The sequence below is a fragment of the Indicator indicator genome, chromosome 3 (assembly GCF_027791375.1).
Source record: "Indicator indicator isolate 239-I01 chromosome 3, UM_Iind_1.1, whole genome shotgun sequence".
Classification (NCBI taxonomy): domain Eukaryota; kingdom Metazoa; phylum Chordata; class Aves; order Piciformes; family Indicatoridae; genus Indicator; species Indicator indicator.
Window position 1 is genome coordinate 42739258 of NC_072012.1, and position 123772 is coordinate 42863029.

The window sequence follows — 123772 nt, forward strand, 5'->3', positions numbered from 1 at the left end:
GACAAGGTGGAACCGGAGTCTGACGTATTACTAAGTAAATGCTTGAGTGATATTCAGGGTCTTCCTTACTGTTGTGTCCCCAGAGAGGGCTAACTTCAAGACCAAAATCAAAGGATGGGAATTCAGTTTAACACCCCCCCCCCCCAAAAAAAACCCACTAGCATCTCTTGTTAGCTCTCATTTTGCCTCTAACCACTATGCATGAGCATCACATCATCCTCCTCACAGGAAACTTAAAGATCTTGGTTCAAGGCTATACATCCCAGCAGGATCATGCCAATGTTGGCTCTTTATGGCTCTAAGCTATAGAATTTGACCAGCACACACTAAAAAACTTCTCCTTACTTTTGTTGCAAAAGATGCATACACCAGAGAGCCAAATTTTAGTGCCACTAAATATTTTATCTGATGAGCAGTGAGCTGCACAAATAAAGCATGGCACTGCAGTGTTGTGAGCAGTGCTTTGAAGCGTCGGTCAGATGTTAGCTCATAACATCATAGCAGCATAACCTAGCTAATAATGGGATACAGTGAAGCCTGCCTTAATCTTCTCAAAACCAGCTGCTTTGCCAAGATTGTTGGTACCTAAGGACTGAACACAGCCATTCTGGAAAAACAGCAGCTGCAACCACAGGAGAGGTCTTGTGCAGCTTTTCTGGGATATAAAATTCATGTAGATTCCTGTCAAATTAGGGCAGCAATGCAGAGGAGCCAACAAAAACCTTCCCCTCAGTCTACCTGCATTGCAGTTCTCCTCTGCGAATTTCCTCCCTGCTTCTCTTTCTCAGAGCTGTCATCTGCCCCAGCCCATCTTGTAGTGACTTGCCTTTTCTTTTGCACTTCACTGTTCTTACCATTGACACATACAGGTAGGGCACAGTGAGGTCCCAGCTGCAAGGCAGAGAGCTCTGCTCTTCTATCACAAACGCAGTAGCTGCAATCCCAGGTTGAAAGTTAGAAGAGAACGGAAGGGCAAACTCTCCCAGAAAAGCTCCATAGCAATTACAAAAATAAAGCAGGCAATGTGTGAAAAACATGCCTGCACAAGAGGAAAACAAGCAGTTAATGGAGGAAAATGGTCAAGTGCTTAATTTCATGGCAAAAGGTTACCTTTAAAGGAGGCTTTATCTTTAAATCGGTTCTTCACTAACAGAAAACGGAAATCAAAGTCCAATTTTATCCTGCATTTGACTTATTTTTTGTGCCTGCTCTGTGAGGCATTATGCTATTCCTGTCCTTTGTCAGCATTCTCATTTCCTATAACAGCTCCTGCCTTTGCACAATCACAGCCCAAAGGCCATTCCTGCTGAGCAGCACAAGTGTCCCCCAGTGGGCAAAGACACTGTCTTACTGCTCTTGAGGCTCAGGCAGACCCCAAGCAAACAAGCAGTGCTTGGCCATGGCTGCATCCACCTGTCTTGCACCTCTGGGAGTCTGAAAAGGAGACTTCTGGAGAAAACCCAAAGTTACAACCAAGCTACTTAGCTTAGTGCCAGCATTTCTAGAAGAAATCACAGAGCTAACCACAAACCCAGGACCAGCCACTCTTCTTACTGCAAGATTACATCACAGTAAGAAACAGGAATTGAGGAATGAAGAGGTAGAGCACATTGCTAATTTTCTTAAGCAAAACTTGGTTACAAGAACATTGGGACCCAGTGCAATTGGAGGCAGCAGGCATAGTAGACACACATGCAAAGAAGCCTCTGTTAACTGATACCCAACAAAAAAATAACCACTGGAATGGTCACAAGTGTCTCAAAAGGCTCATATATGAGTAAGAGTGGACCAGAACAATAATCAGCTGGGCATTGTAGGTTAAGGGAAATCAAGAGTTAATTGGTATAACCACGAAGAAAAGTCCTCCAGAGGCTAGAGAGTCCCAGGGGGACAGGCAGTTTGTCCCAGGATATTGTAATCTGTTATTCTATTCTGTTTTCCTGTGTCTCTCTATTTAACCAAATCTCTCCCTCTCTCTGGTCGGGACATGCACACTGTTATCTTATGGTTTGTGGGGGAGAGGCTTTCTCTTGGTCTTGGCTGGCAGTGAATTTCCGGTTACACCAGAGGGCCTGGTGAAGCCTACAGTAAGCCTGAGTTTAGTGGGGGCACAGTTTGGCTGCTCTTCGGCCTGCTGAGGCTGAGTGGGTTAGAGGTTTTTGGAAGGCTCTGGAAGGTTTTGGCCTGGTAGGTCCAGGTGTATCCCTTTTACCTGAATGCCTTTTGTATATATTTGTAAATAGAATGTCCATTTAAACTTCCAATCCAGTGTGGAGCATTTTTTTTTTTAATTTACTCCTTGAGAAGGGGTAAAATATCTTTTCTGTCCTTTCACTGTGGGTAGCTCAGGGCTCAAAACTAAAACAGTGGGAGAGTGCCATAACATTATTTCTACTTCCAGCTCAGACCTTTTTTTAAAGTAAATCAAATAAACACTGTTAGTATTTATACCAGAAATTTGTTACTTTTCGATTAAAACCAGAATATTCCGTGCATTATGCATGTATTGCAGTCCTTTGCAGCACAACACAAAATATATTGTTTCCATTCCCTGCACTGTCTTCATGCAAAGGAGGGAAGATGTTTTATTCAAGGGAAAAAAAAAACAACCACGAACATTGAGTGTAAAAGAAAACAGCTTACAAGACATAAATATAAAATATGTAAGAGATCTGAGAATACATTTGCTGTCAAATTCACATTCCAGGCAAAGGATACTACATTAAATGTTCTGCCAAAACCCTCATGGACTCAAGTAAGTGATGAGGTATATGAAATGTGCCACAAGATAATCTTCCATACTGCTATTCTAAGCAATCTGAGTAGCACCAAGAATATTAAACCTCAGTAGCTATTTTAAAAACAATTTAAAATATGTCTGGAAGTTATCATCAACCTCTTTATATCTTGCATTTAAAGCAGTCAATTTATACAAGTCTTCTGAAGTACACTGCTTAGCTAAACTGATGGAGAGGGAAAACTGGCAGACAGGATACCATCCAGCTTGGCAAAAGGGCATTTGTTCTCCAGTTCTTACAGTAAAGAGACTGACCAGTACTTCCAGTACTCAAGTTAGTAATGAATATCCAGTTACTGAGTTTCTGGTCACCTTTACCTGCTCCACAGACATATTCCCATCCTTAATTATGCATGTTTTAGTTACCAGCGCAGCCAATTTTACCTCGTAGATAACCCAGTCTCCTCATTTCCTCATTTGTCATCTAAAACAAACTCCTCAAAGAACCAAGTAAGGACCTGTGCCCTGAGTCTGCAGGCAGCTAACACATCTATAAATAATCATTCACTACTTGTCTTTGCCCCCCCCCCCCCGTGATTTTGGTCATAGCATACCTCAACTCTGCAAAACTCTCTGATACCAATTCTAGTGTGACTACTCCCCAGCTTCACCCATGAAGTTTTCATCCAAGCTAATTCCTATGGCATGGATTTTTTGCTCCCCTCTTTGTATTAATCTACGGAAAGGCTCTTATACAAGGAGAGCCTCAGGGACAGGACTCTAAAACCCAGAGACAGATTTCACAAGTTTTTCTCCAGCAACCAGTTCTCTCCTACTATCTGCCTGTGCATGTCTCCCATTCCCTCCCTTCCCACACTGTAAGAGTGATGATTACAGCTCTCTTTGGTTCATCATCAACCTAAATATTCAGGAATTCTTACCCAAAGTTGGATGGCTCCTCTGGCCCCTTCTCCAAGATCTGAAGAAAACTGCAGTGAAATACCCTGGCCCTGGTAAGTGAACCACAAGGTCTGCTGATCAGTCACCTCCTTTTCCTCTCCCCACGAAAAACACTCCACAATCCTCAGCCACTTCTGCATCTGGTAAAAGCTGCTGGTCTGCTCTAAAGCACAGCACATTTCTTTCACCTCTCCCAGCATGCCCCCTGCAACCTGGAAACAAGGAAGATGTCTGTACCACAGGTGGGCTCTTTGCACAGTCCCCTTTCCCACAGACAGCTAGTATGTCAGGGAAATACTGCAGAGGCAGACACAATTCATGCAACACTTTATTATGCTGCTGAAGACTGGAAATCTGTTAACAGGCTCTTTTCTTTTACTCTCACTGGGGAAGTCAAGAGTACAATTATTATAAGGTCACTGTTCCACAGAAGGAAGCACACAAACTCTTTCAATAACATCCTTTGCAACTTAGTCCTGTTAGAAGGGCAATTCAAGCGGTGAAGTGTCACACTGTTCCAACCAGGTGCCAGTAGTGCCCCTATATTTGCCACTCCTGTTATTTTCCAATGACAAATTGCAGAGTCTCAAATTTTGGAGTGATGGTCAGACTAAGCATTTAGGTAAGAGGCAGTAGCACAGCTATTCACAGCAGACTAACACACACAGCAAAGCATGGAAGGCTCTACCTGGCTCCAAGTGGAAACCCAGCGCTTACATTTAAAGAACAACATGCTTGTGTGATTATAAAGAAATCAGTACTTGCGGCAAGAGGCAAGATAAAAGAGAAAGGGAATCAGTAAAAACCAGTCTGAAATGGCATCTTTTGTGTTTCAGTCCTAACAGAAAGCAGTATTTTGACTTAAATGCCTGTTAAAAAAAAAAATTGCTGATATTAGACATTACAAAGTGTGAGCTAAGGATCTAACCTTACTACACTTACACACATCATACAGCAAAGCCTTATCAGTTCTCCTGGATTCCCATGAAAGTGCTTGTACAAAAGCATGGCTAACAGTCTGAAGAATCACCCAATGTAAGGCTACAGGTACAGCCAAATTGACTTTTTTATTGTATTTGGCAATATTGATTTTCAAAATAAAGCACTTTCAGAGTAATTAGAAAATATATTTTTTCCAAACCTGCAGCCTAGAACTAAAAGTAGTGAAAGAGACATTTTACAATGAGGTAAACATACTGCATAGGCTATATATTTAAACCCAAATTTCAAGTGTTTTGGCTCTGATGAGAAATTATTTAAAACTGGAAAGAAATAAATGCTTACAAATATCTAAAGACAAATCCAGGTTGATCTCAACAGCAAATCATAAAATAACTCATTTTCGAAGGGCATTTCCTACAGCTTGTTTGTTTTTTAAAGTTAACCAGACAAAAAGCACAATGTGAAAAGAGCTTTACTGCTTTTTCCCTGGAATGGCTCCTTTCAGAACACCTGATCAACTTCAGCTTATCTCCTTCAGTTAATTTGAGCCAAGACTGGTACTGGACACACAATGTCACAATGCTCCAGTGAATAGTGGCCTTCCAGCCCATGCTGCAGTTTTTCTTGCTCAGCCCGCATTATAGAGCAATGACAAAGCTTTATGACACCAAATGTTCAGAATAGATTGGTGCTTAACAGAGTGCCAGAGACCTCAATTATCATTTTAGATCATTTGGAAACTAAGTTGCAATCAACAACAGTGCCTTTTGTGATTCTTGCCTTTTTATTTAAAATGTGTCCCTGCAGGTTGAATTTTTTTAATATTCCCTTGTATCAGTGTTTAGTTCCCAGAAAATCATTCCTGTCACAGAACGCAGTTTTCTGAAGAGACAGCATCTTCCATCCTCACCACATTTTCAATAAACTCTGTAGAAGACAGTGCACAATCAGATAAAGTGCTCATATTCCTTTCTGATACAGGCAACAAAGTTGTGGACTGAAAAAAAAAATCATAATGGAAATAGAAAACCACACCAAAAAATCCTGCTGTTGCCATTAATACCCCATAATTCAGTAACCTTGGTAAGTACTGCCCCAAAATACTTTCCAAGTGTTAGATTAAATTAAAAAAAAAAGGAACTTATGACATTAAAGATAATGGTTCCTTTTTATTTAGGCTCTAAGAACCATTAATTTATCATTATGTAATCCTTGAAAGCTATAGATCCCCCAAGGCTGTCATGCTGCCTTGACAACCAGAAGTTTGTGTTTTACCCTTTGGATCCAGGCTTCAAGCTTGCAAAAGCTTTGGAGTTCTTAAGGGAATGTGAAATTTCATTGAGAAAAGAAATAAAATGATAGTCCCTTTCTGACTTCTTTGACTCAAAAATAACTACAATGGTAAAGTGAGGTTCAGGGCGAGTCAAAAAGTATGTGCTTTGGACTTTGTCGTCATAGAAGTGAACAACCTTCTCCAGACTGTTGAGGTCAGAGGTTCTATCAGTCATAATCATAATTACATTGGGCCAGTGCATAACAGGCCTATCACTAGGCAGAGACACCACAGCAGGGTACTGATCCACTCCTTTGGGGGCTTCCCTGTAAGAATGGGGGTGATGATAGCCATGTCCCTGAAAACTTTCTGATCCACGATTGTCAAAAATTAAGGAAACATTGACGGCGTCATACTTCCGGATGAAGCTGGAAATTTTCCCAAAGTAATCAGGATTTGTTTTAGCAGTCAAAGTTTTCATTTCAGATGCCGTTGTTTGTCGACTCAGGGCCTCATGAAAGTAAAAGCTAAACTTGGCAAGGAGAATGTTTTTGAGCTTCATCAGCCAGAGGAAGAGATGTGGAGGTTGTACAGCTTTCTGAGATTGCCCTCCGAACAGATGCTTCTTGGTTTCTCGCTGTTTCTCAAAAATCTGGCCCCAAGTCTGTAGTTTTGTGTGAGCACTGTGCAGGTTGACCAGGGATGGAAGGAACTTCCACTCTGAGATCTGAGCCTGAGCCTTTAAGAGATGTGCAAGCACATCTACTTCCAGCTGGAAACTGCTTTCAAGAGGACTGAGGATTGGATGATGAAATCTAGAAAACATAATGTTAGTTCAGACATGAGAAGTGCTGCACACCACAGTGAAACAATCAGACAGTATTTGTCAGTTCACAGACAGAAGATCAAACATTCAAATAGAGTAAGGGGTAAACAAAAAAATAAATACTGCTAATTTAAAAAACAGTTATTTTAACATAATTAGGGCAAATATTTCAATGAACACATAGAACTTTGCATTTGACAAATACACCTGTCAGGCATTTCTTTATCAAAGCGAGGAAACTATATTTGGTCAGTTCAAGAACAATTACTGTATATCCTGATCCATGAACAAATAGAACACCATTTCTCTTTAAATTAATGTAATTTTGTTCCATTTTTGAAAATCTCTCTTGGTAGTGAAATATGTCTTGATAGTTGTGGGATATCAGTATGACATTAAGTTAAACCAAAGGAATTACGTTACAGATTTGCTTTTTGTATAAAGAAGCTATGAGGAAGCCAAGCCAATCTTTCTTCCCTTCTCCCCACTCCTCCCTAAATTCACAACAAAATCGTGATGGAAACTAGTCAACAGAACCATGATCAACTGTATTTACCCATGAACCATGTCTCAAACTTCAAACCTTGGTGTACTAGAAGAAGTGAAGGGGCAAAACATTTGGCAGTATTTAATCATATCCCCAAGAAGACAAATCCGCAACACATCATCTACCAGGTGTAAGTACCACTACTCATCTTACGAGGGATTCTATTATTAGAACAAATCTCAATCAAATGGAATTTTACAGATCCATTCTTCAGCTTTCGTCGCTTTGTTTTTAAACATCAGGAATAAAAGATCCAGCTTAAATCCCTTCCCCTGATACTCCTTAAGTTTTTAAACATCATTGATAAAGAATACTTAACTGCACAAAGAATTATTCTTCAGCAAAACCAGAAGTGGCCTTTTTTAGTATACGTGTTCTCTAATAGATATTTAGGCCTTTTTAAGAAGTCTCCAACAAAGTACAACCAATAGTTCAAAGACAAGACTTGATGGCTCAACTAAAGATAGATTTATCCTGTCATTTCAGAAAAACATCCTGGATCTTGTTTTTGCTTTAAAACAAAAAAAAGTTTACTGTATTCTTTCAATTTTTTTAACACTTCATCTTCAAACTGAAAGCAATTCCATTATTCCTTCTCAGCTTCCAGGACAAAATATATAGAATCCATTTTGGAAATACTTGGTTCAAAACCAAAACACTTAAGTTTGCTGCAGACCAGAAGACAGTATGAGAATTTTAGGCTTTTTATGCCCTCTCCCTTTACTACTTTTTCTTTGATTTTTCCATCAAGCTCTTGCCAAAACATCAATCCTTAAGCTTGTAAAAACTGTCTGACAATTTTATAACTATTTTTAACCATTTCTTTTTCTGACAGCCACAATACACATCTTGAAAGGATTTGCTACTAAGATGCAAATCCAAATTTATTTGAAGAAAATTAAATTATAACTATCATGATGCACCATGTTCTGCAAACAGGCTAGGTTGGGTGACCAGCCACTTTCTGCACACAGCGTGTATCAGCAGTCACCACATCAATCTGCTATAGCAGAGACACAGCAATTTCTGGGTACTTTGGTAGGCTGAGAAGTCCAGAGCATATTTACATTGCTTTGAACAAACAACAGTCAATTAAAAACAATATTCTGCTAACAGTCAGCATTATATTTTTCCAATGGTTTGGTATTCAGCAAAAAAGAAAGTTCTGTTGCCATGTATTAGAAGGGAGGGGAAAGCATTATAGAATATTATCCGTTCCAGGTAGTTCCATCAAGTGCACACTTAGCACTGTGGTATCAACACGCTTGTGGTCAGACTAAGAAGGTTATTCTTCAATCTTGAAAGCAATTAAAACATTGACATTAATGCAGTACTACCAAGTCTCCTAGATCAGCATTATGATGTACAGCTTCCCAATTCTACTTTGATTCATCACTCACAGCTACTTTCACATTTCACTGCACAGCAGGATTTGCTAAACTGTTTTAATCCAAAAATACACACTTCAGCCACAGCTGAGAAACTTAATACGGTTGCAGAATAAAGTAACAGGATATGTGCTCACTGTATATGCTGTAATTAAGTGTCATAACACAAAAGCATCTGACTGAGCTCATGATCATGTAAAACAGACAGGGGTTTACGATATTTCAAATAAGCCAATGTTAAGAACTTAAAAACAGACTGAAAGAAATTGATTTTCCTTCCCCAAATCATTCTCCAAAGCAGAAGGATGCTAGAGTTTTGTTTTGCAGACTGTGAAGAAGCCTCATTTTTCTAAAACTTTTCCTTTCACAGATCACACGTGTGCATGTATTTACAAAATGCTGACTAGATGAAAAACATTTAACACTCAAAAATAATAATAATCAAACAGGTTTACTAGTTACTGACTCATTTTATACTAAGCTTTTAAAGGATCCTGCTTCTGATGTTGTTTTAATTATGTCAGTTAAGATCCCACACAAACCAACAGTTAAATTTAGGAAACATTACCTCTCCTTTTCTATCCTTACAAAAACAGCAAGGAAAACATCTATTGGCTGTGTACAAGCCAGCAACAAGCAGTAACAAAATAGCTTTAAACTGCTCATGAGCTCATGATCTTTCAGATTAGACAGTATGACTGGATTGTTGACAGTCAATTAATTTTGTCATTTACCAGCAAGCAGTTACTTGCTCTACATTATATGAACAGCTACTTTTAGAGGCATAGGAAAGAAACCAAGGCCAGAACCTATTTTCAGAACAGATGCCCTGTATGGCCCTAGCACAGTTGGCTGAAATAATGGCACACATTCTTGACTACAAGTGAGGAATACAGAGGGAAGAGACTGGGTAAGGAAAAGTTTATTTGACCTTTCACATGAGAGGGTCAACAGACTGTAAAAGAGAAATACCTTCCAGCCACCACATATCAAGCTAACAACCCCCAGAAACTGATCTGAGGTATGAAGAAACTAAAGGAAGGACTACAGGATGATATCATTATCCTTTTTTTTTTTTTCAGAAATATTCTGTACCCAATTGAGGAGGACCACAAAGCAGCTGTTCAATTAATTCTAACAGCATCTTGAAATGCCTCCATCTTAGAGATTCCTCATTAACTCAAAGCAAGACTATCAGTATTTTTCCCAGGGGAACACTGCTTATGTTTAAAAACAGTTTATTTAATCAGTGCAGTAAAACATTCCATGTATTAACAGTCTCCAGTCACTTCTTCAAAGCATCAGTTTTGTATTTTTGATTTTTAATGGTGCTGTTGACTCAGCAAATGCTCAGAACAGATGGAAATGGCAAGTGTATCACAGCAGTCAACTTCAAACAAACAAACAAATTACCTCCCTTTACTTTTAAACATTTAATCACACCAAGCAAAAATCATGCAAGTTTCATTTTTCATTGGACTAACAGCCCTGACACTGAGAGGGTTCACAAGGCAAAAACTACAAAACTATCACTACTAAGATCTTACAGACTGGTTCTCATTTTCAAATAGCAAAATCAGGCAGTGATTTGCCTAAGTTATTCCTTTAAAAAAAAAAAAAAAAAAGAGTCAGTTGCATTGCTTAGATTTGGAACATCAGAAAGCAGCATGAATTGTTCTTCTTTTTCCTAGGTGTACACTTTCAAAACTTCAAAAATTATGACATCAAAATATTCTGCCCAAATGTCTTCTTAGACACTATTTTTCTAATAAAGATTTATGATTTTTTTTTAAACCAACTGCATTTGAAAGCTACCTTCCCACAATGGCTACCTTGTTTTGCTTTAAAATAGTCAGTCTGTTGAGTCTGCCGTCACTTTCAAGGCTCACACATGTTAGACGTGAAATACTCACCCTAGAGTAATTTAAAAACAACCTAAGATTCTTGTAACAGGAACTATTAGGTCTTAACTTCAAGAAGCCATAATGGAAGAGACCAAAGACTCAGAAGTGCTCCTTCTACTGGCTGCAATATCTAAGTGACAACAGAGCATCATAAAACCCTACTAGGCAGCTCAAATTGTAATGGCATAGCTTTTACAATTAAGCAGACATACATTCTAGTCTAGTAAAACTGTCACACAAATGTGTTTTATTTACATGCCAATTTTGCTGAATTAAGTCTTGTTTCCCCTCCATTCCTTATGAAAAAGTGCAAGTAGTCTTAGATATTTTATAAGGAAAATGACTCTTCCTCTGCTAAATATGAAAATGTTCAGTATTTATTAAAGAACAGGAAATATGACTCCTAGAACAAGAGCAGAAACATTCTCCATTTTAATTTTTCTTTTTCAGGAGTCATATTTTGAGACTTCACTCATCTCATGCTGCTATTCAACATTCACTTTGTGCATGAATTCATGGAAGGGGCTGTGCTGCTGTCAAAGGACAGCAAAGTAGGCTTGCTTTGAACCTTAACGTCATTTATTACAGATCTAAGGACCTACTGCCAGCAAATAAGCACTGACCTTGAGCTATATTTCTTTAAGATGGATTCCAAAATGTTTACCAGTTCCTCAGAGTTAATGAACTTTTGGGTGCTGAGCGTGTACATTTTTTCATAGAAGTCAGCAATTTCCATACGAGCCTGAACAAAAAAACAGAGCTGTTCAGACAGGTGAGAAAGCAGCTCTTCCAAGTGAGGAGCTGTTCCTCCTAGTGCATTGCGACCCGTCGCCACCACCTTCTTCAGCTCATTATGCAGAGATGTGTAGATGGTTCGGATGGAGTCCTTTCGGCTGAAGAATGACTGACCACCTGTTCAGATAAATATGGAGGTATTACCAAAATCCAGGGACAGTAAAGATAGACAGCAATACTGGGGAAAAAAAAAAAAAAGCATATAACCATGCTACTTTTCCCCTAGGTGTTCTTATGTGTTGTTTGATCACAGTGGGTTTTTTTAAAATCAAGAAACAAATTTCAGTGCACTATTTTGCAAAAAACTGCCTTACACATAGTGCATACTCAGAAGCGCTTCATGTAATTTCATGCAAGTTATACTTGTTCCAGTTCATACTTCAGCAGCCAATGGCTACTGCAAAACCTCAGCTCCCTCACCTCTATTACAGTGTGACTTTTGAAAAACAAGGGTTCAGTTAAATCTGCTACTATGACACATGAATGTGGAAGTCAGAAGAATCAAGTCACGGTGAACTTTTAATAGCCTCCGCTCCTATTAATACCTCCAGATCTCTTCAAGACAATTTGCTTAACAATACCTCTTCAATCATGAAGCACTCAGATTTGCAAAGCAACTTATAAATGGGAACCATGTCATAATTGTTTGTACAAACGGAACATTTCCAGTCTCTACACAATATAAACCAGAATGCAAAGGGAAAACAACCACAGTTTATTTCTGTGAGACCACAGTGCAGGTTAATGCATAACTAGAACTGAGAGGGGGAAAAAAAGTCTGTGCCTCCCTCTACCTGCTTAACACTATGAGGAACTTAAAAAATGTAGAGGGTCAAAGTAGAAGACAGTTAACACTTGGAAGCTTCTTGCTTTCTCAACATGTGAACAGAAAAATCCCAAACTGGCACTGCCCTTTGAGCAAAGCTGCTTATTTTCTCTGCAGACTGGTATGGGAAACGGATCACGGGATATGATTCTGATGTGTAATGTTGTAAAGCATCAAGAAAATTCTGCTTTGATGTTGAGAAAGCAAGAAGCTTCCAAGATTGTGGCCAAAGCTTCCTGACATCCTGCAGCCTACAGGAGTAACAATTTTTAGGAGGCACATGTAGTTATGCATATGTGGCTCTAATATCGGGCCCTGGAACTGAGACGTGGAAAAGCATTAACCCTTTGGTCACTCTGCTGAAATCCCGCTTGCCAGAATCTCAGCTAGAGCATCTTGGAAACAGCAAATCGGTGGCCCGCCAGCGAATAAAGACACGTACCGATTTGCACAGCCTTGTGCCACCTGTGCGGCACCTGCACTCTCATTTATTCTCCAGGGGCAATCCAAATAGCAGGCAAATTTCTCACTGGGCTCACGGACGCTTGCTGAACTAGCACTTTTGTTTCAGAGGCACGGACACGCACCTCGCCCAGGTCAGGGACCTCAGGCGCTGTGCAACTACCGGTTGAGAGATTACCGCACAGGGCTACGGCAGGCGCACATTGCCTACCGCGCTGCTAAATCCGAGATAGGCCGTGAACAGGCACTCGCGCGCTGCACCGCCCAGAAGCTACCTCAGACATAAGGGATGTGCGGCCCGGAGAGGAGTAGAGGATAGGGGGCCCGAGGGACGCGGGGAACGGAGCGGGATCCCTCCCCCAGGGCGCGAGAGGAGGCGGCCGGGTGGCCCGGCGATACCTAGCTTCTGGCCCAGGAAGGTCATGCTGTGGTAGGCCTTCTCGGCGGCGGCCAGGTGGGCCAGCCCGGCTAGAAGGGCCAGCCAGCTGGCCCCAGCGCTCTTATTGGCCTCCCGCTCCTTCTCCACATTGTCCTTGGCCTTGTCGTAGGAGAAGATGCCCAGGTGGGAGAAAAAGGTCTCCAGCACAGCCTGCTCCACCGGCACCGGCGCGCCCAGCGGGATCGACTCCCCCATCCCACCCGGCGGTGGCGGTGCCGGTGCCGCCGCCGCCGCCTCCGCCCCCTCCACAGCGGCCACTACTTCCGGGTCCGGCGCCACGGCCACGAGAAAACAAGCTCGCGCTGCCTTCCTCCACGCGCCGGCCCTTGTCACGTGACAAGCGCACACCCACCCACTCCCATGGCTGTCGAGGTCACGTGACGGGCGTGTTCTCGCCCCTGACGGTTTTAACGGCTGGGCGGCTGTGGCGCGCGGAGCCCGTGGGTCTCAGCAGGGAGCAACGCCGTAAGTTGTGGGGTCTTCCAGCAGCACCTTCACCTGGAGACTCTGGAAACCCGGGCCCTAGAGACTCCAAAGACTGAGGGTAAATACGAGGAACCACAACTGGTTTTGGCGAGCTATTCATGGTCCAGCCAGCTCCCTAGCGCAGGCTGGTTTTCAGGTTGGCCACGCTGGCACGGGTTCCTGCAATGAGCTCTCCTCCACCATGCCACGGTGTTTTTTGAGAATCTTAAATGCGAGGCTCATTTTCATGCTAAATTTTTCTTCCAGTTAAAAGGCTCCCAAGTAAAAGGTCTTAGAAGTGACTTTATCCCATCCATTGGCAGGACTCCTACAGGGCCCTCCAGCTTGTCCAAAACATCTGTATAGCTTCCCATTTGTGACTGTGAAATCATGGATTGCTCAAATCCCCGATTTTCCACTGTTTTGGACAGATGAGCTCCCTGAACTGATTCACAACGGAGGCAATGAGGAGAAAGGTAAGCCACAGGACCAAAAGGTAGTGGAAGTGGGACAGCTGTGGCAGGACTAACTGGGCCAGCTCTTGCCAGAAGCAGCCACCTCTCCCACAGAGCAATGCTCTCACTTGAAATTAACAGGTAGCTCCTCTCCGGGTTGAATTCTAGCTCTTCCACTACTCCAAAACTAAAAAACTCCTGGTTTCCTCTCTGGACAGCATTTACCCACTCTCTACTTGCACCTGTATGTTTTTAAGCTCACATGAGACAAAATTCAACATCAGTTCTCTTTAACTCTGCGCAAGACCTACATACTAATTACACTGGCTGCCTATCTCTTGTCCAGGAAACACTCAAAACACTGCAATTTAAAATCAGCACCACATGCAAAAGACGGTTTTAAGTGTGAGGCAGTCTTTTTATTAACCTTCACTAGACATTATGTGCAATAGAAGGGTTTTTTTTGCAGTGGCATCATATGGAAATAGGCTAGCCTAAGGATTAGGTTTGGATGTAAAAACTAAATTTCCTCAGAACAACTGGTCAATAGCAGAGACAATGCCAAGCCCTTAACTACTTTTCGTTTCTGGGTGCTGGCATCTCTGTATGCACACACAAGTTCATCCAGAAATGTGTGCAACATCCTTTGAAAGGTTCAGGTTAGAACAAAAGTTTTGACATCAAATGCTTAAAATTTGCAAGTGGCTTAACTGAGGTTACACAATTTTTACTCTTAGAGCTGACAAGTTTTGAGTTGTGCATATAGAGAAAGCTACCTTCTTCCTGAATTCAACTATTTATTTAGTATGCTTAAGGGATAAAGCATAAAGAAAAGACTTTATAGCTGCTTGATAAAACACTTATCCTGATCTGGAAAGCTGGTTATTAAAATTTTTTTTTATTGATGGGATGTTTTGGTAACATAAGCTAGCAGCTGGATCATTGACCTGCTTCAAGTAAGCTGTAAATTGTAGGCTGCCAATAGTTTAGAGAAAATAACAGTAGGAAAGGACACTCCTAGGTATTCAGGATGGTGTTTCCAAAAGACAACTAAGAGTCAAAGGTTCAAATAAGACCTTTAATACAACACAGAGTTGACAGCATGTTTTCATATTCAAAAGAAAGTATTTGGTCTCTTGGTGGTGAAACGTGGTTTGTGCTGGCGACGCAGAACTCTGTGTGGCAGAGGGAACTTGATTTTAGAGTCCTGCAAGAAAAACATTTCAATGTTTGAGATACTAGATGAACAACAGAAAAGAGTTTGCAATAAACAGATGAGCTATATTCAAGACTAAATTATAGAGTATTAATGCATCCAGATTAAACATACTTCATAGAAGCCAAGAGATGCCTTAGTTCTGCAATACTTTTTGAAAGAAATGCCTAGTTAAAGGCAAGTTTTCTGCAACATAATACATACCTGTATCAGTTTGACTTTCAGCTCCTAGCCTTGAAAGCCGTGAACATAACATAGCTTAACTGTAAGCATATGGATGGAAATTTGGTTCCCTACTTTTTCCTGCAAACCAAACCTGTACCAGACAAATCCCCAGTCCCAATCCAGTGTCAGATTAGCACCCACCAGCTACTGCAATATTACTTCACTTACATGAAACTGCTTGACTGCTGGTCTGCGGCACTTGCTCGCAGCTATTTCCTCAACTTTCATGATCTGAATGGAGTGAGCACGGGCACGATGACGGGCTCCCATATCACGGTCTGTAACAAGAGAACTCGTTAAAAAGGAAACTTAGAAGACAGTTCAATAATCTTACTACCATCTTTTCAGGAAACATTTTAGTACCATCTACAACTTAAAATTTCTGAGCACCTCTACTTAAATCATACTGGTTTTAGTATCTAAAGTGATGGCAGAACTAACATGCAGCAGGAAACTCCTCCTGTAGCTCATCATCAAATTCTTCCAACAAAGTGCCATCTTACTCTTCTTGTCCCATGTGGGACTATGTTATTTTTTTGCACAATAAAACTGTGATTCAGAATCAACACCTAAATACGATTACTGCAAAGAACTTCAAAAAAATTTCCCTTCAAAGGGAAGATGCAAGTAGCGGCAGGATATAAAGTTATCTTTACTTTTCTTAAAATTGACAAATGATAGAAACATGATGTTCAGCTCATGTAAATAGGCTTTCTGAATATGGAGGAAGCAATCTGTACATAGGCTACCTGAAAATTCCTCCCTGAAGCTGTGAAAATCATTGCCTTTAAATCATGATGTTGTTTCACAGGAGATTCCTCTTGAAATACTACTGTGCATGAAACACCTCCCATGAAGATCTAACGTACCTATTAAAAACTTACCTTTCAGAAGTGTTCTTGAAAATGAAGGTATCAAAGTCTTTATATCATGACAAATTAAGTTCTTATATCCTTAAACAGTCCTTCAGTATATTAATAGGAATTATTGCAAATTAATGTAGAACCTTAAATTTCACTTTCAACAGCACCTCAGCTTTTGAAAGGCGACAAGATGCGTTTAATATTTGCACACACGACAAGAATATTGTTATTGAGAACAATATTCCTTGGGTTTTTGTGTGCATTCTGTAATGTTTGTAACATTTTTTTGGATTCAAGTATCAACAGCATCAGCTATGCAAATGGTCTATCCCTCAAGTACTTCATGTAGCACACTGAAATCAAGACAACCTTTACTTCTCCTTGAACTGTGATGTTGAGATTTGGAGCAACAGTTTCTTGGGTTTTTTTTGGGCTCTTTAACTCATTTTTCAAAAGACAAATACTTTCCACATAATATCTGAAATATTCTCTCCATCACTTTAAAACAATGAAGTGCAAGATAGGTCATGAAACTCAGTCTGTGTAGCAAAACTCCTTATGAGAATTGCAGAAAGTCACACCAAAATGAAGTGGGAATATTTTCAGATAGAGAAACTGTTTAGAGAATGGTAACAAGTAAGATACCACATACATCATCCATAAGCAGTGAGGTGGATGTTGGCTTCGTCTGTCAAGTTACTAGCAATAGGACAAGAAGAAAAGGCCTTAAGTTGCAGCACGGGAGGTTTTGTCTGGACAATAGGAAGAATTTCTTTACTGAAAGAGTGGTCAGGCAATGGAACAAGCTGCACAGAGAGGTGGTGGAGTCACTGTCCCTGGAGGTGTTCAAAAACATGTAGACATGACACTTCAGGACATGGCTTAGTGGTCATGGTAGTGTTTGGTTGACAGCTAGACATCTTAAGAGATCTATGCCAACCTTAATGATTTTGTCAACTTCTCTGGGAACTCTTTGTATTCCCAGTGTTTCCACTATTTTATCATGGATCGTGTCAGCATGCTTCATGGACAGTTTAAGATTTAATCTTGTGCTTATATCCTACCACTTTGTATCTCAGTTACAGGTACTTACAGCACTGAGTGACAGCACCAGCTGTGGTCAAATCCCTGTACTCCCTGTACATGTTGTGAGTTCCACTACGAGAGTCATAGCGCAACCAAATACCAAAATTTTTTACCCGCAGAGGGGTCTTCTCAAAGACCTGGAATTACACAAGAGCGCAATAGTTACAAATAGTACATCATCAGCATTGTCTTAAAGCTATAATGAAACCACTGTGACACATTTTGTTGTATAAACCAACTACTTTCTCTCTTTTGCCACACCTATATAGCTATTTTCAATTCCTGGTAATTCAAAGTGACAAGTTTTAGTAATTCAGCATGGAAATAAAAATACAAGATTTCAGCTCTAAAGAATATCCTTCAAGTAAAGAGGGAGAGGAGCGTAAGCACAGGAATATGTACTTTCCAAGGGCTACAAATGTCCGAATGACTCTTAAAAGATATATGCCACAACTACGCAAGCAGACAGAAGTGCTGATTAGTTCATATCTAGAAGTGCTGGGAAATACGATTCTTTTTGTTTACTGGTAATATGCTGCGCTTTGAAAAATCTGTATTTGTCATGCAGCTTCACAGCAACTGAAGGATAAATAACTTTAAACTTTACTCTCAGTACTTCACATAAATTCCTTCCACATGTATGAACTGGTTTCCTCTACAGATCCCCCACTTTTTTAGGATTTTAATCCCACACCTGGCCACAGTACACGATCTCTCCAGAAGATTTCTTCATCTTCTTTAGCTGAGAAACGAAGTACCAGAAGCGGGACTTGGCAACAACATGGTTCGGCGCGAAGATCCGCATGCGGTAGAGAGGAGGGGTCCTGCATTTCGGCGTGGGCAGGCATCGCCCGACCACCTTGTATTCCCGCAGCTGGAGAAATAAAAGACAGGCCGCCGGCAGCGTGAGCCCCTCCGCGTCGCGGACCGACCCCTGTGCTAAGACTGATGCATCCCCGCCACGGGCCGACGCCGCGGAAGGCATTACAGCTCCACGTGTGAACACTGCAAGAACAGGCTAACCCAGGGGAAGGAGAACAGAGACCATCGGCCCAGGCGATCTCGCAGGCCCAGCTGTGCCGGCCGCCAGTGAAGACACCCCGCACAGAGTGGCGCGGCCTCCCTAGGCGTCTAGCAGGAACAGCGCCGCCGCCATATTTGCCACTCGCTTCCCATAAGGGCCGGGCACGGCGGGCTGGGCGCGCAGGGACCATCCTCAAGCTCCACAAACCCGCACTGCCGCCCTCCTAGCGGCCTTCTTAAGATCAGTCTTAGTCTTGGTCCCGGCCGTGCCCCCCGCACCCCGGCCTTCACTCACGGTGCCCGACGCCTTCATGGCGCTGCCTACTCTGCGGCCCGCAGGAAAGGAAAGGAAAGGCCGCGTGCACCGCCGCCTCCCGTCAGCCGCCCGCCGGAAGCTCTTCCCCCGGCCATCCTCTCCGCCTATTGGCTAGGAGGAGAGCGCGATTGGAGGAAGCAGCCATCAATTTTCACATGCGGAGGCCGACGTTGCGTTCTGGGTTGTCTGGGGTAGCGTGGTCTGGTCCGAGCCCGGCCCGGCCCGGCCTGTAGTAGGAGCAGCGAGACGATAGAACTGCAGGCTTCTCTCCTCGTCATCGTAGCCGCGGATTCGTGTGGTCCCGGTAGTGGTACAGAGAGGCCCGGCTGTGCATGACTCGGTCTCCTACCGGCACTCCTCGCGTGGCCACGGAGGACGTGGCAGGGAGGCCCCAGGTGGAGTCAGCTAGCATCACGCTCCTTCTTGGGGCGGTAGCGGGGCTGCCAGGGGCACCTTTATCACCCGTGATGTCATGGAGACCGAGATTACTTGCTACCGTGAGGTTGCCCCAATGGATCCCACACTCGGTTGGTCGGAGTACTTGAACTCCCATGAGCAGGGAGCAGCTCTGCGATAATGCTGAGCGATGGTCTCTGAAGCGTGCGCCACACGTTTTTGGAAGCCGCTGCCATCGCCACGAGATGCGAACGGTTCCGCCTTGAAAGACACGGCCTTGTTAACACCACTGTATTGAATTTGTAAATCTCTGCATCGCTACAGTTATTTGCGTTTAATCTTTGGTTTGGTTTGGTTTTTTTAAACCTGGTTGTGCAGACACCCATGCGTTTCGACACGGAAACCCCCCTACATACTGCTTCATTACAGAGCAGCTTATGAAAGAGGCCGATGTCAAGTCTGCAGACGTCAGATTCATTACTCATCTCAGAAAAGCCTCTGCCGATGCTTTTGCAGCATGCAAGCTTGGCGCCCTCCTTGCGCGAGTCACCAAGTCACTCCTGTCGTGACTGAGGAGCTATTACCGGCGGCCCCACCCAACCGTGCTGCTGGTGATATAAAGCATCCCGGAGGGAGTTTTGGGGGCGGCACGGGCAAGTCCCGGTTTATCAAATCGATGCAAGTGGTTTTACGGTGTCGCGGAGTGTTGATAGCACCGACGAACCACACAGCTGGGAGCCTTAGCGCGGCCCGGAGAGCTCTAGGTCACGGCCCGGCACGGCACGGGACTACGGCTCCCGGGATGCTGCGGAGCGGGAAAATGGCACCTCCCGGAGTCCTCTCTGGCCGGCCGCTTCGGCGCAGAAGGACGGTAAGCGTGGCCAGCCGGCACAGCAGCCAGGGCGCCGTGGGGCACGCTGGGAGTCGTAGTCCTGCTGCGCGGTGGCCCCGCTGAGGGGCGGGCGCAGCTCTCCTTCCCGGAGGCGCGGGGGCCGTTCCGCACGCGCGAGAGCCGCGGCACCTCCCCTGGGCGTCTTCCTCCTCCTCCTCCTCCCCCTCCTCCCCCTCCCGCCGCGGCCTGCCCTGGCCCGCTCTCTATGCTCGTGGCGGTTGTGGAGCTGTGATGGAGTGACTGGGAAGGTAATAGTGGGGGAAAAGGGGACGGGACACGACACGACACGCAGCGCGGGGTGACTCAGACCAACAGTGGCGGAGCGAGGCCTGGGCACCCCCGGCCGTTAGTGGGGGCCGTGGTGTTTCAGCGGCGGGGATGGGGTGCTGTGGGCGCTCGCGGGCGTCGCCGCTGAGCTGGCGGCGGCGGTCTCTCTCGAGTCACCCGGCCGGTTCTAGTCAGTCCTGCGCCGCCTCCGCCGCAGTTGTGAGGCTCTGGGGAAGCGAGGGAAACGCCGCAGCCTCGGCCGCCCGACCTCTCCGCAGGGATGCCGCAGTCAGCCGGTTCTCCATAACCCGGTGGGGGTGCGTGCGTGCGGCCGCTATAAATACCGGGATTTTTCTCTTCTGATACACGTTATAGCTTGTGGTGCGGTTATATTCGCATGCTGAGGGACCTGCCTCGACAGCCGTCCTCCGTTATGGCTCCAATGGGGGAAGGAAGTAACCGTAAGCTGTAAGGCAGCAACGTGAGGGGAGGGGCCTCTCCCGCACCTCCATATTCCGCTGCGCTCGGCGTGCTACAGTACGGTGGTTCTCTGCCGTCCCGTCGTGGGAGAACCGCCGCGGGGCCCCGCAGCGGCCACACGAGGAACGCTTTGTCACTCTGCAGCGGCCACAGCAAGGGGCTAAGTTGCAGCCCCGGTGTCTTCGCCGCGGATCTGGACGCGGTGGGCTGTGAATGTCTAATCTCTGTCCCCGGCTCGGCTGCTGAGCCACGCAGTAGTAATGTTGGCTCTCCGCGAGAGGAGGCTGGGCTCTTTGACCCGAGTTTGGGGAGGGGGCAGGAAGGCTTTGCTCCTTATGGGGAATTCCTGGCCGGTAAGAACGTGCCTGAAATGAAGACTTGGTAGGTCACCTCCAAAGAGAAAAGCTTTCTAGTTCAGTCGAAAAGTTCTGGAAGTAGCTATAATTATACAGCTGTTTATTTTAACCACATGTTATGTCAGTGTAAAGGCTCTAGAGCCTCAGAGTCTGTAAATAGCTTCAAGATTTGCAGCATGCAAAACGAACATAAAAAAGAATGTCAAAGACAATCTTTTACTGTCTTTGATTAGAGAGAAAACTCGAGGGAATTAGGTTCACAGGTGTCACAGATTCCCTGTGTGCTGGCACAGTCTTGTAAATACCTAAAGTGAGAGCTGTAAATAAAGTATTCTTTAATTGATAATTGTTCCTATGGTCGGCATCTGTAGTTAAAACGCTCTGAATGCTTTTATTATTAGTGCATAACCAGACCAGAGTTACACACCTTTCACCATGTTAGTATTGTTAAACTGGGCAATATTGCTCATCTGAAGTGTGATTGTGTGAGTTTTCTTCCCTGCTTTCCTGTATCAAAGCAGTCTCTACTATCAAATGCACTTATTTGTAAGTATGTAATACATGAAAGGGAGTAAACTATCCTGATGAGAGATACATATACCTGTATGACTTCATTGTTAAGAAACTGCAGTCCTAACTACAGTAAACCTTAGACTGCCACTCACCATAGTGTACTGCTTAACAAAAACGAAAAGCATCTTTATATAAACCAAGACAGTACTTTCTACACAGCTGCATATTAATGATGTTACTGATTTTTACCTGTTTTTAATAAAACTTGCTTTAATGACATAATGTTATAGCTGAGTACATCTTGCAATGAATTTTGTAAACTGTAAGTACTATTAAAATTGCAGCTTGATTTTTGAAGTGTAACTGGTTGGTAAAATAGACTGGGGGTGGAAAAGCTACCTGCTTAAACTGCATAGCTTGAGAAGCTGTTTTGTTAGCTTTCTCAAAAAGCTCATATAGTCTGTATCATACTAATTGTCTTCTAGCTTTGGCTAATCAAGCTGAAACCCTTAGGAAAGGATGTATAGTATGAGATGAAATTTTATGTAGCATGTACAAAATTACTAGAACTGGTTGGCATGCTGTTAAATAAACAAGTGGAGAAAATACATGTTTGATCCAGGTTGTTTTTAGTAGCAAAGCTTGTCACACAGGTGTACTTTACTACCATAGGGGCAGACTGTGTAGTGATAGCAGTAGAAAAATATGCCAAAATATGCTTCCACTTGTATAAACTTTGGACCAGACTCTAATTGGAAGATGGTGTAAGAAAAAAAAAAGGAAATCATTTTACTTACAGCATTTTAGCTTTATTTTAGTCTGGCTGCTTTGGATGTAGATTATGGGGAAAAGCTGGGGGCTGGGGACAGAGAGGGAGAAGATTCAGCAAAGCAACTTTAATCCCTAAAGGTTTTGACCCTGAGCAAGCTTGCTCTGTGTCGTAAGGCAGTGAGCGAAGCTTGTTTTGCCACGAGACATTGCTTTGTTCCAGATTTTCTGGTTTCTGTACTGCCACAACTTGCCCTTTTTTTTTGGTGTGAACTAAATTTAACTTACTATAGTGCTTTTCATAATGCATTTTGAATCACATGCTCTGTTGTGAGTTCTGTAGAAATGCTTGTTTATTACCATGTTAAATTTTGGCCTCTTCTTTTTAAGCATCTTGTTGTCAGTTGTCATTCTGCCACCTTTCTTTCTTCCAGTGGGTGAGGGTAAACAGTAAAGCATGCACAAGACACGATACAAAGAAATCGGAAGGTCTACCTCTACCTATAGGCATGTAGGCAGGTTCAAACTACAGCTCTTTTCATCTCTTCAGTCTTGCCTATCTTCCTTTCCCTTACCTCCCACATACTTGCATAACAAGGCCCTATTTCAGGCCTAATTAACTATATTACCATGGGTGGGCTGGGACTTTGGAGGACAGATGGGATTTTGTCACCTCTTGCTGTTTAACAGCATTCTAGTATTTGACAGACTTTTTTTTTTTTAATTCTCTCTGTTTTACTAGAGCATAGCAGAACATTTCTGTTGCATGCTTCTCGATTTTTACACTAAATCTTCTGAATAAAAGTCACTGCTAGTAAAGCAACATCCATTAGTGAGAGAAAACTTTGTTAACAACTCAGTATGATGTATTTTGTGGTTAATTTCTAAGATGCTTGTGTGCTTCGTTTAGACGAAAGACCTCCTAATGGCTATGCTCCCCTAGGGGAAACATTTCATAAATGGGTTTATGAAGCATCTTAAGGATGTTAGAGAGGAGTAGAAATTTTATTTTCAGTTGTGAAGTTTGTGGTTGAAAATATATACAGTGATCTATCATTTATGTTTATGCTTATGCCTATGCCATATCTTGCTGAAATGTCTGCATGCTTGAAATTTGAGTTCAGGCCTTTCAGTTGAACAGTACACATCATGCCATTTCATTTCTCTGTTAATTAGATGATACAAATGAAATAGAGGGACACTTCAAATTTTCCTTATTCAATAGGAAGTTTAGTACTACTAAAAGTTGATAAGAGGACTTAGTATTCTGCTGTCTGTGTTGGAAGTATGCATGTTCTGTTGGAGTACTTACTATGTGTTTTGAGATTTTTGGGCAAACCTCTGTGGTTACTGCTGTCCTGCTTTTAATTTTTATTGTTCTGCTGGGCAAATAAAGTTTCTCTATTTGCAGATGATCATAGTTTCCCTACTAGAAGAAGTGAGCAGACCAGTTAGGAGTAGGAAACAAAGAGTATAGCAGTAGAGATGGATGAACAAGCCCTTTTAGGGCTGAACCCAAATGCTGATGCGGACTTCAGACAACGAGTATGTAATTATTTTGCTTTTATCTCTAATAACTGGGGTGTGCTGTTTCAGTACTAAAGTCTCATAGTTTCTTGGGTGGAGGGTTGGGGGGGGTTAAAATTTTGGGGTTTTGGAACAAGTACTTAGGGTTTGTAGTGGCAAATGCAAAATCATAACACAAGCACATAAGGTGAAGGTCATGTGTCACCAACTCTGTGAAATTACACTTAAGTTGCACAGAACTTATTTTTCTGGGCTCTGACTTTGTCAGTCTTTTCAGTTCCTTGTGCCTGTTGCTCATCTCCATACCTGAATTTCCACAGAATAAAAAGCAGCCACTGAAAAACAGTTTCTTGCAATTGCCCTTTTAATTCTTAGATATGGGGGGCTTAGGTTAAAGTAATTGTGATACTTCACAGTTACCTACTTTGTAGAAGGGAGATGATCCTGATTCAGCTGTCTACAATATAACCTTCAGTAAAATCCTTCAGAAAGGGGATGTCAGTACCTTGATTTTGTGTTCATATCATAAATCCTGCAGTGTTTAAGAAAGTTAAAAATGTAGTTTGATGCAGCCTATTAAGCCTGTTGGTTCTGAGTATTTGGGATTTTTTTGAAACAATGGATATAGCTGATTTGCAGTGTTCTGTTAATAGAATATCCCTGTAAATTTGGAAGCAAAAGATATATTGACCTTTTAACTATGCAGCTTGCCTAATTTTGAAATAGCTTGTAATGCTAGGTGACTTGCCTTTTCACTACTCATTTAAGTTGTAACATTTAAAGGAGATACCAAAACTATTTTTTCACTAAAAATACTCAGTATAAGAAAATTACCAGTCCCGTGTACAGGGAGTGAATTCTTATTTTAATACCTCATTTCAAATCACTGTATAATTATTTTGGGAAGTTACTTTGGTGAAATGAAACGATTATGTGCTGATACCAAAAAAAAAGCCAAAAAAACCCCTTGAAGTACATGTTGGAATTGGATTGAAATAATGTTGCTAATCTAACCTCTGTTTCAAATTACTTTATATAACAGGCCACACTAAATCTTAAAGCAATTAGATGAAGTTAACTGTTTTCTAAAAGTGTTCGACATTCTGATAACTTCTACCAAATTTCAGATAATTGAGTTACTTTTTTCCAGTCTCTGTAATAGATTGATCACCCAACACTGATCAGTTCATCAATGTTTGAATGTTTCTTGAGCTTGAGTTGTTGAATATAGCCCAAGTGGTGCAAGAAAAATAGTGAGTTATTTTCACTTTCTTTGTCAAAGTAGTGGAATAAATTTTAACTTGGATATGAACTTCCTTCTAAAAGCAAGGATCCTGAGCAAAAAGTTCTAGTTGCCCATGTCTTTAGAGGCCCCTTCTAACTTGAACATTTCTGATTCTGTGGCTGCTTTGTATAAATAACAAAAATCTTTGTATTGGATATAAAGTGGAAATGAGTACCTATGGTATTAGCATTAATGAAACACTCTTGCCACAATTAAGGAGCCATGTAAATAATCGGGTGCATCCAAATACTATCTGTTTTTTGAAGGAGAGCTGTCTAAATGTGAATCTATGAAGGAGATACCTTGCTGAGTGATTTGTATGTTTGCAGGCATTAGCCTACTTTGAGCAGCTGAAGATATCTCAGGATGCTTGGCAAGTCTGCGCAGAAGCGTTAGCTCAGAGTATGTACAGGTAATGTAGATAAGAATCACTGCTTATTTGCATTAGTAATAAGTTTGGGTCTGGTTTTAACTCTACAGCTTAGTAAGCAAAAGTGAACTGCTGAAAGTTAATACGATCTTCATACTGCTATTACTATCATGGTTGATCAGTGTCTTCTGTGTAATGCCTTTCAAGGAAGAACAGTGTAAATTGAGTATCCTAAACACCATTGCTTTATGAAATCCAGGGATACAATAGGTATTGTAGATTTTTATGTTTGGTATTTAAAGCTAACAAGTTGTTTGCTATAGAAAAAATAGTGTGATAATAGTATCAAGCATAAATACTGGTTTAGCAGTTGCTCATTTTTACCACATGAACTGCTCAGGTATTTGTCATTCTTGCTTTAAAGTAGTAGCAGGAACCTTTTTTATTTTTCTGATTCACAGTAATTATTGAGTTAGCAAACAGGAGACCTGGTTGTAGTATTTGAGGATTATTTTTTTTTCCCAGAGAAATGTACCATATTCCTACCAGTAACAGAATTTTCTTTTCTAGTGATGATCACATCAAATTCTTTTGCTTTCAAGTCCTGGAACATCAAATTAAGTTCAAGTGAGTAATCTTTCTTTTCACCAGCCACATACATCCATTTATTTTTTTCCTTTTTATTCTGCTTGCAAGGAAGCTTAAAATGGTATCTGTTATCTTGGTGTGGTTGATGAAGTAGCTTTTAATCCAGTTCAGTGAACTTTCTGGTATTTTTCCACTTCTTTTCTGGAAACGGACTAGTTGGGTTTTGAGCAGAATGCTTTATTTGGCTAGTTTAGCACCTGTGTGTAGCCCAACACAGGCCTGATTACTAAGGATTGCTAAAAACATAGCTGTTCTATTGTGAAGATTCAAGCCTTGCTCTGTATTCTCACTGATTCTTGCAGAAAAGAGTGTTACAAGCAGCAGTCTTGCTCTGTACAGAGTCCTGGACTTCAAACAAAGGCCTATTCATTCAATAACCATGGCAGAGATGTTAGGAGAAAGTAGGCTTTTCACTGAGTGGTATTTTCATAGAACCATAATTTTAGGAAAGAAAAAAAGTACTTTGAAATAACACACAGTTCTATGCAATTATACTGCATTAATTTTTTCCACACCTCAGGCTCCTTTGATTCACGCTTGAACAGGGGTTTCTACTGGTTGCAATACACTGTACATGTGGGTCAGGCCTAAGATGTATTTTGCATCTGATTTTCACATTTATATATCAGAGCAAAAATGAAAGGCTTGACTTTCTGTGATTTTTGTTTACCTAATTTTACCTCATTATCCATCTTCCTCTGCTTGTTCCACTTCTGTCACCTGCTTCCTGCAGGTGATATTTTGTTTTGTTTTCATGTTTATTTTTTGAGCATTTTCAGTGGGGTTGCTTTTTTCTTCTCCTTAATGAATAGTCACTTGTGAGAGGAACACTGCAGTCACCTTCAGTTATTCCTGTTAAGGACCATTCCAAAGCAGTAGCCAGCTCTATTGGAAGGAGAGTGTTCTCAGCTTACCTAGTCCTGGGAAGGAGCATGTGTGGGTAGCATTTGAGGTGAGCTGGGCACGAAGTCAAATTTTTTCAGGACTGTGTGATGTAAAGCAGAACTACTTGTTTGCTTTTTAGTTTTGGCATATGTCTGATAATAAATATACTGCAGGTCAAATCAGTGAAGGACTTCCTTGTGCTCACTATTTACAGTCTTTAAGATGTAATAAATAACTTTTAGCTTACACAGATGTCTCATCCTTCTTACCATGGCTGATGGTCAACTGTGTGTTTTTATCAGGGTCATAAGTCCTGTCCCTGATAGAGCAGCCTTCCTGTAAAAATGTCAAGCTCCTACTCAAATATAGGATGCAGTCGTGCCTCAAAATGGAATCCATTATGAGCAAAGTGTTTTTCCTTATTTTTGTCTTTGAATCAAATATTAATTCGCCGATAGCTGCATAAATTCCTGTTTTCTGAACCTTTCATTTACATTAATGTGCAGTATTATGTGAAATATTAAAAGAGGTTTTGCCTTATTGAGTATTGCATTTGTCATGAAGCAGCTGTATTTTGATCTCATTGTTTTGTTTCAGGTACTCTGAACTTACTGAAGTCCAGCAGCAGCTTATTAGGGAAACACTCATAACATGGCTGCAAGCACAGGTGAGTATGTCTCTACACAGCAGTCTTACATAGCAGGTCGTTAGTAGGCTAACATAAGGCATTGGTTGTGGGCTAAATGATTCATCTGTTACCTAAAGATGGCTTCCTGAAGATAGACAGTGGAAAGCTTTTAATTTGCTAATCTTTATTAGAAATTCTTTAAATCAGCTGTTGTAAGGAAGTCTGTGCTTGAATTTATTACTAAATATGAAAGTCTTACATCAGATAATGATTGTGGCATAATCAGTCATGGGCAAAGTAAAGAGTATTAAAAATTTCCCTTTAGAAAGATACAGTACAGGTTCCTGATGTTCCTGAGTGTTTGAAGAAGCAGCAGCAATTCTGTTTTTAATATCCTTCTGGCCAAACGCCTGTCTGCCTGGGATACTAGGAGGTGTCTACAAATGAACAGCATCACTGCTCTGTTAATACCGAGTGGCAAAGTAGACGCTACTCTGCCTGGTGGAATTTAGTTACTGTAGCTGAGTGTGTGGGTCAGGCCAAGAGTTGGCAATCAGCATAACCATCAACCATACTGATGATACAAGTCTGTGCCTATACTTGCTGTTACCTTGTTATCTTTCCACTTCTGCACTGGAAATGAATTTAGTTGCTTCGTGTGTAGAACACAGTAGGAAATGTAGTATAGTACAACTTGAGAAGGAACAGATAATTGTGAAGTGGATTCAATTGCTTTTGATTTTTCTTTGCAGCAAGCTTTTCCATTTAGAAGGACTTTATAGAGAAGGGGAAGGACAGAGAGAGAGGATTGATAGTGACAAGTTTTTATTCTTTTTTTTTTTTTCCAATTCCCGCATGCTCTTAGATTTAGAATCTTCCTGTACTGTTCTTAAAGCTATTATCTAACCGTAAACAGAAGCTAACTGCAAGAGGAATGTAATTTGTTTTCTGGAAGTTCTTGTTTATTCCTTTTACCAAACTGACAAATTAGCTTTTAGATTTTTGAATAGTGTACTTGATGTCCTAGTGCTGAGTGAAAGGCTTAGGGCTGTATCACCCAGAGAGGATGTTTTCTCTGTTCTATTACAGTTTAGCCAAATTTCCTTTGAAATCCATGGAAAGATAAAGCCAGGAAGAGAGGTAGTACATTAATTGCCATATTGAGATCAACAAGCATATATGATTTTTTTCTCCAATTCACTAAGAATATACAAATATCTTGTTTCTACCAGATGCTGAACCCCCAGCCTGAGAAGACTTTTATTCGCAACAAAGCTGCACAAGTCTTTGCATTACTTTTTGTTACTGAATATCTCACAAAATGGCCCAAGTTCTTTTTTGATATTCTATCAGTTGTTGATCTTAATCCACGAGGTGTGGATATGTACCTCAGAATCCTGATGGCTGTTGATGCTGAGCTGGTAGACCGGGATGTTGTTCACACATCAGAGGCAAGTTATTATTTTGCATTAAAACATTTTATTCCACTTTACAAAAAGTTCTCTTTAATTAGAGCAGACGACTTGCAGAGATGTTGTTTTTTCTTCCTATGGCAGCTCTCCTTTTGAGACATACGGCTTTTGGATCTAAACTACCTTATGTTGTTTAATGCTTTTGATGATTTCATACTTTTCAGCTAATCTATTAGGTAGTTTAGATCCAAAAGCCATATGTTGTTTAATGCTTTTCGTGATTTCATGCTTTTCAATTAATCTATTTTTTGCTTGAAGAGCTAGCAAACAAAAACTAAAAGACTGATTTAGCCAATTTAATGTTAGACTGACTCATTTTAAAATGTTAATTTCTTCTAGTTCCCTATTTTAAGGAGTCCTAACATCAAAAATCTATTTAATAATCTATCTAGAGGACTTTTAACTTCGTCTGCCTTTCTTCAGTGTTTGGACGTTGTGGTAATAAAAAAAGAGTTAAAAATAGAGTATTTTGGGTTTATTTCCTGCAAGAACCAATTGTGCTCACTTGGGTTTCTGACGTGAGTTATTTATCTTACTGGGACAAGGGATGTCTGGTAGTAGATACAGAAGTGCTGCTAATTTGATGAGATTCTAATCTGTGAGAAGACTGATTTATCCTTTTTCTATATGGATAGGAGGCTCGTAGAAACACCTTATTAAAAGATACTATGAGGGAACAGTGCATTCCAAGTTTGGTGGAGTCATGGTACCAAATCTTACAAAACTACCAATATAATAACTCAGAGTTGACGTGCCAGTGCCTTGAAGTAGTCGGAGCTTATGTATCCTGGATAGATTTGAGCCTGATAGCTAATGAAAGGTAAAGAATTTTTGTTGGAATGTGTTTGCAGAAATAACCTTGATGGCATGTGGATTGTATTTCTGTGAAAAAAGAGCTATAATTATATATAGAATCATAGAACATTAGAGATTGGAAGGGACCTTCAGAGATCGAGTCCAACCCCCCTGCCAAAGCAGGATCACCTAGGGTACTCTGCACAGGAATGCATCCAGGTGGGTTTTGAAAGTCTCCAGAGATGGAGACTCCACAACCTCTGTGAGGGTGGTGGAGCACTGTCAAGAAGTTTCTTCTCATGTTGAAGTGAAACCTTCTATGTTCAAGTTTTTATCCATTGTTCCTTGTCTTATTACTGCACACCACCGAAAAAGAGCCTGGCCCCCTCCACTTGACACCCACCCCTCAGATATTGATAGACATTGATCAGACCCCCTCTGTCTTCTAGTCTCCAGACTAACCAGCCTCAGATCTCTCAGTCTCTCTTCACAGGGGAGATGCTCAAGTCCCCTAATCATCCTTGTGGTTCTCTGTTGGACTCTCTCCAGCAGATCACTCTCTCTCTTGAACTGGGGAGCCCAAAACTGGACACAGTATTCCACATATGGTCTCACCAGGGCAGAGTAGAGGGGGAGAAGAACCTCCTTAGACCTGCTAGACACACTTCACTTGATGTACCCCATGATACCATCGACTCTCTTGGCCACAAGGAGACATTGCTATTCCATGGAGAACTTGCTGTCCACCAGGACTGCAGTGTCTTTCTCCATGGAGCTTTAGAGTTTGGGGGTTTTTAACACAGTGATTGACTTGGCAAATCCAAGCTTATGTAACGACCAAAATAGACACTATACAGTTTGCTGGGTTCTCCTTAAAATGTATAAAATGCTGGGTTTAGTCAGTGCAATAGACTTTAACAGTGTCGTACGTACCAGAAATTATATAAAGCTTCTGTATAATGCTACTGTGTACACATAAAAATAATTTTTTGGCATTTTTATTTGAAGGTTTATAAATATGCTGCTAGGTCACATGTCTGTCGAAGTTCTCCGGGAAGAAGCCTGTGATTGTTTGTTTGAAATTGTAAATAAGGGAATGGACCCAAATGATAAAACGAAATTGGTTGAATCTTTATGTCAAGTATTGCAGTCTGCTGGCCTTTTCAGTATTGATCAGGTTTGTATGTTGATTTTTTTTCAGTATTGATGATGTTTGTATATTTTTTTTTTTCAGTATTGCTCAGGTTTGTATATTGATTTTTTTTTTTTTTTTTTTTTTTTACAGTAGAAATGTCAGAGATTTCCAACAGTTGTAAACAAGCAAATTAGCAGAAAACCATAAAACTAAGTGCACAGATTAGGGAGAGTTGGTTGTGCTTTTGCATCAAAACTAAACACTTAATTCTTTTCATACTTAAATTAATAGCTTGCTATTAGTATTTTGTATTCATTTAAAGTATACTACACTGCATTTCGTTTGTCCTTGGCATGAGTTTTTTTTGTTCCTCTCCTGAAATCTGTTTTTATTGCTAATGCTGCTTCTGTGTCTCGAACCTTCTGATAATTCTGTAATAGGTATTGTAGCCAAGATAGAGATTTTAGGGTGAGATGTTAGATCAGCTGTGAATAATTAAGTAGGAAAAAGAGCTTTCTTTAAAGGTATGTATGCTGTTCTGCATATCTGCACTGTCAGATGTGAGGCTTGATTCTTATCTACAAGCCAGAAAAATATACTTACTAACCAAGCACACAAGCTGCACTATTTAAGGAACAGCTGTTTGATACCTGTCATGTAGAAAGAGGAATCAGTCCTTATGAAGCTGCAAGCCCATAGATCGCAAGGCAGTCATCTCTCCATTCAGAAGCCTCAGTCAAATTCATATTTGTACTAAAATGCAAAAATGTTTTGCATCCATCAGTTCAGAAGGCATTCCTCTAAAAATCTTACCTCTGTATTTCTGAGGAAGACTTGTTATTCCTCTGCTTTTGTACAGCACCTGTATTCTGATCAATGTATTTCTGCAAATGCAAGCCATGAATATTTAATACTAACTGACTGTTACAGGCAGTACTGAAAGTTAATCATCTTCAGTATTTCTGAATTGAACTACAGCTGTTAATTCTTAAAAGTTTTCTCATAAAAAAGATTTTCCTCTAATACAGCCTAAAATTTATGGTAGGTATGTGCTGCAGCTGCTTTTGTTTTGAACCTACTTCTTGATGTAAAAAGAGAAACCTCTGAAGAGATGAAGCAAGCTACTGTTGTGTAATGGAGAACAGCCAAATCTGGCATGACTCTAATTTTTCTCTCTCCCTTTCCCAGGGAAAATGAACCAGGCAATTATAATTCCCATCTGGGAGAAAAATCATAGAATCATAGAATTGTTAGGGTTGGAAGCGACCTCAAGGATCATCTAGTTCCAGCCCCCCTGCAGTGGGCATCAGGTTGCTCAGAGCCACATCCAGCCTGGCCTTAAAAACCTCCAGGGATGAGGCTTCCATCCTGGAAGGGCAACCTGTTCCAGTCTGTCACCACCCTCATGGGGAAGAATTTCTTCCTAACATCCAATCTGAATCTACCCTTTTCTAGTTTTGTTCCATTCCCCCCAGTCCTGTAATTACCTGACACCCTAAAGAGTTCCTCACCAGCTTTCACAGTAGATATAGTACAGTCTGTAAGATCATGCCATCTAAACATGAGTTCTGCTCTTTTTTTAATCATATATCTTTTCTTGCAGGAAGAGGATGTGGATTTTCTTGCCAGATTTTCTAAATTGGTCAATGGGATGGGGCAAGCATTGATAGCTAGTTGGACTAAACTGATAAAAAGTGGTGATATGAAGAGTGCTCAAGATACTCTGCAAGCTATTGAAGCAAAAGTGGCCCTGATGTTACAACTGCTAATCCATGAAGATGATGACATCTCATCTAATATCATTGGGTTTTGTTACGACTACCTTCACATCCTGAAACAAGTAAATATGTCTGGCTTCAGTTTAACATCACTTTTTGACATATTGTCCTAGTTTTGACCCAAGAGCTGCCCAGGGCAAAAGGATAGAAAAGACACTTTACCCCTTCCCAAGGAGTAAATTAAAAATGCTCCACACTGGATTGGAAGTTTAAATGGAAATTCTATTTACAAATACATACAAAAGGCATTCAGGTAACAGGAATGCATTCACAAGTTAGGCTCAGTTCTTCACCTGGGCTGACCAGGCCAAAACCTTCCAGAGCCTTCCAAAAACCTTCACCCCACTCAGCCTCAGCAGGCCCAAGAGCAGCCAAACTGTGCCCCCACTAGAGCCAGGCCTACTGCAGGCTTCAACAGGCTCAGTGGCATAGCTGGAAATTCACTGCCAGCCAAGGCCAAGAGAAAGCCTCTCCCCCACAGACCATAAGATAACAGTGCATGCATCCCAGGATGGATAGAGGAGAGAGAGATCTGGCTGTACGCTCCCTTAAATAGAGATACACAGGAAAACAGAATACAGTAAGAGATTACAATATCCTGTGACAAGCTGCCAGTCCCCCATGGACTCTAGCCTCTGGAGGACTTTCTTTTGTGATTATACCAATTAATTCTTGATTTCCCTTAACCTACCACATACATGATTTAGTTTGATTTTTATAGGAATGCATGAATCTCATACGATGTACAAGCTGATTTGCAAAATAGATGCTTTGATTAATTAGCATTCAACATCTTGCTGTGGACATGCAATTTCTGTGGTGCTGTTTAGAAATCCAAAGGCAGAGGGTTCAATCTTGCGTTTAGTGGAAAGAAGACTTGCAAATCATGTGACTTTTAACAAAGCGATCCTCTTTTCCTATCAGTAATAAAAGTTACCATACAAAAGAAATAACACTTGAAATTTATTTTTACAGCTTTCTGCGCTTTCAGACCAACAAAAAGCTAATGTAGAAGTAAGTATTTTCTTTTTATTACAGTGTTGTTTTTTGGTTGGTTGGTTGGTTTTTTCCAAGAATGTATTTGGTCAGAATCTTTCACTTTGATGAAACAAATCATGTTTTATTTATAGGTCTTAAAATGTACATGTGACAATTAAAAGGGAAGACTTAAAAGTAAGGACAGTATGTTCCATCTTCTAACTACAACTGTTTCTTTAAATAATAAACCTGTATTGAATTGTGTATGAAGATGAAAGCTAATGTAGTTAGTCTTTCCAAACAACCCATAAGTATACATTGGTAAGCTCTTCTATAGTCTGTTCTGTTGACAGAACATTCTTAAATCAAGATAGAAGAGGACTTTGCTATAAGGGTGAAGAACTTTACCCTAAGGTTGGTGAGACACTGGAAGAGGCTGCCCAGGGAGGTGGTGGAAGCCCCATCCCTGAAAAGTTTAAGGCCAGGCTGGCTCCGAGCAACCTGATGTAGTGGAAGGTGTCCCTGCCCATGGCAGCGAGGTTGGAACTAAATGATCCCTGAGGTTCCTTCCGACCTTGACAATACTGTGATTCTTTCTGAGAGTTTTTTTCCTGAAGTTCTGTATTTTTAATAAAACCCTGCTTCCACTGGATTGGAAGAAGTATGGGTTGTCATAAAAGTCATCCTTTAATAGTATCATAAGTTAAACTCACAAAAAAGCTGCAATTCACAGAACTGTTGTATTTATAGTGAGCAGTTAAGTATTACATTAACATGTATATTAAGTTTATATGCTTGCTTTTATACATAAGCTTGCATTTTATGTAGTAAGTTTAATAAAGTACGTTTTAGTTCTAGTTTTGGAAGTAGGAAACTTATTGTGTTTTTCAGCATAGTCCTTTTAAAATTTCTTTTCCTTGTGACCCTTCTGCATGAATGTAGATACACTAATTTAGATGCTGAACTGGTTAGATTGGTGAAGGCATTTTGTAAGTTTGTACAGCTGACAGCTGTGATGCCTTTTCCTTTACAAAGAAAACTACATTCTATACCTCTTCTGACCTGACAAATTGAATTTGAATAACTGGTCTAGATTATCCTGATCTAGTTTTGTCTAGTATCTGTTTAAATTAGATGAGGTAACATGAGAATTTTTATAACATCATTGAATTATTTTTTTCTTACTGTGTCTCTTTTGTTCTTGTAACTGTATGAAACCAAACTATTACTGCAGTGCACAAGACACTTCAAATTTGACTGTTACTGTCCCGATATCTCTTGCTTTGTTAAACTTACTTTCATACTGAGGAACTTTGCTTTACAATTATTTCTTAATTTACTGAGCACTCCTTGAGGATTTGCATTAAACTGTGAAACGAGCATGACAATCTTATTTCAGTCGACTCAAAAAGTATTTGGAAATAGAGAACAGTAAGATTTAGACTGTCTTAAACTTTAAATTGTGTTTAGCAGCATTCCTTTAAAGATTTGTACCTAGGAAGTCTTTACTTTCAACTTGTTTGTTATTTGAACAGGAGATAATGGAATCTTGTTTATTGTGCTTTTGAGGCCTGAAGTGTTTTCTTATCAGCAGAATCACAGTTGCAGTTCTTATGGGCTGGAGAAGAGAATATTTATGAAGGCCTTCAGTGATAGGACAAGGGACAGTGGTTTGAAATAAGAGAAGAGTAGATTTTGATTGAATGTTTGGAAAAAGCTCTTTACGATGAAGGTGGCTGAGCACCGGAACAGGTTGCCCAGAGAGGTTGTTGAGGCCCCATCCCTGAAGATATTCAAAGTGAGGGGTGACAGAGCTCTGGGCAGCCTAATCTGGTTGAGGATGTCCCTGCTTTACTGCAGAGGGGTTGGACTAGGTGACCTTCCAACCCAAACCATTCTATGATTACTATTTGACCATATTCTTCCTCAAAATACTGCAAGTGCCTATTTCTGCAAGATCACCAAGAGCTTCACCTTAGTTTAATTCATTGGTCCGTTTTGGCATTAAAGACCTTAGGTTTTGCACTTAAAATGGAAAACATGTAATCATGATTCATTTGGCAGAAGGGCTGTTTTTCAAATTTTCTTTGTTCCATTTTTTATTATTTGTCTGAATTTTACGACTACCTGTGTTGAGAACCTCCAGTCCTGGAAGAAAATCTCAGAATGCTAATCTAATCCTTGCTGATATGATCAGCTTTTTCATTTGCTATAGTTACAATAAAAGCAAAAGGCTGCTGAATTTAACCAATATAGTAATACAAAAAAAGGCACAAGTTTCGTTTTTTACTTGGTAGTAGATAATAGGGATGAGGTACTCTGTAATACTGATCAAAGACCTGTTGTGATTCTACTGAGTCTTCCTCAATATTCAGTGAATTCTTTCCTTGCAACAGGTGTGCAGATATGTTGTTAAATTCTAACACTTTATTGTTGTCCTAGGTATAAAATGGTCTGCCTCTGATTCAGTTTTAATTACTCAGAATAGCTCTTTGTCCATTTGGAATATTTAGATTTAATACACGTTTTTGTTGGTTTCCCAGAATAATCTTTAAAGTGAAAATTAAAACATAATAGATTTTTAAATACTTGTTTTAGCTAACTATCTATGCCAGTCCATTTTCTATCCAACCTTGGAAGCTTGAATGGAATTGAGTACTCCATATATTTTAGACAGTAAATCAGAGTTCTAGTAACCTGAAGTGATAAATACTTGGTAAGATCAAAGTGATACATTTAGAGTTTGAGACTTCAGTAGGCCTTCCCAACAGTCCCTGCTAAGGTAAAATTGCACAGCACTTCTTTAACTGATCTTACAATTTGCTGCTGCTGAAAAGGGAAGGTTTGGGGTTTGTTGTTTGCTGCTCCTAGCTCTTTACTCTTGGATTATTTGCTGAACCAATTCAGTTTGTTAACCTGTCCCAAAAAAATCCCAAACTTTTGAGGATGCTGAGCCATTAGAGAAACTGATGTTAGGGCTAAGCTGATCTGCCCCTTTAAAATAGCATCTTGGACAATTTGTTAAGCTTCCTCTGCCTAGTTCAGACACGTTAATTGTTTAATGTGAACCGAACAGCACAGATTACAAGCCGGAAACAAAGCCCGATAATACTGTCAGAAACTGAGATCTCCAAGTCATCTGTGCTGTGTATCTGGAATGGCATCTGTGTATTCTTTGGCTGTAATCCATTTGTTTTAATTTGGACTGCTACTTCTGCTAAACCTCTGAAAATAATTTGAATTTGATTTAAAATATTTGTAAACAGCTTTTGCTTTAACATTTCTTCTACTGTAGGATTTTAACTGTTACTTCTTATCGCTTGTCTGCTTCTCCACTTACAGTTCTGTTTTTGTCTTAGGCAATCATGTTGGCTGTTATGAAGAAGTTGACATACGATGAAGAATATAATTTTGAAAATGAGGTATTGTGTTACACAAACAGACAAATGCAACTTAAATTACATGTGGTAAAACTTGCTCACTTTTAAAATCCTGACTTGCCATAGACTACATATTCGAATGTAAGAAACAAGGGTCTGTAGGCTGAGATTTTTTCTTATGTGGACATCTCTTTTAACCTGTAGGCATATCAGCATAGGAAAAAGCAGCATAGTGAAGGATAGCTAAGCCAGTTCAGTTAGGAGAATATTTCTGGCTTCATTTGTGCAGAAGTAGGTAAATGCAGCTGTGCTGTTAGCTGGCTTTTCACTGTGGGTTTGTGTTTCTGCACATCACTTCTGTCTTACAAAAAGGTTTGAGAAACATTGTACAATGAAACCATTTAAAAGGTGAACTTGACCTACTTCAGATGTTCAAACCTCTGCAAAAAACAAGGTAAAAGAGACTGAAGGTCTTTGATTTCGCTTTCCTCCCATGGTTACATATGTCAGCCAGCAAAATGACTGACTTTTAGACTTACTTTTGCTTTAGGCTGTTTGGAAAGCTATGTTCTTTAAAAGGTTAACTTATACTGTATGCACTCCATCATATATGTTTCACCAGTTTAATTTTAAAACTAAGCTAGATGCTGAGAAAGAACATCTCTGAGGAGTGAGTCAATTTTCAAGAATTGGGTCAATAAGGCTTTGCCAAGGGCATTTTCTTCCTTGTGCTTTGGCTAGTTTTCAGTTTGGAAAGCCTTTTAATATAATCCTGGACTGAATGCAGTAGATCTAATATATTACAGCCAGCCAAAAAAGGAACCTTGCTGTTATGTTGCAAGAGCATAAGGTGAGCTTTATTGAATTCTCTGAGCATGATGTACTTTTCCTGTATGTACATGTTTTTGGATTAGGTGTAATTGCCTAAAATGGTTGTGAATGAATTTGAACATGAAAATGTGGGCCTTGCTGACCTGAATGTTTCGTAGGGTGAAGATGAAGCCATGTTTGTGGAGTATAGAAAACAGTTGAAACTGTTGCTGGACAGACTTGCTCAGGTCTCACCAGAGCTCCTCCTGGCATCTGTTCGCAGAGTTTTTAACACTACACTTCAGTAAGTTGATTTTCTTTTTTTAACATGTTTATGTGATGTCCTTAGCTTGTTTGCCTTTTGTAACTGTCACAAGTGTGTAATGAATGTAACTGTCATGTAGCAAGGCAAAAACGTTTGCTAGAATGAGCTTGTTACAAGGTCACAATAAATATGACAGCATCTTTTGCTCAGCTGCTTAGAAAGAAAAAGTTTTCTTTTAGTAACCTTAATGGCAGGGGTTTTTTTGGAGGGGGGGAAAGGGGGTGTTTACCTATACAGCAACAGCCATTTGGGTAGGTGTTAACGTTACACCTCAATGAAATGGTTATGAGATGTGGCAAATAAGTTTATGTATTACTGCTATCAGAGTGACCAAGACTGGATAGAGAAAAGAAGCAAAGGTAAAGTACTTTTTACAAAAAGAGTAGAAACGATCCTGGAAACTATGCATGTAAATCAAGAAACATTATTACTAGTTGCCTGACTAGATCAACAGTTGAATGAAAACAAATAGGAATCAGTATTGTTGGTGGATTCCTTCTACCTTGCTCTTCAGTGAGCCCTCTTTCTAAGCAAAGCGTAATGGCTTGTCCACATGTCACAGATGGTTTTGCATGCAAGGAAATCTGTAGCTTTTAAGCTGAAACTGGTAAAAGAAAATTGATAGCACCCTGAGGAAGAGGTGCTGTGTTTGTGGACAAAGTCTTCCGGAAGCAACCTGAAATACTGTCGAGGTCTTGGAGTGTTTTTCGTAGCTTAAATTTGCTCTTTTTATTCTGTGCATCTGAATAAGGCTCAAAAGAAAATACTGAGATGGTAGAACTGTGGTTATTTCATAAGCTACTGCACACTAACACGATTTCTGTATCCTTTCTCTAGGAATTGGCAGACTACACGATTTATGGAAGTAGAAGTAGCGATAAGGCTGCTGTATATGTTGGCTGAGGCTCTACCTGTGTCTCATGGTGCTCACTTCTCTGGTGATGTTACAAAAGCTACAGCTTTACAAGACATGATGAGAACGGTGAGCATGGGTGTTGTGGGGCTGTTTAACAATGCCAAGACTAGAGCATTCCAGTTCAAATGGCTCATCTTAATTACTACCAGCTTGTCACTTACGTTGTAGCTTGGTGTTTATAAATGGCTAAAGTACTAACTTGTTAATGCTTTTACTTGTAGCTGGTGACTTCTGGTGTTAGTGCCTATCAACATACATCAGTGACCCTGGAATTCTTTGAAACAGTGGTTAGATATGAAAAATTCTTTGCTGTTGAACCTCAGCACATTCCAACTGTTCTAGTAAGTTCACCTCATTTACATTTTTGACTGTATAAGTTCTTTAGACTTAAGAAATTTTCTTACTTTCTGAAGGTCACTAAAGCAGCTGGATTTCTTAAATTGTTGGATGATTAGCTTTCCCCTTTTTTGTTTAGGGATTCTAAGACTGAGTTACTTTCTTGATTGCAGATGGCGTTTTTAGATCACCGTGGTCTTCGCCATACAAGTCCCAAAGTACGAAGTCGAACAGCTTACCTCTTTTCCAGATTTGTCAAGTCTCTTAAGTGAGTAAAGCTGTTAATGTATCCAAATGGCACTGAATTTACCATAGCCCTTCTGTACAGTTGTCACTGAAACAGGCTGGGCTTCAAGTGGACTGCAATGAAGTAATAAGAGCGCTCTAGAACAGGATTTCCTGTTGTGCAACACTAAGGTATCAGTGAAAAAAATGCACAGGAAAAAGAACTGGAATCATGGAATCACAGAATGTTAGGGGCTGGAAGGGACTTCTAAAGATCATCCAGCCCAATCCCCCTGCCAGGGTCACCTAGAGCAGATCACACAGGAACACATTCAGGTGGGTTTTGAATATCTCCAGAGAGGGAGACTCCACAACCCCCTGGGCAGCCTGTTCCAGTGTTCCAGCACCCTCACAGTGAAAACATTTTTCCTCATGTTTCTATGGAGCTTCCTATGCCTCATCGTCCACGCATTGCCCCTTGTCTTGTCATTGGGCATCACCCAGAAGAGCCTGACTGCATCGTCTTGGCACTGTTGTTCTTTATAAACATGAATGAGGTCACACCTTAATCTCTTCTCCAAGCTAAAGAGCCCCAACTCCCTCAGTTTCTCCTCATAAGGAAGATGTTCCACTCCCTTCATCATTTTTGTGGCTCTGTGCTGGACTCTTTCAAGCAGTTCCCTGAGGTCCTTCTTGAAGTGAGGGTCCCAGAACTGGACACAGTATTCCAGATGCAGCCTCACCCACAATATATATGCTTAGTTTATTTTGATTAGATGTTGACACTTAACAATGTAAATGGTCATCCTGCTTTTCTTCAGTGAGCAGAGTTGAGTGAATGGATCTGGAGACTATCCAGAGTAACTCTTCTCTGCCCCTGAACGAATTCTGAATATTTACAACATTAAATATTTTAAAGTTTACTCAGTGTATTAAAGCCCTGTCCTCTTGGACCTATTTCATAGACATGTATTTAATGTAGAGGCAGAAGAAGTTCCACGATGGTTCATATTTCAGAAAGACCCTGTTTTTCAACTGTTAGTGAAAATATTTAATTCAGCTGAGTAAGGTTATTTGTGCATGTTTTAAAATATGAAGGCAAGTAATTAATATTTCCCACTATGCTATGTCTGTCCGGCCTACCACAAGCACCATAAGCCATGTTTTTCTACAGTGCTTTGATATTTAAAGGGGAATTCTATATTGAGAAGGTAGTTTACTGTCTAGCTTTGCAGATTAAATAAAACAGTGGTAAACCTGTAAAAGTGCACATGCTCCCAAATGATGTTATGTACTTGTGTTTTACTTCAGTAAGCAGATGAATCCCTTTATTGAAGATGTTCTGAATAGAATACAAGACCTGCTGGAACTTTCTCCTCCTGTGAGTATTTACAGCAGGATTTTGCTTGCCCTTACTCATCAGTGTGACTGATTACTTATTTTAAGCTTAGTACACAAACATTTGAACTCCTGCTTTTTTGGTGTGAGATCACTTGGCATGCTTACATTTGCACCTAATTTTAATAATCTTGCTTATGTAGGCTTCTGAGAGTACAGGCTAGAGATGGGTGTGTATGCAGAAGGCTGTCTTTGAGGTTTTTATAAAAATAGTTGTTCCTTCAACTCTGTTTTTACCTCTACTTGATAATTCTGCTTAAGTAGGAAGAGAATAAAATTATTCTAAAGATACTATAGAGATTACTTAGATGTAATTAAACAAAGAAGTAGTATCTTTAAACCTTGAGAAAACAACTTGATAAAGGACATTTAGTGAATTATGCCTCTTATCTTCAATTTTAGGAGAATGGTTACCAGGCTCTGTTAAGCAGTGATGATCAACTTTTCATTTATGAAACAGCTGGAGTATTAATAGTTAACAGTGAATACTCTGCAGAAAGAAAACAGGTTCTGATGAGGAATTTGTTGACTCCACTGATGGAGAAGTTCAAAGTATTGTTAGAAAAACTGATGATGGCACAAGATGAGGACAGACAGATGGCACTGGCTGACTGCCTCAATCATGCCGTTGGGTTTGCTAGGTAGGTACAGCACAATGACTCTCTGTTTCTGGTTTGAGTAAAAGGGAAATATAAAGAATTTATTGGGAGGAGGGGCTGACCTAGAAAATGATAATTGGTTGTAGATTTTCTTACGGTAGCCCAGCAAATTAGTTAGGTTCCCTTAGAAAAGGTTGCTGTGGGTATAGATACAGAGGGTATGGAGCAAGTTTATGAGGAACCAGCATCTATTCCCTTCCTCTATATTCTGTATGTGGCTATTCTAATCATATGTTGTTTGTGAATTGTTAGATTTAATTCTTGAAAAAGTGCCACTGTCTATCAAATAATTCTGTTCATGACATGAAGTGCTTGGCTCTGGTTTCATGAAATGTAATGTTCTAGGTTAGTGCATGGGGTTTGAAGTGTTCTCAGTGTTATTGCTGCCTCACAGTATTGAGCATGAGCTTATATAAAACTTGGTGTCTTGTCTTTACAGCCGAACCAGCAAGGCCTTCAGCAATAAGCAAACTGTAAAACAATGTGGCTGCTCAGAGGTTTATCTGGACTGCTTACAAACATTTTTGCCAGCTCTCAGTTGTCCGTTACAAAAGGAAGTTCTGAGAAGTGGTGTCCGCACTTTCCTTCACCGCATGATTATTTGCCTAGAAGAAGAAGTTCTTCCGTTCATTCCTTCTGCCTCTGAACACATGCTTAAAGATTGTGAAGCGAAAGATCTTCAAGAATTCATTCCTCTCATAAACCAAATAACAGCTAAGTTTAAGGTATGATACTGCATAAGCTTTTCAGGGTCAAACTGTTGCTGGTATCTCCTTATTTCTGGTTCCAGAAGAATAGCTGTGTGCTAGAACCCTATCTCACAATTAATAAGTAAGTGTATTTCTAAGGCTGCTACTTGAAACATAGTTTTCAACTGCAGTTCTGTTGCTGGACACGCAATGATTAAATGAGGATTTGATTGGTCTCAGAATTTTATATTTCTAAATTTGTGGGTTTAGTATTTTAAAATAAAATACTACTTGCAGCACTAAGTTATTTTTTTGTATGTCATTAATAAAATTAATTCCCCTCCTTCAAAGTGTTATGCTAGTATTACAAACTGTGGAAGCTTTGAAGTGAATTTTCTCATTTTTTATAAGGAGATTTCCTAAAGATACAAATACAGAAATACCAGATGTGAGGATAGGGAACAATATCAGTTTACAAGATCTTGATGCAGAGGTTTCATGCATTGCTATTCAAAATAGGCTGAAAAACTTAGAGTTTTGGAAATAGAGGTATGAGATATGTATGAAGGAGTAGGACTGTCAACTGATTATCTAGCAAAGGTTCTTGAAATGCAGCCTTGGAGATTTTTTCTGGTTTCAAACAGTTGAAATGCAAAGTCAATGAAATAGATGAAGCTACTAATCTGTTAATTTTGGTTCATGTCCTAGAGTTGATACAAGAATATCACACTGTTTTGAATGGAATGGGGAATTCATTGCTGTATCTGAGAAGGTTAAGATATGCTTTAAATAGGGTTAAATAAGTCTTTCAACAAAATGCAAAATTTAAAAGTACCAGGAGTGAGTGAAGTGCATTTTGAGAGCAGTAAAACAGAGACATACCTGTGTGAATTTAGGCTGTGGACCTCTAGAGCATCCTATCTGCGAAGCAGAGAAAAAGAATTTTGAAAAAAATAGCTATTTCAGAGATTAGGGAGTTAGACTCATTATTCTAGTCCTTTTCACAAGTTATGCTGAAAGCAATTCGAGATACCAGGAGATAGTTTGAAATAGTCTGCATAGGGTGAGGAAGGTAAAAATGGAAGTAACAGTAGCAAGACTGGACACAGACCTTGTTCAAGTGTAATGTTTCACTCTGTGTGATACTGTATCATTTGTGTTACAATATGTGAAAATAAAGATCCTAGCTTCCTTAGTCTCAGTACTTTCAAGTACAGTGAAGAGAAGGCTAAAGGTAAAACTCTTAAAGCAGTCTTTAAAGACAAGTGGTAAAAGAGGTGGCCTGCTGCCACTTTTAATGTCTTGGGGATGCATTTTCTATAATTACAATGGCGTTACAATAGCCTCTCTTGATGTTTCAGGGAATTGAAAATAGCATCTGTCTGAAGTGAAAAGCTTCTGTTCCTGCTCAGAATGACACTCGATAAGACTAGATATTCTTGTGCAAAACACTTGAAATAGGTAGCATAGAAGTTAAGATGCAGTAGTGCTCACGGTGACTGATGTGATTCACTTTGTTCGGAGCAGTTGGTACATGAAAATGCTAACTTCAAAGGTGAACCAAAGCTGAGAATTGTAACAAGCCCCTAGGTTTTATATTTGAAATGTTCAGTTTCTTAGTTTGTGTTTGATGCCCTTTTCTAATCTCCACAGACACAGGTTTCTCCTTTTCTGCAACAGATGTTTATGCCACTGCTTCGTGCTATCTTTGAGGTGTTGCTCATTCCAGCAGAAGAAAACGACCAGTCTGCTGCTTTAGAAAAACAAATGTTACGGAGGAGTTACTTTGCTTTCCTGCAGACAGTAACTGGCAGTGGAATGAGTGAAGTCATAGCTAATCAAGGTAAGCAGTTAATTTTCTCAAAGGATAGTACTGTGGTTATTCTAATCTAGTTTTGTCTACAAAAATCATCAAGCCTGTCAAGTACTGTTTAGTCCTGTTAAGTACTATTAACTATGTTAAGGTAGAATGGACTGATGTAAATATAGTATTCAACTTCCCTGTTGCACAAGAATGTGGGTTTGTGAAATCCAGTTATAACAGGCATATTTTTCCTATTGATCTTTTCAGCATCTGGGTGCTCACTGTGTCTGTAGGGACAAGAATGGTGTCTAATACAACCTCCTGCATCATTGTGATTGGGTAATTCAGAGATCATAAACTATAGAACAATATATAGCAGTGTTCAAACTGTTGGGCAAGATCACTCACAGCTGTCACTATTGTGTTGTTCATTTGGTGAAAGACATCAGTACTACTTGTTATTTTTTAATTGCTATCACCTGATCTTCTTACAGGTGTTTTACAGTGTCTTACAAAACACATCATCATGTGACTTATATATGAGTTATGAGGTTTTCCTCACCTTTAATAGCCAAATGCAAGTTAGTGCTTTTCACAGCAGTTCAGTGTCCAGTTGCTTGATTCTTTTTAAGTAATTCTCTCCATTTGTTTTCCATCAAACTGGCTAGGGAACTTTAAAGTGGCTCATCTGGTAGGTGGAGCTCAATTCCTTCCCCCTTCCTAAACTGATGGCAATACCTTTGGATAAGGAAAGCAGTAGCGTTAAGTAGTGAGGGCTTTCTTGAAAGAGGCACTTGGTGGTTGTGATGGGCCAAGAAGGTTTTTAAGGAATCAGAGGTAAGCACAGAAATTTTAAATGCAATAATAACTTTCTGTGTAGTGGAAGATAAGTGAACTACTTCTGTGGCACTGGGTTTTAATGAACTCTACCAGGTTTGGATAGAGAGAAATGTTGTATTTGTAAATGGGTCAAAGTACCACCCTCACCTTTGTGTGTATTAAAGACCAGAAGAGCTATTAAAATCTCCAAACTTAATTAAAAAAAAAAAAAATCCAAAACAAACAAACAAAAATACCAACCCAAACCACAACAATTATAACCTAAACAAGAGTTGTCTTGCATCGTAGGGGAAACTTCCCAAAAATATTTGAGATTTGTGCAAAAAAGAGCATTTTTGAAGTTGAAGCATGTCTTCCAGGTCAGTATTTATATAAAACAATGTAAGAATACATAAACATTTTAGGCTGCAAGTTGAAATGACAAGCTCATTTTACTGTGTTTTTAAGGTGCAGAGAATGTGGAGCGTGTGTTGTTCACTGTCATTCAAGGAGCAGTGGATTACCCAGATCCTATTGCACAGAAGACTTGTTTTATTATTCTTTCTAAGTTGGTGGAGCTTTGGGGTAAGGCAGTCTTTCCATAATTGCTTTGCAGCTGCTTCTAACAATGAAGCAATAATGGAACATGGAATGTTATTTTTCTTCCCAGGAGGTAAAGATGGACCAGTAGGTTTTGCAGACTTCGTCTACAAACACATTGTTCCTGCGTGTTTCTTAGCACCTTTGAAGCAAACATTTGACTTAGCAGATGCCCAGACAGTACTGGTGTGTATTATGGACACTTTTTATTCTTTTCTGCTTTCATTCTTGTGGGGCAGATTCAAAATCAAAAACCTACAATGGCCATGTAATATTAAAGATCATCCTCTCAAAACCAAAATCCCTTAAGGTTTTTTATTGAGATGCCTCAATGATTAATTATTGACTGTGGTGGTACTCTGTGGTAGTCTGTGGCTCACATACTCAAAAGATAGAGAATTGCGGATCTCAGTATTTCAACATTAACCTCTGTTACTTATTAAACGAATGTTGAGTAAAAGTGGAGACAGTTCATTTTGGGTTCAACTGTGCAAAAGTTTTCTGGTTAGAGTGGAACAAAAACTGGAGGTTGAGATTCAGTTACCATTGTGTGAGGGGAAAATGAGAGAATAATGGTGTGTAGTAGTCCTTGGTTTGGGCCTCATTGGGTTATTTGGCTTTCAGTACTTAACCAATAGACTAACCCAACAGTAATATTATGTATTACGTTGCAGGCATTATCAGAATGTGCAGTGACATTAAAGACAATTCATCTCAAAAGGGTAAGTTTCATAATACTTTGCACAGAATGTCTCTTGCAGGGTTTTTCTAGCACTTCGATCAGAATTACTTAAGTAAGGTGAATTGCTACTCTACCCTTATATAAAAATTATAGATGGACTATAATGCTGTGCAGGGATACAGGAGTTAGTAGTTCCACCTCTTGACAAATTACTGCAAAGTGTTGACTGTTCATCAAAAAGAAAAATCTGCTCACTTGATTGTTACTGTGCTTAATTGATTAATTGGCATGTTTTCACTTTTCAGTGGAGTGCTTAAGCTGACATAAAAGAGTGATTAGAGATATGCTATCGAGTAGTTCTGTGAAACCTAAAGGTATCTTTTGATGTGTCAAAGACTAGACTGAAAAGCACCTACAGGAAAAAATTAATTTTGTATTGCCTAGTGAATAAAACATTGTAGCATCTATAATTTCCATTTTTAATGGGATGTGAAACTGTGTTACTGTTTCCTGTTAACACCATTTAACTTGCTGGTGACAAAAAAGCTAGCAACTACACAGAAAATGTAAGTCATTATAAACTAGAAGAGATTGTGTTTTAATTGTTGAGAGCTTCTGAATATGTTCCTTTTTTCCATAAAGGTAATGAAGAGATAAAATCAAGCTTTGGTAAATAACTTTCTGTTACAAGTACTTTTAACACCATTGATGCAAATGTAGGAGAACTATCTGAAATCTTTTGCCCCTACATGTGAACTGTATACCATGTTCTAGTTCTAGAGTAACTTATGTGTGAATTAATAAAGTTGATTTAATTTCCCCTGGTATTGGGTTGTGTTTGTATGCTGCCAGTGTGCAGTAATCTGTCTTGTGATGAGAAGCAGCTGATAAATGCAGATAAGGAAGACAAACTAATGCATTAACCAAAACAGACCCCGTTGACTGCTTCTCTCAAAGGTTTGAAAGTTCCATCTCATTACTGTTCAGTTCACCACAAATTAAATGTTCAATGTTACAAGAAGACTAGCACTGTTTGGGGTACTTGGCTGCTGAATCCCACAAAGGGGGTAGTATGGTAAAGCAGTCGGCAGATACTCATTGCCAAATTTTTATTCACTTTCTTTCTTTTGTATCTATACTAGTGAAATTAGGGCTGCCTTCTTTTTTGACTGATTTTTTTTTTTTTACACATCACAAACTGACTGTGACTGCAGTGTCATTCTTGTTTCAGTGCAATTTTCAATGCATTCTTTTGCTGTGTTAGAAAAGATACCAAATTATAGTAGCATCCTTTAACATCAAGATTGAGAAAGCTTTTATTTGCTGATAGTTGAAAATCACATGAGCAGTCTGTGCTTGCAGCCCAGAAGGCCAATTACATCCTGGGCTGCATCAAAAGATGTGTTACTGGCAGATCCAGAGAAGTGATTCTGCTACTTTACTCTGCTCTGGTGAGACCTCAACTGTACAGGAGTGGAGCCCTCAATATAGGAAAGACATGGACCAGAGGGAGCGGGTCCAGAGGAGGGCCACAGAAATGATCAGAGGGTTGGAGTACTTCTGCTACAAAGAGGCTGAGGGAGCTGGGGTTGTTCAGTCTGGAGAAGAAGAGGCTCTGGGGAGACATAATACCAGCCTTTCAATACCTGAAAAGGGCCTACAAGAAGGATGGAGAAGAGACTGTTTACAAAGGCTTGTGGTGATAGCACGAGAGGCAATGGCTTCAAACTAGAAAAGAGCAGATTTAGATTGGACGTTAGGAACAGGCTGTTCCATATGAGGGTGGTGAAACACTTGAACAGGTTGCTCAGGGAGGTGGTTGCGGCCCCATCCCTGAAGATATTCAAGGTGAGGTTCGACAGGGCTCTGGACAACCTGATGTAGTTGAGGATGACCCTGCTGACTGCAGAGGGGGTTGGACTGGATGACAATTGGAGGTCACAGACCATTCTATGATTCATTTGGCACTTGATATGCATAACTTCTCTGTAAAATAATTGTAGAGCACCTGTTCTCAGACTCTTCTGTGCTATATGATATAGGGCTGTGACTTAACCGTTGGTACAAAAATATGCTTGAACAAATTGTGTACTGCTTTTGTTTAGGGTCCTGAGTGCATTCAGTATCTTCAGCAAGAGTATTTGCCTTCTTTGCAAGTAGCTCCTGAGATAATTCAGGTACGAATTCCTAGAAGAACATTTGGAAAACTCTTAATCATAAATGTTAAATAGGAACACAGATGAATACTGACAAAGGTAACCTCCTACCATCCCTCAGTAAAACTTACTCTGATACTGCATATCAGAATAGGATTAATTTAGCAGAAGGAGTAAAATTGCTGCAAAAAGAGTACCTTGGAATAAAAAAACCCAAACAAAAAAAAGCAGGACAGTGCATATGACTAAGTCATTTTCCTGCTTCAACTCGAAGTTTAACTTAAGAGGAAGAAGTATCAGAAAACTTGGAGTAATAACTTAAAATGAAGAATGTTGAATGTGTAGAAAGTGTTATGATAAAGGCTGTATTCAACACTACAGAAATTTAAGCCATAGTATTGCTTCTACTGTCAAAAATTATGTAACCATGTTAACAGGGGTGGAATTGTGTATTTATTTTGGAGTAATGAAAGAGTTCTCAGAAATTAAACACCTGCCCATTCTCTCAACATTAAGCATCACCAGCCACATGGTAAGCATAGCAATGAAGAAATTTAGATGAACAGTGACAGCTTAATTTTAATTCCAACTAATTTGGATACTATAGTAGTCAGGTTTGCTGCATTAGGAGAGAGTTATGCTCATTATAAGACTTAAACTGTTGATCTTTAAAGTGGCATTAAATATATGTAATAATCAGGTATTAACTATTGCTCATGCCCCAATGTTTTCTGATACAGGATTATAAATTTTACAAGTGGCAGACATGTTTGGCTGCAGTCTAGAGTCAATTATGTTTGTCTCAAGTATTCGTTTCAAAGCCATCAAGTTACTGCAAAAGTTGAAGGTTTATAATCTCCTTGATTGTAGTCCTTGCACATAGTCCTGTTTACTTCTACTCAGCTAAAAGTTAATGTTAATATCCTGTATTTGAAAATACAGTTCTTTTCACTAAGGAGTGTATTTGGCCCTGTCACAGCCTATTACAAGCTTATCTAGAACATTCTTTTCTTTGGTTGAATGTTAGGGAAAATACAAACTAGTATCAATGGCTTTACATACAAAGTATTCCATATGTTCCTAACATATCTCAGCTTGTCTTGTTGCTTCATTTAGTTACTTATCATTTCTTTATTCTCTCTTACAGGAGTTCTGTCAAGCACTTCAGCAGCCTGATGCTAAAGTCTTTAAAAATTACTTAAAGGTAAAAAAAATATTTTAGACGTTGTTTTCTTTAAGTAGCTTTTTATTCCATTTGAACTTTGTCCTACAATTCAGTCTTGGTAGTGGCCTGAAGTAAAACTGAAATATTGAATTACTGAATGTTTTGTAGCTATAGGGGATCTCCACACAGTAAAAGCAGTTATTTGAAAAGAGCAAGCAAACAACAAACCTAAATCGGTAGAGTTTCTGCTTATCCTAAGCACCTTTCCATCTGTGATATTTTTGTGGCTTATGTTTAATAGTTGAAATTGCAAAAAAAAAGAAAAAAAGAGGCTGTAATTGTAGAGAATGTGTCAAAATGTTTCATTTTTGAGAGTGAGTGGAGTTGAATAGCCCAATTCATATCCTTGAACTTAGTGTGTTAATAACCAGTATGTTAAACGAGTAAATGAATTCTATCAAACTAGCACCTCAACCATTACATCTCTTCTATTTCCTTTGTCTTAAAATGTTTTTTTAATAATTTTTAATAGGTATTCTTCCAGAGAGCGAAGCCCTGAGGAAAGTACTGGAATCTCATGCACCTGTTTCTGTAATCCAGAAGTCTGGTTATTAATTTATAAACCTGCTAACTCTTGTGCCATTCAAACTGGTTTTGTTCTTAGGAAATGTTGCTTTGTGCTCACATCAGTACATATTTTAGCCTTTTGCAAAAAAGAGAAATGCAAACCCCTCACCTTTTGTCTCAAACATGAAGATATGTGAGAACATGAAAAATTATCTGTATACCTACATAATACTTTTATGTATAGGATGATTTAAGCATATGCTGTAACAAGTATGGCAATGAAAGGACACTTATTTTTGAAATTAAATGTAAAAATCCCTTCAGACCATAGCAATGGCTATTAAAATGTGTACATTTTTGATACCGAGTAAAATGTTTTCATAAAATTCATTTGTTCATGTATGGTGACATGAAAATAAAACAATCAAAGTCATTCTTGTAGATAGTAATTTCATTGAAGTTGTCTTAATGATAAAAAAGTATATTTACCTCCTATAAAACAGATTGGTTTAATAAATGATTTCATTGAAAAGTAGCATCTGGTTCTACCTTTTTTTTTTTTTATAAATAAATAAATTTTTATCCAGTGAAATTTTAAGTGTCTTCGAATCATTTTAGTTGAATCTTTAGAAGCTACAGCAAAGCAGACATTTCTAGAGTGAAACTGTAACACCACTTTCCATTTTGGTGCCTATTTTTCTTACAGTCAATGTAACATTTTCCTGTGATTCATACTGTGAACCATTTAAAGGTTAGAGTAGATCCTCCTCTCACAAGGATCAGTGAATATGTTCCTCCCTCTTCCCCCCCCCCAAAATGGACCATTTGAATAATGTGAACCATATGAATCACAGTCATTGATTTGAGACCTGGGGAAAGCACATGGACTGGTACCTGCTCTGGCTGAGGTCAACAACCAGACCCAAAGGCAGGGTGACATTGAAGCTGAGATACTCCAGGTCTTAAGAGAACAAAGTCCTCGTCTGAGGTCAGCACTGGCCCTACTTTAAGCAGGTGGTTGAAGCAGAGACCATCTGGCCTGAATGTGACTGAGATTTAAAATGGCCACTTCCAAAAAGCATCAACACAGGGAACTGACAGCTTGAATTTAATTAGAGGTAGATGCAAGTACACGTTCTTTAGTACAGGGGTGGTGAGACTCTAGAGTAGGTTACCCAGGGAGGTTGTGGATGTCTCCTCCCTGGGGGTGTTCAAGGCTAGGTTGGATGAGGTCTTGAGCAGCTGCGTGTAGTGGAGAAACATCCCTGCCCATGGCATGGAGGTTGGAGTAGATCTCCAAGGTCCCTTCCAACCCAAGCCATTCAATGTTTTTAATGAATCAAGATACAGAGAAAAGTTCACGGGCGTTTTCCTGATTTTGAGAGGGATTTTGCTAAAATCCATATGGATGATCTGCTGTATCATCCGCCTGATGAAAAAAGTAGTTTGCAAAGCTAGGTACAGAGGATAGAGTGGCAGAAAAGGAGAAGCACTGCAGCATTTTAAAGGTTCAAGGGCAGAACACAAATATGGCAGAGAGCTATTCCCTTCATAATGCAGAAGTACTACTAAATAAAGTTCAGATGCCAGCAAATATTAGGCTTTTATAAATAGCATAAATATGTAAAGCAGAATTTTGGAAGAAGCTTGGTAGCCTTTAACAAGAGAGCAACCAAAGTTTGGACTTCTGCTTAAGAAAGATAATAATAAAGCCTGTAAGGTTTTATATGTCAGTGATTTAAGATTTGAGAAGCTGTTAATTCCAAACAGGAAATGCAGAGGATAACAAAACCAAAACAAAACAAAAAACCCCAAACAAATAATCTTGGGGAAGGAAAAGAAAAAAACCGACCAAACATTTGTTTTTATTATTTCGACCCTATAGTTTTAAGTTACATTATGCATAAACTATTAAGTTACCAATATTATTCCATATGTAAGCTATACAGGCCATTTATTGGAACTGCAACACTACTGGACAGCCATAAAAAAAGATCATCATGTACGATTACATATTTCAAAGCAAGAAAAATGCCATTACTTCATCGGGTTTTAAAAGGGCGAAACGGAGAGAAAATTCAGGGAGTGGGGAAACATCCTGAATGTTCTTGAAAAAGAAATAGAGGTGGGGGTCGCACAGCTAAGGGTAAGCGTTAATGGTTACCGGGCGAAGACCGGCAGCCCTGCCCCGGGAGGGGAATGTGGAAGGACCCCACCGCTGTGGTTACGCATCAAAAAAAAGCCAAAAAACAAAACACCACAGAAATCCTCGCCGGAACCGGCGTGAGCTCGCTGTGGACATCTTGCTAGCTAAAATAGCCAGAGCGACCATTTTTTTGGGGAACATACTATTTCCACTTTCGACGTTTCCCAGGTGGCTCTCTGTTTCACGGTTCCCTCGCCTCAGGAGCCGCTACCGCTCCTTCACCCCCTCACAGAGCGGACGGCGGCGGCACCCGCTCCCCTCAGCGGGCCCCTGGCATCCGACCCCCCATCACCCCGCACCTCCACCACGCCGGCCACCTCTGGGTGGAGAACGGCTGGAATCGACCGGGAGCTGCCGACAGCCGAGGCGGTGCTTCTGCCGCCCCGCCTCCCCAGCGCCGCTGCAGGAAGCCGGAAGCTGCTGGGGCGCTGGGCAGGCAGGGCGAGAGGCGGCTCGGTGCGTGGGGCTGGGGCCGGTGGGCAGGGCAGGGTGGGGGGCGCCCGTGTGGAGCTGAGGTGGGCGGCGGCTTGTAGGAAGCTGCGGCGGTCGCAGCTAGGGGTGGCAGTTCCATACGCACCACCGCTGGGGAGAGGTTGTTTCGGTTTCCCGGGGCGGTGGCGGGGCCTTTCCGGCAGCTACAGACTCCTGAGAAGGGTCGTCGCCGCCGTAGTGCCCCTGAGGCAGCAGTGGGCCCGGCTGCGCAGGTCGCCCCGCGGAGCGGCCCCCGCCCGGGAAGAGCGAGGCGGTGGCCGACCTGCGGCCTCGGCGACATGGCTGTCCGGGGCTCGTCCCTTGCCCCGCTATCGATAACTTCTGCCCTCTGAATGTCGGCAGGTCGCAGTTGATGCGGCCCGTCAAAATTACTTTTGTAATTGGAAAGAAAAAAACCCGCCAAGCAAACCCTGTGTTTGCCAGTGGTTCGTATAAAGCTTTCCTCAGGTAGCGTTATCGCCTTTGCGGTTGTAGAAGTTATTAAACTTGGGTCTCAGGAAGGATGTTCTGTTGTGGAGATGAGCTCCGGTACTATGCCCTCAATGCCCCACGTTCCTGAGTGTAGGGTGACTGGGTGGCTGAGGTGAGCCTTTGGCCCTCTATGGCTTTCCAGGAGCTGCCATCCCTGGCAGATGCCAGGTCCTCTCCCCCATTATAGACTGGAAACGCTGAGAGCAATGCTGATGAGTAGCACTGGAGCCAGGCTTGACGTTTATTTTGCGGGCCTTAGAGAGTGTCTGGTGCTTCTTAAGGGTTCAGGCAGCACCTTGTGGCCTGAGGGAGGGTATTTCGGTAATTCAGATAGCTGCTGGAATGAAAACTCCCAGAAAGAGGTTAGGTGAAGAAATCAGGGGTAAGAAGCAGGAACTTCAGGGGGAGAAACTTCTTCTCTAAGCATTGAGAGAGAACATATAGGAAAGTATAAAACTTATTTACCTGTGTGGTGCTAACATAACATTTATTCAGAACATCATCATCTTGTCTGTTGGCTTTGGTGGAGTATAGGATCTTGCCTATAGATAGAGCATTCACGTTTTCATTGTCTGCCCCTACTTGACTGGTGAACTTTCCAGTTGCAGCTGTTATCGGGGGAAGCACCTACTTTGTGAGCTTACCTGAGTGCCTGAGATAACAGCAAACTTCTTCCTGTGAATTGGAAGCAGTCAGTGCTCCTGCTGCAAAGCACTGAGAGTTTAAAAAAAACAAAAACCACATTATCAGTGCAGTCTTTTTCTAGTGCGGTACCCACTGCTGACAAATAAGTAGAAGTATCACCAGAAGCAGAAAAAATATTTAAAACAAACAAACAGAACAAAACAAAAGCAGCCTCCAAACCCCAGAAATACTGTTGAGTCATGGGGACAATAAATCTAACTGCCGGTAGGAGGGACACCCTTAGATATGTATAAGGAACTTATGACTTCTCTATTGTCAGACTTGATGGCCAGAAGTGAGATGAAGGAGAAAGTTCAGCATTAACTCTGGTGACAGGACAAATTGTGCAGTTAGGGATACATTTCAGTTTGTTTTTTTTAATGTTAAATGTTAGTTGATTTAGGAAGATAATGGAAGATATGGGAAGAAAACTTGATGTGATGAGTGTATAGCAAAGATTAGTTCCAAATCAGTCTAAGAAAGGAAAGGTAATAAAGGAGGTCTAACATGTTACTTAAGTTATTGAATCAAAATATTATAATTTGAAGATTAAAGCTGGATGAGCCTTAAAAGTGAAGACTCTGAAAAGGAGTGTAGACTTTGTTACTACAAAAATAATGTTTTGACAAAAAGATACAATATTGCAATACTGACTTTGGTTTGGCACTGGATACATATCCTGGGATTAATGCTGGCATAATCATATCTATAGTTTTATGAGTGAAAAAACCTAAACTTTGAGAATGCATTAGTGACTTGCTGGGAATTTTTTTTTAATCTATTGAATAATATTTAAGCTCATCTGTGGCAGACTTTTCCTTTTGTTTTGTTTTCACCCATTAACCTTCATGAAAATTTAATTAGAAAATAAGAAGGTAAAAGAAGAGAGCTGATCTCATGCATCTTCTGCCTCATCTTTATCACTTTGGGCAATGTAGTTCAGTCTGTAATAGGCTACTGTATTTTTAAATATTTGAAGAGACATCAGTGAAGAAACCTCATGTTTGCTTGATACTTCTGCACACTTTCTGTCAGCTTAGAAAGGATTTGTTAGGTTTCTGCATCTTGGTATGAGTCTCATGAATATTAATTTGAAATAAATGACAAAATGCATGTTTACTGGTAACATGCCCGCTGGCTTGTTATAAGCAGGGCTTTATTTATGAGGAATTGTTTAACTTGGAGATTTTATAGATGATGTACAGAATGGGCTATACATTATTTCTTTGCATACCTCTTCGTTACCTTCTGTGACTACATGGCATAGGTAGCTATTTGGCATCTGTCATGAGGGTGGTGAGACGCTGGAACAGGTTGCCCAGGGAGGTGGCAGAAGCCTCATCCCTGGAGGTTTTTAAGGCCAAGGCTGGATATGGCTCTGGGCAACCTGATCTAGTGTGAGCTGTGCCTGCCCATGGCAGGGGGTTTGGAACTGGATGATCCTTGAGGTCCCTTACAACCCTAACAATTCTATGATTCTATGATAATTGTCAGCTGGGAGAAGTTATCTACTATTGCAAATTGTCTGGACACAGTTAACTGAAAATTATAATGGTTTGGTGTGTGGTATTGAGGGGTTTGGCTCATTTGAGAGAAAACCTTTCTTTCTTTCTCTAGGCATTAAGAAATTTACTTAGATTTTAAAAATGGTCTTGTTGCATGACTATGAATTAGTTTACTGTCAGGTCTTTGCGTTGTGTCATTGCGTTCTGTATGCTACATGTCATTGCCTGAGTGTTTTGGGACAGCTTTGCAAGGAACTCCACATCTTACACGAGTTAAGAGCTAAATTCACAGTTGCTATGCAGAGAGAACTGCGTTCAAAGTCAAGAAAAAGTTTCTGTCTCTTGGCAGTGTGGCATGGGTACAGTCATGGGTGCAAAAGCAAGTGCTTCAGTTTGTTGCTGGAATGGGATGGGAGAACAGTGTTGCAGTGGCTGATGTGCAGCTTTCTTGCTCTCCCAAAGTGCACACTGTGAGGCCTCTGGTGGTGTCATCTTGTGCACCAGGGAGCTCTGAAAAAGTACCAGCAACCTTCTTGTAATAAGCATGCACAGGAAATTCTGTCATACATCTTCTTCTACTAGTTACAGGAAAAGCATATTTTGATTCTTTTCAGTATCAGTGAGCTTCCTGTAAATTAACACAGGCAGATGTAGGGTCCCCTCCCAGGCTGTCAGAGAAAAGGCTGCCGCTGAAGGACCTTTCCCTGCTTCAGTGGCCATTTTTTTCTTAAGATCCAGGAGCCTCCAGGAGGCTAGATCCAGGATCTAGATCCAGGAGCCTCTTTGATCTTGGAGCCTTTTGCTAGATTTAATGGCAAAATCAGTGCTTTAATTAAAGCAAAAAGGTGAAGTTACTCACCTACAGTTCCTGCTAGTTGGGCAAGGAGGAAAATCGAACAGCTTACATTTCAGACAGCCAGGCTGTCTGTCTTGAAAGGATGTGATGTTCCAGATGTGAAATTTTAGAAATAAGAGAAACATCCCTTAATTTCTTCCAGTAGTATTTGGTGGTTCTAGCAGGTAGCTGAAAATGTTTGTGTTAATTGTGACTTTTATCTAGCTCATGTAAAAGTAGGGGGGTTTTGTGCACAGAGAGATGTCTGTAGTATTAGATTTGTTGAGCTTGATTTTGTTTCTTTGTTTCACTTCTTCCTCCTCTACTTGATGGTTCTAATTATTTCTATATGCATTTGAAGTTGTGGTCGGTTGGGGTTTTTGACTTTCTAATAAAAGTAATTGTGTCTTTTGCTAAATTCAACATATTTAACCTTTTGTTTTTAAGGTGAAAAAGAAAACTGTCCAATCAAAGAGCAAAGATGCAGAGCACTTCAAATTACCTCTGGTTATTGTCAGACATTCTAGGACAGGGAGCTACTGCAAATGTTTTCCGAGGACGACATAAGGTTTGTGAGGAATTAACCAATCTGAGTAACATGTAAAACTGAAATCTATTCATATGTGAGTAGTGTTATGAAATGGAAGAAAAAAAAATCAAGATTTAAGCCTAGAGCAAATATATCTTTGTAACTCTTCATACTTAGTTTTCAATTTTTAACATTCATCCATTGAATTGGAATTCTGTACAGTTATTTCTGAGTATTTGTTTTTAATATTGTATTATTTGTCCTTATAAAACATTAACTTATTGTTCATTCCTTCATTTCATGAAAAAAAAATACTCTTTGCTTAAGAATTTAAATAGAAAAAAAACCCAGTTTTTACTACATGATATGTTCTTTTTCTTTGTTAAATTCTCTTTTATTAGTTTTTCCCTGTTCTTTTAAAACTTCTTTTTTGGGGTGGTTTTTATGATATTTCACCATAAGTGAAATATTCTTGACATATTGTGTTGGATGAAGTGGTTGGTTGTCTGTAAGTCAATGCTTGTCTACAACACCATCTTTTTGCTGACATGCCTTGAGTAACCAGTACAAAATAATCCATCTTTGAGCAGTTTGTGTATGTTACAACCTGAGTGAGGAGCTAAAATGGTGTTTCTTGTGTAGGTCGTTCTCTTCCTCACAGTATGTCTCACAAAGCCAAACAAATAGCCTGGTTGTGAAAGTAATGTTCCCTTGTAATGTAATGACAGTCTGTGTGAAATCAGTATGAAGATATATATAATCTGCAGTGTTTTCTGTGTTCCACATTTAACCATGAAACAACACTAAGCATTAATTTAGCAGTTAATATGCTTTCCTGGATAAGTGAATTTCAACATAGAACGATTCCCTTCTAAAGATTAGGGTTTTGTGGTAGCGCCTCTCATTAGCCTCAGTAGTCTGAGCTCATGGCGTGACAACTTTTACCTGGGCACCAATAGTGCATGTACAAGTGCTGTACAACACACCTAGCCTAAGCACAGAAAGGCTTTGTCCTTAGAATATGTTGTACAGAAGACTGCTTCTCTAAGCTTATTCTTACAGTGGGCACAGGAAGGTACCTCACCCTAAGAGGGACAGGAGTTGCGCTTTCAACTGAGCGTGTTGGGGCTTAGTTCCGCTTGGAGAGCTTAACTCTCTGATGAAGCTCATGACTGTGCTGTTCCTTACTGTGTGGGTTTGAATTGCTTCAGGACTTTGCACAAGTGGTATATGCTGCTCCACGCTGCCTTCTTTCAGAAAAAAAACCAACAAAATACTGCTATATTAATATAAAAAGGACAATAAAGGAAAAGCAACATTGGGCTCCTAAAAGCTGCCTCTTAACTGAAGCAAGCCAAGGTTCTCAGCTGGAGTATGTGCATGTGCGTGTCTCGTACTGATTTGTGCAAGTGGCTTATCTCTTGATGAAAAATTACTTTCCAGATAAGTTTTTGGGTCATTCTTAAATGTGTTGCCTTTCTTACTCTATTCTTTTTTAAACATACTTAGATTTTTTTTGTCTGATGTTGAGTTTCCATTCTGCTACTTTGTTTGCTTCTAGCCAATATTAAACTAAACCAATGTATACATAATTTTTGTTTTAGTAGAATCTAAGTGTCCACCTTTACACAAAATACTGTTTTGAACTATTTTGAATCTGAGTATGCTTGTATCCACAACAGAAGATCTCAGAATGCTTGGATAATAGGTGTGTGTACATTTACAGTCTTATGCTTCTGTTTGATTAGTTGTTTTCTTTTGAACAGAAAACTGGGGATTTATATGCTGTCAAAGTATTTAACAGTATAAGTTTCCTTCGTCCTGTGGATGTTCAGATGCGAGAGTTTGAAGTACTGAAGAAACTAAATCATAAGAACATTGTCAAATTGTTTGCCATTGAAGAAGAGGTAATGAATCATAGTTGTGATCTGATACGCATGGTAGTAACCATACTGTCTTTTTTTGCTTTATCCTTAACTATTTTTTTAAACTCAATTTTAACTAAAGTTTTAAAGAATGTTAACTTAGTTATATGATGTTATAAATATTCTGACCAAACCAAGACCATTTTTTTTGTTCTCTTTGTTATTGTTGAAAGAATATGCTTGCTGTCAGTGTTCAGGCACAGGTAATGATTCTTCAGTCCCAAGCTTTTATCTTGAATTAGGATTTTTAAGATATCTAAGTGTATGAATATTTAATACATATTGGTGGTCGGAGGTGTTTCAATAATCCTGACATTTTTATGCTTTTTCACTGCCACTGACTAAAATAATGACATAGGACATGTAGAACTTTATGTTAGTATGAATTGCAGTAATTATGCTGAGACTAATCAGCTGGAATGACCCAGAGGCTGAGATGAGTAAAGAAGAAAGGACAGTTGCTGCTCTCTGCTCTTCTGTGCTGTCTGCCTATCAGTACTGCTCTCAGCCATCTAAGTGCCTAGAGCTTGAGGCTTTCTTAATTTTCCCCACCATTTCCAAATCAGAATATGTGAAGCATTATAAATTGTCAGCTGTACTTCTGAAGATGATCACCAGAATAATGGGATTTATAACCTAGCTACAGATTTTATTTCTCTTTTGTTTTAAAGCGAGATCCTGTAGTTACATACAATTTCTGACATTGTTTCCACAATAGTCAGGACTTAACCTTTTTTCTTTTTTTTTTTTTTCTAGACCACAACTAGACACAAAGTACTAGTTATGGAATTTTGTCCATGTGGGAGTTTATATACAGTTCTGGAGGAGCCATCTAATGCCTTTGGTTTACCAGAGTCTGAGTTCTTAATTGTGTTGAGAGATGTGGGTATGTGGACTTTGTTCTGTGGTCTCATTTGTTGACTGACACAAATGCTTGTTTAGTTTGTCTTGAAACAGTAAGAGATGAGGAGTTTGAATGACCATCAGCTTATTGAGCAAATTAATATGGTCATGTGAATTCCCCCCTTTTTTTTAATGTCAATATTGGCCTAGATAGCTGCATTAGGAAGCCATTTCTGTTTAAGTAATGGCTGTAATTCTTTGTTTGTTTAAAGAATATTTGTCACGTGTTGGACTGCTTACTAGTGATAATTAATTTCAGAAAACTAAATAAGAAAAATAATGACATATACCTGTTTCTGCTTACTATAAAATTTTCCTCCTTTATTTTAGGGGAAAGAAATTGCTGAGAGCAAGAAATACTGTAATTAAGCTGGTTGAAACAAACAAACAAAAGGCAAAAATGCTTAGAATATTCTTTGATCCTGGTCTTTTTGCTAATTGAGTATTCCTTCTCATCCCTATTTGCCAGTGAGAAAGTAAACACATATGTCTTCCTAGCCTCAGTTACAATTCAATGCTTCTATGGTCTGTGTCAAGATGTATACCTAAATTCAGTGTTTGATTGTTTTTATTGAAGTGGCTGGGATGAATCATCTCCGGGAGAATGGCATAGTGCACCGTGACATCAAACCAGGCAACATAATGCGTGTTATAGGTGAAGATGGTCAGTCTGTTTACAAACTCACAGACTTTGGTGCTGCAAGAGAGCTGGAAGATGATGAACAATTTGTTTCTCTCTATGGCACAGAAGAGTATTTAGTAAGCCTATATGATTTCACTTTCTATTGAAGAACTGTTTGAAGCCCAGGGCCCTTTGTGATGAGAGTTGCATAGGTGAAGATCAGACTGTTGGGAATTGGTATTTAAACCTTTGTATTATAACTGATTTTATAACTTTACACCTTTTTCACCTTGAATCATGCCAGTTCTGCTGATCTGAGCACAGTAGTCTTGAAATATTCATTTCCAAGTCTAAATTCCACTCTTGCTTTTTGTGAAAGAAAGAACAACAGTATTTTAGTTACGAATGTCATTGCCTTTTTATCTCTAGGTATTGCTGAGTTTGTGTTTTAGCTATGATGTTAGATGTAGCTAAGAATTCATTGACATCTTAGTTAACCAAAACGACGCAGGAGGGTTGTTGAATGCGGTGATCTGTGGAGTTCCCTTCCAACTCATAACATTCTGTGATTCTGTGATGACTACAAAAGCATCTTAGGCATAATTTCTTCCTACCATGTTTTTCGCACATGCAGTATGGTAACTGGTACACTCTTCTGCTATGGGTCTTTTTCCAGTTTGGTTTGTGTTGTTTCAAAATCATACAGAGGAATACTGACTTTCTAGTGATGTTTTATTCTAACAGTCAGTCTTTAGCTAAATTCTAAAATACGTTTTGCACACTTTTTAACAGAAGTGGCTCTGCTACCTAGGAATGCTTTGGATACTCTGTCAGAATATCTGAAGCAAATTCTGTGATACAAGCTAACTTTACTTATTGAGTAAAGAGATGAAAGCTTATAATTCAAGTTACCTTCCTGTGAAACAAAAGTTTATGGTTTATGTTTTTCATAAAGTGATCTAACTTCTTTTTTTCCCTGTTTGCTTCTGATTAGCATCCTGATATGTATGAACGAGCAGTTTTGAGGAAAGAGCATCAGAAAAAGTATGGAGCAACAGTTGATCTGTGGAGCATAGGGGTGACCTTTTACCATGCTGCAACAGGGAGTTTGCCTTTTCGACCTTTTGAAGGACCTCGTAGAAACAAGGAAGTCATGTAGGTAATTTTGAAGGAGAATTTTATCTGTTTGTAAATTAAGTCAATCCTTTAAATGCTTTTTGTCCTACACATAGAGTAAACATTATAATAGAAAAAATATTTAATTTTATTTAACTTTGTTGTGGTTTAACCTCAGCTGAGCACCACACAGCTGCTTGCTCTCTCACCCGCAGTGGTGAGAATTGGAAGGGTAAAAGTGCAAAAACTTTAGGCTTGAGATAAAGGCAGTTTAATACATTTTTAAAAACAAACAAACCGAAACAAAAACCAAACCAACAAAAAAACCCCCACCCTGTCAGTTCTTGGCCAGCTGCCACCCTGGGAAATTCCCCACCCCGTGCAGCTTTTATTACTGAGCATGGTGTCATATGGTATGGAATATCCCTTGGGGTCAGCTGTCCTGGCTGTTTCACCTTCCAACTTCTTGCCTGCCCCCAGTTTACTCACTGTCAGGGTAGTGTGAGAAGCAGGAAAAGGCCTTGGTGTTGTATAAGCATAGTGTGAACAATGGCTAAAACATCCCTGTTATGAACAGTCTTTTGGTCACAAATCCAAAACACAGCACCATATGAGCTAGTGTGAAATTAATTCTGTCCCAGCCAGAACCAGTGCAAGCATTCTGCTTTATCAAGGATCTTACTGCGTGGCACCTAAAGACCTGAATTAAGCATCAGAGCTTCCCCAAAATACCAATATTTTTCTACTCATCTTCACCTTGGCACTGGGCTGGTCTGTTGCAACGTGGTATACATAGCTTGGGCATTCAGGTAAAATTATGGTATTGTGAAATGGCTTTTCAGTGCTGTAAATTTTTGTTATCCTTTCAATTATTGTCTTTCCAGACAGTCTTGAAATGTGTGCACTACTCATGAGCGCAGTAGTGGCATAGAATTTTTTGAGTAGCATAGTTGTGGACTATGGCAGAAGATAGCAGGGGTAGCTGCTGAATGGGAAACAGAAGTTCGTGTCTGTGAGGTGCTGGTTGGAATTGATTCCTGTTTCATTTTGGCCTAGTTCTATATTTTTTTTCCTATGTGTTGCATTTAAAATAAAGCAAAGTAGTACTTGGAAACTCTAGTAGTACAATAATGTCTCTCGTTCTGGTACTCCTTACAAATATGACTCCCATTTTCTTATTTTGAGGAACCGCCCATGCTGTGCGGGCAGTTGTGTTTGCTTGAGAGATGAGCAAAGAACATATGCTTTCTACATACCTCATCCCCCAAAAAGAGAAAGCACAACTGAAGTTTTCTGTTGCAAAAAGCCTATTGATCCTGGTTCGTTTCATGAGAAATTTGAGAAACATCAGCCTCTTCAGTGCAAAGTTAAACAATGCCAAATATCATCCAAATTGCGGTGTTTCCAGGTCGAAGTGATTTTTCAAAGCTCACCTCCTGTTCCTTCCTTATCCCCAAGTGACTTTTTGGTGGCTGTTTGCCATCTCTTGCCACACAACTTGCTAGAAGTTAATCATGTAAATACCTCTAGCATGGGGGTTGGAACTGATGATCTCTTGAGGTCCCTTCCAACCTCTGATATACTGTGACACTGTGAAATTGAACTGCCTTGAAAATCTGACTTTGATTAATCAATGCTTGTGGAAAAAAATTACCTCAGTGATGGCTGAAATCTCTCCTATTTTCTTCCCAGGCATGAGATAGATAAAGTTGCTTCTCCAGCTAAGCCTAAAATTTTTCCTTTTCATTGTTCACTATTTTAGTCACTGTCAGCTTCTAAGTGAAGCTTCCTAATTATTACAAATAATTAGGCCTACAACTTTAGGCCAGTTTGTTGTTTAGATTTATGTTATTGATACCCCTTTGAGGGGGGTTACTAGACCTATGTATGTGTAAGAGTTACTATTTTCATAATGTATCACAGGTATAAAATAATCACTGGAAAGCCTTCTGGTGCTATTTCTGGAATACAGAAAGCAGAAAACGGACCAATTGAATGGAGCTGGGAGATGCCTGTTTCTTGTAGTCTTTCAAAGTAAGTTTGAACTTCTCACAAAATGTTTTGATACTACTTGATTGGGCTTTTCTAGTTATTCTTTCAGGATTGGGTCTTTGGAACAGAAATCTGACTGTTGCAGCTGTTTCCTTGAACTCTTCAGCAGATTGGTACCGTCTGCTATTAGTTTATCCTGTGCTTTTAATTCCCACCTGTGCAAATAGTTTTATGATTGCTAATTTACAAATAAGCACCTGAGAATCTGGAGTGGTATGAGCAGAATAAAGATTGTTACTTTGTTTTCTCCAACCTCAGGAAAGAGTAGGAAGATTTAATAAACTTTAAATTGATGGCCCCCCTTTCTTGCAAGAATGTGATTTTAGACATTATAAAGATTAGGCAATGGGAAGAAAATGGTAAAAAAAGATAGTTCAGACTTGCATTTTAGCCAGAAAAAAATTCATATTAGCATGTTTAAACATATTCTCATAGTATCTTTTACTTTTTGTTTTATCATCATATTTTTGCTTCTTGTGTCATAATACTCAATAGGAAGAGCCATGGAAGATCTAACCTCCATATGATCTTAAAAACACCTCCCATAACCCATTTACCTATCTGTATTCCTGAGACTTCTTCAGCACTTTAAAGTTACTGCACTTTCAGGTAAAGGGAGAAAGAAATTGATTCTGTGAAGAAACAAACTTTTTTGAAAGCCAGATAAATAGATCCATAAAGGTTGTAAAGCAAAAGTCTGATTTATGTAAATCCATTACTTTATGGTGTGCAGAAACTGCAGTATTTTTTTCTTTTTCTCAGTTGTTACCTCTGCTTATTCCATGTAAAGGCTTGAAATAATGAAGCAGATTTTTTCATTAAACATCTGTTTACTGTAATATTTTCAAGTAGCATTTAAGCAGTACTTACTCTCACTAATTTACTACTAAAGTGAGTTTGAGCACAGCATGCACTGACCTCTAATAGGGCCATCATTGTGCTTGTAAGCCACTGGAGCTTGCTTCAGAATGTTACCAGTTCTACTGCCGGATGCCATGTACATAATGTTAAAACTTTTAAGAAGTTGTTCGTGCTAACATGGGAGTAGGATCCACAAAGTCCTCTGCAATTCAGATTCTCAAAGTTGAAATACAAGAAATTTAAGCTGGCCTTTCCCCTAGAGTAGTAATGATTGCAAGGCAATAGTTGCACGTTTTTCGTTGCATTAGTTGAGCTGCGTTCATGGAGTACTTACTTAGCCCCATCTCAGTCAGGATGAATTCTGTTAGTGTCAGCAATTTAAATAGTGAGTCTCTGCTAACCCATCTGATTTTGATTGAAAGCAACATAGTATGCTCACACAGCAGCTTAGCTAGCAAACCATACGTGACAGTAGCTTCCTTCAAAGTGATAAATGATGGTTAGTATGTGGGGTGAGCTGGGTAAAAGTAGTAGGTGGCCTTAGCTCTACAGTGTAGACTGCTTAAATTGCATGCAGGTTTTCTAGTGTCCATGGAATTTGTGAAATACAACAGGAAAAGCATTTGATATCTGAGCCTAAAAAGGAAAGAGAGAGAACTATGTGTATTGATAAAAAACAATGGACATTAAACATTTTGTCATTCCATAAAGGGGAAAAAAGAAAAGGCACTGGAGTATTCTTCAAGGGATAATAGATCTGCAGTCATGAGACAAGTCAAATGAAGTATTGCAGTCAGTTACAAGGTAAAAAGATCCAAGTAGATCCAGATTGTCGTGTCTTTTCCTGGTGTCCTCTAGGGGTCTGCAAGTACTGCTCACACCTGTCCTTGCAAATATTCTTGAAGCAGATCAGGAAAAATGCTGGGGATTTGACCAGTTCTTTGCAGAGACAAGTGACATACTGCACCGAATAATAATCCACATCTTTTCACTGCAGCAGATGACCTTGCACAAAGTTTATATTCACAGCTATAATACGTAAGTCTTCTCTCTGTTTTCATTACTTTGTTCTTATTTAGGCAAATAGTACTGTGACCTCAGATCAGTAACCTTTCCTTGGAAGTTTGAGGAAATGAAAGCTTGTAATTCTCTGTGTAGTCACAGTCATGGAAGCACGTTGACCAAAAATATAATAATTGAAGGTCAAACTGATCTTGAACAGAACACAGACTTCTCCTTGATGTGTTACGTGTCCGTGTCCTTCACGGATAAAAACTCATTCCTATTTGTACATGTTACTTATTTGCAAAGTAGTTTTCCAGAGACTGTTCAGCTCTCACATTTCTTACCTTACCCTCAAGAATGTAAAATGCACACATAAAACTCTCAGAGAGGTTTTGAAGTTATAATTGGTACAATTTAGGATCTTGAGTTAAATGGAATTCCCTCAATGGTCATTAAGTGTTCATGTTAAAAGCTGTAAAGTCTGGTTTACAGTTTGATACAAAAGCAAGTGCCTTTTCTCTACCTTGTTACAGATAATACAGAGCATGTGTTACTCTCTAATATGCCAGCAGATAGAGTTATTCCATCAAATGTGTAACTACAGTTCTGTCTTTTCCCATTTTTTTCTGTCATTTTTGAGAGAGCCCAAATACTATTTTTGAAGAGAAGCAGCTCAAACTGCTATATACATTTTAGAATTTTTAACTGGTTTTATTATTATTTATACAAAATGTTGTACTGGCAGTGTACTAATGCTTCGTGGGAGGCAAATTGATTCTTCTTCTTAGTGTGCTTGAGATTTTTCTTCTTTATGGGAGGTGCTGTTTGGTGGTTGGTTTTGGGGGGAGATTTGTTATAACTTCATATCTATTGATCACTGGAAGTAAAACATTAAAGTGTCTTTGGTCTTCCTTAGCACTGCTGACTTAGGAAATAATCTGTCTGTTAATTTGCAGCCTGCATTTAAAGTGTGTGCTTGCTGATATGTAAACTACCAGATTTTTCTCTTTGAGAGAAGACATAGTCTTGAGAAGAGAAGACTGAGAGGGGATCTGATCAAGGTCTATAAATATCTGAGGGGTGGGGGTCAAGTGGAGGGGGCCAATCTCTTTTCAGTGGTGTGCAGTAATAAGACAAGAAACAGTGGATACAAACTCAAACATAGAAGGTTTCACCTCAACATGAGGAGGAACTTCTTTACAGTGAGGGTGATGGAGCACTGAAACAGGCTGTCCAGAGAGGTTGTGGAGTCTCCGTCTGTGGAGACTTTCAAACCCCACTTGGATACATTGCTGTGCGAACTACCCTGGGTGACCCTGCTTTTGGCAGGGGGGTTGGACTTGATGATCTCTGGAGGTCCCTTCCAACCTCTGACATTCTGTGATTCTGTAAGAGATCATCCATCTGCTTTGAAGAAATGAGAATGCCCAAGAAAATTAAAGAAAGTGTGCTTCTTTCCTTCTCATCTGGTGTTGCCTGTTTTTGCTGAACTTCCAACTTCAGGCCAAAACAAATTTGTTTACACCCACATGGTTTGGTGGAAGACCAGAGGTAGAAAGGGAAGTTTGATATTTTGCAGGAAATGGTATTTATTTTTGTAACAGAGCAAGCTGGAGCCTTAGGCAGTGTGCTTCTTTTTGTTCCATTTATAAGTCAAGTGCTTTATGTGTAGAACCATTTCTTAATTGATAAGAAATAATGCAAAATCTAAATTGCTGAACTATTGTAGTGAGTCTGCTGAATGTATTGTTTGTATTTTAGAGCTGCTATATTTCATGAGTTGGTCTACAAGCAGACAAAAATACCATCTCAGAATCAAGAACTGATATATGAAGGTCGTCGTTTAATCCTAGAGCCTGGCAGATTGGCACAGCACTTCCCCAGGACAACTGAGGAGAATCCGATCTTTGTAGTGAGCAGGGAGGCTGTGAACATTGTGGGGTTAATCTATGAAGAAGGTATGTGAAGATCATTTCCACTTTCCTGTGGCTGTCTTTTGTAGAGTTTGGGTTATTTAGTTACTTCTCTGTCTTTTATGTCTTAGAAATAGTGTTTGACAATTTTTGCTGTTGATACCTGGAGTTCTAAGTATGCAGTCGAGGTTTGGTTTTTGTGGTTTTGTTTTTTTTTTTTTTTTTGGTTTTTTTTTTTAATGCTAAGCATTGAGCATATTTTTACAGAAACAGTAGCTGCTTTTAATATTCCTAGTGCTGTAAACCTGAGCATTTGTGTGTTAAGATGTTGGGCTGCACATGGAATTCTGAAATATTTTGAAGCATGGTACTTTTAACAAATAGAAAGGAACATCATAGAATTTAAGTAAAAGCCTGGTTTTTTCTTCCATTATTAAGTGGAAATTAAAGGTTTGCCTTTTTTTTTTAATTTGCAATGAATGTGGCTAGCCTTTCAGTTAACAAAGGAGGTCTTAACAACTTACCTTTGCTTAGAAGGTAAGGTAATGTCATAATAGGAAAAAAAAATAAGTTTTTGAAATTCCATTTATCATTGAGAGACTTATAGAGGGCCCTATGCCAGAGCCCTGTTCTGTAAGAGATGAGCTGGAGAACATGGCTCCAGTTGAGACATCATTCTTTTGTTAGTATGTCCCACAAAGTGATTGTTCAGGCCAGCTAGCACTCACACAGAGGTGCTGAAGAGTGTGGGAAGGTGAGCTACTTGTAGAAGGATAAACAGGGCCTTTCTGTTGTGTCAGAGCTTTCTGAAGGAGTCAGGGAGCATGAGAACAAAGGATATTTAACTGAGAGAGGCTACACTCCAGGTTTGTAAAAGCTGCTTGGTGAAGTCCTGCCCGTAAGTATCTCAATGAAACTAAGCAGCCATGAGATAAGTGAGAATGATCTGTCATGATGAAGAGCAATAAATGGTTGGCTTTCTCAATTTGAGAGAGATGGCTAGTGGAGACCTGCATGATACCTGTGCTGTACAGCATGTTCAGAAGTGAGTCTGGAAAAGGAAATGAAGGGCAGATTGCTGAAGATACAAAATTATTTGAAAGCATTTCAGACAAAGGCTGGTTTTGAAGGTGTGCATGTGAACCACACAATATTAAAAGGCTTGGCAGATTAGATGAAAATCCATGTAGATACACATAGAAACAGTCTACAGGGGGGAGAGGGGAAACAGGTTGAACTTCAAGGTCTTTTATGGAGAATAAGGAAATACAGATTATTTTATTTTTCTTTGTTTCAGTTTTGCTTCCTAAAGTACATCAACGTTACGATTTGGATGGCGATGCCAGTATGGCTAAAGTGAGTAATTATGATTTTAATTTATATGCCTGTCTCAGATAATGATGCTGAAATGGAAGCCCTTTGATTTTCAGAGTGATAATGAAACTATTTTTAATTGCTGGTGAGGATTCTGATTGACAGAACTGTATTCATTAACAAGGACTCTGAAAGTATGTTAAAGCCATACTTGGTATACAAAACATAATTCAGTGATGGGAGAAAAGAAGCCTGCCACTTTGGAGTCCTGAGGCTAGCCAGAAGATTCATCGCGTTCCCTGTGATGATACAAAACTTAGCATAAGAGAAATAACTTTAATCTTTCAATAGAGAGGAGTCTCTAGGATTCTGCAGGAGAGTGGAATTTCTGTTGGCTGCCTTGCAAGTTTTCAGAATCTGTGGGAGACAAATAGAAGATGTTTCATTCTTATGGTCATTTTTCTACAACTGCTGAATGTATGCATTGCCCTGCTTTGCCTGTGTGACCACCACTGACACCGTGCCTTTAAAACACTGGCTGGAGGAGCCTTGTATTCAGGTGTAGTGGTCCTGAAAGCACATGTCTCTTTGAAAAACATTCTTTAAAATTAATAAACAGAAAGCCATTAGTTTATATTAGTTATGTAAAACATTGTGAATTATCATTTCTGAAATTTTGCTCACAACTCTAAGTAATGCAGCAAACTTTTTAATGCAAGTAGCTGAATGAGGAGAGCCTTAAGAGTTTACAAATGCATCATTTTTAATAAGCTTCTTTTAATGCTTTGTGTTTCATGCCTGAACCACCGAACTACTTGTGACTTTCCAAAAATGTAAAGTAAATCCTGAGAGTAAGTGGTGTCCTGTTTGTTTATAAGAGAGTTGTTTTCACGATTGACAGATATTTCAGCACAGCTGGAAAAAACCCTCAATACTACATTTACCTTTCTCTCCTTTAGGAGCCTTTGTTTATCCCCTGACTAAAGTTGGGGCAAAGTTAAGCGCTTTAAACTACCATTCCTCATGTTACTCTTTCTTCGCTTTATCCGTGTTGCTTTGTTGTGATTAATTGACTTGGAGCAATTGTTAAGAGAAGGCCAGATCAGTGCTAACGGTGTTTGTTTTTTCCACTAGGCAGTAACAGGTATGGTCTGCTACGCCTGTAGAGTTGCCGGTTTGCTGCTACTTTACCAGGAGCTGATGCGAAAAGGAATTCGATGGCTGATGTAAGCAACTGGTTGGGTTTCATTGTGCCTTTTTTTCTTCTTTAGTTGAGATCTGTCATGATTATTGATACATAACACTGTGATCTCTCTACATCTTAGGAGGCTTTCTTTACTTCTTGAATATGAATAGGCTGTCTGAATTTTTTCCCCTTCTTTCTGTCTTTAAGGAATTTCTTTTCTGACAATAAGGTCTTGGTATTTGCAATTTCACTTTTTCCTGTGGATAATTTAAGTCTAGCCTCTGGTGATAACATGCAGGTACAATGAAGCAGCTCGGATAAGATAACTTTAGATGAGGATTATACTAATGCATCTCTAACCGAAAGCAATTCTCAACAGCAGTTATCATTGTAGATATATTACTGTATTTCTGATGCTGGTAGGATAGCATTTGAATACTTTTGTTGTAGACTAATACTTTTGTTGTAGACTAATGCTTCACTTTTTTAGTGAAATAATCAAGGATGATTACAATGAAATGGTTCATAAAAAGACTGAGGTTGTCATCAGGCTGGATTTCTGCAGCAGAAACATTGAGAAAGCCGAGAAAATGTGAGTAGAAGTACTACACCGAATGCATTGATTTTTCATTATCATATTTATTGACAGTGGTATTTTAAGTTATGTTTATTTACAAGGTTTTTGCATATAAAAATCAAATAATCAATGAGCATGTATTTACTGATAGCATTGACTTAGGCAGATTTAGTAATATGCTTTACTTACAGTGTTAATTTTTCTGTTTAACCTAGTGGGAACAAGAAGTTACTCTTAAGTAGTGATTGTATGTGTTCTTTTTCTCCTTCCTTCTCTGCCTCACCTTGTTGACTTTAGAAGCTATAGAGCTTGGACGAAGAATGAAGTAGCTTTCCTTTCAATAGTGCTTTTGCCACTGAGTTTGCTTTTGTATGTTTATTAAGGATGCCTTTAAATACTTCCCCATTCACAGATTTAAGATCATAACGTTTTGGACACGGAAGGAATTTCAATGTTGAAATACAACACAGAGCAGCTGCAAAAAAACAAACCCAAACCACTCCCAAATAACAAAGCTGCATTAGGCTGTGACTAGATCACAGTGCATGTACATAAAGATGCCAAAAGTAAACTGCCCAGGAAATTCTACTTCTTGCATTTTTTTATAATGCCTGATTATTATTTTTGTCTGTTTTGGTTAATTCAAGTGGCAGAGGTCTGTAGCACAGAGTCTCACTGTTGCCCGTATGGATCCCCTATATAGTAGAAAGATTTTTTTTGTTGTTGTTTTTAGAGCACTTTCTTTGAAACTGACAAAATTTATAATAAGTAGCAGTTACAGAATTGTGTTCTTTCAGCATAGGAGACTTCCAAGTTTCAGAGTCCACAGAAGACGCTTACTTATCTTGGCTTCCATTCCAAGAAAGCAAATGTTTCCCAGTTGTCAGATTCTTCTGCCCTCCCTCTTTCAGTCAAGTACTCTCTGTAGGATGTGGGATTGCACCATTGAATTCTCCCTCCAGGTTTCATTCTTTCTCTCTCCCGATCTTTATCTTTGAATCTGTCAGGTCCCCCCAGAAGAAAGCCAAGTTGGGCTCCAAAGAAACCACTGCAGGTTCTGCTTTGTGATTCTGCTGTGTTCAGCAGTATCTCAGAGAAGCAATGTAAAAACTTTACATTCACTTGTCTTAGTTTAGAGTGAGACAGATTGCTCTCTTGCCTCTTCCAAAAGGGGCAAAAGAAAAACACTCACACAAAGGATTGGGATAGTATTGGAAAGTTTAAATGGAAATGCTATTTACAACTACATACAACAGTACAGAAGCATACACAACACAAGATCTATAGTCTGGGCTTAACACAGAACCCCATTAAGCCAAAGCTTCACACAAACCTCCCTTTGTGTGAACCAGGCTTCATGCCCCACCGCCACTACCAAGCCTCATACCATGTGTGGCATAGCACAAAATTCAGCTTGGCAACTTCAGGCCCCAATTACGCAACTCCAGGGCTAATTGGCAGCATTGCCAAGGCCAACTCCAGGCCTCACTTCTCCACAAGAGATAACAGTCTGTGCATCCTTCCTAGGAGGAGAGAAGGAGAGAAAAGGGAAGCAAACTGACTTTTCAACCAGTTTTATAGGGATGCAGGACTTCTAGGAATAAAATACTTCCTGGTCCACCTCCTGGACCCTCTGGACCTTCTGGAGGTCTGCAACTTTGTGGTTTCTTAAAGGCACCTAGCCTCTAAACTACCACGTTTGCTAACTGGAATAGTTCAGACAAGAACAGAAATTTCTGTGTGTTTGCATGTGGTCTTTCAGCCTCTTACACAGGGGCAGGATTTTCAGTTTATTTGGCTTCTGAAGACTGTTACAGCGTTAGCAAAGGACATGTCCTCTTGTTTGTTCTCCCTTTTCAAGGCTATGTTTCAAAGCATGACAATGTAAAGCTTTTATTTGAAAAGGTAGGGTATTGAATCTGAGCAAAGGTACTGAATTTAAGCAAAGCAGCTGGGCTGGTTTTGATGGTATTTTTTAAAATAAAATGTGTCTGAAACTCAACAGGCTAAAAAATTCCATGATTTATTTGGCATTTGAGCTGTGGTCACATAGAAAGTATCAATAGGAACCATATGAAATGGTTCTTCATATTTTGGTAACTAAACCAGCCCAAGGTTTTGGTAATTCCATCATTCCAGTAAGTTGCCCTAGAAAAGCACTTTGATGCACTGTAGAATTATTTTGTTGTGTTGTCACTGACTACTTTAAGTAACTGGTTTGGTAACGTTTTAAAAATTATTTTATGAGAGGAAATAGTTTTCCATTGCCTGTTGAGTACAAGTAATGAAAATAGAATTAATTCATCAGAAATTGAAGCTTCAAGCTTCTTTTTAACAATTGAAATGCAGGGAAAAAAATTAAGACTTTTTTCCATTACCAGAATGTTTACAGTACTATTGGCCATTTAATTTGTGAGCATTTTGTAGATGCTGCTTGACAAATAATATATTTCATATACTATTACACTTGAGATTCAAGTAATATTTTGAGTGTATTCATTGCTTTTTTATCTGCTTTATTTGGTGGTCAGATATGAGAATTTGATGCAGGTCAACTTGGAAGCATCAGAAGTGGATGAAATTTCAGAGATACACACAAAACTCTTGCGTGTAAGTATCTTACAAAGCTTCTATCGTTCTCAAAATGATAGGGTTTCTTTGTGAATAACAACAAATTTTGTGAATTTTCAGAGTCATTTATAGACTGACAAAGTCTGTCACACTGTCCATACTGAGATGTGGATATCTTCCTGAAAACAGGGTAAATGCTTTTATTAGCCCAGTGTAATGAAAATAAGTTCCTGAAAATACATTCCTGTTTTCAGTAAAAAATGATTTTTACAGTTTATAGTAAAAAATGATAACCGTGAAATATATTTAGTCTCATAGTCCTTTTTTTCCTCATTTCCTTAAAGTATTTTTAACTGCTTCATTTGCATTCTAAAATGATATATACACAAACACACCTCAGAATGACCTGCTTTGAAATTTGCATTATGTTTCCAGACAAGTAAGGAAGAATTGAAAATAACTTTACATAGTGGTATCCTGGGAGCATGTATAAAGTTCTCATTCTGAAAGCAAAGGGAGATTAGTGCATTTTTATTTTGAAGGTTGTATGGAAGGCAGGGAAACATACTAATTATGTGAATAGTCATACAAATTCTTAACAAAAGAGTAAGTGTAGAAGTAAATAGGAAGTATATGAAAGGTAGAAGCTTATTGTTGGAAGAAAAATACTAACTAATAGAAATGCCAGCATCAAAGGTGATTCTTTCTTTGAAGATTTCCTACAGATTAATAAATCCCATACTTTACCTGCTTTTAGGAAAGCCTAGGCAGATAATTGGGCATGTTTCTTTAAGGAAGGGTCAGCAAAACAAATGGGTCTATAGTATTAATGTGCTCAAGTCTATTTTCAACCTCAAGTAATTTTTCACTTTACCCAGTGGTAAGATGGAACTTTCTTGCTCTTAAATAGCTCTCCAGCTCTCAGGGCACAATAGAAACTAGTCTTCAAGATATCAAATCCAAACTGTCTCCTGGTGGTTTACTGGCTGACGCTTGGGCAAATCAGGAAGGCATGCATCCAAAAGACAGAAAGTGAGTAACTGTATTAGTTATTTTAATAAGTATTTAATTTTATATTGAGTCATAATTCATAAAACTCATTAATAGGTACTTAAATTTATGTATAAAATATCTAATTTTCTTCCTTTTGTCACTCTAGTCCAGAAAGGCTGCAAGCGCTCCTAAGTTCCATCACAGATATTTATTACCAGTTCAAAAAAGACAAAGCAGAACGAAGTAAGTAACTTACTTAATTCACTTTTAACATGAACTGTAATGCAAAGGACAGATCAGTCCTTGTTCTACTAGGATATTTGTGACAGGAATGGAGAGTTAGTCAGCAGCAGTGATTGTATCTGTAGGTCTTTCTAAGTGAGATGCTGTCTTAAAGTCTGTGTGAATGAAACCCTGCCACTGATCTCATAAAGTTGAATTGCAAGACTGGAGAGGAGAAAAAAAAAGTAAATCAGCACTTTTACCATCATGATGAGATGCAAAAGCCATATAGGAAATGGGTAAACTTATTGCAGTTTTACATAAATACAACTAACAAAATTAAACTGTCATCTGCTCTGATCCTAGGACTTTCTTATAATGAAGAACAAATTCACAAGTTTGACAAGTAAGTTTTGAAGTTCCCTTTGGGAAGCACCATGATTGCTTTCAGATGCTCCTGCCAATAACCTCTTCTGTTGATTTTTATTGTAAATTATAACCTCTTTAGGATTGTTTTTGTAAAAAAAAAAAAAAAACTTGCTTTAAATATCTTAAATACACAGGGGTGCCAGCATATGATAATGAGGTGCTTTCTGGTACTGGAATATCTTCATGGTTAGGACTTCTAAATGTATATATGGACTACCTGTTCATTATCTGGGTTTAACTGTCATATAGGAAGTACATTTTTTTCCTGTGAGGTGTTTGGGGCTTTTTTTTTTAGGGACAAAAAAGCCCTCAGTAAGAATACAGTGACTTTAAGATGGAGATAATTTCCTACAGATTAATAAAATATGGGCTAGTTCAATGAAATTCTAGAATGATCTAATCTTCCAGAAAATAGAGCATGCAAAGTAAGTTTTAATGCAGTTCTCTATACCTGTTTAAAACTGTCACTTAGGAGAGATGTCTACATGAGTGTCTGTATGTCACCTGGATGTCTAGACTCCCACTAGGCTCCACTGACTTGGCTAATTCTTGAGCAATTGTGAACAGCTGCTTTGCTCATGCTGCTATGCTTGTCTCAGGATCAGTTCAGTTCCTCACATGCAGTTGCCTTATACTGTGTAAGTTACCTTTAGGCATCCGAGACAATGCTCTGTGACTGGAAGGTAGGACACAACAAATATGAAACCTGACACAAAATTCTGGTTTTTTTTTTTTTTTTTTCTTGCATGTGTATGATTCAGCACAAAGGATTATTCATACATGCTGGAATAAGGATTTCTGCCCTTTCCATTTACAATCCCTTTTCCTTAAATATACCTGCTCAGATAAATGCTGACTTGGAGAAGGCTTTTGACTATATGTTCCTATACAAATAATTGCAAATAAATGCTTTGAATATTTTTTTTCTCCTTACTAAAGAATATTTTTGAAACATAAACTGTCAATTCATGCAGTGTATTGAATTCTTACACATTACAACAGCATGAATAAAGGTGGATGAAGTAAGTCCACATACGTCTTCTAAAGGTTTTGGAAAGTTAGAGGAACAGGGTTTTGAAACAGTGTAAAACACTGTTCCTCTTGTTTCTCTGTTGCAGGCAGAAGCTGTATTTGCACGCTACAAAAGCCATAGCTTTATTCAAAGATGAATGTGTCAGCAAGTATGATACATTTCTGGACAAGGCAGAGGACTGGTCAAGGCAAGCTATTGAATTATTTAATATCTGGTAATGCTCACTGCACTACTTTCATAAAAGAAGCACTTAAAGGAAAACTTTATTTTTTTCCTTTTAGGAAAATGCTTCACACAAGGAAGCAGTTACTGGCTCTTACCAACCAGTGTTTTGATATTGAAGAAGAGGTATCCAAATACCAGGATTATATAAATGAGGTAGAATACTTCAAAATTATGTAAAGCATTTCTATAGGTAAAAGACAACTCCGCAGTGTTTAATGTCAGTAGTGTTGTTTATAGCAAGTCTAACATGAATGCATTCTTACTAAAATATGGGGCTGCAGGGATGTAGGAATTGGTCTATAGTAGCTTCATTGCTGATGTCAGAGTGGCATAGAGAGTGTTGCCATTTTTTGAATCTTGACTTGATTTTGCAGTGTGGTGGCATTTTTGGGGTTTTGTTCCTTTTTGTTATTGTGTTTTTTGGTTAGTTGTGTGTGTGTGGGTTTGGTTTGTTCTTTTGGGCTTTGTTTTGTTTGGTTGGTTGATTTTGGGCTTCTGATTTTTTGTTGTTTTTGTTGTTGGGTTGGGTATTGGTTCTTTTTTTTTTTATAGGATTGGTTTTGAGGTTTGCTTTTGGTTTGTTGTGGGTTTTTTTGGTAGCATTAGCACTTTCATCCTAAAATCTGTGTAAATGGATGTGAGTTCATTAAGAAGTGTTCTGTGTAACTGTTAGGCTGTAACTTAGATTCCTTTTTATCTATTCCAGGTACAAGATGCTTTGCCTCAGAAAATGTTTGCAGCTTCCAGTGGGCTGAAGCATACGATGAATACAGTCTATCCAAGCTCAAATACATTGGTGGAAATGACTCTTGGGTGAGAATTTCTTAGTTGGGTTGATGTAATGTTCTGTATCTATTATACAGATGAATGAAAAAAAAATACATATGGTTCACAGGATCACAGGATGTTAGGGGTTGGAAGGGACCTCTGGAGATCTTTGAGTCCAACCCCTATGCTAGAGCAGGACCATAGAATCTGTTGCAGGTCACACAGGAACACATCCAGATGGGTCCTGAAAGTCTCCAGAGAAGGAGACTCCACAACCTCTCTGGGGAGCCTCTTCCAGTGCTGTGACCCTTACAGTGAAGAAGTTCTTCCTCATGTTGAGGTGAAACTTCCTGTGCTGTAGTTTACATCCATCAGCCCTTGTCCTATCACAGGGCACAAGTGAGCAGAGGCTGTCCCTTCCTTCCTGACACCCAGCCCTCATCTATTTATATACATTGATTAGATGCCCTCTCAGTCTTCTCCTCTCCAGACTAAACAGCCCCAAGTCTCTCAGCCTTTACTCATAAGGCAGTGCTCCACAATCATCTTTGTAGCCCTCTGTTGGACTCTCTCAGTAGACATAGTGATTGCTATATCAAGAGCAGCAATTTTATATTGCAAAAAAGCCTTTATATTGCTAAAGTAGTGCAGATTTGCAAGTGAGTAGGGGACGACACTGATGTATCATCCGTCATTTTTAGGAAATAACAAACTTGTTTTCTCTCCCTTATGTTGTATGTAATGACAAGTTGCTGTATCATAGGAGATATCTGTCCCTATACAAACCTGTAACCTCTCTTTCACATCTTGTTCCTATAGTATGAAGAAACTAAAGGAGGAAATGGAAGGGGTTGTTAAGGAACTGGCTGAGAACAATCACATTTTGGAAAGGCAAGCAATTGTTTTCTCTTTCTGGGATGATACTAGGAAGGCACTTACTTTGGTACATTTTGTATATCCAGAACTGAATCTAAGGGACAATTCTATAATCTCTTTAACTGTAAACATACTATTGAAGTGTTGATCTGAGGTGTGACCAAAAAACTTACTCAAAACTTTGAGACTTTACTGTAAAATCATTCTAACACAGCTAACTGGCATTTTTGATTCATGCTGCTTATGTTTAGCTAATAAAAAAATCTGTTGCACAGATTAATTCTGTATTTAAACACAATACTGTGGTGCAGCAAGCCAGTGGTGTCTTTTAGCTCCTCATTTTTAGACATAATGTTTAACAACTGTGGAATGATTCCAATCTGAATGAAAGATTTTGCAGTTTTCATATTGGTTAAGTAAAGTGAAGAGAAAGAAGCCAATGTATTTCTTAAAATCCTGAGAAAGTGTTGTCATACAGACTGACTTTGCTTTTTTTTTCCCCATGATGATGATAAAATATATTAAAAAAAATCATCTCCTGAAAGCTGGCAGAGCTCAGTTTGTCTTCAAGCTGAACTGATTTTTTTTTTCCCCACCCCTAGTCCCATACTTGGAGCGTAGTATTTATCCTCTATCTTCTTTTCACGTACAAAAGTTGGATACAAATGCATGTGTTGGCATGTGGCAAGGGAAAGGAAAAACCCTTTAAAAAATAGAATGAATTGAGGATTGAGTCTGTAATGTAGTCAATCACTTCAAAATATGCTGTTTTTTTTCTTTTTTAGATTTGGTGCTTTGACTAGGGATGGTGTCCTACGGAACGTGGACTGTATGTAGCTTTCAAAGGACCTGAAGAGGACTTGTAAATTTTTTTCAAAGGGGAAAAAAAATACTCTTGGGACATTTAAAGGCAGATAATGAATCTGTATCCAGTGGGGATTTTTCCCCTCTACAACTGTAGTATTAAAAAAAAAAAAAGTGTAAATATGTATGATATGTAAATATAAAAGAAATATATATCTCTTTTTTTGAGGTCAGTGTTAGGATAGAATTACTCCTGGCAGGGAATTTAGCCCCTTGGAGGTTTTTGATAAAGTCCTAAAGGAAAAAAGTGGTGTTGATGCAAATGACATTTGTTGGATTGGAAGAGTGCCCTTTTTTTTTTTTCAGAATTCAGTCAGGTATTTATTGCAATAGGACTTGCAGAACTCAACATTATGAATAGTCTTTAAAGGGTGTTTGGGATTTCCTTTAATAACTGATACTATTTTGGAGCCTAGCTGAGTCATGACAGAGCATGATGGTTTTTTAATTGAGATCTTTTAAAATAGGGACAAGGAGCACAGATAGTGCAGAATAGGAATACATTTCTCTTTCCTTCACTTCCAAACTGTTTGTTTGCTTTTACTTGAGAAAACAAATGCACAACATTTTTTTTTTTTAAGTTGCTCTCCGTATTTGGTGCCATCTCTGTAATCACTTGACTGCTTTGTATATGGAAGTTTTGCACTCCAGGTTGTCAGACTGCATGTAAAAAATCCTCTTTGAGAGTACAACATTTTCAGAATTTCCCTGAAATTGTGTTGCCCACCACAAGAGAAGTGGGTTCTTAAAACAAAAGACTTTCTCAGAGTCCTTTTGCAGGCATAATTTTTATAAAACGTTAAAAATCAGTATTAGGAGAATTTGTGGCTAGTCAGTAGACTAGACAGCACCATGATTCTTTCATTATTAAAAGAAAAGGAAATTTACTGCCTTGATGTCTGAGACCTTCTTTCTGCTGTTCTTGGTGAGAATCAAAAGGGAATTCAGATATTTTTTATACCCAAGTGAGCAGCTTCTTTCTTTGCAAGCTTTGTGCCCCCAAAAAATCCAGCCATGCAAAAGGAGTGCAACAGTTTTTTAGGTGTTTTTCCTTGGTAAGCTGTGGCATTCTTAACTTTTTGTTTTAAAATACCAGAATCATGTCTAACTGGAATGTTTTTATGCCTACTTGAACATTGGTTTATTCGTGCACACGCTGTCATTAGAACAGATGCAGAAGTGTAAAAATGTTTCATCCCTGGAAGTTTTTAAGGCCAGGCAGGATGGGGCTCTGAGCAACCTGGTCTCGTGTGAGGTGTGCTTGCCCATGGCAGGGGGGGTTGGAACTGGATGATCTTTGAGGTTCCTTCCAACCCTGACGATTCTGTGATTCTGTGGAAAGAATTGGTCTCTCAAACTGTGCCTAAATTGTTATTTTTACAATATTATGCCTGTAACTTCAAAGGTTCTTAATTCTGAAAGAAATCAAGCGTTAGTTGGAATGTATCTTTTTCAACTTTATATGGAAGCAGTCTGAAAATCAAAGTTAGTGTAGTAGCTAACTTTGTATATTCTTAGTACAGTCTGTATGTGTAGGTGTCACATTCTTTTACATGGCTGAAAAGGTTTTCTTATGTTTGCTTCAAACATTGCTGGGTTTAGTGTTGCTAAACACATCAGGAATTTTACTCTCATTACAATTTCTTTTTCTATAGCAATTTTAACTAAGCAGCAGCTAAGGAACTTGAAGTAATCAGTTGAAAATCTACTGATTACGTTCTTAGGAAGCAAATGTATTTTTGAAGTCAAAGTGTAGCATATAGCATCATCAAATCAAGATATTGGAAGGCCACAATAAGGTCTCCTCAGAAGTTCTTCACCCTGAGGGTCATGAGACACTGTGGAACAGGTTGCCCAGGGAGGTGGTAGAAGCCCCATCCCTGGAAGTTTTTAAGGCCAGGCTGGATGTGGCTCTAAGCAACCTGATCTAGTGTGAGGTGTGCCTGCCCATGGCAGGGGGGGTTGGAACTAGATGATCCTTGAGGTCCCTTCCAACCCTGACAATTCTATGATTCAATTTTTGGCTCAATCTAAGCGTCCTGATACTGTCTGTCATGCAACTGATTTGCCAAAAGAAGTAATAGAAAGTAATATGTGGTTCTTCCTCCTGAAGCTGGCTTACTGTTTTGGAGGGGTTAGCCTTCTTTATTAATTATCTGTTACTTGAACAAACCTGTCTTCATATGAATTGTAAAAATGCATGAGTGAATGACTTAATGACATAAATACATCATCAACCACTTCTTGTATGGTGTGTGCTTACTTCTGTGTCCTTCCGTAATTTCACTTTCTATTACCTTATAATTTTTAAAGTACACTACAAAGCCTGAAATCTGATGTAGCACATTCCAGTTTAGCTTGCATTAGCCAGCTGTCCAGAAAACAACAGAAGAATACAATAGAATAACCAGCACAGGCTCTGTGGTAGAGCCACTTATTCTTGGGGGCTTTTTTATTTTTAACACTCTACTAACAGTCCACTGGTACAGCTCAATCAGTACCAGTTTAGAAGTGTAACATGAATAATTTTTGCTGAACGGAAAAGATTACATTTTTGGGGGGAGGACGGGGGGGTTAAGCTTGAAGCCTAGAAAAAGAGATGTGGAATTAACTGCAGTTGTATGAAGTTGTTTGGGTAAAATTAAACACATTAAATAGTTGCATAGCCTGCTATTACTGTGAAATCCCTTCCAGGAAAGGCACAGTAACTTGGTTTGGCAAGCCACATTTGGTTAGCTAAGCCAGTGATGGCTTCTAGCTAGGGACTTGAAAATCACTTGGTCTGTGTGGGGGAAAACTTGTTTTACCAGCCCAATGATGAACACTTTTAAACTGGCTTATAAAATTTTAAAATAAACTGGCCACCTAAAGATAAGTTAAAGGAGTTAAAAAAAAAAAGAATGGCTAGGGTCTGGAAAATTAATCTGAGGGGGAGTGGGTCAGGATGGGGAGTTGGCTGAAAGAGAAGATTAGAGGAAGAGGAGAGCAGAAGTCTCCAGGCTTCTAAAGGCCATTGCAGAAGACTAGTGTTTATCACCAATTCTGTGGTAAAAAAAGGATTAGAGATTAGGAATATAAATTGTAGTACATGAAACCAGAAAATTTGGACTATGAGCTTGGAAAAATCTTGCAAAATAGTGAAGAGAGTCAAGTGCCAGAATAGGTTGTTCTGAAAACAGGGCAATACTGACTGAAGAGGGATTTTAGGAACAGTCCAACTGTTGAGAACTCTTAAGGCAAATTCAGCCACTGGCAAGGTTGTGTGACCTCTGAACAGCTTTTTTTGGTTGTTGTTTGGTTGGTGGTTTTTTGTTTTGTTTTTCAATTTATTTATTCCATTAATAATTAAACAAAAAAAAAGGAAAAAAGTGGTAGGGGGAGTATCCCTCAGTGGAGTTTGTTATTTTGCCATTGATACAAGCATTGCCAGCAGCAGTTGTACTTAAAGGCACGCCTTTTGGAGAACTTCACTTCCTATAGAGAAGGAAGACTGACAGCAACAGGTAAAGCTGCTGGTATGCTCTAAACATGGGTGTACTGCAGTTGTTTGAAGCTGTACTCTGCTTCTGGAAACTTGGACTACGTGTCAAATGTAATCTGCAGCTACCCAGGCTTCCACAGCCTTCCCACCAAGGTCATGTCACCGCTCCTTGCTACAGGAAGCATTTCCTGGACTAATTGCTTTAAGTAACTTGGGCAGATAATTTTAATCAGAAGGTACTGAAGTGTATCACCAGCTCTTGCCAGCACCCCTTGGGCCAGTGTGAGGGTTGCTTTGGCATCCTTGAGTATGATTCCACCACATAACATGGGGCTCATCAGCAATGGTGGAGCCAGCGGTGAGCCTTCGAGTCTGTCTGTGTGGCCCTCTGCAGGGCCAGGGAGAGCTGAGCTTGGCCCCTCATTACACCAGCCATTGGCTTTGCTTGGCAGGCATATTTGCTAACTCATAGTGAAGGAAGATGACACTGGCATGATCAATCTTACTGCTGCTCCCTTTGGTGACAGCTGTGGGAGCCCTGCATCAGTTTCAGTTTCGAGCAGACAGGAGCTGTTTTTAAAGAAATCGGGTGTATTTGCAGTGTCATTCCTTGGAACCCTCTGTAAATTGTCCATAAACCCTGCATCTCCACATCTCGAAAACACGATACAGCTGGGCTACAATCCCACTTTAAAATCTGTGCAAACTCTCCATTGAAATAGACGATGTTTCTAACGCCCAGGAGATGTGACAGCCAAACGTACCAGTAAGCTTACTGACTGTTTTCTGAAGCTTTCAGTTTGATAGAACTGGGCCTTACTTTGCCCACGGTGCTGTGACCTGCTGCCAGCTCGCCATACAGAAGCGAAGCTGGGCTCGGGGAGCAACTGGCGGGATGGGGGCAGCCCTGCGCTCCCAGTTCACTCCCTGCCGGGCCGGGCGCCGGCACCGGGCGACTGCTGCCGGGAGCGGTGGAGTTCACGGCTCCCACCTGCCGCCAGAGAGACTCCCTAAAACGCTTCCCGTGGAAACTTCGGCTTGAAAAGCGAAAAACCAAAGTCACCACAAGCAGTGTATTATTAGGTCTTAATCGTTTTAGCTACGATAATAAAAAGTACCTCCTGAAAACGCCTTCCGTTGGCAGTACGCGTTCCTAGGGAGTGCCTTCAGAACGCAGGTGAAAAGTGGTGGCTACAGCAACTGCTTTCTGCAGCTGCGGGCCAGGGGAATGAGGTTGGCAGACCGGCAGCGTTTCACAGCCGCCGGCTGTGGTTGTTCCTCCCCGAGACGTTTCCTGATGGGAGAACTCGGGGTGCCTGAGGGGAGCCGGCGGCCGCCGCCAGGTCTGAGGAGCACGCGGGCGTGGTGCGGCGCCCTCCCCCGCCGCCGCCGCTACCCTGCTCCCCTCGCCCGCGGGTGTCATGTGCGTGAGGCGTCAACGCCGCTCGCCCCGGCCGCTCCGCGGGGAGAGGTAGCAGCGGCCGGCGCGCCCCGCTCCGCATGGCGGCGGCGCCGGGCGACAGGCGGGGGAAGCCGCCGCGCGGTCGGGCGGCGCGGGCGACGATCCCGCAGCCCGACGTGCCCGCCGGCATCCCGGGCCCCGCGTACTGCGGCGGCCGCCGCCACCCGGCGCCGCAGCCGCCCCGCCACGTCCGCACCATCTTCGAGGCGCCGCCGCCGGAGCCGCCGCACCGCTTCGAGCCGGCGGCAGCGGGAGCGTGGTGCGACCTCTGCTGCCGCTTCGTCCTCTTGCAGGGCCTGCGCTGCGCAGGTGAGCTCCCGGGGACCCGCCCATGGCCTCTGGCGGGAAACGGGCGACGGCGGTGGGGAACGGCGGGTTTTGGGGTTGCTGGGAGATCCCGAATCTTACAAAATCGAGAGTTATGAGGCTTGTGGGGCTAGATGGAATGTTTTCCGATCCCTGGCCGTGGCGCTGGAAACGTGTTCCTCTTCTGGCGTCAACGTGAGCCTGGTGTCCTCACATGAAGCGTTTGAGCGTGAGGGCTGCTGGGCAGGGTGCTGTGAGTCATGCCTTTAGTGGCAGGGTCGTGGTACAGTGTAGGTGAGTGATGGTGTGGCATCGGGTGATGGCATAACACGGGGCAACAGCACAGTATGGGTGCAGGTGAAAGTACCATCCAGGTGAAAAGAGCTCTGTCTCCACCCAGCAGGAAGGCAACATATGTTGGAGGGGGGTACACCGTGCTGTAGTAGTGCTGCCTTGAAGGGTTCTTGGGTGCTCCCAGCCCTGGCAAAAAACCACGTGATCTTCTCTCTGGTCCTTCAGGTCGGAGGAGGTGGCTGTGTCTTGGAGTAATCACATGTCCTTTCATTACCACTGCTGTACTTTCAAGCACAGGGATTTCGTTAATCTGCTAGCTCCCATTCTTTTTGTTTGGAGAACATACATAATAATCTAGTGCTGGCGAAAAGTTGTCTTTTGCCATGCCTTGGTTTGAAAAGCATTTGGCTACATCGTCGTGTGTCATGGTGACCCAAGACTGGTTTCAGCATGGAACCTCACGGGTATGCTTGCTTCTCTGGCTGCTCCTCACCCACAGCTGTGGTGCTGCTGCGCTTTTTAGGATAACCAGTGCTGTTCCTATTGGAGTGACGTGTTAAGGTGTGTGGTTTGCTTTTGATTTATGCCTCTGAACCTTTGTTTAACAGGTGATATTTGCAACCCAAGGTGAGACAGAAAGGTCAATCTTTTCCTATATTTTTGTTACAGTTTAAGGAGATGTAATAACCTCATGCTGTGCTCTGCTGAGAGACAAAATCTCTGTTATGAGGTAATGTTCGGACAGGAGCTGAGAGAAAGGCTGAGAGACCTGGGGCTGCTTAGTCTGGAGAGGAGAAGACTGAGAGGGGATCTAATAAGTGTATATAAATAGATGAGCGCTGGATGTCAGGAAGGAAGGGACAGCCTCTTCTCACTTGTGCCCCATGATAGGACAAGGGGCAATGGATGTAAACTACAGCACAGGAAGTTCCACCTCAACATGAGAAAGAACTTCTTTACTGTAAGGGTCACAGAGCACTGGAACAGGCTCCCCAGAGAGGTTGTAGAGTCTCCTTCTCTGGAGACTTTCCAGCCCCATCTGGATGTGTTCCTATGCAACCTGCACTAGATTCTATGCTCCTGCCCTGGCAGAGCTTGGACCCAGAGGTCCCTTCCAACCCCTAACATCCCGTGAACCACATGTGTTCTCACAGTTACACTGGCTTTCAGTAGCTCTGTTTTTACTCTTTGAACTTAAATATTTTGACTGCAAAAATAAAGTATTTTTTATTTCTCATTTAAGTTAGTGCAGTGTGTTCTGACAGTTCTCTATAGTGCGCTGATGTGAAAATAGACCTTGAAAATCATATTTTTTCTTTTATGATCAAATGCTTCGTGGCAAGAGCTTCAAGTGTCACATTGGATTACATATCTTCCAACAATGTTTTCTCAGAATGATTACAGCTTACAGTATCTTTCCTTCTCCTCCACAGCAAGCTCCATTTTTATGATGCATAGTACTTCAAGCTGCTCTCCTAAATTGCTGTTTAAGTAGCAAAGGAAGCATTCAACATTTATGACCTAGCTTGAATGCGATATTTAAAAGCCGTAAAGCGCTATGGAGATGAAAGGAAACAATAGCTAAAGTGCACAAGGATTGCTACAAGAACCTCTGTTCTTTCCCAGTTCATAGGCATGCCAGTGAGCCAGACTGATGAAGAGATCTGTCTGAAAAATTGGCTGAAGGCAACAACAGCAGGGGCTGTGTCAGGACAGCTCAGAGGCGTGAAGGAACATGTGGCCAGCTGCCTTTATGGCTCAGAGCTGCTAAATCCACTCTGTGGTCAGATGTCTATGTTCTTTACTATGAGAGAACACTGGAACAGGTTGCCCAGGGAGGTGGTTGAGGCCCCTTCCCTGGAGATATTCAAGGTGAGGCTTGACGAGGCCCTGGGCAACCTGATCTAGCTGAAGATGCCCCTGCTGACTGCAGAGGGGGTTGGCCTGGATGACCTTAGGAGGTCCCTTCCAGCCCAGCCCATTCTGTGATATCAGTCTGCACCCATAGTGATGGGCCCTTCTCTAAGGGAATACAGAACAAAAAAAATGCCTCCTGCTTTGGGAAGCCAGTAGACACAGCTGCACTCCATGTCTATAGAGTGCCTAAACTGGACTTAAAAGCTGCAGCAGATACACCCAGGACTATATGAATTTGTGGCCTCTGTGAAAGTGCCAGTATCATTTGGGTATTTCTTGTAAAGCAGAGTTTACGACTGAGGTTAAAATTCCAACTGCTTTCCAGAGATTTTAATCTGCTTGGCAAGGTGTCACAGTGCAGGGAGGTTCCCAAGTAATTCCATGTTTTCCAAAGGCCACAAGTGGTAGGGACTTTCCTTTTATGTCATCCAAAAAACCAAAACACAACAGCATCCTCCAGATGGTCCACTGCTGATAAAGAAGGAGCTGTGTATTAGATTGTCTTGATTCTGAGTCACAAAGTCATAGATATTGTGTTCATTTAAATTACTCTGAGTATTGGTTGAAGTCAATTCTCACTTAAATTGCTGCCCTCAGACAAGATCAGAATCAGAGGTGCTGGGTTTGCTTATCAGAGTTAAAAGGCCTGAGAAATTCTCTCTGTGATGGAGAAGTAGTCAAAGGGCACATCAAAGGAGTAATTTTAAAGCATTTAGGTGAAGATTTTTTTTTTCCTAAGAGAAAAGATCTGTGATGTCTTTATGAGAGTTGGGCCCTTGAGAGTCTCTGTCCGGCCTTGCCAACAGTGACTAGGAAGGTGTTCAAGCTGAGCTTCAGTAGAAGCTAAACCTCTCTGTCACCATCTCACAGTGAAGCTGTGGTTGTCTTTGGGCTTTTGTATGCTCCTTGGTACACATCACAAAGTGAGGCAGTATCCCTGGAGTGAATGAAGAACTACTGAGCAAAAAAGGTCTTCCAGGCTTCTGCTAAAAATTGGAAAAATACTTTCATGTAACTCAGGGAAGAAAGATCAGAGTGGAACTAAAAAAATCCAGGGAGGTGAATGATCATCTGTTTCACTGTACTGCACAAGGTGCATATTATTCAGGCAACTTATTTTGGTGGAAAAAAATAAAGCAGTGCTGATATTTCTGGACCTCAGCCCAGGAAGAAAGCCAAATGTAATGAAATGTCTTTGAAAAGGATGCTTTGTCGTATCTGAGCTCTTGCTGTTGTTGTTTTGGATTCCTTTTCAAGAGAGACTGAATTGGTTTAACTTGCTCCACTATTCACCTTTTCATCTCTGTTATTTGGGGTGAAAACTTGGTGATACTGTGCAGATGCAGAGTGCCATTGCCTGGCCTGACTTCTCTGCACAAAGTCGTTTGAAACAGAAGCAGTCAGGATTATTCCAGTGTATACCAATTAAATGACATTCAGTAAAGAGTGGGTTTTTGTTTCTAGCATTCAGGTTTTTCTTTTGATCTGGAAGTGCCCTGGAGTGAAAGTTCTGTTTCTTACATCATACTGATGGTTTCATGTTTAACATTATGTAGTACAGGACCCCTGGAGTTGTTGCATTGTTCTCCCATATTGTTTGGCATTTGAAAAATGAAGCATTTCTTGTGGTTTTAGATGAAGACCTATATTGCAGGCTTTGGAATACAATTTCTGAACAGTCCTGTAGTTTGTCCGTGGACTTTCCCTGTAGTCTGGTCCATGGACTGGGTGTGCATAGGTGGCGGAGGCGTGACAGGAATTGTCTTGTGGACTACTTGCCCTGTGCTTCCTAGTTCATTTCTGTAACTTTTCTTTTAGGTTGCATTTTGTCACTTTCATTTCTGATGCCCATTTTCATTGCACCAAACGAAAATGTTGTTAGACCTTTTCAGAAAGTTATACTCTTCATTTAAGAAGAAACTATAGCTTCTACTTAACTTTAGGTTCAAATTTTCCACGGATATTTAAGGAGATGGTATTTAGAGGTACCATGAAAACCTATTCCTTTCTGCTATTTCACGATGGGACATGGTTGGGAATTCATGGATACTTTTGTTGAAAGCATGATCTTGATGATCTGATACTTATTGCTCTTACTAATTCTATGTTTCCCGTGCAACATTTATAGAGTCATAGAATGGTCTGGGTTGGATGGGACTTCTGAAGATCATCTAGTCTAACCCCTTCTGCAGTAGCAGGGACATCCTCAACTAGATCAGGTGGTGTATTGGTGTATGTATTGAGTTTATCTGACAAGGTTGGTGGGGCTGCTCGAGTAAGAGGGCCAATATGTTGTAATGCTGTAGAGATCTTGCCAAGCAGGGACTCACAAGTATCTGTTAAGTTGCCTGTAAAACATTGCCTACTAAAGCAACAAATAAAATATTTCTGTCAGATTTCTGGTGGCTGGAGTCCTTTATAAAGGTGCAGTCAATGAGCATCAAGTCAGCAGGCATCCCTGATGTCCATCAGCCTCTTTCCTCCTTGCCTGTAGTGTTACTTTCTATACCTGTGGCACTGCACCTGTAATGTTAACTGGGTGTAGTGCGATCTGAGCACAGGCAGACATCTATGTCCCAGCAAGAGAAGCCATTCCAGCTCCAAGATGCTCTGCAGAGGTGCACAGGCCCTTGGGAGCAGATAGGACTGCAAGTGTCCTCTTCACCAATCTCCTGGGCAGTAGATTCAGCTTTCCTCACTGAATCTTCTCTGTATCTTTTTCATCCATTTTTCAGACTTTTGCGTGGCCCTCCCTTGTGAAGTGTATAGCACAGTTTCAGGGCTTGTCAGGGAATTCTGTTCTTTTTTTTCTCTGCTGAAACGTTTCAGGGTTTTTTTGGTTGGTTGGTTGGATTTTTTTTAATGGGGGCCTTGTTCAGTTTACATAGAATCACAGATTTTTCTAACATTTTCTTTTAATATGTATATTTGCTCTAAGTATTCAGTACCTGACTCCTGCTTTAGTGCAGTTGAAAGACAGTCATTATGTTTTAGTATGTGATATAGCTCTCGTACTGTAGGGCTTTGTAAGTATCTGTAACAAAACACAGAACAAAGACCCAAGCCCTTATCCCCTTAGAACAAATTAGTATGTATTACCTAAATGCCTCTTAACTCTCAGGAATGGTAAAGAAATAGGTTTCCCTTTACAGAAATGAGGGTAAAATGTGGTAGGGAAGGAGCAAATACAAGGGTTATTGATTTCTTTTTTTTTCCCTTCTGAAGAACATTTTTCTGACCATCAGCTTTGTGTGATGTATTCTTTCATGTTTTTAAAGAAGAGGATTGACACCGTCTGCTGTCTGTCCAGTAGGAGCGTGTTCATATTTAATCACATGTAATGAGGGGGTTAAGTTTCTAAAGTTACTTCTAGAGTTACAACTTGAATTACCAAAACTATTCAGGGTCCAAGAAGCTTCTGAAAATTATATCTACAGAGTAAGAACTCAAGGGGGATGGTTTGGAAATAACAGTGGTGGGAGCCTGCTCTCCTTTCCATTCTTTCTGCAGGAAGACCAAGATGGGTTGAATTTATCTAGAAAGGGTAAGGGGGTGCTGGCACTGGGGTTGGCAGGACTCATTGGGAGGGCTTTAAACTAGGTCTGAAGGGGGTGGGTGTGGAAACCAGTCTCCCTGGAAAGGAGGGAGGACCACACAAACTGGTGAAATCAGCAGCCCAGCTGAAGTGCATGTACACCAATGCACGCAGTATGGGCAACAAACAAGATGAACTGGAACTCTTGGTTCACCAGGAGAACTATGATGTAGTTGCCATCACAGAAACATGGTGGGACGATTCTCACAATTGGAGTACCACACTGGGGGGTTATAAGCTCTTTAGGAGAGACAGGCAAGGGAGAAGAGGAGGAGGGGTGGCCCTGTATATTAGGGAATCTTTTGATGCCTCAGAACTCGAGGTTGCAGATGAAAGGATTGAATGCTTATGGGTTAAAATCAGAGGGAGGCCACACAAAACTGACATCGTGGTTGGAGTCTGTTATAGACCACCCAACCAGGACGAGGAGGCCGATGAGATATTCTATAAGCAGCTGGAAGCTGTCTCAAGATCATCAGACCTTGTCCTTGTGGGGGACTTTAACCTACCAGACATCTGCTGGGAACTTAATTCAGCAGAGAGGAGACAGTCCAGAAGGTTCCTAGAGTGCATGGATGACAACTTCCTGATGCAGCTCTTAGGTGAACCTACCAGGGGCAAGACTCTGCTTGATCTGCTGTTCTCAAATAGAGAAGGGCTGGTGGGAGATGTGATGGTTGGAGGCTGTCTAGGGTGCAGCGACCATGAGATGGTGGAGTTTTCAATATGCAGGGAAATAGGGAGGAGCAGTAACAGAACCCTCACTTTGGACTTCCGGAGGGCAAACTTCAGGTTGTTCAGGCAACTTATTCAGAAAGTTCCCTGGGTAACATCCCTTAAGAAGAAAGGGGTCCAGGATGGTTGGACCTACTTCAAACAGGAGCTCCTAAAGGCACAGGAACTGGCAGTTCCCACATGCCGTAGGACGAGCCGGCGGGGAAGACGACCGGCCTGGATGAGCAAGTAGCTCCTGAAGGATTTAAGGGAAAAAAAGAGGGTTTATCACCTTTGGAAAGGGGGGGAGGCAACTAGTGATATGTTTAAGGATGTTGTTAGATCATGTAGAAGAAAAATTAGAGAGGCAAAAGCACAGTTAGAAATTAAACTGGCCGCTTCTGTGAAGGACAACAAAAAGCATTTTTATAAATATATTAATGCTAAAAAGAGGGGCAAGAGGAGCCTCCACTCTTTATTGGACGTGGAGGGTAACATTGTGACTAAGGATGAGGAGAAGGCTGAGATTCTAAATACCTTCTTTGCCTCCATTTTCAACAGTAAGGCAGGAGGACTTCAGGATAACTGGCCTCCTGAGCTGGTCGATGGGGTCAGGGAGCAGTGTTGTACTCCTGAAATCCATGTGGAATTAGTTCGAGACTTGTTGAGTCACTTGGATATTCACAAGTCCATGGGACCTGATGGGATTCATCCTAGGGTGCTGAAAGAGCTGGCAGATGAGCTGGCCAAGCCTCTCTCCATCATTTTCCACCAGTCCTGGCTCACTGGAGAGGTCCCAGAAGACTGGAAACGGCCAATGTGACACCCATCCACAAGAAGGGATGGACAGAAGAACCTGGGAACTACAGGCCTGTCAGCCTGACCTCAGTGCCAGGGAAAATCATGGAGCAGATTGTCTTGGGGGCAATCACTGCATACCTGAAGGATGGCCAAGGAATCAGGCCCAGCCAACAGGGATTTAGGAAGGGCAGGTCCTGCCTCACCAACCTGATCTCCTTCTATGATCAGGTGACCGCCTGGTGGACGTGGGAAAGGCTGTGGATGTAGTCTACCTGGACTTCAGCAAGGCCTTTGACACTGTCCCCCACAGCAAACTCCTGGCCAAGCTGTCAGCCTGTGGCTTGGACAGCAGCACTCTGCGCTGGGTTAGGAACTGGCTGGAGGGCCGAGCCCAGAGAGTGGTGGTGAATGGTGCCACATCCAGCTGGCAGCCTGTCACTAGTGCTGTCCCCCAGGGATCAGTGCTGGGCCCCATCCTGTTCAATATCTTTACTGATGATCTGGATGAGGGGATTGAGTCCATCATCAGTAAATTTGCAGATGACACCAAGCTGGGAGCAGGTGTTGATCTGTTAGAAGGTAGAAGGGCTCTGCAGAGGGACCTTGACAGGCTGGACAGATGGGCAGAGTCCAACAGGATGGCATTCAACAAATCCAAGTGCTGGGTGCTGCACTTTGGCCACAACAACCCCATGCAGAGCTACAGGCTGGGGTCAGAGTGGCTGGAGAGCAGCCAGGTGGAAAGGGACCTGGGGGTACTGGTTGACAGCAGCTGAACATGAGCCAGCAGTGTGCCCAGGTGGCCAAGAGAGCCAATGGCATCCTGGCCTGCATCAGGCATAGTGTGGCCAGCAGGAGCAGGGAGGTCATTGTACCCCTGTACACAGCACTGGTTAGGCCACACCTTGAGTACTGTGTCCAGTTCTGGGCCCCTCAGTTTAGGAAAGATGTTGAATTGCTGGAGCATGTCCAGAGAAGGGCAACGAGGCTGGGGAGAGGCCTTGAGCACAAGCCCTATGAGGAGAGGCTGAGGGAGCTGGGACTGTTTAGCCTGGAGAAGAGGAGGCTCAGGGGAGACCTCATTGCTGTCTACAACTACCTGAAGGGAGGTTGTAGCCAGGAGGGGTTTGGTCTCTTCTCCCAGACAACCAGCAGCAGAACAAGAGGACACAGTCTCAAGCTGCGCCAGGGGAGGTTTAGGCTGGAGGTGAGGAGAAAGTTCTTCACAGAGAGAGTGGTTGGCCATTGGAATGGGCTGCCCAGGGAGGTGGTGGAGTCACCATCCCTGGAGGTGTTCAAGAGGGGATTGGACGTGGCACTTGGTGCCATGGTTTAGATAGGCATGAGGTGTAGGGTGACAGGTTGGACTCGATGATCCTTGAGGTCTCTTCCAACCTTCTTGATTCTTGATTCTTGAAGCTGCTTAACGATGCAGTTCCCAAAATTTATTTTCTTTTAAGTTCTTTTAAGGTTGGAGCAGCAGGAGGCAACAGGGTTTGGACTATGCTGTTGGAGCTCAGCTCAGAGAAAACCACAATTTGCTCCTTGTGGGGTCTGAAGGATCTGCTGCCCCAATGAGGTGTTTGCTTGAGCAATCTGGGCTAGTGGAGCTGGAGACTGCAGTGCTCAGTGCAAGAGGGAAGGAGGAGGTCTGGAAACAGAGCAAGAAGCAGCTTTGATGTAGCTTGCTCTTCAAGGGTAATGCCTGCTTGTCTTCTTCAGTTTCCCTCCACTTCTGGAGCGTTTCTGTGGTCTCCTCAGCCACAGCAAGGCTCCCACTGCTGCAAAACTGAACCCTTTTACATCCTGTTTGCAGAGAATTGTAACTCCTCGAGTTCCTTGGTCATTGTGGGTCCTGTTACCTTGGCCTCTGACATTTTTCTTCCTGTGTGAGTTCTGTCTCCCACCTCTAAGCCATACACTGAGAATATGTAGAGGCTTTTACCTGATCTCTGAGTATCTCATTCTTTGTTCTTGTTTTAAGCATCTCATGAGCAGTTAATTTTTAATGTCGGTGTCCTTCAGAGTTAGGATGTCTCAGATATAACTCTAAGAGACTGAAGGGAATACAAGCAGTTGTTATTCAGGCTGCACAGCAGTGAAGAGAAAATTTTCAGAAATGACTTTGTAATGTTCCAATGCCAGTACTGAAAGGCTCAAAAAGTGCTGTCTGGTTTTCCTGCTTGTCTTTCTCATATGCTTTGGAGCTGCTCTGTAGGTGTCACGGGTTAAGGCTTATGCCTTTAAGAACCATGGAATACAAGCCTTCAGAGCCTAGATAGGTCCAGGAGTGGACAGAAAATTGTAATCTTTTGGTATTTCATTCCCATAATTCTGTTATCTTGCTCTGTTTAAACTGGCATCAGAGCTGGCTGTTCCTCTTTCCTTCCCTCCCTTCTCTCGGGACACAGTGAACTATCTTATCTGGTGTGGGGGGTGAGGATTGTTCCAGGCTGGTTATGGCCTTCAAGGCTTGACAGGCTTGGTTGTGGTGTTCAAGGTCTGTTTGGTCCTCCCATGGAGGGGGAAGAACAGAGCACTGGGAAGAAAGAGCTCTGGGGCTTATGGTAAACCCAGGTGGGGGGAGAAAAGGAGTACTGGGGTTTTGGTCTGGTTTTGGCAGAGGTTTTTGGAGAAGGCTTTGGCCTGATGGGGTTCTGTGTTAAACCCAGATTATGGATTTTTGTGTATTATATGCTTTGTACTGTTGTATATGGTTGTGAGATGCATTTCCATTTAAACTTTCCAGTACTACCCAATCCTTTGGGTGAGCATTATTCTTTTGCCCCTTTTGGAAGAGGTAAAAGAGCAATCTACACTCCCTTCCATGACAGTGGGGAGCTCCTGCAGAGGCTGCTTTGAGTGGGCAGGAGCCCTGTCTGCCCATGACATGGTTATGTGAAGAGACCCTGTGTTTCATTTCATGTGCAGGCTGGAAGGAGGCCAGAAGCCATAAGGCTGGGTTTTGAACAAACTGGTATTTGAGATATGGGAGTAGAAATGAGTCTGCTAATTAAAAGGTGTTCTACAGGCAGTGGTCATAACCTAGGATGTCTTTGAGATGTTTGAGATGAGTAATAAAACATCAAAGCAATGATCTTTTTACAAAAGCAAATAAGATCTTGATAATAAAATGTTACCATTACTTGTGACTGTGATACCTTCTGATGGTCTGCTTGCTGGGAAAGCTGTGGAGAACCAAGGAGAAACTTGACCTTGTCATGTGAAAGTTTTGAAGAGCTTGCTGTGTCTTGGTGCCTGTTTCACACAGTCTTACTATACTCATAAGCTCAGCAGATGCTTAGTACTGTTTGGCCAAGAGTTTGGGGCATTGTGGGAGTTACTAATACAGGTGCCTGTTAAATTCTATTTACATACCATTTACATATTGCTAATTGCCTATAACTCATTGGGAGAAAAGGTAAAGCTGAAGCTCTTACTGCATAAGGTATTTTTAGAAAAATTGGTATTATGGTTCATTGCTAAAGGTTTTATTTTGTTTGGCTGGTTGTTTTATTTGCTTTTGCTGTTAGCAACAGGAGCTGTCAGCCATGCCAAAGGGGTAAGTACACTTGCTCAGGAAGGCAGCCCCTGCTCTGCAGTGATATGATGGCCAAAACAGGCACAGAAGAAAGCATTGAGAGGTGAAGTGACTTTTTCAAGGTTACCTGGGAGGTAACCTTGAGGTCACTCATTAGGCTGGCATTAGAGCTCAGCTCTTATCCAGGGACCACAGTCACCTCTTCTTTCTGTTGCTTAGTAGCATGACCAGAAGCTTCTAGCCTGCTTGGATGGATCTTTTTATTCAGTTAAGCACAAGTCACAAGTGTTTAATATGTGTTAAAATCTATGTATGTAAATATCTGAGGGCTGTGTGTCAAGAAGGGAGGGGCAGCCTCTTCTCACTCGTGCCCTGTGATAGGACACGGGGCAATGAATGTAAACTACAGCACAGGAAGTTCCACCTCAACGTCTTTACTGTAGAAGAAGTTGAAGAAAGGAAGAACTTGTTTATTGTAAGGGTCACAGAGTACTGGAACAGGCTCCCCAGAGAGGTTGTGGAATCTCCTTCTCTGGAGACTTTTCAAGACCTGTCTGGATGCATTCCTGTGTGACCTGTGCTTGATTCTATGGTCCTGCTCTGGCAGGGGGGTTGGACTCGAAGATCTCCAACCCCTAACATCCTGTGATCTGGTAAATGCTTGAAAATATTTAATGATAGTATAATATATTGTAGAGTAAAAGAAGAACTAGCCAGACATTGACAAGTGTTCTTTGGCATTGTGGTTTTCTTCCTCAAAATCCTGGATGTGTTTCATTGGAGCTATTTCTCAGAAGGAACCTTCCTGCTCCTTACTTCTCAAGGGGTGAAATCCAGTTATTCCCCAACAGATAGCCTATATATAAGAAATGCAAGTATAAGAAGTAAGTAATTGTCTCAGAGGATCTTGAGACATGATTGCTAGGCTTAATCTATTTTGAATAGATGGCAATTGATGCCTGAAGAAAATGAACTGAAATCCCACTGAATTTGGAGACTGCTTCTGTGTGTTTATGTTGGAGCTCTGAAATGAGACCTGCAGTTTTTGGTTGTCTGCTCTGGGTTCAGTCATTTTGAGTGCTGTCCTTCATTCCTGACAGAGATGGCATACCCAAAAAACTTCAGGGTTTTCCACTTTAGATGTGCTCATCGTGCCGTAGGAGAGTCAGGACACTACTTGTCAGTACTGCTCAGAGTGAGCTCTGAGAAGGACTAATACTCCACTGGCCTCCAATCTGCTTTCCATGGTGGAATCCTGGTTTCTCCAGAAACTGTGCAAGGCACAATTAATCTCATGGATTTTACAGCTTTATGGCAGCAGGGGAATGATTAAGCCTCTGCTGACTGTAAATGCAGCCATGACAACAAGCTCAGCTGCAGACCTCTGTATCCAATGGGACAAAGCCCAGATGCCTGCTTCTACAGAGAAACTTACATAGATCCATCAAAAAAGGGTTGCTCTTGCTTGCTTAATGTTCATTTGCTTCCCCTCTATTTTGGATGAGTTTTGTCTGAATTTCATGCTGTTCTAATTTAGGTTATTGTAATCATAGGAATGTGTCTGGACTAGAAGCTTGCTTTTTTAAAAAAGCATTTTTGTTTGTTTCCCTTTTTTATTTTTTTTTTCCAGAAAAGAAATGTTGGATGGGAATTCTTAGGATATAGATCTGGTAGGGCTTCAGTTTGATGTGCAGCAAGGTTTGGGTTGTGTGATCTTTTTATGGTATTTTTATCTCTTAGCATAACTGTCATCTGTAGCATAGAATCATAGAACATTAAAGGTCAGAAGGGACCACCAGGAATCATCAAGTCCAACCCCCCTGCCAAAAGCAGGATCACGTAGGGTAGTCCTCACAGGAATGCATCCAGGTGGGTTTTGAAAGTCTCCAGAGGAGAAGACTCCACAATCTCTGTGAGCAGCCTGTTCCAGTGCTCTGTCACCCTCACTGTAAAGAAGTTTTTCCTCATGTCAAGGTGAAACTTTCTATGTTTGAGTTTTTATCCATTGTTCCTTGTCTTATTACTGTGCACCACCAAAAAAAGATTGGCCCCCTCCACTTGACACCCACCCCTCAGATATTTATAGACATAGATCAAATCCTCTCTCAGTCTTCTCAAGACTAAACATTGTGTGAGCATTGTGTGAGTTTTTCAACATTTTTCTCCTTTTGTCAATTTTATTTACTTTCATATGACATTATTACCTAACCTCACATAAATTGTTGGGAGCCTTGATAAGAGGGGATCGAACATTTAAAATACTTCTGATGTCACAGCTAAAAAAGTGTCTATACAATTCTATTTTAACCTTATTTATATGCAGATTCTCAGATCTTTAAATCTGACAACAACAAATGCATTTTCCATCAGTTTGAGTACTACAGTTCTTCAATTTCCATCTTTCAAATGGAGGTAGAGTTTTAGAAGCTGCAGATTGCCAGTTACTGGTTAATGTTTAATCCGTTCTTTTTGTGTTTGCAGCTGCTGAGAATCAAAAGTTTTTTTAGAAAGCTCACAAATACAGCTACGTATTTGGATTAAGGAGGGATGAACAGCTGAGCTGGAAATCAGAAGTATTACACTAGTTTTGCTGAAATAAGCTCAAATGGCAGCAGTTTTTTGTTTCTTTACTATTAGTACTTGTCTTGTGTCTTTTACAAGCTTCCTAGCAACTGCTTAGCTTTGTCTTACATGGTGATGTTATAAACAGGCTGAGGGAGCTGGGGCTGTTCATCCTGGAGATGAGGAGGCTCCAGGGAGACCTAATAGCAGCCTTCTAGTACCTGAGGGGGGCCTACAAGAAGGATGGGGAGAGACTATTTACAAAAGCCTGTGGTGATAGGACAAGAGGCAATGGCTTCAGACTAGAGAAGAGCAGATTTAGATTGGATGTTAGGAACAGGTTCTTTACTATGAGGGTGGTGCAACACTAGAACAGGTTGCCCAGGGAGGTGGTTGAGGCCCCATCCCTGGAGATATTCAAAGAGAGACTCAGCAGGCCTCTGGGGCAACCTGATCTAGTTGAGGATGTCCCTGCTGACTGCAGAGGAGATTGGACTGATTGACCTTAGGAGTTCCCTTCCAACCCAGACCATTCTATGACTTCGAAATTGTGTTTTAGTGTTAGATCTGTGAGACATGTCTGGACAGTGTCATGCAATAGTGCTGAAGCCCAGGACTGGTTAGGCAGGACCCCTCTCTTGGATAAAACTTACTCTGAAGGGGGTTTAAAGAACGTCACAGCTGTAGTTTATCATTTCTAGGTAAATGCATTTCACACCTTCAGTTCTGTTCTGTGCACAGATAGAACATTTCTCTGCACAGCCCAGTGCTGGATTGCTAAAATCCTTTAGTCCATTTCAGATCTCTGTCTGGCAAAAAGCAAAGGGAAATGGTCTGTGAAGATCCAGAACTCTCATCCTCCCTCTCTGGAAGTTCAAGCACTGTCAATATGGAAACTATCCTTGTGAAGGCTGGCTTGTGAATACCTCTCCACGCTGATCTCTGCCTGTCAGTATGTCATATAGTATATTACCACATACCCACACTGTGAGAGGTAGGAAATGCACTGCCTCATTTTCCAGGTACACTGTTTTCTACAAAGAAAGCAAAAACTCATTCTGAGCCCACCTGCTAGGGACATTTGCTAACGCAGGCAAGCAGATATTCCTGAATATGTTTAGCTTTTCCTACACACAGCTCCCACTGTGAATAGGTGTGTGAGGATCTCTGTTCATGGAACCAGCCTAAATGGAGAATTGGCAGCAGAGTCAAAGCAAATGAAATCCTCTGCTCAGTGCAGTCTTTTGCTACCTAAGAGCTGGGAGGAGTGGAAATTGCAGTAACTCCTCACTGAGGAAAAATATTCTTCTGCCCCAGAGCAGAGGAAATTCTGTATCTGCCCCCCCCCCCCCCATGTGGTACCACTGTCCATGCTCCTCCTCATTATTGGACTGTTGGATTGGGCATCTAATCACTGCTGCATTGCTTTAACAAATGCTTCTCAGAAAGAATTTGCTTTAAAACTATATAAGCTCAGCACACTCCAAGAGAATATTCCCAGTCAGACACTGTTGGTTGCTTACTGTTCATCATTTAAGAATATTTTATGGAACAGTGAAGGTTACTTTGGGCCTTTGTAGTTTTCTTAGCTCCAGCAGTGAGCATGGGAGGGCTACAGTAAGGCAGCCACTGGGTCATTGTATAGCTCTCTTCAGGGTTGATCTTCCTGCCTCTGTAGGATGGGGTAGATGGTGACACTGGATGTCTCACGAGTGCCCTTTGCTTTCTAACTGGTGTGCACAGGTTTCTGTGTGGAAAGCATGTTGTGAGGCAGATGCTGAGAGCAGTGGAGTGCTGAGCTCTCCTGCCAAGGTGGTGACTTGCTACACATCCCAGCCGTGGCTTGAGAGCTCGTGGGATGAGCACATGTGGAGTCTGCATGTGTTGTTTCTGCCCTTTGCAGAGGCCTGCTGAGATATGACCTTTGCACCGTTGCAGAGATGTTAAGAGGTCAGAGGCTGCCTGCATAGCAGAGGAGACAGCTGCTCACCTCCCTTCCCAGGCAGGTGGGACAGCAGCATGGGCAGTAATCATTCCTTTCCCTGCTAACCTGCTCACCCTGCTTAGGTGAGCAGAGGATGACGTGAGGGCTGAAATCTGCTGCAGGAAAAAGCCTTACATGGTTCTTATGCTTAAAGGGAGACAAGGATCAAGAGTGAGCTCTGCTCATATTTCAGGTCCTTCTGTAGTCCTTGGAAAGCATCTCCATGCACTGTCTCTTTGTTAGGGCAGATTACAGGTACAGAGGTAGCCCTGTATAGTACCTTCTTACAGTGAATTCTTAGCATTAGTAATACTTCAGTGTACTCTAAACCATCAGAGTTCTCTTAGGAGGAGCTACATGAACTCTCCTTAGCTCAGCTGATGCAACTGATGCAGGCTGACAGTGGTTTGTTGCTGTGCAGAACACAGTGGCTCATATGCTGAAGCTATCAGCTCAGGGTGAGAGGAACCCCCCACATCATCATCACAAACCCCTCACCCATGAGCTTCAGGGGACAGGCTGTCATCCATTAGCTCTACATTTTAACTGAACTAAAGCCTAGAAATGTAAAGTGATGGAGGAATCATGAAATTAGTGCAAGGCTCCCTACCACTGCTGTTCAGTTCAGGTTGAATTCAGGCCTGTGTTCTAATCTGTATTAGCTGGTTTGTTGCATAGCATAATTGTCAGATTCATCCAACTTACTTCCTTTTTATCTTTTTTTTTTTTTTTAATGTAATAAGTTCTCTTTGGCTTTTATAAACAGGCTGAGGGAGCTGGGGTTGTTCGTCCTGGAGATGAGGAGGCTCCAGGGAGACCTAATAGCAGCCTTCCAGTACCTGAAGGGGGCTACAAGAAGGATGGAGAGAGACTATTTACAGAGGCCTGTGGTGATGGGACAAGGGGAAATGGCTTCAAACTAGAGAAGAGCAGATCTAGACTGGATGTTAGGAACAGGTTCTTCAGCATGAGGGTGGTGGAACACTTGAACAGGTTGCCCAGGGAGGTGGTTGAGGCCCCATCCCTGGAGATACTCAAAGAGAGGCTCAGCAGGGCTCTGGGTGATCTGATGTAGTTGAGGATGACCCTGCTGACTGCAGAGGGGGTTGGGCTGGATGGCTGCAGGAGGTTCCTTCCAACCCAGATCATTCTATGATATATTCACTTATGGTCTGAGATAGTATGGTTTTTTTAATGCCATGTTGTTTTTCATTAAGTTTTTATGTATATAAATTTCAGGGGGAAAAAGTCATTGTTTGATTTGGAATTTGACAGAGGCTCTTAAACACTCAAACCCACACTGTTTCCTGAAAGAAGCAAGTTAGCTACTGCGTGTTTAACTCTGCCCCTCACATGTGCTGAACTGGGTGGCAGAGCTCCTACTGCGCTAAAACAGTCACTTTGCTACTAAAACTGTCACTTTGCTACTGAATTCCTGCTGGTACAACAGGGTGGAGCTTGAACAAGAGACTAGTCTGGCTGCCCTCGTCCTGCCCTCTGCTGTTTCATTGACACTGGCTGAAGAATTGTGGCAGATACAGTTTAAATGGAAATGTTTATTTGTTTTCAGAGACATATTGACCAGAGGAAATGCAATCTCTCTAGCACGGTCCTGAGAAGTAGCAATATGTTAGAAATGCTGGATGCATAAAATGGGGTTAAATACTTAACATATTTTTGTGCAGAAAAAGACATTGTCAGTGCTAGATGAGTTATTAACCATGTGCTGTGAGCATAGCTAGTGCAACAAAGCCCTTACTTTCTCTAGTTTAAAGGTTGATATGAAAGGATCTTTGTTTTGTAGCAACATTAGTCTTGGTTTTCAATATTTTCTACCATCCAGATCTATCAGAAGGAAAAAAAATCAAATAAAATATGAGATGCTGAAGAAAAACATGTGACATAGTCGAGGAAATGCTATTAGCCTGGGAAATGGTTAAATAGTGTTGCTAAAATAGCATATGCTAAAATTCATGATATATATTTGAAGGGGGCATGCATTATTCATTCCTAACATCTCTGGATTTACAATTTAATATGGATCATGCTTGAAACATGTGTGGTCTAAGTACTAGTAATTAACTGTAAATTTCTTTGGTCAATGATCTGTTGATAGAAGCTTGATTCTTAAGTAAAATGTGGCAGTGAATGATTTGACTTTTATTGGCCTTAAAATCCATTAAAAGTCATATTTTTAGTATTCAGTGGATCTGTAAAAAGCTTTCTTAAATCTACTGCTATGGACCCTCATAAGCAGGTCTTTGAGAAACACCTTCTCTAGAATAAATGCTGTTAATTTAAATTAAGAGCTTTTTAGAGAATTTATTTGTAACAGCCTAGAAAAGGCAGCTAGAAATGAACAAATGAGCCCTTCAAAACCTTTTTGTGGAAAACATCTCTTGTTTTAACATCACTGGAAACACAGCACCAGGTTAAGACTCTGAAGCACTGCTCTTTCTTTAGCCAGAGCATCTATTAATATAGCTGCTGCTTGTAATGAAGAGGGAGGTCTGGAGGGCTCGAAGCAGAGTGACGGAGAGGGAGGGGATTTAGGACTAACAGGTGGTCCTGAGACATGCTGGCTGACGCTGAGCGCAGTGCGAGCTCACTCTGTGGGCACTCATGGGCTTTCCTCTGCCTGTCTGGATACATGTGTCTGTTGTTCCTGGGGTAGCTGTGGAGCCCTTTCAGCGATGGCAATAAGAAATGACTTGAGCAAAACCATCAGGAGGATAGCACGGTTTTTTTACTGGTTTCCTAAATCACTGAGCAGTTCAAGGAGGAGGAGGACAGTAAAACTTCTTTGGAAGTCTGCTGGTAAGTCGGCTGCTGTGTTTCTTAAGACATGTTTCCTTCTAAAAAGAAATTCAAAGGGGAAAAATTAATTTATTTCAGTTCTGCTGGTTAACTTTTCCAGGCCAGCATTGTTTGCATTTTTCCATTCTCTGAGGCTAATTATGCAAAACTGTAAAAATATTCTGGAAATGAATGGAATAGAATTCTGGAAATGGAACAGAAGGTTCATTAGGCTTGCCCAGAGGAAGAATTCTCTTGCAGCAATATATTTCATTCTTACTAGTATTCATGTTGGTGATATTTTGTGTCTTGTTTTTTGTAGAGCTTGTTTCTTTTAGGTATATATATATAAGAGCTCTAATATGATGCAAATACCTGTGAGAAAATTATTTGGAATTGCCTTAAGATGTTAATTGATCTAGAAGGCTATGTGAAGATTGAACTGACTAAAGACCTTGGCTTGTTGTACCACTGTTCACACAAAGCAGTGAGCAGCTTAGAGAGGGCTTGTGTTCAGCAGTGATGCACTGTCCTTCATTTCTGTTTTATCAGCTGAAATGCAGCACCAGTCAGCTCATCAGTTAGTAAAAGCCATTGCTCCTAACAACAACTGAGTGCCTTGATCCTTGTCCAGCCTTGGAGAAAAAGCATTTACGTTGCTCGGATTAATATTCTCATAAACACCCTGAAAGCCCAAAGATTGTTGTGTCCCTCTAGAGAGGTCCATTACAGCTGGGGCTGAGGTATATTCTTGAGGTGGGTAGAGGAACATGTGCTGCCATAGCTGAGGAAGTTGAGATGGATTTTCATTTAATGAAGACTGTTCTGACTGAAAGGGAAACTTGCCAGTTCTGCAAATACTGCAACATTAATACCAAATTTCTATTTTTATGGGATGGGATTTGGGTCAGTTCTGCACCTGATCAATTTACTGTTGTACTTCAGATAACAGATTTGTGACTCTGAGAAGGGAAGGACAAGTTGTACCATCTGAAAGTTGTTGCAGGAATCTTGTTGGGCCACACGTCTAAATGGTGTGTGACTTCCCATGTAAAGGAGTCCACAGATTTCAAATATCAAGAGGGAAATCCCAACTGACTGAAATCTGTGGTACAACTTGCCTTGACTAAAACTACAGCTGCAATAAACCTCTGTTTGAGTATTGATAATCTCAAGTACTCTTAATATATCAAGTCATCATGAGTCCTCATAACACATCAGATCATTCCTGCCTCTCTTTTTTTAGTGTGAAAGCATGAATAGCTAAAAAGTATCAATAAATGCTATTGAGAGCTTTAATTGCTAGCTGAGTTTGCACACATGAAAATGTTTACATGCCCGTTACCTTTCCCTCTGTGACAAAAGAATAATTGCATCCATAACTTCTAACAAGAAATATTATGGACTTTGAGTGCTTTAAAAAAAAAATCCTTTTGGAAAGCTCCTGCTTTCACTGACAGTTGTAGAATCATAGAATCACAGAAACACTCAGGTTGGAAAAGACCCTTGAGATCACCAAGTCCAACCAATAACCCTACTCTGCAAGGTTCACCCCTAAACCATATCCCCAAGCACCACATCCAAACCACCTTTAAACACATCCATTGTTAGTGACTCAACCACCTCCCTGGGCAGCCCATTCAATGCCTGACCACTCTTTCCCTGAGGAAGTTTTTCCTAGTGTCCAGTCAAAACCAGTTGCATCTTGAGGCCGTTCGCTCTTTTCTATCACTAATTATCTTTGAGAAGAGACCAGTACCAACCACTCCACAAGATCCTTTCAGGTAGTTGTAGAGAGCAATGAGGTCTCCCTTCAGCCTCCTCTTTTTCAAACTGAACAGCCCCAGCTCCTTCAGTTGCCGTTTGTAAGATTATTCTCCAGGCCCTTCACCAGCTTTGCTGGTTTAGTCTTTACTAAGACAGCAAGTGGCATGAAACTTAGCTACACTGAAGCCTGTCAACATTTCTGCCTTTTCTTTGAGTGACCATAATTGAGTTCTTGAGGAAATATCAAACTACTCACATGCTTCCTTGATTCAGAAACACCATGTTTTGGTTACTCTTAAGCAAGCTGCCCTTCTATCCTTCTGAGAGAGTTCTGCAACACATAAACCTAGTCTTGGCAGTACTGGCCATCTAACTACCTTGGTACACAAAAGGATTTGCCTTTGCCTCCAACATGCTAGAGTTTTCAACTTAAGCTCTGTCTTTCTGCCAGGTTTTGCTCCTGTATTGGCACTAACCAATTTTTTTTTTTTTTGGTTGGATCAGCCAGGATGGGCCAGCAGAACAATTCTGCATCACTAGGCTTGTTCCACAGATGAATAACCCAGCTGATAATTAAAGCTTTCAATAATACTGATAGCATTTAGCCATTTATGCTTTAATAAACAAATTAATGGTTTAGCAACAACAAAAGAGGAGTTTTCATGTTTTGGACATTTCAGGAAGAGCAGAGCTTACATTCTATAATATGCCTTGTTATAGATTTTTTGTAACATCATACAGCATTTGAACTAAGAGATGTGCACTGTACTTCTGCATAGTACCCTCAGACTTGTTGCTTACATTCTGCTTCTGTCACTCTGTGTCTCAAGATGCATTGTCCTCTCTGTCTGACCCAGATACAAAATCTGCTGAAGCACAAAATTAGTTTTTAGCTATGACAATGAATTTAGTACTGTTGTATGTCACTGTGTTCAGAAAGTTGCATTTGATGCAATTTTAGAAATCTATCAAACCATAATTAGGTTGCTGTTCCTAAAAATCCTTTGTTTTCTAGCCAGTCCTTGGATGGATAATTTCATCAGATCTTAGAATGGTAAGGGTTGGAATGTACCTCTGGAGGTCACTTAGTCCAACTGACCCTGCTGAGGCAAGTATGCCTGTTGCACAGGAACACATCCAGGTGGATTTTGAAAGTCTCCAGAGAGGATGAATCCACAACCTCTCTGGGCAGCCTGTCATCCTCAAAGGAAAGAAGTTTCTCCTTAAGTTCAAGTGATGCCTCTTTTGTTGTAGTTTGTACTTGTTCCCCCTTGTTCTGTCACTTGCCACCACTGAGAAGAGTCCAGCCCCATCCTCATAATCTCTACCCTTTAGATATTTCTATGCATTTATAAGATCCCCTCTGTCTTCTCTTTTCCAGGCTAAAGAGCCAAGGTTGCTCAGCCTCTCTTCATAAAAGAGATGCTCCCATTCTCTAATCTTTGTGGCCTTCCATTGGACTCTCCAGTACTTCCCTGTCCTTCTGGAACTGGGGAGCCCAGAACTGGACACAATGCTCCAAATGTGGCCTCACTAGGGCAAAGTAGAGAGGGAGCAGAACCTCCCTTGATCTGCTGGCCATACTCTTCTTAATGCATCCCAGAATACCGTTGGCCTTGTTGGCCATGAGGGCACACTGCTGGCTCATGGTGAACTCGTGGTTCACCAGCACTCTCGGGTCCTTTTTCGCAGAGCTGCTTTCTAGCAGGTCAACCTCTAACCTGTGCTGTGGCATGAGGTTATTCCTCCTTATGTGCAGGACTCTACACTTGCCCTTCCTGAACTTCATGTGGTTCACCTCTGCCCAGCTCTCCAGCCTGTCCAGGTGTTTTGAGGATTGTTTTGGGGGGAGTATTGGCTATGGAGTGTGGCCTATGATTTATGTGTTCCTTTCTAAGCTCTGAAGGAAAAGGAAATTCAAGGGTGCTCTTCAGTATTTGATTTTTATTAAAGTGCTTACTGAAGGACTTAAATATTATCTTAGACATGGTTCAGAATGTACTAAATGTACCTGATAATGTTTTAAGTGCATTTAGTTTAATTGAGGGTACATAATATTTCATAAGAGGCTTACAATGAGGGATATAGATTTAGGCTTCTGGAGCCTTTAGTTTTTTGAAATATATTTTTTGGGTTTTTTTCCTACAACATCTTCATACATTTTGTGTTGACAGATCATGTAACTAGATATTTTATCATGATAAAGGACATAGATACAGGGAGGCACGTTGGAACACAAAGGAATAAGAAAAAAATACCATAGGGGACCATTATAAGACTATAGAAAGCAATATTCAAAAAATCAAAATCAGCCAGAAGCTTCTATTTTCTCTGTCTTATAGCAGAGGAATAAGGTGAGGAGTGACAAATGTAAAGCAGAGATTTTTTTTTTTTTTTAATTTGGCCTATAATTAAATTGTGAGGCTCATTACCAGAGGATGCTGCTGAGGTCAGGAATGTAACAAGATTTAAAGAGGGTCTGGAAGAATAAGAATATTAAATATTATGACAATTGAAGTTATAAGAGAAGCTTTGAAAGAGACATAAATCTTCTTTCTTCATGGTTTAAGCTAATTTTTAACAATTAGGGATTAGTTTGAGATAATTTTGTGGCTCAGATCCCACATCTGTTACTGTTTCTTGCAGTTTCTTCTGAAGCAACTAATCACAGAATCACAGAATGTTAGAGGTTGGAAGGGACCTCCAGAGATCATTGAGTCCAACTTCCCTGCCAAAAGCAGGATCACCTAGGGTAGTCCACTCACGAATACATCCAGATGGGTTTTGAAAGTCTCCAGAGAAGGAGATTCCACAGCTTCTTTGGGCAGCCTGTTCCAGTGCTCCATCACCTTCACTGTAAAGTGAAGTTTTTCCTCATGTTGGGGTGTGTTCAAGTTTGTGTCCATTGTTCCTTGTCTTATTACTATGCACCACTAAAAAGAGATTGGCTCCCTCCACTTGACACTCACCCCTCAGGTATTTATAGACATTGATCAAATCCCCTCTCAGTCTTCTCTTCCCAAGACTAAGCAGCCCCAGGACATTTTATCTCTATAGTAGGACACTCAGTCCTCAACCTATAACAAATGCTAATAGATCAGATTGCTCAGATCCGTGTCCAACCTTATCTTGAATGTTTCCAGGGATGGGACATCTACCAGCTCTCTGGTCAACCTGTTGCAGTGTTTCACCATCCTCATTTTAAAAACCATTACCCCTTTTCCTGTTCCAACAGGCCCTGCTAAAAATACTTTCTCCATCATTCTTACAGGCCCTCTTTAAGTACTGAAAGGCCACTATAAGGTCTCCCTAAAGAGCTTTATTCTCAGCTCTCCACTGCAGAGATCAATTTGAGCTGCTGTCCTACTAGCTGTGTTAGAAGGCTCTTTCAGATGGCAGAAAGTAAGAGTTTGTTGACAAAATCTTAAACTAACTATTATTTACACAGCCTGAGGTTGCTGTGGAAGGCAGCTTGGATGAAGATCAGTTATATTTAAACCTAATGTGATAGCAGGCAAGGTGAGCTTATGACTGCAGGTCACTGTTCTGGAACGTGAATGCAACAACCCAAGATTGCACCTTGCTGTGATCTGCTGGGGTGGGTAAGCAAGATTTCTGATCAAGCTTTTTCAGACTGCTGTGTCTGTTTATTTCCTGAGCATCTAGTTCAAGGCTATGACGTATATAGTGCTGGAGATGAGTAGGGTACTGTAGCAGATTGGAAGTAGGTAGGAGATGATGGCCTTTTATCATCAGACCTTACATATGGGTATTCTGCTGCATTAGGACTAGGTGCTGTCCTTTCAGTTCCTGTTCATTCATCCTCTTCAGACATTTCAGCCCATTTGCTTCAAATGTTCTTAATCATCATTTAATAGCCTGTATCCAATATTCATGTAAGAATACATAGATTATTAATGGAAGTGTGCCATTTAAAGATCCTTTGTGTTGTGAAAGCATAATTTTAGTTTCTAGTCTTCTTTTCAAAAACATCTCTACATGTGTTTTTCCTATCTCTTTTAATTTTATATATATTTTTTTTCCCTTGTATGATTTGCTTAAAAGTTCACTTACCTAGTTCTAGAGGAAACTGTAACTAAAAAGAGCATTTATTAACAAAATAAAAAATAAGGTGGGATGTCAGCATTAACAAGTCATCAGTGTAGTTTCAAGTTAGTTGTAGAGGCTGTAAAGAAATGTCATACTGAGCAACTGTTAGTAAATTCGTGGGTGACACCAAGTTGTGGGAGAGTGTCAATCTGCTGGAAGGTAGGAAGACACTTCAGAGAGACCTGGACAGGCTGGGTCAATGGGATGAGGTTTAAGAAGGCCAAATGCAGGATCCTGCACTTTGGCCACAGTAACCCCATGCAGTGCTACAGACTGGGGGATGAGTGGCTGGAGAGCAGCCTGGCAGAGAGGGACCTGGGAGTGCTGGGTGACAGCCAGCTGGACATGAGCCAGCAGTGTGCCCAGCTGGCATGGAAAGCCAATGGCATCTCGGCTTGTATCAGGAATAGTGTGGCCAGCAGGAGTAGGGATGGAATTCTGCCCCTGTACTTGGCACTGGTGAGGCCTCACCTCAAGCACTGTGTGCAGTTCTGAGCCCCTCACTCCAAGAAAGATATTGAGGTGCTGGAGCAGGTCCAGAGGAGAGCAATGAGACTGGTGAGGGGGCTTGAGGGAAAGTCTGATGAGGAGAGGCTGAGGGAGCTGGGGTTGTATATCCTGGAGAAGAGGAGACTCAGGGGGGACCTTACCACACTCTACAAGTACCTGAAGGGAAGTTGTAGTAAGGTGGGGGTCAGGATCTTCTGCCAGGCAACTTGTGACAAGATGAGAGGGCATGGCCTGAAGCTGTGCCAGGGGAGATTTAGGTTGGCTGTTAGGAAGCACTTCCTTATGGAAAGGGTAATTAGAGACTGGAATGGACTGCCCAGGGAGGTGGTGGGGTTGCCATCCCTGGATGTGTTTAAGGAAAGATTGGATGTGGCACTTAGTGACATGGTCTGGTCGCTGTGGTGGTGTTAGGTCAGAGGCTGGACTTGATGATCTCAGAGGTCTATTCCAGCCTCAATAATTCTGTGATTCTGTAATTCTGTAACTGGGCACTAAAACATAATACAGTGTTGATAAATTTGAACTAAATTAACTGGGGAAAATGCTGACTGCACATTGAGAGCAGTGTCTTCTACTCTAACTTTTATCACTTGGAAAACAGAATTAATCTTGTAGATGGCTCTCTGAAGAGGCTCTTTCCAGTGTTTGAGGTGAAAGGGAAATGAATATATGGATGTTTTTAGAAAGACATAAAGTGAAATCCCAGAAAACCACACAGAACCCACAAATCATATGAATCAATTTTGTCACCCTCCCCTAGTATTTGAAGATACAAGGGAAGGCTTTGGATTATCAGACATTAGAAAACTCCAACAGGCCAAGGTTTTTCTTCTTGGTAAGAGGCAGCTGCAAGACGATATGCTTCTGTACTAATAAGAGGAGTGTGGAGAACTGAAAACAGCACAGTTATTTACCATTTCTCATAGCATACAAGTCAGGGCTGTTGCCATGAAATGGCCAAACAAGAGGCTTTAAACAAACTACTCTTCTGCAGGCATATGCGTGCATGTAATTCACTGACCAACACAGGATGTTTAGGAGACTAGGAACATAAATATATTTGAGAAAGGATTAGATAAATTCATGAAGAAAAGAGACATCAATGGATATTAAATAAAAAGGTACAGATACTGCCTCTGGTTTATTTGTTTTAAGTTGCAGAGCAGAAGATCTTAAGGGGGAAATATCACTCAAAATTCACTTTTTTTTCTTTTTCCCCCCTCGTGCATGTTCCCTAAGCATCTGCTGGCAGGCTCTTCTCAAGGCAGGATGCTGTCTAGAACAGGTCTAGACAGTTCTTTGATCTAACCTGGTCCATATGTTACTGTGTTTTCCAAGTGCAATACTGGCAAAGGCCAGGGAATATATAAACTCCTGTGATTGTTGATTTCTGTGTAATTCTCCATCCACTAAATAACTGTTTAGTTTTTCCCTTATTTTTGAGCCTGTGTTTTTCCAAGGGGGATGCATTCTGTTTGTGCTCAGATAATCCATGGTATATTTTTCTCCATCATGGTTATCATTCACAGGTCTTACCAGTCATGTGGCTTTTACAAATTGCATCATGTGTTGGTTTATTCCATTTCTCATATAATTAGGTGAGACTCATGTGGCATCCTAATAAATTCCTTTTTCCTTGGCTCTGCCAGATTTAAATGAGGCAAGACAAATCTCTTTGCCTTCTCTGCCTCCCTTCCAAAGGAAAATCTTGATTTGTACCTGGAGAGTCATTAAGATTTCCATAAGCCTGTGATAAATAAATTTGAAATATAAATAAATAAGTAAATAAAATCTGTTCAGACACTGAACTTCATCTCATGGGACCAGTGATTGGTCAGATGAGGAACATCCATAACATAGGAGATGTCAGTATCATTGGGAACTGTTAATACACTCTGTGCTTTCTTGTTCTCTGGAGTACTTTGGAAGAATTAATTTTACTTTCTGTTTTCCTGCTGCCACATTTTCGTTTCCTTTGCCAACATCAAGCAACACCAATTGGAAGATGCTTTTTCTCTTCATTGCCTCCCTTTGCTGCTTGGGAGCCTATAGGAAGACGAGAAGAAGAAAAAGAATGACCAACTGTATGCATTAAACTAAGCACCTCTCCAGTACCTCAGCTTCAGGGTTCATTATCAGGGTGCAAATGCTCACCTGAAACATCTGAAATAAACCCTGTGGATTGGTCATTTATGAAGAGGAACATTAATAAATTAGTAGTGTTGAATTGCATGTTTTAAAGGGATAATGTAACATTAGAGCCTGATAAGTAAACACAGACTGATCTTGGATGTAGTGTGCAAAAGCATGTTCAGAGCTGAGCTGTGCTCAGGGTTAAAGCTGATCTGCACAAGCAGAACTATTTTTATATTAAGCTTCATTTGATTTGATGGGTTTGATTCAGCTTTTTCTCATCTTGCATTTAAACATAACAGACTGCAGGTTTTGTTTGGCAGAAAGTTCAAGTTTCGCAGTGTCATGTGAAATTTGTTGGGAATTCAGCATATGCTCTGGGCTGCTGCATTTTGTGGTATCTGTATGAGAACTTAGTATAATTTAAAGACAACCTGGGCTGTTTTTAAGTGGTTGGTAGAACGTGCTGTGCCTGATGGATTACATTGGTAGGTAGGAGAATCTGCAGATCTGTCAGAGGAAAGGGGCTGTACCTCCTATTTTACCATTGTAGCCACTGCTGTCACCTTGCTGCTGCAGATATAGCTCAGTGCAATGCCATGGCTCCTCTCTTTCTGCTTGGCCTTATGGAGCAGGTGGTAAAGGGCTGAGAGAAGCAGCTGGCACTGGCTGGGCACCCACTGGGGGCTGTCCCTCTGCCCTCATCCAGCCAGGCTCTGGGGGCAGTGTGTGTGGGGGGGGCTCTGCAAGGCTGTGAGGTGGCCACCAGCCAAGGGTTCAGCCTCATGTGCTTCCTCTGTGCCACTGACTGATTTGTACTTAATGACTACTGCAGCCTTACACAAATCAGCAGAAAAGGAAGAGTTACTAGTTCTGTGGAAAACCAAATGTAAATAAATTACTGTAAGTGGCTTTCCAGGGCAGGTTGTATCTAGGATTTTACCTACGGGGCACTTTTTTCTTCTTGTGGCATAACTTCACTGCAGTTTGTTAACATCAGAGACAATAAAGTTTGTTTTCTGTTCCAGAAATGTAATCCTCTTACTCTTGATCTGAAAAACAGCTGCTTTGTTGTACCTTGGTTTTGTCACTGCCACGTGTGGTCAGTAAAGCCTATCACTCTCTAGATCCATCAGATTTTTGCTCACGTTTTCTCACATATGCCTGTATGTGATGGGTGCATCGTTCACTGTGCCAGCAGTACAAAAGCTCTCTCTGGAGTCTGTCATGAAAGGACAGACAAGGTGATATACATAAAGGTATCTGCTGTGTTCTCTCTAATCCCTTGCTTGAAGTTACTGCACAGAGGAGTTTGGCCTTCCCACTGATATCTGGCATGGAGAGGTAAGATCTGCAGGCTCAGTCTGCTATCTGGAATGAGTAGTTTTCTCTCTGAGTTCTTGTCTCTGGAAAGGTGCTAATGATAGCTGAACTTGCTGCAAAGTGTGGATATGATTTCCTAGTCTTTGCATTTATTACTAGGTTGAGTCTCACCAGATCTTGCCATTTTCATGTGTGGAGCTTTGGAAGATACTAGGAATCCCAGTGCTACAGGGTTTTTGAAAATTCTACTTAAATCTTAAGATTATTTTAAGGTTTTTGGCAGAGTGTGACAGGATCCCTAGAAGAGAATCACAAAAAACTAGTCACATACATGGGGAGGAGAAGCTTGCTTGATTGAAACCCCTCTGTCCCAGTTTTATCATTTCATGTTTGGTCTCAAAGCAAGCTCAGGGCAATGAGAATGTTATCAGCCCAAGGAGTTTGCTTCTCAAGGTGTACATTGCAATTCAGACTATTTTTTAAAAAGAAGTCTTCATAAGCAGAGTCAGTTTAAAGTCAAAACCTGGAAGTTAAACTAACTGAAGAATTCCATAGATGTGCCAAGAGGGCCTAGGGAGGAAGAAGAAATGAGGTGTCTCCTCTCCTTCACACACTGGAATGACTGTGTGGAGTTGACATGCCAAGTTAACACCAGGGAAGCCCTTACAGGGAAGACAAGAAGGAGGAGATGCTCAGCCCTGTACCCCTCAGTCTGCCTCCCAGAAACAGGCAGATGTAAGAGCTCCCAAAAGCACAATCACCCTGGGTAGCCTCAGGGGGACATGTGGCCCAGCTCTCCACCTATCTATGATGCTGGAAGAGATGAAAGAGATTGTTAGTGGTAAATATCATCTAAACTTGTATTTTCTTGTCTTCTGCTTTTCTTTTTAAAGTGTTTCCACTATTGAAAACCTATGGTTTAACCCTTACCTCGATTGAATGAAGTAAATGTTCTCAACCTTGTTTGCAAACAGATACTGTGATTATTTCAGGGTGGTCTGGCAAACACTGGGTGTTCTGTTTCTGTTGGATCAGTGACTGTAAACAGGACTGCACACAGAGTCTTATCTGCCCAAAAGAGGTGTAGTAGTTCTCTGGAGCATCAATCTGTTTATAGGTTGGTTGTATAGGATCCTAGGTTTGTGCAAGAGTCTCCTGTGACAAGTCTTAGCTGGAGCCTGTTGGCAAGCACTGGAAGGAGGAGAAGACATGAGACTTTTGTCATGTTCATAAAGATACAAACAAGTGTTATAAACAGATTAAATTTAATAGCTCCAGGGTAAAGCAATGGGATTTACGTTTCTACATCAGTTAGGGCCAGGTGCTCAGAGACATCTAAATATCTGAGCAGCTTGGTAGCATTTAGTAGTTGAAAATAGCCATTAACCCTTCCTCACACATGGTTTTTACAGTGGACAGTCCTCCCTCAGTGGTCGGGTACCTTTCCTATGGTGGCTGCCATCGAGATGTCCTGGCTAATTTAAGTGGTTTCTCAAAGATGTGAACTCCTATATCCCAGTTCTGCAATGTGCAGCTAGATGGCAATGTCTCCTTCCACTTTTTGGGCAGGCTGGGGAGCTGCCCTGGCATCCTACTGAGCCTGTCTTACTACCTACTTGCTAAGAATGACCAGGGCCACAGAATCACAGAATTGTCAGGGTTGGAAGGGACATCAAGGATCATTTAGTTCCAACCCCCTGCCATGGGCAGGGACACTTTCCACTAGATCAGGTTGCCCAGAGCCACACCCAGCTTGGCCTTAAAAATATCCAGGGATGGGGCTTCTACCACCTCCCTGGGCAAAGTGTTCCAGTGTCTCACCACCCTTACAGTGAAGAACTTCTTCCTAACATCCATCTGAATCTCCCCTCCTCTAGTTTTGCTCCATTCCCCCTAGTCCTATCACTACCTGACACCGAAAAAAGTCCCTCCCCAGCTTTCTTGTAGGCCCCCTTCAGATACTGGAAGGCCACAATAAGGTCTCTTCAGAGCCTCCTCTTCTCCAAACTGAACCACCCCAACTCTCTCAGCCTGTCCTCATAGGAGAGGAGCTCCAGCCCTCTGATCATCCTCGTGAACCTTCTCTGGACATGTTCCAGCATCTCCAGATCTTTTTTATAATGGGACCTCCAGAACTGTACAACAGTACTCCAGGTGGGGTCTCATGAGAGCGATGTAGAGGTGGAGAATCACCTCTCTTGACCTGCTGGCTACGATTCTCTTCATGCAGCCCAGGATATGGTTTGCTTTAGAATGTATGTGTCTTGATGTTTAGCAGTTTAAACCAGTTTAACCAGTTTACAAGTTTACCATTCTCTTGAGACTAAGATGCTATGATAGTTAATAATCTTTGAAGTTTGGTGTAGTACTTCTCTAAAAGTGCCCTCAATATAGGAAGGACATGGATTTGATGGAGTGGGTCCAGAGGAGGGCCACAGAAATGATCAGAGGGTTGGAGTACTTCTGCTACAAAGACAGGCTGAGGGAGCTGAGAGGTTGTTCAGGTTGAAGAAGAGGAGGCTCTGGGGAGACCTAATAGCAGCCTTCCGGTACCTGAAGGGGGCTACAAGAAGGATGGAGAGAGACTATTTACAAAGGCCTGCAGTGATAGGACAAGGGGCAATGGCTTCAAACTAGAGAAGAGCAGATCTAGGTTATTGGATGTTAGGAACAGGTTCTTTACTATGAGGGTGTTGGAACACTTGAACAGGTTGCTCAGGGAGGTGTGTGGGGCCCCATCCCTGGAGATATTCAAAGAGAGGCTGGACAGGGCTCCGTACAACCTGATCTAGTTGAGGCTGTCTCTGCTTATTGCAGAGGGAGTGGAACCTTAGGAGATCCCTTGCAACCCAGACCATTCTATGATTCACTTACAGTTCTGAAAAGCAATGTTTCAGATACTCAGTTCTTTGGGTTTTTTCGGTTTCTGCAGGGAAAGGATGAATAGAGATACTTCACCTATTGTGGCTTAGCCATGGCACTTCATGTATTTGCATAAGGAAGGGAACTGAGGTTGGTGTAGCTTTCCATGCTCTGCAGTGCACGAGGGGAACAGGCAATGGAAAAATTGACACAGTGGCTGTGACTTTCCAGCTGTGGCACTTGGCATAAAAATGGTTTAATTTTTCCAAGATGCTGAGCACCCAAAAATTCTTTTGAGTTCTCTGAAAGCAGTAAGTACCACTGCCTCTGATGATGACTCCAGTTCTGTGTGGATGTTTATGTGATAAATCCTGAAGCCTAGTTTTAACACCACCACTTCAAAAGTCTTCATCCTTTGCTGTTTCTGTCCATGCCTGCCTGCTAATATTTTCAAGTGGCTTGCAACAGCTGTAGGAAGCAGGAGCTGAATGAGAGACCACCTGATTTCCATCAGACAGTACTCAGCTACTTGAGGGAGAAGGCTCATCTGGTCTAATTCAAACCCAGCCTCCCACCCCCTGCCCCAGTACCATTGCAGAAACAAGATGGGGATACTTGTAGTAGGCTTCTATGAGCACTTCACTAGGAAGCAAGTTAAGCCAGTTCAATGGGTTTTCAGTGCTTGAGAAAATGGTAGAGGATCCTCTTTATGGCAAGTGTGTGGCAATGGCCACAGTGTACCTGTTGAAAGCAGAGCCTGGAGAGAAACAGTGTATTAGAAGAACTGAAGTGGCAAAGTGATACTTGTGGATAGGTACACCTTTAACAAGGATTTGGAAGATGTGGGCTTTGCTGAGCTACAACCTGCTCTAAGCCTTGCCTAGCTCCACAATGGCAAAAGAGCATAAAATTTTTACAGAGGTGCCTGAGAGAAAAGGATGGCCAAAAGGAGCTCTGAAAGTCTGTCTTGTCTGTTACAAGTGTGATCCCTTATAAATCACCCAACTGGGAAATACTAACTTCATGTTAATCTCTCAGTGATGTTAAGCGAGGCTAATAAATTAACAAATAATCAGAAAGAAAGGGACTTGTATAGAGATAAAATGGCTGTTAGAGCACATCTTCACTTCCTGGCAGCTATTGTTAGCACTTTCTGAAGCCTGTTTATCCAGGTAGGTTTCTTGTTCAGTTACAGGTTCTAGTAAAAATACTAAAAAAATGCCTTGGTAGCACTATAGCATCAGACTAGAAGGTATCAGCCAAAAGGAGAACAACACAACATATACTAAGTACAGCCCAAAATGTGAGATACCAATGTCAAAGTATTTTAGAAATACATTGCAATTCTGCCTTGCAGGAGAAATATTGCTGAACTTCATTTCCCTTCCTTTTCTGATCTGCTGGTTGAAAATGGGTTAAGAATTAATGCATTAAGCATCTTATGGAGTTTGAATATTTTTCAAAGAAGCTTTACAGGGATAGTTTCTGTAGAGCAGCAAGCACAGCAGTCATCTCTCTTCTGATTGTTGGGAACACAACCACAGGCTCCTGATAGTTTTACTCGCTAACTTCTTAATGCACAATATCAGGACCAAGTTGTATACTCTTCTCCCACTTCCTAATACAGACTTCTTCAGTCCTGCTGCAGTTGATAAATAATGCAAACATAATACAAATTTGGCTTTGAACTTTCTGCCTGCTTCTTCAGTTGCTCAGGCACAACATACATTTTGCATTACCATTTGGAAGTTAAATTTATCTGGGCCATCATGGAAATGAACATGCTCATTTCCTAGGCAAGGAAGACCACAGAAGGGTAGGGAGACTTGACTGTTGGAGCCTCTGCCTGCCTTTGCCTGATAGAGCAATGCTCAGTTACTGGGGGCTGATGTTGGAGCATCTATCAGGTTTCCTGCCTGTTTACTTGCTCGCTTTCTGCTGTGCTGCCCTGGAGCAAATCAGTTATGGGAACAGCTATTTACAGGCTATCACGCAGAATCAAGTTTTGGGTGCAGAAAAGCCAAACATCAGGTAGGGACTATTTATTAATATAAATTTATTAATATAAATGTATATTTATATTTATAAATAAGTGTGCTGAGGTCTTGTGAAGGCAGGAGAGGAGTAGTCTTGATTTCATGTAATTTTAAGTTTTGCTAAGTTATTTTTCTGTGACTCTAGTGAAGCCATTGTTGCAGTAGAATAAGAAATGTCTCATGCAGCTGACAATGAAACTTTTGAAGGATAGTATTTGTATGTTTAATAAATACATACTTTGGATTTCCTAATGATACAGGACAATTATGCATATTCAGTGTGCACTGGTACATCACTTCCACAAATAACTTCAAAGGACAGTCCAAGCGGTAATAAAACAAACCTGTTAGCTTTTCTAGGTGTCAGTAAATGCTTTTATCAACTATGGCAAATTAAAGCCCCCAGATCTTTGAATTCTAGGAACAGCATTCATTTCACACCACATCAGGAAAGTACACCTGGTTCTGATTGCTTTCCAAGCAGAAACAATGTGGCAATCCACAATCTCATGACCAAAACAGTCTTTCCAGAATAACAGCTAATTCTTTAACTCATGGCAATTTTGGCAGTGCTCCAGTAAAGGACCACCAGAAAAAAAACTATTTTTTTTAATTTGAAGCCACTTGTACATATGTGGAACATTGTATGCCATGAATGGAATTTATGTGCCATGAATGGAATAAAAGAATGTGTTTAAAGATAAAACACATAAAAGGTTTAAATATCACTGTTCTATTAAAAAAAACTCCTCTTTTTCTGTCTTGCTCATTAAACTTATAATCAATATATAAAAATCTAGTTTATGATTGAAAGAGTTTAGAGATGAGTCATTTACATTGTTTTGCAATTATGTCTGTAACAGGCAGGCAGAAATGATGGGCTTGTCTTACAAATGACATTATGGACTTGCAAATGAAAATGAATATAAATGACAAACAAAATAGCATTGAGAGATAATGTTTCCTAACTTAATTAGTGATCCTGGTTTTGAACACTGTTTAGCCAACAGTTTTTTTCCCTAATGTTATTTGTGAAAATGCCTCTTTAGAATTGGTGCATGCTCAGCATAGATGTTTGTGTAACCATAGAAAGTTGGGGAATTAGTGAAGCCTGGTTTCCTGCAGATTTATATCCCATTCCCTGTAACATCCTCACCAAGGAGATGGGAAGGGGGGAATCTAATCGATATATATAAATAAATGAGGGCTGGGTGTCAGGAAGGAAGGGACATCCTCTTCTCACTTGTGCCCTGTGATAGGACAAGGGGCAATGAATGTAAACTACAGCACAGGAAGTTTCACCTCAACATGAGGAGGAACTTCTTTACTGTAAGGGTCACAGAGCTCCCCAGAGAGGTTGTGGAGTCTCCTTCTCTGGAAACTTTCAGGACCCATCTGGATGTGTTCCTGTGTGACCTGCACCAGATTCTATGGTCCTGTTCTGGCAAGGAGATTGAACTCAAAGATCTCCAGAGGTCCCTTCCAACCCCTAACATCCTGTGATGTGTTTGGTAACTGATTGTGCAGACATTGCCAGACAATAGCTTAATGGCTGGGTTTTGCCTGCCTTGCCCTGCATGTGGATACTGGGTTGGGTGTCTCTCTTTTAGCCAGGAGGTAATTTACATAAAACTCATATGAACTTAATTAGCTTTTAGATTATTTGTGGTTGAAATTGGTCAGCTCTCTGGGAATTACAGGGGGAGGATAGAAAGGTAGACATACAGTAGAACCTCATAGACATTTTTTTTTCTTAATAAGATAACTCAACCTGCAAATTAAAGAACTCAGAAATTAAGAAAAATATTAAGTGATTCCCTCTTTGAGATTAGACGCCATATGAATCATCTGATTTCTTACTAGAGATGGCTCCATCTGCCCCTGTTATCATGAAATTACATTTCCGATAGCCATCCTAGTTGACTTGAATAGCCAGCAAGTGGAATTTCTGAACTGTTCCAGAAGGCAACTCTGTGATTTACCAGGTTAATTATGGTTTCAGATAAGCTTTTTTTTCTGTTTTCAGTGTTCGCATGCATATTCTTAAGAGAACCTAGAGCTTAAGACATGGAGAAGAGAAGGCTCCGACGAGACCTTATTGGGGCCTTCCATCATCTGAAGGGGGCCTACAAGAAAGCTGGGGAGGGACTTTTTTCGGTGTCAGGTGTCAGGATAGGACTAGGGGGAATGGATCCAAGCTAGAGGAGGGCAGATTTACATTAGATGTTAGGAAGAATTTCTTCACCATGAGGGTGGTGAGACACTGGAACACTGTGGCAATGGGCAACCTGATCTAGTGTGAGGTGTCCCTGCCCATGGCAGGGGGGTTTGAACTAGATGACCCTTGGGATCCCTTCCAGCCCTGACAATTCTATGATTCTAAAACCATGTAGCGGTGATTGTGGGTGGGTAGAATTTTTTTATCTGTAAGTCATAAATGTGTCTTTTCTGAGAACTCCTTTCATGCTTACATTACAACAGCTAATACCAAGTTTGTGGCATGGGCCTTTTGCAAAACCATCTCACAGAGGCAGGCCTGATCTATCTAGTGACCTACATCACTGCAGCCATGCCACTGCGACACTGGGCTGTGTGTGCTGCACTGTCATCTTCACTCCAGTTAATTTACATCTCCAATACTATGAAACTATTATTATCTATTTGGATGGACGGGGAGATTCAGTCGGAGGTGGTAGTTTCTCTGAGGCCACGTGACAAATAAGGATGTCTCACTCCTAGGTTCTGCCTGCAGACATTTCATTTCTAAACACCGCTCCTGTTTCTGGTTTCTCTTTCTGTGTGTGTGTCTGTGTGTGTTTTTCAGATTGCAGGTACACCTGCCATGCTCACTGCCGAGATCTGGTGCACCTGGGCTGCCGGCGGAATGGAAAATTAATGGACTGCCTCGCTCCATATGACACCTTAGATTCACCTTGCAACAATGGTCAGGTAATAGATCTCATGTTCATGTAATTGCTGCATTCTCTTGTCAGCTGTCTAATGAAGCATGGTCTGCTTGCCTCACCTGGCTGTTCAGGAAGAATGTGTCACTTAGGCATGGCCAGCAAAGCTAAATTTCCCACCAAGTGCTATGATTTTACAGTATAGCTGGGTCAAGCTGCAACTGGCTGCTGCCAGCCGGGTCTCTCCTGCTCCAATTAATTTTCAGCTAAACTGGCTGAAAAGTAGTTTCACAAAATGGTATTTTTCCTGTTGGTTTGGATCAATGTGGGGTCAGAGCAGGCATGATCGACAAGACCAAGTGCAGGGTCCTGCATCTGGGTTGGGGCAATCCCAGGCACCAATATAGTCTGGGAATTGACTGGCTTGAGAGCAGCCCTGAAGAAAAGGACTTGGGGGTGCTGGTGAAGAACTTCTTCCTAATATCTAATCTAAATCTCCCCTCCTCTAGCTTGGATCCATTCCCCTTAGTCCTATCACTACCTGACAACCTAAAAAATTCCTCCCCAGCTTTCTTGTAGGCCTCCTTCAGAAGGCCACAATAAGGTCTCCTTGGAGCATGCTCTTTTCCAAACTGAACAACCCCAACTCTCTCAGCCTGTCCACATAGGAGAGGTGCTCCAGCCCTCTGATCATCCTTGTGGCCCTACTCTGGACATGTTCCAGCATGTCCATATCTTTCCTGTAATAGGGGTTCCAGAACTTGACACAGTGCTCCAGGTGGGGTCTCATGAGAGCAGTGTAGAGGGAGAGAATCACCTCTCTCGACCTGCTGGCTACATTTCTCTTGATGCAGCCCAAGATACAACTAGCTTTCTGGGCTGCAAGTGCACACTGCTGGCTCATGTTGAGCTTCTGATCCACCAGCACCCCAAAGTCCTTTTCTTCCAGGCTGCTCTCAAGCCAGTCACAGCCCAGCCTATATCGGTGCTTGGGATTGCCCCAACCCAGATGCAGGACCTTGCACTTGGTGTGGTTGAACTCCATGGGGTTGGCTTGTGCCCACCTCTCCAGCCTGTCAAGGTCCTTCTGGATGGATCCCTTCCCTCCAGTGTGTTTGCTGCACCACACAGCTTGGTGTCGTCACCAAACTTGCTGAGGGTGCCTCAATGCCACTGTCCATGTCACTGACAAAGATGTTGAACAAGACTGGTGCCAGGACTGATCCCTGAGGGACTCCGCTTGTCACTGGCCTCCACTGGGACATGGAGCCATTGACAGCCACTCTTCGGTGCGGCCATCAAGCCGGTTCTTTATCCATCTAGTGGTCCACCCATGAAACCCATATTTTACCAGCTTGGAGATCAGGATGTCGTGTGGGACAGTGTCAAAGTTATTAATGTCTTCCCCATATCTCAGTGGGCTCAGCAGAGCACAGATGATCATGTTGCAAATTTAATACATGTAACACGGGCTTGCATGTCCTGTGCATGCCAGGTGGTTCTCTAATATTCAGATAGCATTGCCTAATCGTGTTGGAGAAAAAGTTCCAGGAGAACTGATCCTCTGAAATGTGAAGTTTAGTGTATTGTGTAGCTTATAAAGTGTTGATATAGCTGCACATGGATGTGAGGGGCAGCAGGCTCTGCCTGAGCAAGCAGAGGTGGGATTGGCAACTGGCCAGGATCTTGAGGGTTGGGCTTGTGATAGTTTGCAGTAAAGAGATCAGAGCCTGGTTTCTTTCTTATCTTTAGGGTGGATTTTCAACACGCAGATCAGAACAATGACCATTAGAAGGATTGGTTTGGATGGAGTGTGTGCAGGCCAACGGATGTTGGCTGCCTGCATCAAAACCAGCATGCTTAACGAGGGGTCTTTTACTGTTATGTGTTGTAGATGAATTCTACATGGATGTTGCCCAGTTGGTGGGTGATAAATAACTAACTATGGTAACCTCTTGAGTGCCTTAATTGACCCTCTAAACTTGCAAAGAAAATTAACACTAGCCCGCAAACTGGTAAGTGGGGGGTGAAGTCTGGCCCCTGCAGATCTGCTCCGGAGTGATCCTTACACCAACTTTTCTCAAAAGGCCATGTCCTGTAGTTGACAGATTGGAACTAAACTTTACCTCTCTGCTAGAGATAGGCCAGTAAACAGGGTGACAGTGTTTTTTATTTCCTCCCTTCACAGGCTGCCTAATTCTTTGCTTTATATCCATAAAACACCTTGACCTAAATGGAGTTACCAGCAGCCACATCTGGTCTGTCCTAATCCACAGGGGTGGCTGGTTTCCAAGCGGTTTGAAGTTCCAAAGAAATATTTAATATCACATGCTTATGCACAAGGCTGATCTTACTTTGCATTTGAATGTTGAGGAAGGTAGCTGGGATGGTGACATGTGTGCAGATTACTTAATTCACTTCACGTAGACCTGCCCTAAGCAAATAACAAGATGGCAGTGAGAGCTGATTAGAAGAGAAAGTCAGAACTGTTGTGAGACTTGCATCCCGTTTTCTAATCCAGGTTCCCTAAAATATTCTCTGCTGGGGCTTTTATGTTTGTTTGTTCATTTGTTTGGGGTGAGTTCTTTACAATATCAGGCTTCTTTTCTTGGCTTATGGCATTAGCAGCTGTTGGAAATGTACAGAGAAGGGATTGCTGCTGCCATTTGACTCTGTGCAGGAAGGGCATGATGCAAAACCTTCCCTGGTGGGGAAGGAAGGTGGGGAGTGGTTTTTGATTGTTTTTAATGATAACATTGCTGGGTAAAGATATGAAAATATTTGTTCCCAGTCTTTGATCCAAGTAACTTGCCAAGTAGCAGCTCTACAGACAGCTGTTAGGAAAACAGGTAGAGAACAGAGCCCTGTGTCATTCTGATGCAGTCGTGTTTATCTTTTAGGATGTAAAGCCTTATTTCCCAGAGAAGAGGAATCAAACATCAGGAGGTAGTGTTTTTCCTTACTGATTCATGGCTTCCTCTAGCTGGGAATGCTGCCTAAAAGCTGCCCTCCAGACTATTCCTCAGTGCAGAGGTGCCTGCCCATTTACTTGAGCTCAGTTTCTCCCCAGCTCCACGTGTGCTGTGTGGTGGTGGTTCCTTTTCTCCCAGGGATCTCGTTCTACAGTGAAGCTCCCCTCTTATAATGTGTTGTCTCGAGTCAGTCTGCTCTACAAGAAGTGTGGATAAGAACTTACATGTTCCCCATTTACTCTGCAAATCGTGTGTATTAGCATGTAAAAACACAGCTATGTAGTGTTAATGCTGCAACACAGTTACTGCAAAGGGGAAGACTGTCACCAGTTATATGTCGTTTAAAAGCAGTAACAATGAAGTCACAGTAGTTAAACCTCTGGGGAGTAGTGCTCTTGTTTCTGCTCAAAGCTTACTGGATTCTCATGGCACTTGTGAGCTATCTCAAAGCAATAGGCACTTTGTTGTGTTTTCTTCTCCCTTTCTTTAAGCTGTTGTAAGCCTTCTTTCCTGCTGCATAGGTCCCAGTGGGGATCCTGCACCTCTGGCTCCTGTTACCTTCTGATCCTTTACTGCCAAGCAAAAGGAGCTGCCTAGATTCAGAAGTCTGTAATATAGTTTCTTCTGAATGCAGTGACAGAGCTACAAAGTTTTAGATCTGGTATGTTCTACAAAGAATATGCTGGTGATCAGTTGGGTGGGGTTTTTTATTTACATGCATTTTTAGTTCACAAATGATGTAACAACAATTTCAAACATCAGATAAAATCCCTTCATTGCTTCATTCAAGATACACACCTTACATTATGGTTGAGATATTCCAGGTAAGATTTTTGATCCAGAGGTAGTTTTGCATCTTGATCACCTTTTACTTGTGACCTTTAGATTTCTTATGACCTGGTTCTTAATCCAAACGAGCAGGATGAGGCCTCTCCTAAGGAGGAGTTTTGGATCAGCTTCTGGCCCAGACAATCTGTGAACCTTGCTGCTTGGAAGCTGGACAGTGCCCCGAGAACACAGAATCATGGAATTGTTTTGGTTGGCGGAGACCTTTCAAACCATCAAGCCCATCCA

General features: G+C 41.0%; 4 protein-coding genes and 1 non-coding gene across 6 annotated transcripts; 2 read left to right on the forward strand and 3 right to left on the reverse strand.

The window, feature by feature from the left end:
* Positions 1-4889: 4889 nt before the first annotated feature.
* On the reverse strand, positions 4890-13294 carry KICS2 (KICSTOR subunit 2). Of its 2 annotated transcripts, none has more exons than XM_054399460.1 (3): positions 13219-13294; positions 11201-11489; positions 4890-6727 (listed from the first exon to the last, which is right to left on the reverse strand). In XM_054399460.1, exons 1-3 carry the CDS (start codon positions 13292-13294, stop codon positions 5911-5913), a joined length of 1182 nt encoding a protein of 393 aa, XP_054255435.1. In that variant the 3' UTR covers positions 4890-5910. The 2 variants fall into 2 exon arrangements, with proteins under 2 accessions (XP_054255435.1, XP_054255434.1); XM_054399459.1 differs by having other exon boundaries at positions 13060-13294.
* A 1804-nt stretch (positions 13295-15098) lies between these two features.
* On the reverse strand, positions 15099-18775 carry RPL18A (ribosomal protein L18a). The gene is made up of 5 exons (XM_054399611.1): positions 18728-18775; positions 18104-18283; positions 17417-17546; positions 15629-15738; positions 15099-15226 (listed from the first exon to the last, which is right to left on the reverse strand). The coding sequence occupies exons 1-5, from the start codon at positions 18743-18745 to the stop codon at positions 15134-15136; spliced, it is 531 nt and encodes a 176-aa protein (XP_054255586.1). The 5' UTR covers positions 18746-18775; the 3' UTR covers positions 15099-15133.
* Positions 16456-16587, reverse strand: LOC128981296 (small nucleolar RNA SNORA68). Its single transcript, XR_008489512.1, has one exon. It is a non-coding gene; the product is annotated as a small nucleolar RNA SNORA68 (small nucleolar RNA).
* A 5130-nt stretch (positions 18776-23905) lies between the features above and the next one.
* Positions 23906-50876, forward strand: XPOT (exportin for tRNA). Its single transcript, XM_054399952.1, has 24 exons — positions 23906-23965; positions 25562-25644; positions 26173-26229; positions 27733-27802; positions 28996-29214; positions 29871-30055; positions 31039-31207; positions 32769-33005; positions 33919-33957; positions 37281-37343; positions 38291-38415; positions 39274-39418; positions 39574-39693; positions 39862-39956; positions 41225-41294; positions 41714-41952; positions 42410-42695; positions 44313-44502; positions 45751-45867; positions 45953-46068; positions 46557-46604; positions 48670-48741; positions 49868-49924; positions 50418-50876. Exons 1-24 carry the CDS (start codon positions 23906-23908, stop codon positions 50442-50444), a joined length of 2889 nt encoding a protein of 962 aa, XP_054255927.1. The 3' UTR covers positions 50445-50876.
* Positions 50877-57120: 6244 nt separating this feature from the next.
* Positions 57121-78638, forward strand: TBK1 (TANK binding kinase 1). Its single transcript, XM_054399548.1, has 20 exons — positions 57121-57213; positions 58941-59081; positions 59856-59985; positions 60580-60761; positions 61619-61779; positions 63664-63774; positions 65512-65691; positions 67420-67616; positions 68869-68927; positions 70020-70111; positions 70562-70663; positions 73180-73258; positions 74130-74251; positions 74379-74455; positions 74801-74840; positions 75982-76083; positions 76178-76274; positions 76828-76934; positions 77709-77780; positions 78551-78638. Exons 1-20 carry the CDS (start codon positions 57127-57129, stop codon positions 78600-78602), a joined length of 2190 nt encoding a protein of 729 aa, XP_054255523.1. The 5' UTR covers positions 57121-57126; the 3' UTR covers positions 78603-78638.
* The last annotated feature ends 45134 nt before the right edge of the window (positions 78639-123772 follow it).

Excerpts from the sequence above, each read along its gene's own strand:
- KICS2 (XM_054399459.1), bottom strand. The coding sequence starts at position 13,294 with ATGGGGGAGTCGATCCCGCTGGGCGCGCCGGTGCCGGTGGAGCAGGCT. Across the intron at positions 11,490-13,059 it reads CTTCCTGGGCCAGAAGCTAG|GTGGTCAGTCATTCTTCAGC; the intron begins GTATCGCCGGGC and ends TTATCTGAACAG. Across the intron at positions 6,728-11,200 it reads TTAAAGAAATATAGCTCAAG|ATTTCATCATCCAATCCTCA; the intron begins GTCAGTGCTTAT and ends TATGTTTTCTAG.
- RPL18A (XM_054399611.1), bottom strand. Across the intron at positions 17,547-18,103 it reads AGATCGTGTACTGTGGCCAG|GTCTTTGAGAAGACCCCTCT; the intron begins GTGTGGGATTAA and ends GTGTAATTCCAG. Across the intron at positions 15,739-17,416 it reads TGGTGCTGTCACTCAGTGCT|ACCGTGATATGGGAGCCCGT; the intron begins GTAAGTACCTGT and ends CTCTTGTTACAG.
- XPOT (XM_054399952.1), top strand. The coding sequence starts at position 23,906 with ATGGATGAACAAGCCCTTTTAGGGCTGAACCCAAATGCTGATGCGGAC. Across the intron at positions 25,645-26,172 it reads TTAGCTCAGAGTATGTACAG|TGATGATCACATCAAATTCT; the intron begins GTAATGTAGATA and ends TTTCTTTTCTAG. Across the intron at positions 39,957-41,224 it reads AGATTTGTCAAGTCTCTTAA|TAAGCAGATGAATCCCTTTA; the intron begins GTGAGTAAAGCT and ends GTTTTACTTCAG.
- TBK1 (XM_054399548.1), top strand. The coding sequence starts at position 57,127 with ATGCAGAGCACTTCAAATTACCTCTGGTTATTGTCAGACATTCTAGGA. Across the intron at positions 60,762-61,618 it reads ATGGCACAGAAGAGTATTTA|CATCCTGATATGTATGAACG; the intron begins GTAAGCCTATAT and ends GCTTCTGATTAG. Across the intron at positions 68,928-70,019 it reads GCGATGCCAGTATGGCTAAA|GCAGTAACAGGTATGGTCTG; the intron begins GTGAGTAATTAT and ends TTTTTCCACTAG.